Below are 142,198 nucleotides of genomic sequence, written 5' to 3'. Positions count from 1 at the left end.
TTTGCCTGGACAATTGCAACAGCCTTCTAATTAGGCTTCCTGACTGGAGGGTTTCTACATTCCAATGTATCTCCTACTCAATTGCCAAAGTGAGTTTTCTAAAGTGAGTCTGACCACATCACTCCCCAATTCAACGCCTGCCAGTGGCTCCCTGGCCTCCTGTCTGTAGGGGCCGAATTTTAATTGGGGAGTGTTAGCTAGTCGGCTCACCGCAATATTGGGGCAAGGAAGGAGACTGACTGCCTTCCTCAAAAACAGAACAGGATTTATTAACAAGAATGAACTTAAAAACACAAACAAGATTAGTAGAATTAAAGGAAAGGGGAAAAAAATGGGGAAAGGGAAACAATAGGACCTGAATAACACCACCACCCAGGGATCAGCTGAGAACACAGGCCTGTATCCTGTCACTTTCCAGCTCCAAGCTAGAATGGCAAAACTCCTCCCTTCTCCTTCCCAGCAGACCCCAGCCTAACCACACACACAGCCCCAAGCCAATTGGCTGGCAACCCTGACTGACACATGACTGCCCTCACTGGGCTTCCAGTCATTATAATTTTGCCAGGCCCATGTAGGCATCAGCGAGAGGTGCCAGCGCCATGGTGATGGCTACAACCAGTGGGTGGAGCACCTTGCCATTGTGGAGGCACTGTGCCTGAGCCCCAGGCCAGTGTGTGCACCGGGGTTTTGTTTTTTTTTAATTCTCGCCAAGGGGCAGCTAGGTGGCACAGTGGATGGAGCACTGGCCCTGGAGTCAGGAGGACCTGAGTTCAAATCTGGCCTTAGACACTTAACACTTAACTAGCTGTGTGACCCTGGGCAAGTCACTTAGCCCCAATTACCTAAAAAAAATTTTTTTTTTAATTAAAAAAAAATAAAGTGAGGGCAGGTAGGTGGCACAGTGGATAAAGCACCAGCCCTGAATTCAGGAGTACCTGAGTTCAAATCCGGCCTCAGACACTTGACACTTACTAGCTGTGTGACCCTGGGCAAGTCACTTAACCCTCATTGCCCAGCAAAAAAAAAAATAAAAAAAAATAAAGTGAGTCTGACCACATCACTTCCCAATTCAATGCCTGCCAGTGGCTCCCTGGTCACTTGGCCTTTGTTCTCAAAGAAGACCAATGACAACAGAAAGCCTGGAGCATGGGGAGCCCCAACCATGTTCACCTTGCATAGACTCTAGACTTTCTCTTCCTCATGGCAGCAGCCTTTCCCTCCCTTTCCAGCTCTCCTTTCTGTGTTCACTTTCCCCATTAGAATGGAAGCCTTTGAGAGTAAGGACTGTCTCCTTTAGTTCTTGTATCCCCAGTAGCTGGCATAGTGCCTGGCACATAGGAGGTGTTCAATGAACTGGCACATAGTAGGTGCTCACTAAATGATTTCTCTTTCCAGCATCATAATGTCATGAAGAAGGTAAGGCAGATAGCATTGTTCCCATTTTTCAGTTTTAGTTTCCAGTTAGGCTGGAATCTTCACACATTTTCTTGAGCTCTTCCTGCAGTGGTCAAATAGTCAGACTACAAATCTCAAACAACCTGTAGAATCAATTGTCCTAGCTTGAGAGATGGGATTTGGCCATCCTAATTATTAAAGCAATAGAGAAGGGTCATAAAATCATAATATCAAATATTATCAACTTAGATAATACATGTAGAGTATTTGGGGTTTTTATTTTTTGAGGGTGAGGCAATTGGGGTTAAGTGACTTGCCCAGGGTCACACAGCTGGTAAGTGTCAAGTGTCTGAGGCCAGATTTGAACTCAGGTACTCCTGACTCCTGGGCTGGTGCTTTATCTACTTTGCCACCTAACTGCCCCTATATAAACCTTAAAGTGCCTGTAAATGTTTCAGTGGAAATTGATAGAGGTTTGGGATAGGGGTTCTTGGGAATTCCTCTTTAAAGAATTACACCCTCTTGCACACAAATCCAATTAGAATAAAACAATATTTTATTTAGGTCCTAGGGAAAGGAAACCAAGAGAAGTCTGGACTTCTGATGGAGAGAAGAGGCATGGCCCAGAGGCATGGCTCTCTGACATATCTTACTCCTGGAGCGGAGACAGGCAGATACTCCCCCACCCCCACCCCGCAGGGCAATGAGGGTTAAGCGACTTGCCCAGGGTCACACAGCTAGTAAGTGTCAAGTGTCTGAGGGAGGATTTGAATTCTTGTCTTCCTGAATCCAGGGCCAGTGCTTTATCCACTAAGCCACCTAGCTGCCCCCAAGGCAAATACTTCTAGAGAGGACAGATGGAGGTCCAATGGGGTGATCATCTGACTGTGGAATGTTCCCTTATCGGCTGGTGGGTTGGAAGCAGTCTGGTGAGGGGCTGTTGTTCTATCCCCTGGAGCCACTTTGGCAGCAGCCAGGCCAAATGGGGTTATCTCCTCAAGGGGTGGGGGAGACTGAAATGAAGGGTGTTGGTCCTGGTGTTCTCAGTCCTGATTGGGTGCTGCTTATCTCTTTAGGTGAGTCTGTCCTTTGCTTTAGTTTCTCAAGGAGGAGGTTCCTTGATTTCCCCCAGAAAACTTCTGAAGTACCCATAACAATGTTATGTGTTATAATTTTTATTAACAACATAGCCAACATAGCTAATGATAATTCAACACTAATACCAGTAATAATGTAACTAATTCTATTAATTGTGGTATTATAATTTCTGAATTACATATCAATAACATGTTAATAAATTACATATTAATAATAATTCTAATTAATCATGATAACAGCCCATCTTTTAATACCAGTTTTCCCTTGGAGTTATGCAACTGTGAGACAGAATACTATGGGTTCCTATTGAATTAAAGATGAGTATCACCCAGAGGGGCCAGCTAGGTGGCACAGTGGGAAAGAGTCAGTGGGCCTGGAGTCAGGAACTCATCCTCATGAGTTTAGATCTGGTTTTAGAGGCTTCCTAGCTGTGTGACCCTGGGCAAGTCATTTCACCCCATTTGCCTCAGTTTCCTAATCTGTAAAATGAGCTGGAGAAGGAATTGGCAAACCACTCCAGTATCTTTACCAAGAAAACCCCAAATGGGGTCATGAAGAGTCAGACAAGAAATGAATAAAGAACCAAGAACAATATTGTCCAGGAGGCAATTCAGAGATGTATGGTGGATGTGAGTAAACTATGAGCCAGGACAAAAAAGGAGTGGCAATGGGGATGTAATAGACAGGGCACCAGACCTCCCGGAGAAGAATCTGAGTGCCAATCTCATCCCACACACCTACTACTTGTATGGCTTGCTGAGGATTCAGCTCTGTGCTCTGTGAAATGAGGATGCTGGGGGCAGCTAGGTGGGGCAGTGGATAGAGCACTGGCCCTGGATTTCAGGAGGACCTGAGTTCAAATCCGACCTCAGACACTTGACACTTGCTAGCTGTGTGACCCTGGGCAAGTCACTTAACCCCAATTGCCTCACCAAAAAAAAAAAGAAGAAGAAGAAAGAAATGAGGATGCTGGACTCAATGGCCTCTGAGTCCCCTTTGGCTGTTTGCCTCAGTTTCTCCATCTGTAAAACGAGGATATCATGCTAGCACCTACCTGCAAGGGTTGTGGTGAGGATCCTAGGACATAACAACTAAAGTGCTTAGCAAAGCATCTGGCACACAGTAAACACTAAATAAATGCTGTCTACACCTTTCCTAGAAGTACAAAACTTCTAGGCAAAGCAAATGTAAACTGGGTTTGAAGCCTAGAAGAGAGACTTTTCCTTGACATGTGTGTCTCCAGGATTTAGCACAGCTTTGCCTTCTCTCTCCTCCCTGCTCTGGCTCCCAAGCACCCACAGCTGGGACTCTCCAACCAAGTCTCCTTAAGAGAACCTTCGGAAGCCCCTTTCCAGATGCTACCATATTCATCACTTCCGGTCTACATAGCTCTACCCAGGAAGTCCTACTTCTCACACCCACCAGCTCCACCCTAGTCCTGAGAAACTGAGGCAAGTTTGAGAACAGATCCTGAATCCTCAGAAGAGGAAGAAGAGTCTCTGGAGAGCAGAGAGGAAGGCCAAAATAAAACAGGTCAGTGTACATTGGGATTTTTTTTTTAATTTTGAATTGTTTAAAATTTAAATTTGAAGATTTTTAAAAACTTTTTAAAAAAGGAGCCTTTTTTAGGCACCACTCCCTTCCAAACCTTCTGGGGTCAAGCCCAAAGGAGCCTTCTTGTCCCTCACAGGTAACTCTGCATCTCCAGCCTGGGAGCCTCTGCACATGTGGTCCCTGTCTCTGGATTGCCCTCTCATGTCACCCCCCCCCCCCCTTAAAGTCCCTAATGTCCAGCAAGGGGCCAGTACTAACTTCCAATGTGAAGCTTTTGCTGATCTTTCCAGTTTCCTATTCCAAAAACAAACTACTTTGTATTTTTTTCATGGGTCCCCCATAAAAAAGAAACTTCTCCAGAATACGGACTATTTCCTTTTCCTTTTTTGTATTGTGAGAAAATAATTATCAATAATGAATTTCTTGGTCCCCCCACCCCCTATGCAGTTTAGCTCCTTTCTCCGCCCCCACCCCCACCCCCTCTGTTTCAGAAAGTTCAGTTCTTAGGAACCTTAGCCAACTTCTTTGAGACCAGCCCAGAAATACAATAGAGCTTTTATTTGGCTAATTAGACTGATGGGATTATAACACACCTATCTGAACTTCCCCTTAGCCCCTCAGGGGGTCTCTCTCATTGGCTCAGTACATCTTTTTTCTTTTTAAATTTTTTTTTCTTTTCTTTTCTTATTATTTTTTAAAGATACATTTTATGCTAGGTGGCACAGTGGATAGAGAACCGGCCCTGGAGTCAGTAGTACCTTAGTTCAAACCCGGCCTTAACACTTACTAGCTGTGTGACCCTGGGCAAGTCACTTAACCCCAATTGCCTCACTAAAAAAAATATATATATATATATACATTTTTTTGGACGGGGAAATGAGGGCTGTGACTGGCCCAGGGCCACACAGCTAATAAAGTGCCAAGTGTCTGAGGCTCGATTTGAACTTAGTTCCTCCTGAATCCAGGGCCAGTGCTTTATCTACTGAGCCACCTAGGGGCTCCTGGGTCATTACATCTTTATTTATTTATTTAGAATTTTCTCCAAGTTACAAGTACAAAGAACTTTTGGCATAATTTTTTTAAACTGTTCCAAATTCTCTTCCTCCCTCCCCGCTCTACCTTAAGAACTCAAGCAATTCAATATAAGTTATACATGTGCAGTCATGCAAAAATATTTCCACATTAGTCAAGTTGTGTAAGAAAACAAAAACTTCAGAAGGAAGAACTAACAGGAAAATTACACGTCAATCTGTATTCAGCTACCATCAATTCTTTCTATGTAGTTGGATTGCATTTTTCATAAGTTCTTCTTAGGTCATTACATCTTTTTTTTTTTTTTTTGGCAGGGCAATGAGGGTTAAGTGACTTGCCCGGGGTCACACAGCTAGTAAGTGTCAAGTGTCTGAGGCTGGATTTGAACTCAGGTACTCCTGGACCAAGAGGTTGAGGCCATCTTAGGTTGCCACTCTTGGCTCCAAAGGCTGTAGGTTGGTGAGCTCTCTCCTCTTGGGACAGTAGGTAATGCAGGGCTTCTGAATCCTGTTTTAGGTCATGTGCTCTCTCTTTTAGAGACCTGACACGGAGGTTTTTCTACTTGTGTTCAATGCCATGCAGTCAATACCTTAAAAGGCCAGTGTTTGAAATGAAAATACAGTGTCACTTATTTCAGAAACAGTAAAGCAACTTCTGTCCTAAAGTGAGAAAAACACCAGTTTTTGCTTTGTTTTGGTTTTTTTTACCAGTTTTTGTTAGTAGGGTGAGGCTAAGTGAACTATAGTTCCCCGGACTACCTTCTGAACATCTTGAATCCGTTTATGAATATTATCTGCTAATGCCCCAAAGGTGGAGACAACCACCATTTTTGACATGGGACTTATGAAGATGTCTGTAACAGGAGGGGGGGATCATGTTACAGAGAATTCGAGGGGGCTTCTCTGGAAACACTGTACCTTTCATAAGAACCAGTCAATGGGAGACTGGGAAAAGGATTTCTGGACTTGGGCATAGGGTATAAAAGGCTGGCTGGCTGCAGCTATGGTGTATGCCTTGCCCATAGAGACACCCTTCTTGAAAGATTGGTGAATAAACTGCCTTCCTGCTTAATGTCCTGATTCAGGTTCAGTCTGTTGGTGAGGACCCTTGTTTCTCACACCCAACAAGTTATTAATAAAAGGAAGGTCCATGGCTATCTCTCTCAGACCAAAGACCCTTCACGAAGGTGGGGTCACAGATTCTGTGCTCTTTGAAGAGGAGGTGTTCCTGACGGATCCCTAACCTTGGACTAACTTCAAAGAATGCATATCCCTTTCCAAACAGGTGAATAGCCCCTCTTCAGAGGAGGGGCCTTACCAGCACACAGTGGTAATCTTCACCCCAGACCAAATTTTGATGACCCTAATAAGAATTTAGAAGGGTCAGTGTTATGAAGGTTCCTAGAGGTTTATAGCCCTCACCAGGACCAAAGAGAGTTGATAAATCTTTATCAAGAAGGGCTTTGCAATGGGAGAAGTCAGGACTGGGGGAAACTCAGAGATGTTGGTTGCAAACGATCATTTTTCACATGTGCTCACCAAGAGAGATGGCATTGAAAGGGAGGAGAAGGGCCCCAAGACATAGCCCATGTGCAGTGTGGAGGCATTTCCTCAGCCCCTCCCCAGAAGGACCAGGGCCAGTATGGATAGAACCTCACTACCATGTGTCTCTCCCTTCCTGCCAGCACCATGGCCAGCATCAATGAGCTGCCTGAGGAAGTGCTCCTGGAGTTGTTCTCCCTGGTGCCAGCCCGGGAGCTGCTGAGGCGCTGCCGGCCAGTCTGCAGCCTCTGGAGGGACCTCATCGACCAGGTGTCCCTGTGGAAACGCAAGTGCCTGCGAGAGGGCTTCATCTCCGAGTACCAGGACAAGCCAGTAGCTGGCTGGAAGGTCTTCTACTTCCTCTGCAGCCTCCACAGGAACCTGATCCACAACCCCTGTGGCAAAGGTGGGGCCCCTCAACTTTCACATCCATCAAAGCTGTCTCATGCTATGGGCAGGTGGACCCTATGGAGGCTGGGTAGCCCAGTGCATCTAGAGGCAGCAGACCCACTTTAAATCCAGTTCTGTCACTTTCCACACATGTGATCTTGAGCATGTCACTTCCCTTGGAGGTAGGATGGCCCAGTGGTGATGACACTGGGTTTGGAATCAGAGCACCTGAGTGCTTTCTCTTACTTCATGAGGAGCCTGGGGCCGGTTATACAGGAAATAGTAAGTGGTCCCTGATCTCCTACTGGGGGCTGAGGGTGGTGGGCTGTATAGTAGGGACCTGTGCTGAGTGCTGTCCTACCCCAACTCAGGAAGAACCTGTCCTTGCTCCCCTGGGTGGGGCTATGGAGTCCCAGGTGGCTCTTTTCCTTCCACTAAAGACCCAAATGTTCAGTCTCCCCTCCTGACACACATTGATTTCCTTTGGAGGCAACAGGGGGAATGAATGGGCCTCAAAGCCAGAAAGAACTGGGTTCCAGTCCCATCTGTGAGGCAGGCTGGCCACATCACAAGCTCTGGGTGTCTCAGGCAACTAAAGCCACAGATTGCAGAGGAAGTGTCCCCCTTGGGAAGCAGAGGGAATTACTCATTTGAGAGTTACCTATATTAAAGAAATCTCACAGCATGCAGAGGGTGGCAAGGATAGGGTTTGGGAAATAAACAGAACTTGCCAACTACCCATACATGGGATCCTCAAGGCATGAGAGATCTTGGTCTCAACAAAAACATCCACTCCTATCAACATTCATTTGTTGCTATACCTCATGGCAAGGAGTGGTGTGTTGTTGTTTGGTTGTGTCCTGTTCTACATGACTCCATAGACCTATGGGGTTTTCTTGGCAAAGATAATGGACTGGTTTGCCATTTCCTTCTCCAGTGGATTAAGGAAAACAGAGGTGAAGTGACTTGCCCAGGGCCACACTGTTAGTAAGTGTCTGAAGCCAGATTTGAACTCAGGTCTTCCTGACTCCAGGCCCAGCCCTCTCTCCTCCTCTGAGCCACCTAGCTGCCTCCTAGACAGAGGTGAAGTGACTTGCCCAAGGTCACACAGCTGGTGAGTGTGAGTGCTGAGCCACCTTCAAGTTGTCTTTGAAGACAACTCTCACAATCCCACCCAAGGTTTCTCTTCTCCTAATATTCCATTTCCTCCAACTGACTCATATTCTGCCCCTCTCTCCACTTCCTCCATGGAACTCAAGATGCTGTTTATTCTTTTTCTAGATGGGTTCAATTTTTGGGAAAATGAGCAGAGAGCAGAAAATCATTGGAGCATACAAGACATATCTGGATTCCATGGAAAGGAGTTTCCAGACCCCCGAGTCAGGAAATGCTTCCTAGCTGACTATGGGTAAGGGGAATCCTGGCTCAAGTGGGTTCTGGGGTGAAGGGAAGGCACAGGCCAAATAGGGCCAGGAGGGCGCTGGGTAACTGACAAAGAATAAGAATTATAATGGCTAACATGTCAATAGCACCTACTATGTGCTGGGCACTGACCTAAGTCCTTTACAAACATTAGATCTGTTTTACAGGCAAAGATCCTGGAGTGGTTTGCCATTTCCTTCTCCAGATCATCTTACAGTTGAGGAAAGTGAGGCAGCCAGGCTGAAGTGGCCTCCTATGAAGGGTTTGAGGCTGGTTTGAACACAGCTCTTCCTACCCCTGGGCCCAGCACTCTATCCAGTGGGCCACCCAGCTAGCTCTCCTCTCCTGCCTCCATGGGTTTGCATTGGCTACCCCTGCAGTGGTCTCCATCTTCACTGCAGCCTATTATCATTCCTCATTTCCTTTCCCAGTCCCCTCTGCAGCTAGTACTTTCCCATCTGAATTAACCTTCCATTTAGTTTCTATAGGGATCTTGGCCATATCTGGTTATTCTCATGTCCCCCCCATTAGAATGTGAGGGCATGCCCAGGTCTTAGCATTGTGCCAAGCATCCAGCAAATGCCTAATAAAGGTTGAACTGACTGGCTAGAGACCAAAGTCCATCAACACACTTTTATTAAGGACCTACTATGAGCCAGGTGAGCAGCAGGGTGGCCCACTGTACTGAGTGCCAGGCCTACAGTCAGGAAGACTTCAGTTCAAATGCAGCCTCAGAAATTTACTAGCTGTGTGACCCTGGGCAAATCACTTCACCCTGTTTGCCTCAGTTTCCTCATCTGTCAAATGAGCTGGAGAAGGAAATAGCAAATCGCTCTACTGTCTTTGCCAAGAAAACCCAAATGGGATCATGAACATTCTGACATGACTGAAATGACTGACCAACACATGAGCCAGGCACTTTGCTAAGTGCTGGGGATGCAGTGAAAGGTACAAAGCCAGTTCCTACCCTCAAAGAGTTGACAGGATCCCAGGATCAGGAGTCAGAGGGAACTAGGGAGACCATCCAGTACTGAGGGCTCAAAAATCAGATGCTGATGTTACTGGCTGCCAAATCACTGATCATTGTTCAGTTGTTTTCAGTCATGTCAGATCTTCATGACCCTATTTGGGTGGCTTTTTTTTTTTAAAGAAATCCTTGGGTGGTTTGCCATTTCCTTCTCCAGATCATTTGACAGATGAGGAAACTGAGGCAAACAGGGTGAAGTGACTTGCCCAGGGTCATCCAGCTACTAAGTGTCTGAGGCTGGATTTGAACCCAGGAAGATGAGTCTTCCTGACTCAAGGTCCAGTACTCTGGTGCCACTTAGCTGCCCGAACTTACTGATGACTAATGTTCAAAGGGAGTTCTGAACTTCCAGAGATGACTTAAAGGGAGGTACTTTTAACTCCCCTACATCATCCATCTATGCTCCTGTTAGAGACAGAACCACAAGATGGCCCCGGGAGGTCACATCTGATGGGCTGCCCCGGCTGGCATGGTGGGGTGGGTGGAGGAGGAGCACCCATCTCAAGCTGGGGTGACAAGGAAGAAGCCCATCTCTATACTGAGCCCACCTGTGTCCAACCACCTTCTCATGTCTCCCCAGTGATTGTCTCAAGTCTCAGCTGGTGGACCTGAAAGCCGAGGGCTATAGTGAAGAACTGATGGACACAGTGAGGCCAGACATTGTGATCAAGGACTGGTGAGTGGGGCTGGAGCCTAGTGGGGTGGGGTGGGAAATTCACACACCCAGGGGCTCCTTCATCCTCACCATGTCCCCATGAATAGGGCAAGAAAGGGTGGTATCACCTGAGACCCAGGCAGGCAACTTAGGCCAGGTCACACATCAGTGATCATTTCTCATTTCTTCCTCATTTTGTTTTTTTTTTCCCCCTGAAGCAATCAGGGTCACACAGCTAGTAAGTGTCAAATGTCTGAGGCAGGATTTGAACTCAGGTCCTCCTGACTCCAGGGCCCCTGCTCCATCCAATGAGCCACTTAGCTGCCCCTCTTCCTGTATTTCTATGAAGGATACCACCATCCTCATCCTCATAGTCATCCAGCCTCACTGTCATCCTGACTCCTCACTCTCTCCTCTCCCCCATATCCAAATGGTTGCCAAGTCTGGTAGATCCTTTCTCTGCAACATCTTTTGAACCTGTCTCTTTCTTTCCATTTAAATCACAACCACCCAAGTCCCCCTTGCCCTGGACTGTTGCAGTAGCCTCCTTTTTGGTCTTCTTGCTGCCAGTCCCTTCTTCCTCTCCAATTTACCCTCCATGAGGCTCCATGATCTTTGTCAAGCACAGGGTGGCTCAGGCTAGTCCTGCTCCTCCAGGAGCAGATACAGTCCCCTGTGGGTGAAGCCCTTCACAACCCAGTTCCAACCCACCTCTCCAGATGTATGTACACTTTATTCCCCTTTCACGCTCTATGGTTCCAGCTGGGTTTTTGGCCGTCTCCCACCCCTCTGCCTTTGCAAGGTTATCTCCTGGATGGGACCTTCCCCTGCCTCACTTCTGGCTCTAGGGATACCTGGCTTCTTCCCTTGAAGCTCAGCTCAAGAACCACCTTCTCCATGAGGCCACTGACCCTCCTAGCTGCCATTGCCTCCCCCTTGAAATTATATTTATTTGTGAGTAGATGTATGTATATATGTCTATGTGTAAACACATTGTTTGCTTTATGAAAATATAAGTTCTCACAAGGGCAGTGATTGTCTTTGTACCTTCATCATCTATACCTAGCACATAGTAGGTGCTTAAGAAATCCTTATTGATTAATTTGTAATCCCAGGAGAGAGTACGTGATTTGCATGTAATGCCATCCAACTGTACTTAGAGTCAGGAAGATCACTGACTGCCTGACCTTGGATTTACCTTCCAAAAGCCTCAGTTTCCACATTTGTTCAATGAGGGTGTTAGACTGTATGAGCTACATGGTCCTTCCCACTCTCAATCAGTGATACTAATAAGTGCTTGTTGAGCTGAAGGCCAAGGGGGACTTCTCCCTAGGCTCTGCTAGCAAGGTTTAACATAAAGAAACACTTCCTAACAGAGCTATCCATAAGTAACATGAGGGGACATCAGGTCATGGAATCATAGGCTTAGAACTCCAAAGGACCTCAGAGGTCATATGGTCACCACCCCAATCTTACAGTTGAGGAAACTGAGGCCTGTAGAGAAGTAAGATGCCTGATCCCCAGAGGCACACAGGCTGTAAATGTCAGAGCCAGAATTTGAACCTAGGGCCTCTGGTACCAAGGCCAGCACTCCTTCCTCTGTGCCCCTTTAGTCACTGCCATCTCAGTAAATCTTCTGCATTGAAAGCCAGGTAACCAGCTGCTAGGAATGTTATATAAGAGGGGCCTTGTCCTGACTCGATTGACTTCTGACATATCTTCCAACTCCAAGGCTCTGGGATTCCTTGATCTGAGGGGCCCTTCTTCCTTTCCTCAGGTTTGCTGTCACATCAAACTGTTGCTACAACTATTACATCTGTGTGCACTTGCTATGTGATGACTTTGAGACCCTGGATATGTTCGAGCTCACACAGGTCGTGGTTGATGGAAGGCACAACTCTGAGTGGAAAGAGGTCAGTGAGGTTCTGGGGCCAGGACCACAGGGCAACCCTAGGCAGTTTTCCCATTTCAACTCTGTCCCCAGTCTGCCTGTAAGCGCTAGAATTAGCCTTGGCAGCACAAGTTTCACTCGAGAGAGGAGGTTAATAAAAAGAGATGCAGGGAGACGTAAAAGGGGGGGTCGACAAAGTGAAAGGGGGCTTTGAGTGAGTAGAGGGGGACGCTAGAAGAAGGCCGATTGGTACAGAGATGCTAGAGATGCTGGGGGTGGGCAAGGGTATGGAGAAAGGGCTTTTCAATTAGAAGGTAGAGAGAAGGCAACTGAGAGATGGGAAGGAGAGCAGAGGACACTAAGAAAGTTGCAGGTGTGGCAGACAGTGAAAAGGGCCAGACCAGGGAAGGATACTCAGGTTCTAAGTGCAGAGGGCAGACAGGTGGCCACACCCACAGACGAGAAAGCGTAAGGGGCAGGAGAGAAAGTTAAAAGAGAATGGGGAGAGTTGGTTGGTCAAGGTTTCAGGTTGTATATCTTATTTTCCTGTATTCTTATTTCTGAATTGTTTCATATAAATAAACCCTGGTTTGATTATTTAATTAAAAGATGTGTTTGCGGGGCAGCTAGGTGGCGCAGTGGATAGAGCACCAGCCCTGGATTCAGGAGGACCTGAGTTCAAATCTGGCCTCAGACACTTAACAATTACTAGCTGTGTGACCCTGGGCAAGTCACTTAACCCCAATTGCCACACACACACACACACACACACACACACACACACACACACACACACACACAAAAGAGGTGTTTGCTTATCAATTTTGAAGGAGCAGTGTGGGATTTTATAAACGGCCCATACTAAGCTAAAAGCAGTCAGATAGCCAGCCAAAAGTCCACAGATTAGGCCCAATTAATATAATTTTTACATTTGAATGGCAACCCAGATGGAACTTATGAACCAATGATAATTTTTCAACTATAGATATAATTTTTCTAAAATTATAACTTTTATATGTCAGTTACAAAATTTTTTAGATTAGTTATAGTTAATAATTTTTTTTACATCATGCCTCTTCTCTGAGGGGCCTTGGTCAGATAATACCTTATAGCAGAGGTTCTTGTTCTGGGATCCATTAACTTTACATACACACATATATACACATAACATATATACATAGTCATTTGCACTTATAAAATACATCTTGTAAATACAGATGTTTATATTTATAAACTATATCGTAAATATTAGTGTCTATATAATTATGAATATAACAATACTACAAAATGTATAAATATTTCAATATTTACATTTCAAAGTAATTGGTTTATTTCATAATCCCATGGATTTTATTTTATGAATTTGAAAACATGACTGAGAAGAGTTCCATTGGTTTCCCAAAGGGGGCCATACTACCTTGCTAGCCCAAACTATTCCTCCCACCCCCCATTTTCCCTCTTCCTCCAATCTTGCCAGCCCAAGGTTAAGAACCATAGGACTACCTCCACCAAATGACTACTAACTCTGTCCTCCCCCAGGTCTCCCACACATTCTCCAACTACCCCCCAGGAGTCCGTCACATCTACTTCCAGCATGGCCAGAGGGACACTCAGGGCTGGCCTGTGTGGTTTGGCTACCTATTCACCAACAGCAGCATCACCATTGGTCCTGAGATCACCAGGATGCCCAGTTGTGCAGAAGAACCAGCCAGATGCAACAACTAGATTCAGATCCAGATCAACTAATAGTTTCAGTGTCTTCCTACTTATAGCAGCTTTGGGTTTCAATAAACATTGCTTTAGATTATTCCCGACCTCTTACCACCACTTGAATTCATGGGCTGCTCAGTGGAACTAAAGGAAATCACAAAACAAGACTGACTGAGCCACTACACATGGATGTTTTTTTTTTTATCTGAACCCTGACCACAGCAAATAATTATAAGAAAAATAAGTGCAATAACAGCTAGCATTCATATAGAGCTTTTTTAAATCACAAGGTGCTTAATAAATATCTCATTTGATCTCCATGACAACCCAGGGAGGTAGGAGCTATTCTTATTCCCATTTGACAGATGAGGAAACTGAGGCAGACAGGCTGAGTGACTTTCCTGGGGTCAGAGAGCTGGTAAGTGTCTGGGGCTGGCTTTGACTTCAGGTTCTCCTAACTCCAGGTCCAACAATCTTTCCCCTACATCACCTAGTTGCTTCTTTTCATTCCATTATCCCACCTCCCACAGCAGCTAGGTGTCAGCATAGTGCATAGAGCACTGGGCCTGGAGCCAGAAAGATTCATCCTTGCTGAGTTCAAATCCAGCCTCAGACACTTACTAGCTGTGTGATCCTGGGCAAGTCACTTCACCCTGTTTGCCTCAGTTTCCTCACCTGTCAAATGAGCTGGAGAAAGGAATGGCAAACTACTCCAGTGTCTCTGCCAAGAAAACCTCAAATGGGGTTCAGAAGACTTGGACATACATGACTGAAACATCTGAACAACAGCAATAATCCCATCTTCCAATGTAGATGTTTCCACCCTTCTCATCTCTCCTCTAGCTTCTGACAGTGCCCCCTCCCCCACACTCATAACTGAGGACTTCACCTCCTACTTCATCAAAAAGAGCAAAAAATCCAGAGGAGTGGCTAAGAGTTCCTGCTTCATCCCACATTAGTCAGACCTCCATCTTCCCCCACTCCCTTCTCCACTGTGGTCTCAGAGGAAGAGGTGGCCCTTCTCTTTGCAAGGCCAAGCCCTCCTTAAGAAGCACTCACATCCTGGGGGCAGCTAGGTGTGGCAGTGGATAAAGCACTGGCCCTGGATTCAGGAGGACCTGAGTTCAAATCTGACCTCAGACACTTGACACTAGCTGTGTGACTCTGGGCAAGTCACTTAACCCTCATTGCCCCACAAAAAAATAAGAAGCACTCACATCCTTTACATCTCCTCTTCATGGATAAACTTAAGAAAGCCATCCACACTTAGAGCCTCTCCTCCTTCTCTCACTGTCTTCTAAATTGTTAGCAGTCTGGCCTGACCTCCTCATTCAGCTGAAACTGCCCTCTCCACTTACCAGAGCTCTCTTGAATTCCACATCTAATGGACTCTTCTCAGTCCTCACCTTTCTTGATGTCTCTGCATTATTTGGTGCTGCTAGTCACTTCTGGACACTCTCTAGGCTTTCTTTTTCAGCCTGTTGCCCTCTCCTAATTCTCCTCCTGTCTGACCTCTCCCCAACCTTCTCTGCTGGGTTTCCATCCAAGTCACACACCTTGGGTGCCCCCAATGGCTATGTCCTGAGTCTTCTTCCCTTTCCCTCTCTGATCCCATCAGTTTCCATGGCCTAAATCATCTTCTCTATGTAAGTGATTCCCAGAGCTATTCATGGTAGCTGTCTTTGAGTTCCAAGCCCAGATCATCAACTGGCCCTCTCAAACAGAATGTCCATTGGGTATGTCAAGCTCAACACATCCAAAACCAAACTCACTGTCTTTCCCCCAAAACCTCCCCTCTTCAGAATTCCTCATTACTGTGAAGGGCACCAACATCTTCCCTGTTACACAGGCTCCCAAGCTCGGTGTCCTTCTCAATTCTTTACTTCCTATATCTAGAATTGATTGACTTCCAAAGTTGGCATTTCTCTTTCCACTGATTCTTGCATGCCCCCCTCTCACCACTTAAACAGCCATTAAGTACCCTAGTTTATTTCTGAATCATATCTCATGTAGAGGATTGCAATAGTCTTATACTTAGGCTTGCTGACTCACCGGTCTCCACATTCCAATCCATCTACTCAGTTGCAAAAGTGAGTTTTCTAAAGTATGTCTAACCACATCGTTCCCTGATTCAATGCATGCCAATGGCTCCCTAGTTTGTCCTTTGTTCTCAAAGAGGACCAAGGACACCAGAAAGGTGATGTCCTGACTAGCAGTAAACTGGATTTAAGTGAGGCAGGGCTGTATAAAGTCACCAGCCTCACTATCTCCTCCACAACAATCTGGGTCCAGTGGCAAGACATAGATCAGAATGACTGGAGATGGCCCTTGATACTGTGGGAGACCTTGGATTTTTTAAGCTAAGGTCTTTCCCAGGTCTCAGTTTATATGAGGTACCACCCATTCAATGATTAAGGATAGGTAAGAAATGAAGTAAAAAAAAAATGGACTCTTTTACCTACTTTATTTTATTTTATTTTTTTCAGTAACAACCATTTATTTTATTTTCCAGTTACATGTAAGGGTAGTTTTCAACATTCATTTTCTTAAGATTTAGATTTCCAAATTTTTCTCCATCCTTCCCTTTCCTCCCCCCTCCACAAGATCGCAACCAGGTTATATATGTACCATCCACAAGTGTTCTTTTTATCAGTTCTTTCTATAGGGGTGCATAGTAAACTTCCTCAATAGTTCCTTGGGATTGTCTTGGATCATTGCACTGCTGAGAGTAATTAAGTCATTCACAATTGCTCACTGAACTGTCACTATGCACACTGTCCTTCCAGCTCTGCTCACTTCACTATACATCGATGTTCATTAGTCTGGGATCATCCTGTTTGTCATATCCTGTAGCACAAGACCATTCCACTACAATCATATAGCACAGCTTTTTCCATCCTTGATTCTCAATTCTTAGCCTCCACCAAGAGTTGCTATAATTGTTTTTTGTACAATTCCCCCCCCTTTCTCTTTTTCATGATTGCTATTTTTTTTTTGGTTTTTTTGTTTTGTTTTTTTATTAGTGAGGCAATTGTGACTTGCCCAGGGTCACACAGCTAGTAAGTGTTAAGTGTCTGAGGCCAGATTTGAACTCAGGTACTCCTGACTCCAAGGCTAGTGCTCTATCCACTGCACCATCTAGCTGCCCCCTCATGATTACTATTAACTGTTTCCCTTCCATCCTATTCCCTTCCCCATGATATTTATTCTATTATCCATCTTCTTTCATCCTATCACTCTTCAAAAGGGATTTGTTTCTGTTTGTCCCCTCCCAGACTCTGCCCTTCCTTCTTTTGCCCCTCTCTCTTTATCCCCTTCCCCTCCTATTTTCCTGCAGGGTTAGAGAGATTACTTCACCCAATTGAGTGTGTACAGTACTCCCTCTTTGAGCCAATTCTAATGAGATTGAGGTCTTTGAGCCAATTCTGATGAGTGTTAGGCTCATTTACTGCCCAGATTAAATAGATTACTCCACCCAGTTGGGTGTGTCTGTTAGTCCCTCCTTGAGGCAGCTCTGATGAGTTTAAGATCTTTGAGCCTTTTCTGATGAGTGTAAAATTCATTTACTGCCCTGCTCTTCTCCCTTCTCTTCCCCCACTCCATAAGCCTTTTTCTGTTACTTTCATGTAGGATTTCACTTCTGTCCTTCCCCCTCCCCCAGTGAATTCCCTTCACCCCTCAATTTAACCCTAAAGATGTCATCACCTAGCTAAGTGACACAGTGGACAAAGCATCACCCCTGGACCTAGGGGGATCCCAGCCAAAACCCGGCCTCAAATACAAGACCCCAGGTATGTCCCCCCAGCTCCAATTTTTTATGGTTCTCTAGGGTCTTGTATTTGAAAGTCAAATTTGCCATTCAGTTCAGGTCTTTTAATCACAAATATCTGAAAGTCTTTTTTTTCATTAAAGTCCCATTTTTTTGCACTGAAAGATAATGATGAGTTTTGCTGGGTAGGTGATTCTTGGTTGTAATCCCATTTCCTTTGCCCTCTGGAATATCATATTCCATGCCCTCTGGTCCTTTAATGTAGAAGCTGCTAGATCTTGTGCTATCCTGACTGGGGCTCCACAGTACTTGAATTCTTTCTTTTTGGCAGCTTGCAATATTTTCTCCTTGATCTGAGAGCTCTGGAATTTGGCTATAATATTCCTAGGAGTTTTCTTTTTGGGATCTCTTTCCGGCGGTGATCGTTGGATTCTTTCCATTTCTATTTTACCTTCTTCTTCTAGAATTTCAGGGCAATTTTCCCTGAGAATATCTTGGAAGATGGTGTCTAAGCTCTTTCCTTGATCATGGTTTTCAGGTAGACCAATAATTTTCAAATTCTCTCTCCTGGACCTATTTTCCAGGTCAGCAGTTTTTCCCAGAAGATATTTCACATTGCCCTCTATTTTTTTATTCATTTGGATTTGCTTTATTGTATCTTGGTTTCTCATAAAGTCACTGGCTTCCATTTGTTCAATCCTCATTCTTAGGCAATTATTTTCATCAGAGAGCTTTTGTACCTCCTTTTCCATTTGACTTTTCAAGCTGTTGACTTTTTTCTCATGTCTTTCCTGCATCACCCTCATTTCTCTTTCCATTTTTCCTCTACTTCTCTAACTTTATCTTCAAAGTCCTTTTTGAGCACCTCTATGGCCTGAGACCAATTCATATTTTTCTTGGAAGCTTTAGATATAGGGGCCCTGATGTTGACATCTTCCTCTGAGGGTACCCCTTGGTCTTCCTTATCACTGAAGAAACTTTCTATGGTCCTCACCTTTCTCTGTCGGCTCATCTTGCCTTTCTTTTACTAGACTTTTAGCTCCTTAAAGTGGGGCACTGTTTCCAGGCTTCAGTATCCCAAGCTTAAGAAGTCCCAGGTGGTATGATTTAAGGAGAATCAGGTTCTTCCCTTGCCTGGCCTGTTCCCTGGTCCTAGATGACCCCAGACCAACTTGCTAATCAACTAGCTTTGTGTGTTGTGGTTGTTAGCTCTGATGAGCCTGTGCCCCTCCCCTACCTGGGCCACTGCTGCTCAAGCCTACGTCTTGGTTCTCAGCAGGGGTGTAAAATCCAAGTTCTGCCTTAGCACCAGCATAGACCCATGTAGTCTCCCCCCTGCCCAGGGCTCAGCCCACTCACCAGACTGTGAGCTTAGTTCCAGACAGCACTGGTGTTTCAGCTGATTCAGAGGCTCTGGGGATCTCCTTCTCTGGTGAGGCTTTCCTGGGACTGGATCTATGTCAGGGTGACTGTGGGGTTGGCCTGACTCCTGTATCAGCATAGCAGCTCCCTCCTTCTGACTTTCCAAGCCGTTCTTGGTTAGAAGATGATTTCAGCACATTCTTCTGTGAGTTTTGCTGCTCCGGGCATTTTCCTATGGTGTTATTTGGATGTTTTTTGGAGCTATCATGTCATGAGTTTGGGAGCTCACTTCCTTTCCTCCGCCATCTTGGCCAAGTTTAGGTTTTTAAAGGGTTTATTGAAAGATAGTAAAAGAACGAGAAAGACTGAGAACAGATTTCCTATAACCTGGCAATCTTAACCTTCCTAAAGCTCCCACTTTTGAAGTCCTCTGCCACCATGCCGATCTCTTGCACCAAAAGAAAGAGAACTCCTTTTACCTACTTAAAAAAAAATTAATTTGTGAGGGGAAGATCCTCTGGGTTTCTGGTCAGAACAGAATCAATTGCTATTTATACTCACTCTGAGCCAAAAGAACTCAAACAATGACTAACTGAAGCTTGGGATGGGGCTCATTATTGGCCAATCAGTGATAGCCAAGTGATTGGGGTTTAAGGTACAGTCAAGTCCTTTCATATGAATGCAAATAGTTTTATCAATGCCTGGATTCTAGAGCTCCATTCCAATATATTTCCTTTCCTTTCTTTTCTTTTTTTTTTTTTGTGGAACAATGAGGGCTAAGTGACTTGCCCAGGGTCACACAGCTAGAAAGTGTCAGTTGTCTGAGGCCAGATTTGAACTCAGGTCCTCCTGAATCCACTTCACCACCTAGCTACCCCCTCCCCCCCCCCAGCTCCATTTCAAGACATTTACATTCTTTGTAAGGTCTTTCCCAGGTCTTGGTTTGTCTGGGGCAACACTCATTCGGTGATTTATGGTTGGGGAAGAAATAAAACAAAAATAAGAAATGATAAGCAGGCAGATTTCAGAAAAATCTAGAATGATTTACATGAACTGATTCTGAGTGAAGTGAGAAGAACCAGGAGAACATTGTACACAGTAACAGCAACATTGTGTGATGATCAACTGTGATAGACTTTGCTCTTCTCAGCAATACAATGATCCAAGGCAACTACAAAATACATGATGGAAAATGCTCTCCACATCCACAAAAAAGAACTATGGAGTCTGAATGAAGGTCAAAGTATGCTATTTTTACTTTATTTGTTCTTTCTGGTGATTTTTCCCTTTTGGTCTGATTCTTCTTTTATAACATGATTAAACATGACTAACAAAGAAAAATGTATAACATGATTATATATATATATATATATATATATATATATATATATACACACACACACACACACATATATATATGAAACCTTTATCTGATTGCTGTCTTTGGGAGGGTGGAGGGAGAAAAATTTGGAACTCAAAATCTTTCTCTCTTTTTTTGCGGGTGGGGGGGGAGGTCAGGGCAATGAGGGTTAAGTGTCTTGTCCAGGGTCACACAGCTAGTAAGTGTCAAGTGTCTGAGGCCAGATTTGAACTTGGGTCCTCCTGAATCCAAGGCTGGTGCTTTATCCACTGCGCCACCTAGCTGCCCTGGAACTCAAAATTTTACAAAAATGAATGTTGAAAACAATCTTTACATGTAATTGGAAAATAAAATAGTACCAAGAAAAATTTGTTGTTTTTTTTTTTGTTGTTGTTTGTTTGTTTTTTGTTTTTTGGTGAGGCAGTTGGCGTTAAGTGACTTGCCCAGGGTCACACAGCTAGTAAGTTGGCAAGTGTCTGAGGCCGGACTTGAACTCAGGTCCTCCTGACTCCAGGGCCAGTGCTCTATCCACTGTACCACCTAGCTGCCCCTAAATTTTTTTTTTACTTAAAAAAAATATTTTTAAAGAAATGAAGCAAAAGATGGCCCCACTGCACAAACAAAACCAATGTAGCAAAAATTATAAGGAAAGCAGAAAACCAGGAAAGAGTTTTTTGCAACAAGCATCTCTGATAAAGACCTCATTTCTCAAATATATAGAGAACTGAGTCAAATTTATAAAAATACAGGTAATTCCCCAATTGATAAATTGTCAAAGGATATGAAGAGGTAGTTTTCAGATAAATTAAAGCTATCTATAGTCATATGAAAAAATGCTCTAAATCACTATTGATTAGAGAAATGCAAATTAAAACAACTCTTAGGTACCACCTCACACCTATCAGAGTGATAAATATAACAAAAAAGGAAAATGTTGAATGTTAGAGGAGATATGGGAAAACTGGGATGCTAATCCATTGTTGGTGGAGTTGTGAAAAGATCCAACCATTCTTGAGGGTAATTTGGAACTATGCCCAAAGGGCTATCAAACTGTGCATAAAATTTTAACCCAGCAATAGCACTGTTAGGTTTGTATCCCAAAGACATCCCCCAAAAGGAGAAAAAGACCTATTTGTACAAAAATATTTATAGCAGCTCTTTTTGGGGGGAGGGGGGGCAGGGCAATGAGGGTTAAGTGACTTACCCAGGGTCACACAGCTATTGTCAAATGTCTGGGGCTGGATTTGAACTCAGGTCCTCCTGAATCCAGGGTCAGTGCTTTATCCACTGAGCCACCTATCTTCCCCCTATAGCAGCTCTTTTGTACTGGCTAAGAATTGGAAATCAAAGGAATGCCCATCAATTGGGGAATGGCTGAACAAGCTGTGGTATATGATTCTGATGGAAAATCATTGTGCTATAAGAAATGACAAGCAGGATGATTTCAGAAAGGCCTTGGAAAGACTTGTATGAACTGTTGTATAGTGAAGTGAGTAGAACCAGGAGAATGTGTACAGTGACAGCAATATTGTTCGATGAAGAACTATGAATGACAACTATTCTCAGCCAATACAATGATCCAAGACGATCCCAAAGGACTGATTATGAAGCATGGTATTCACCTCCAAAGAACAGATATTGACTGAACACAGACTGAAGAACTCTATTTTTTACTTTCATTTTTCTCTTTTAGTCAAGTTTTCTTTTACAAAATGACTAATATGATGATGTTTTACATAATTGCACATGTATAACCTATATTTGATGGCTTACCACCTCAGGGGAGGAAGAGGAGAGGGAGGGAAGAATGGCAAAAATTTGGAACTCAAAACTTTAAATAAAAATGTTTATTATTATTATTATTATTTTAAATCATAGAAAAAAAACGACCCAGATCTCTAAAGCCATTCATATAAAAGAATTACCTCAGAACTATAGAGAGATTCTGAGGGTCTGCAAAGGAAGCTGGAGCAAGCCTGAAATTCTAGCAAACCTCTTTGCTGTCGCAAAAGAAGGAGTGATGTAGGATCATCTGCCTTTTCAGTTGTCTGTCTCTACAGACTTCTCTGGAGCAGAAGGAGTGTGAGGTAAGTCTCTAGAAAAGGTCAGGGGGCTCTTTCCCTAATTCCCCGTCCCGTCTATCCACAGACACTACTGCATAATCTACTCAAACATTTCCAGTAAGCTGAATTTTATCTCAGTTACAAAGATACTATAAACAAAATTATTTAGTTAAACAGAGAACCCAAATTCTGGGACTTTTCCTAACTGGGAGCTCAAGAGAAATTATGCCCGGCCTCCTAAACAGTGGTTCTAAAATGCCCTAAAGCAGAGTCAGAGAGAAACACCTGGAACTCAGGGGACATTATACCTTCCCCAGCCTTACTACTGCTGGTTATTGTAACAGTGTCACACGTAAAATACAGGGGATCAGACTAATTGGCTTCCGAAGTCCCATCCACCTCTGGGTCTGGGAACCTCAGCAATGAAGCGATTTCTTCATAATCACCGAAGCCAGTGAACGTCGGAGGTAGGATTCCAACCCAGCTCTCTCAGCGGGGAGAGGATCGAAAACTGCATTTCCCAGATCGCCAGGGAAGGCTCCATTAATGAGCAGCTGGCCGCGAGGAGCTCGCCTCTCAGTGTTTACGGAAGTGGCCGAGGCCTGATTCTGCGATCGATTCTGCGGAGCTCTCTCCCAGCGCTCTGCGGCCGGCCCGGCCCGGCCCGGCCCGGCCTGGCTCGGCTCCGAGCCCCCAGGTTTCTGCCTAGGCCTAGCATGGCAGGGGAAAAGGCTGGGATCAGGTCTGCCGGGGAAGACTGGGCGGAGGAGGAGCCGGGGCAGGGGAGGGTGGGGGTGGGGCGGGGGACCGGGACGTCTGGGTCCCCTCCCCAGCCGGGTGCCGAGGGGGGCCCTCCCCTCCGGGTCTGAGGCGCAGCGTTTGGGCGAAGCCTGGGGTCTCTTTGGCACGCGTCCAGTAAGTTGCTTTGCAGCCGCCCCCGAGGGAGGGGAAATGTAACCGGCAGCCGGGACCCGAGAGGCAGCCATGGGCCTATCCGCCCGACCACATTTAGCTCTGCCAGTCCTGGCCACACCTAGTGCCTACGCACTATCGCTGCCAAGGCCTGGGGTGAGGGGCATTGCAGCTCGGGCACCAGTCGTCATGCAGAAGGAGCCGGACCCTGGCATCCCCAGCGTCCAGTCCAGATGACAGCATATGCCCTCCCCCACCCCGGCCGGTATTCCTCGGCCCTTTGCCTCGGGCTCTGGTCAGCCCTGCTCCAGCCACAGTCTCTAGGGAGTGGTCAGAGAGCCGGAACTGCCGGTTTAGAAAGGGAAAGTGAAATCGCCTCCCCAGAGCGACCCCCGCCCAGAGGAACGGTGGGTGACCGGCCCTGCTCTCATGGACCTTTCTTCGCCCTAGTTCGGTGCGACGCCGTGGGATGACAGCCCTCCGATTTATTCGTGGGCACTGGAAGAGGAGACTTATTTTAGTCCAAGTCCCAACTCAGGAGGTGGACGAAGGAGAGGGGGATCTCCGCTGAAAGGCATCTTACCGGCGTCCCCTGGCAAGTGACAACTGACCTGCATTGCTTTGAATGGTCTGAAAGTGCCGAGTAAAACGTTAGAACAGGAACGGACTTTAGAACTGAGGAAGTCGGGGCCCCCAAGGGACTTTAGAACGCAGAATATCAGAGCGGGTGGGGCTGGGTAGCCTAGAACACCCACGCTGGGGAGCCAGGCCAGGCCTCAGAGAGAATCTGTCGGGCCTCCTTTAACAGATGAGTGAAGTGAGGACCAACCCCAGAGGGGAAGGGATCTGCTCACTTACTGGTTTAGCCTTTGATTCGTCCAATCATTCCACAAGCATTTGAGAGGAATAATAAGGTTTTATAGAGCACTTGGAGGTTTGCAAAGCCCTTTGTAATCGATCTCATTTTAATCTCCACAACGACCCTGCTGTGAAGTAACTACTAGTATGATCCCTGTGGTGGTGAAATGGTTAGAAAGGTTGTGCCTGGATTCAGGAAGCTGTTGTTCAGTTGTGCCTGACACTTCCTGAACTCATTTGGGGTTTTCTTGCTAAAGATCCTGGGGTGGTTTGCCATTTCCTTCTCCAGCTCATCTCACAGATGAGAAAGCTGAAGCAAATAGGGTTAAATGACTTGCCCAGGGTCACACAGCTAGTAAGCTAGGCCCCCTTTGAACTCAGCACTCTCCAGGCCCAGCACCCTATGGGCTATGGCACCACCCAGCTGCCCTTAGAGTCATGAAGAAATGAGTGCAAATTCAGCCTCAGATACTTACTAGCCGGGTGAGCCTGAGCAAGTCACGTAACCTCAGTTTCCTCAGCAAAGAGAAAGGAATAAGCCTTTATGTCTACCATGTGCCAGACACTGTGCTAAGCACTCTTTACAAATATTATCTCATTTGACCCTCAGGACAATTCTGGGAGTTGTTGGGAGGATCAAATGAAAAATTATTTGTAAAAAGTACTCAGCACAGTGCCTGGCACCATAATAAATGGCAATTCTCTTCCATTTTACAATTGAGGAAACTGAGGCAAAAGGAGGTTAAGTAACTTGCCTGGGGTTACACAGCTAGCACATATCTGAGGATGGATTTGAACTCAGGTCCTCCTGACTCCAGGGCCGGTGCTCTATCTACTGCGCTAACTAGCTTCCCCACAAGGACCTTCTTATAGACAGTACAACTCAAGCTGAATCTTCAAAGAGACCAGGGAGGTCAGAAATGGAGACTGGGAGGGAGGGCGTTCTGGGCATGAGGGACAGCCAGTACAAAGGTACTGAGTCTGGAGATGGAGCATTGTTTGTGAGGATCAATAAATAGACCAGTATTTGAGGATCATGGAGAAGAGTAAAGTATAAAAAGACTGAAAAGGGAGGAAGGAGCCCGGTTATGAAAGGCTTTGTTGTGTTTTCCCCCCTTTTATATACATGTAAAGACGGATGAAAGGCGTTGAATGTCAAACAGAGAACTTTCTATTTGATCCTGAGGCACCAGGGAGCCATTTGAGATTACTGAGGAGGGGAGTGACATGACTGGGGAGTGATGTGATTGGACCTTGCAGAAGTAGGTGACCTGCTTGGTAAGGCCGTCCCAGGGCAGCCCTCTTTCTATTGTACCAATGGCCTCTCGTAGCTTCTGTGAGAAGCTGTTGAGAAAAATCAAATGTATAAACTTTATACAGCCCAGCTTTTAGGTCCCAAACTCTCCCTGTTGTCCTGCATCCTCCTAATTGCCCTCTTCTTTTGCCTGTTTAGACACTACCTCCCCTCTGGTTTGTACCAGCTGTGGATGATTCCCCACCCCTAGCTGGGGCACCAGGGCCATGGCTTCTATCAATGACCTGCCTGAGAATGTCCTCCTGGAGTTGTTCTCCCTGGTGCCAGCCTGGAAGTTGCTGAGGCACTGCCGGCCAGTCTGCAGCCTCTGGAGGGATGTCATCGACCAGGTGTCCCTGTGGAAACGCAAGTGCCTGCGAGAGGGCTTCATCTCCGAGGACCGGGACCAGCCAGTAGCTGGCTGGAAGGTCTTCTACTTCCTCTGCAGCCTCCACAGGAACCTGATCCGCAACCCCTGTGGTGAAGGTGGGGTCCCTCAATCTTCACATCAATCAAAGCTGTCTCATGCTACGGACAGGTGGACCTAGGGGGGTTGGGTAGCCCAGTGCATCTGGAGGCAGCAGACCCACTTTAAATCCAGATCTGTGCCCAAGGTCACAGAACTAGTGAGTGTCTGAGTGCTGAGCCACCTTCAAGTTGTCTTTGAAGACAACTCCCACAATCCCACCTAAGGTTTCTCTTCTCTGAATATCCCATTTCTTCCAGCTGACTCATTTCCTGCCTCTCCTCTCACTTCCCCCATGGAACTCAAGATCCTGCTTATTCTTTTTCCAGAGGGGTTGAAATTTTGGAAAATTGACCAGAATGGAGGAGATTATTGGAAAGTAGAAGAGACACCTGGAGCCCACGGGAAAGAGTTCCCAGACCCCCGAGTCAAGAAATACTTTGTTACATCCTATGAGTAAGAGAATCCTGACTAGGATGGGCTCTGGGGAGAAGGGAGGGGACGGAGACAGTAGGACCAGGAGATCCCTGGGCAGCTGAGAAAGAATAACAATTATAATGGCTAGCATTTAGATAACACCTACTATGTGCTGGGCACTGACCTAAGTCCTTTACAAACATTAGATCTGTTTTACAGGCAAAGATCCTGGAGTGGTTTGCCATTTCCTTCTCCAGATCATCTTACAGTTGAGGAAACTGAGGCAATCAGGGTGAATTAACATCCTAGGAAGTGTTTGAGGCTGGATTTGAACACAGATCTTCCTGCCTCCTGGCCAAGAACTCTATCCACTGAGCCACCTAAGCAGAGGTTAAGTGACTTGCCCAAGGTCACATGGCTAGTAAGTGTCTGAGGCCTATTTTGAACTCAGGAAAATGAGTCTTCCTGACTCCAGGCTGGGCACTCTTTGCACTATGGCACCACCTAGTGGTCCTATATTACTGATTACTACCTGTCAAGGGGAGTCCTTAATTTCCAGAAATGACTTAATGGGAGGTACCTTTAAATCTCCTACATCATTCTTCCATGTGACAGCTATGTGGCAAAGTGGATAGAGCACTGACCCTGAAGTTGGGAGGACCTGAGTTCAAATCTCACCTCAGACACTTACTATCTGTGACTCTGGACATTGCCTTAAACATCTGGGGCCACCTCCAGTGGTCCTGATCCATATCTTGTCACTGGACCCAGATGGCTCTGGAGGAGAGAGGGAGGTTGGTGGCCTTGCACAGCCCTCCCTCACTTAAATCTTATTCACTGCAAGTCATGGTATCATTTCCCAATGTTTTGGTCCTCTTTGACAAACAAAAATCATCCTTCCCTGGTCCTGTTAGATACAAAACCCCAGGGGCTAAGGGAGGGGTGCTTTGGTGCCCCTGGCTGGCATGGTGGGGTGGGTGGAGGAGGAGCATCTCATGCTGGGGTGAAAAGGAAGAAGCCCAGCTCTGTACTGATCTCACCTGTGCCCAACCACCTTCTCATGTCTCCCCAGTGATTGTCTCAAGTCTCAGATTGTGGACCTGAAAGCTGAGGGCTATTGGAAAGAACTGATGGACACAGTGAGGCCAGACATTGTGATCAAGGACTGGTGAGTTGGGCTGGGGCCTAGTGGGGTGGGATGGGACATTGTCACACCCAGGGGCTCCTTCATCCTCACCATGACCCTATGGTCTCATGACCATAGGGTGGTATCACCTGAGACCCAGGCAGGCAATTTAGGCCAGGTCACACATCAGTGATCATCTTTCTCATCTTTTCCTCTCTTTGTCCCTGCCCCCCACTACCCCCAGCAATTAGGGTTAAGTGACTTACCCAGGGTCACACAGGTAGATTTGTATTCAGGTCCTTCTGACTCCAGGGCTCTATCCAATGAGCCACCATGCTGCCCCTCTTCCTGGGTTTCCATGGAGGACTCCACCATCCTCAGCCTCACTGTCATCCTGACTCCTCACTCTCTCCTCTCCCCCATATCCAAATGGTTGCCAAGTCTGGTAGATCCTTTCTCTGCAACATCTTTTGAACCTGTCTCTTTCTTTCCATTTAAATCACAACCACCCAAGTCCCCTTTGCCCTGGACTGTTGCAGTAGCCTCCTCTTTGGTCTTCTTGATGCCAGTCCCTTCTTCCTCTCCAATTTACCCTCCATGAGGCTCCATGATCTTTGTCAAGCACAGGGTGGCTCAGGCTAGTCTTGTTAACTCCAGGAGCAGATACAGTCCCCTGTGGGTGAAGCCCTTCACAACCCAGTTCCAACCCACCTCTCCAGATGTATGTACACTTTATTCCCCTTTCACGCTCTATGGTTCCAGCTGGGTTTTTGGCCGTCTCCCACCCCTCTGCCTTTGCAAGGTTATCTCCTGGATGGGACCTTCCCCTGCCTCACTTCTGGCTCTAGGGATACCTGGCTTCTTCCCTTGAAGCTCAGCTCAAGAACCACCTTCTCCATGAGGCCACTGACACTCCCAGCTGCCATTGCCATGCCCCCCCCATTACCTCATTTATTTGCATATACATAGGCAAATACATTGTTTCCTTTGTTAGAATATAAGTTCTCAGAAGGCAGGGATTGTCTTTGTACCTTCATCATCTATACCTGGCACATAGTAGGTGCTTAAGAAATCCTTGTTGATTAATTTGTAATCCCAGGAGAAAGCACGTGATATGCATGTAATGCCATCCAACTGTACTTAGAGTCAGGAAGATCATTGGCTGCCTGACCTTGGATTTACCTTCCAAAAGCCTCAGTTTCCACATTTGTTCAATGAGGGTGTTAGACTGTATGAGCTACATGGTCCTTCCCACTCTCAATCAGTGATCCTAATAAGTGCTTGTTGAGCTGAAGGCCAAGGGGGACTTCTCCCTAAGCTCTGCTAGCAAGGTTTAACATAAAGAAACACTTCCTAACAGAGCTATCCATAAGTAACATGAGAGGACATCAGGTCATGGAATCATAGGCTTAGAGCTAGAAAGGACCTCAGAGGTCATCTGGTGCCTTTATCTTACAGATGAGGAAACTGAGGCCTGTAGAGAAGTGAAATGACTGATCCCCAGTCACACAGGCTGTAAATGTCAGAGCCAGAATTTGAACCCAGGGCCAGTGCTGGGTACCAAGGCCAGTGCTCCTTCCTCTGTGCCCCTTTAGTCAGTAAATGTCCTAGATTGAAAGCCACATGACCGATGGTTGGGGATGTTATAAAGAGGGGTCTTGTCCTGACTCCAATGACTTCTGACATCCCTTCCAACTCTGAGACTTTGGGATTCCCTGCCCTCGTCTGAGGGGCTCTTCTTTCTTCCCTCAGGTTTGCTGCCAGATATGACTGCGGCTGCCGCTACCAGATCTGTGTGCAGTTGCTATCAGCCGACTTCATTGTTCTGGATAAGTTTGAGCCCCCACCAGTGGAGATTGAACAATGGAGTGACTGTGAGTGGAGAGAGGTCAGTGAGGTCTACAGGGCAGCCCTAGGCAGCTTTCCCATTTCAACTCTTTGTCCCCACTCTGCCTCTTCTCTGAGGGGCCTTGGTCAGATAATACCTTACAACAGGGGTTCTTGATCTGGGGTCCATGAACTTTAAATATATATTTATAAATATAAATGCTTATTTATAAAATATATCTTGTAAGCATAAATGCTTATATTTCTAAACTATATCTTATAAATGTTCATTTATATTTATAAAAGCTATCTTGTAAATATTAGTATTTATATTTCTATATTTTATGAATATAACATAAGAGAAAATTTCTAAATATAGAAATATATTTCAAAGTAATTGGTATAGTTCATAATCCCATTTATTTTATTTTAGGAATTTAAAAACATAACTGAGAAGGGTCCATAGGCTTCCCAAGAGGGGGCCAGGAGACAAAAAAGGTTTAGAACCCTTGCCTTTCTACCCCCATACTATCTCCACCCCCTACTTTCCCTCTCCCTCCAATCTTGCCAACCCAAGGTTAAGAACCATAGGACTACCTCCACCAAGTGACTAACTCTGGCCTTCCCCAGGTCTCCCACACATTCTCCAACTACTCCCGAGGGGTCCGTCACATCCGCTTCCAGCATGGCGGCAGGGACACTCAGTTCTGGGCTGGGTGGTATGGCTGCCGAGTCACCAACAGCAGCATCACCATTGGTCCCGAGGTCACCAGGAAAGCCACTCATGCAGAAGCAACAGCCAGATGTAGTAACTAGATCCGGACCCAGATGGAACCAGTGGTTTCAGCATCTTCCTATTTTTTGCAGCTTTTGGGTTTCAATAAACACTTTCCATACAGACAGCCTGGAGTTGATTTGAGGAAGGAGGAAAGCATCGGGTCAGGGGGTGAGCAATCCAGGCCCAGGTCAACCCTCTCTTTTAGCAAGTCCACAGGATGCTGCCCTTGGGTTTTTTTATTGAAACAAAAACCACGGTCTGTTTGTGTCTACAGGGATCCAAGGACAGCAGAGATTAGAGTCCTCTCTCCCTGGGATTCCTTCCTAGTGATGGAAGGTTGGTCACCTCATGACCAGAGCTGGCAAAGGGAGCCAGTCTCGAGGGCAATGCCAGACTTATCTGTTGGACAATGGGGTAAGAGCACTTGAAGCCAGGGATGCCGTTCTAGACCCATGATGGCTGCCAAAGTCCATTCCTCTGTTAGCTGGGGAGGCCTGCTTCAACTGCTCTTGTGAGCCCTCTCCTCCACATACAGCTGCATCTGTTAGAAGGAAACCAGAAAAAAAAAAAGAAAAAAAAAAAAAGAAGGAAATCAGGCTGGCAGTAATGATGGTTAAAGGCTGTGTTTCTGTGGCACTTTAAGGTTAACAGGGAGACATTCCCGTTTCAGAGATGGGAACACTGAGGCTCTCAAAAGAGAAGCGACTTGCCTTGAGTTACACAATTACTAAGTGGAAGACAGATCAGACCTATTCTATTTGGTGCCAGAGAAGAGTGGTTAGAAGTAGCAGAGAAAAAAAATAAATAAAAAAACAAACAAACAAAAAAAGAAGACGAAGTAGCAGAGAAACAAATTTGGCCTTGACGTAGGTAAAAACATCCTAATCCTTATCCCCCAATGGGAAGCCATCCAAAAGTGGCATAGGCTGCCTTAGGAGGTAGTGAGCCTCCCTTAGTGCTCTTCAAGCAACACTCTTTGCCCAAGATGTCATAGAAGGGATGCTTTTGGGAGGGAGTAGGAATTGATCTAGCTGGTCTCTATGGTTCTGCAAAGGGTCAATAGCCATGGGCTGCTTGTAGCACTCTAAGCCTCATGAAATGCATTTCCTAGCAGTCACTGGGATATCGAGGTCCCATGCCATCCTTCCCACTCAGCCTCACCTTTAAAATGTCCGAGGTCATGGTCTTCAGTGGGATTAGCCGGGGATCATGCATGTGCACATCCTGCTCATCTGCCAAGATCCAAGGGAAATCCTGAGGGCAGAGAGTACAGAATTCCATGAGATACAAGATGAAGAGGGAAACCCCCAGTTAAGAATCCCTGGGCAATGTTCTAAGAAGAATAAGTAGTAACTATCTCAAACCAAGAGCAAGCATTATTTGCAATGGGAGCTAGAAGCTTTCCCAATAAATCAGGGGTAAAGCAAGGATGCCCATCATCACCACTATTATTCAATATTGCACTAGAAATGCTAGCTATAGTATATAGTAATAAGACAAGAAAAAGAAATTGAAGGACCAAAACTATGCACTGAGGAAATAAAACTATCAGTCTTTGCAGATTATATGATGGGACACTTGGATAACCCCAGAGAATCGACTAAAAAAACCCAGCTGAAACAATTCATAACTTCAGCAAAGTTGCAGGATATAAAATAAAACCACATAAAATCAACAGAATTTCTATATACTACCAACAAAACTCTGCAGCAAGAGATGGAAAAAGAAATTCCATTTAAAATAACTGTAGACAATATACAATACTTGGTAAGTCTACCTGCCAAGACAAAACCAAGGATTATATGAACACAATTACAAAATGCTTTTCACACAAATAAAGACATTTAAACAATTAGAGAAATATTCATTGTTCATGGGCAGGCCGAACCAATACCTTGTTCTCACTTTATGTAAATTCACATTACACAAATTTGACATTATGTAAAGAATTCTCAAAGAAATCCTCATTCCAGAAAAATACCTATGTTAACTTGACTGTACATAACTGTGTCTCTCTCTGCTCCTGTGGCCTCCCAACCCCATACCCCATACCCCACCAACCAGGAAAAAAAAATCCTCCAAGTGAAGCAAAAGAACAGATGGGCATTATCAGCAGTCACATGAAAAAAATGCTCTAATCTCTGCTGATTAGAGAAATGGAAATTAAAGCAATTCTGAGATTCCACCCCACATCTTTCAGATTAGATAACATGACAGAAAAGGAAAATGGTTACTGCTATAGAGGAAATATGGAAAAATTAGGACACTAATCCACTGAGGAGTGGCTTTTATTTTGGCATTTAATCTCTCATCTTTTTTTTTTTCATTTTAATAGTATTTTGGTTTTTTTCCAATTACATGTAAAGGCAAATGTTAACATTTATTAAAAAAAAAACTTAGTTCCAAATTTTCTCCCTCTCTCACCTCCCCCCACCAAGACGGTAAGCAATTTCATATAGGTTATCTATGTGTAATTCATGTATAATATATTTCCTTATTAGTCATGCTGTGAAAGAAGACAGACCAAAGAAATAAAAACAGAAAAAAATAAAGTAATGAGTTTTTTGGACTTGTCCTGGATCGTTGTATTGCTGAGAAGATCTAATTCATTCACAGTTGATCATCGTATAGTATTGCTGTTATTGTGTCCAATGTTCTCCTGGTTCTGCTCACTTCACTCAGCAGCAGTTCATGTAAGTCTTTCCATGTTTTTCTGAAATCTGCCTGCTCAGAATTTCTTATAGCACAGTAATATTCTATCACAATCATATACCAGAACTTGTTCAGACATTCCCCATGTGATGGATATCCCTTCAATTTCCAATTCTTTGCCACCACAAAAAGGGCTGCTATAAATATTTTTGTACAACCAGATCCTTTTCCCTTTTTTTGATCTTTTTGGGATACAGACCTAATAGTGGTATTGCTGAATCAGAAAGTATGCAGAGTTTGATTGTCCTTTGGGGATAGTTCCAGATTGTTCTCTAGAGTGGTTGAATCAGTTCACAACTCCACCAACAATCACTAATGCATTGTTGATGGAGTTATGAACTAATCTAACCATTCTGGAGAACAATCTGGAACTACATCTAAAATAAGCAGAGCCAGGATAACATCATACATAGAAAAAACAATATTGTTAAGGATGATCAACTACAAAAGACTTGGCTACTCTGATCAAGACTGAGCCAAGACCGTTCCAAAAGACTCATGATGAAAAATGCTCTCTACCTCCAGAGAGAGAAAATTGATGAACTCTAAATGTAGATTGAAGCTTATTTTAAAAAAAAAACTTTATTTTTCTTGGTTTTTTGTCTGTTTCTTTTGCAATATGGCTAATATGGAGATGCATTTTTGCATGACTTTGAATTATAATTGATATTAAATTGTTTACCTTCTCAAAGAGGGAGAAGGGGAGAGAAGGAGAGAATTTGAAACAATTTTTTTAATGATTATTAATTTTACATGTAATTGACAAGTATTTAATAAAATGAAATTTTATTAAAGAAAAAAAAGAATCCCTGGCCAAAGGGAGCCCCTTCCTGCTGTGAGCCACAGCCCCTGAAGAGAGATCCCTCTGGAAGCTAAGGGCAGCCCCACAATCTGGCCTTTTCACTTCATGTCATGTCCCTGCCTAATCAGTCCAACTCAACCAGATTCCACTGGGAGTCTCCTTCCTAGCTCCCAGCCTTGGCTAATACTGTTGTACATGTTTGGAATGTTTCCCTTCCCCACCTTTACCTGTTAAATTCTCACCCACCCTTTCTCCTACCTTTTGCCTTCCTTTTGTATCCCCAGCCTGGCACACAGCCGGCACTTAATGAATGCTTACTGACTAACAGACACACATAAAACCCCTTTTGTTTATGCTTTTGGATTACAGATTTAGAGTTGGAAGATATCTAGTCCAACCCCCTGATTTTACACCAGGAAAAACAGAGGCCCAAACTTCACAGCGTACTTTGTGTGGCATCTCCCTAATGCACTTCCCATAGATGTTCTGTAACACAGTTATTCCCCAATGGGATATCAGTGCCTTGACTGGTTTCCCTTTTGTCTAGCAGACTGCCTATACAGATTAGGTGCTTAACAAAAGCTAGTTGATTACTTGTATGTCTGGTTATCTCTCTCTCTTAAGTCATGGGCCTTGCCTCATGGAGCTTACAGTCTCTCTAAGTAGGGCCTCAGTTTTCCCCAGGGTCAATAAGCTCTTCAGCCTCCCAGGTGTCCTCCTCGAGTCATACCGCTACCCACTTCCTGCATACAGTAGATGGTTAATCATTTAAAAAATTTTAATGAAATAAACACTTATTAAGTACCTACTGTGTACTTTGTGACAGGCATTGTTCTGGGAGGTGGAAAGGCTTGGACATCAAACAATGGCCAGGCTTGGATACCCCCACCAGATCTCACAGGCTTCCTTCCAAAGCACACTCATGTCTCAAAGTACTGAGGGGTCATGATGGGTGAGCAAAGGTAAACTCACCACCTAACCTGCCATTATCTAGCAGCTCCCAGCCTGGAACCCTCTCTGGGCAGCATGCCACCTGACCTACATTGTCCATGCCCTTACTATCTGGGAGTTCATCCACTCACCTTTGGACCTTCTGTTCTGAGGCTGGATTGGCCAGAGTGCATGAAGAAGGGGACAAACTCAGCTAACCCACTGTATGTCCAGCCAGCTCCAAACCCTATTTCTCATGATGTTCAGCCACCCCAAGTATCTTGGCATCTTTCTTGCCTAACCTATCTCATGGGCTCAGGATACATCGCTTGTTTGGCCTTTATTTTCTAAGAGGAACATAACATTGGGGTGATGTCATGACTTGCACTAAATTGGATTTAAGTTGAGAGAGGGCTGTGCAAGGTCACCGACCTCCTTCTCTCCTCCAGAGCCATCTGGGTCCAGTGACAAGGGGAAAAGACTGCTCCAAGGTCACAAAGCAAGTCCCTGTCAGAAATCCTCAAGACATCACTCTTTGATACACAGAGGCAGACACCAGAACTCACCTTGATCACCTGAATCTTTTCCATGTTTCGTGTGGCAGCTTCCCGAGTGTGGACCAAGACAGTGAAGGTACAGCCTGCATCGGGGAGAAAAGGACATCAGGATGGGGGGCACACAGAGAGGCAACCTGATCGCTCTCCCCTGGGCTCCTACTCAATTTCCCCTCCTCCTGGCCAGCTCTAGCACCGTGCTCCAGCCCCGGAATACTCATGGTAAAATGACATGGGGGCAGCTAGGTGTCGCAGTGGATAGAGCACCGGCCCTGGATTCAGGAGGACCTGAGTTCAAATCCAGCCTCAGACACTTAACACTTACTAGCTGTGTGACCCTGGGCAAGTCACTTAACCCCAATTGCCTCACCAAAAAAAAAAAAAAATGACATGGGGCCTACGCAGCCGGACCCCTCATCCAAGACCAGAAACCTTCAAGGCAAGAGGAAGGCCCTTGTGTTTCTGGTACTTCCTGGTCTAATGAAGACTAGATCAAGATGTGGAAGGACTCAAGGACACCCTCTTTTTTAAGAGCCTGCATGGGGGCAGTTAGGTGGCACAGTGGATAGAGCACCGGCCCTGGAGTCAGGAGTACCTGAGTTCAAATCCGGCCTCAGACACTTGACACCTACTGGCTGTGTGACCCTGGGCAAGTCACTTAACCCCTATTGCCTCACTAAAAAAAATTAAAAAAAAAAAAAAGAGCCTGCATGTGTGCACACAAGTAGAAATGGTCACAGTAGAAGAGACTACAGCAAATGAATGGTGTGATTGGAGCCAGGAAGAATGGGTCCATCATGGAAGACTTCCTAGAGGAGGCCACGGTAAAGTTGCACAATAGCAGTGGCTTCACAAAAGAGGCAGAGCAATAGGCTGAGTTGGAACACCCCCCCGTGGAGCGTGTGTGGTGCTGGGTCAAGGCACGCGCACCACCAGAAGTGCCCAGGGGAGTCAGCTCAGCCCTGGGAATGCCCTATGGGATGCTCCCCTGCAGGCCCATCCCTGGGGATGGATGCCCGATGGGACGGGCTCCAATTCAGAAAAAGCCAGCCAACACCCAGAGCCCAGGAGGAGAGAACAGCAGGGCCTACCTGGGGGGTTATGGTCCAGGACGGCATCACAGACGCTGATCTTCAGGATGAAGGCACGAAGAAGTTGTTCCACGTGGGACAGCAGAGAGTCCGAGCTGGGAACGAGAGAAGCCGGTGACTCGCCCTGCGTGCACCAACAGGCCAAGCCCACCCAATAAGAGCCAGGCTCTCGGAGGGGGCTACAGCCTTGGAAGAGCATCTCACTCTGTTCTCTCCATTTGACAGATGAAAAAACTAAGGCTCAGACAAGCTGAGAAGGGAACCCAAGGTCCCTGACTCCCAGCTGACAAGGGGTTCTGCATCCCCTCCATCACCTGCCCCTTCTTTGGGTCTCCTAAACATACCAGCAAGGGGCTTTGGCATGATATTATTGAATAGGGGAAAGAATAAAAGAGGGAAATGAAACACATGGATTCAACCTGTGTGGTCTTGGAGAAATCACTCTACCTTTGGGCCTTTTTTTCCCTCTGTAAAATTAGGGGGAGAGGGGAACCACTAGATACCCCTGAGATCCTTTCTAGCTGTAGACCTATGCTCCTCGGAGAAATGCCAAGCTACACAGAGATAGGCCCCCTTTTGATCTTCCTTGGCCTCACTACCTCACTCTTAAAATCTGGACATTAGATTAGACCCTCCGGCAGTCTGGGGAAGCCCATGAATGGCGCCCTTTCTAGAATCATGTTTTTAGATACCTACAAATAAAAGGTACAGGGCTACAAGGGAAAAACCACTTCTATTGGGATACAGTGAAGAAAGTGTTAAGAAAACAAGCCCATGGGGCCCAGTCAAAAACCCCCATGTTCTCTGTGACAAGGGTCTTTCTGGTTTCATCAGACATCTCCTGTTTTGCCGTCCTCTATTCTAAGGTTCCTCCCAGCTCTGACATTTTCTGAGCGAGGGTCCCGTCCCTCTGAGTTCTATCATTCTGGGGCCAGAGGACCTGGTCCATTCAGCTCTGACATCCTCCCTCCTAAGGCCTTCTTCTTCTTCTTCTTCCTCCCAGGGATCACACCCATTCTGTGCCTCTTTTCAAAGAGGCGAGGACAGAGCTCTGGGGCTTACCTGATAGAAAGCAGGGGAGGCTGAGTGATTTCAAAGACGAATCTCTCCACTGGGTGGTGCTCTTTGTCCAGAATCACCACCACCACCTTCTCCACATCGTTCTGCAAACAGAGGTCAACCCCGGCCCGTCTCACAACATCAAATGCAGCAACCACAAATGTTTAGAAACCAGCGTCCCAGGCACCCGTGTCTCTCTCAGTCATCCCACAGCAAGGAAGCTCCCTTTACCTGTGCCGATACCAATTGTTCTTGACCTTGCCAAAGAGAGTTGCCAAGAGGTACCAACCCTCGGCTGTCCAAGGGTCATCCAGCCAGCCTATCACAGACCGGCTCTCTACCCGCTGTACAATCCTGCCTCTCTGCATGTTATGTAGCCAATATAACAGAGCAAGGCGGTGCAGGAAAGAAAGCTGGGCCATACCGGGATTTAGAGGCAGGCGGGGTGTTAGAGGCTATTACTGACGCTCTCATTTTGGAGAAGAGTTAATAAGAGGTCCCAGGTCCAAAGCCCCACTCAGCCACTTGCTCGTTTTGTGGATTAGGGCAAGTCATTTCAAACCATCTGGGCCTCAGTTTCTCTGTCTGTAACATGAAGAGGTTCCTCTGGATGAGCTCTAAGCACCATCCCTACCCTAGATCTAATCTGATGACCTACCTCAAAGCTCAACCAGGGGCCGCTAGGTGGCGCAGTGGAGAGAGCACCGGCCCTGGAGTCGGGAGGACACTTGACACTTACTAGCTGTGTGACCCTGGGCAAGTCACTTAACCCCAATTGCCTCACCAAAAAAAAAAAAAAATTTTTAATTAAAAAAAAACAAAAAAACCCAAAGCTCAACCAGAATCCATGACATCCAGAGAAATAGAAGTGAAGTGGTAGAAAAAGGACCAGAGGGATTAGGGGAGATTTGGGGGGCAGGGGCAGCAGGATTACTACTCACCTTCTCCAGCAACGGCTTAACACAGTGAAGGGTATCTTGAATGTACTGATTCAGCTCTGGATGACAAGACATCTGTTCACAGAAGAACCAAGAATGAGGGCCTTGGGATAATCAATCAGCATTTATTATTATGTGCTGAGGATACAGAGACCCACAAAAAGTAAAACTATCCCTGCTCTAAAGCTACAGATAATCCAATCACAACAAACCTTTATTAAAGGAGGAAGAAGGAGGGAATAGGGGTGGAATGAAGAGGCACCAAGAATTTCTATCCCCACTCTCATTTAACCCTGGGTCATTGGTTATTAATGGGAGTGGCACGTTGCTGGGTGTGCCAAAATTTTACATGAAATTATAGATAAAAGGTCATTTGTAAATAAATGTTTTATATAAATTTGACTTCCCCAGCATATGCACTGTGGTGAGTTGAGTCTTCACAAAATTAAAAAAAAAACAAACAAACTTGCCTATTACTGATAGGTTCAAGATACCTCGGAACACAAAACCTTGAACAAGGAACAAAAATGGAAGATCTTATTGAGGGGAAAACTTTGTGTATGTATCATATGTCTCCCAACTGCCAATTTAAATCTTCAGCATGAAAAGCAATTTAGAACTACATCCAAAGAGTTATAAAATGTGTGTACCCTTTGTCCCAGCTATACCACTACTAGGCCTATACACCAAAGAGATCAAAGCAAAAGGAAAAGGACCTATTTGTACAAAAATATGTATAGAAGTTTTTTTTGTGGTGGCAAAGAATGGGAAATTGAGGAGATGCCCATCAATTGGGGAAAAGCTGATTAAGTTGTGGTATATGAGTGAATACTATTGTGCTATAAGAAACGATGAGCATGGGGGCAGCTTGGTGACCCAGGGGATAAAACACCGGCCCTGGATTCAGGAGTACCTGAGTTCAAATCCGGCCTCAGACACTTGACACTTACAAGCTGTGTGACCCTGGGCAAGTCACTTAATCCCCATAGCCCCGCCAAAAAAAAGACAAACATGTAGTTGGGAAATATTTCATGAAATAAATAAAAATGCATTTTTTTAAAAAACTCAGAAAAAATTTTCAGCGTGCCCTGAATGCAAAGAATGCTCCTGCATGAGACAAAAAGGAAAAGATTTGAAGACCACCATTCTCATGTCCCAGACTCCATTACCCACCCACGGCTCTGTCTTTGATGAGGGAGCAAGGGTGATTGTTTGGAACAAGGCCTAGCATCCTTCACCATTCACAGTGACACCACCACTTCCCAAGGACATCCTCCCAATAAAACCAATCTGTCCTTAATGGTAAACCTTCCAAGGCAGTTAGGTGACACAGTGCATAGAGCACCAGGCCTGGAGACAAGAAGACCTGAGTTCAAATCCTACCTAAAACCTCTACTAGCTGAGTGACCTTGGGCAAGTCACTTAACCCTAATTTGACTCAGTTCCTCATCTGTAAAATGAGCTGAAGAATATGGCCAACCACTCTTTACCAAGAAAATCCAAATGGGAGTCAGACACGACTGAAATGACTGAACAACAACAATACCCTTCCAAGTGTTGTCTCCCCCTTTAGAATCTAAGCTTCTTTGATTTAGTATTTACACCCCCATCCCTTAACGTAGTCAGTGCTTAATAAATGCTTTTCATACATTCATATCACCTGAGCTCCAACTTAATTCAATCGAACAAAAAAAAAATACAACTACAAAAAGTCAGTCTCCACCATATTTTTCTATTTTACAGTTGAGGAAACTGAGGCAAACAGAGGCAAGTGGCTTGCCTAGTGTCGCCCAGCTGGTGAGTATCTGAGGCTGGTTTCGAACTAAAGTCTTCCTGACTCCAGGCTAAATACTCTATTCGCTATTCTCTACCCGCTGTACAATCCTGCCTCTCTGCATGTTATGTAGCCAATATAAATCATTAGAGATGCCTCTAATATTATTGCTATATTGTGATAAATGTATTACCCTCAGCTATAGAACACCCTACCTACCCATATTGCCCTGCAATATTATCCTGTATTTATTTTGTCTATACATACAGACTTGTTTCTCCCAAAAGAATGTAAACCCTTTGAGGGCAAGACTATTTTACTTGCTTCTGTATCCCCAGCACCTGATATAATAATAGGTATAATAATAATATGTTCATCGTCATCATCATCTCCCACCATCCCCTTTTCTAGATTACCTTTTTTTCCAAATTGGAGGGGTTGGAGGGGTAGAGGAGAGGGGAGGGTGAATAAAGAAATACAGCCGTTGGGCAGCTAGGTGGCGCAGTGGATAAAGCACCAGCCCTGGATTCAGGAGGACCTGAGTTCAAATTTGAACTCAGGCACTTGACACTTACTAGCTGTGTGACCCTGGGCAAGTCACTTAACCCTCATTGCCCCGAAAAAATAAATAGATAGATAGATAGATAGATAGATAGATAGATAGATAGATAGATAGATAGATAGACAGATAAATGCAGCTGTTGTGTTTGCTTCTATTAAATAAGGGGAAGAGAACACATATAAGGGAATGGTGGCCAGGGAGGGCCATTTTGGTTAGAAAAGTTATGGTGGCACCAACAAGAGCAGCAGATTGACACATTCTTTCCATTGTTAACAACAGCAGTTGATTTGATTATGACTCCAGCATTGGATGGGGTGGGGCCTTCCCATCTCTTTCCCATTTCAAATCAGGTTAGGAGGCATTAAGAGAGGTTTAGGATTGGTTAAAGACCAACCAGGCACGCATGGATAAGGAGAGTTAATGAATGAAAGAATGATTTTCTTTTTGTTCTTGTCGTTGTTGTTGTTTTTGAAGAATGATTTTCTTTGTAGCTTCCTTAGCTGGCTGTCCTGAGAGGACAGCCCTTATATCACCTAGAAAAGTTTTCTTTCCCTGTCAACAATTTCAGAGGAGATTAGGGGAAGGATGATTTCATTTGTAAGTAGGCCAGGAAAAATGGAGGGATCTGGCAGTCTCACAGGCCAAGCAAGTACTAAGAAAAATTCCTGATGCCTCCCTCAAGTCCCAGACTCCATTACCCACCCTGAAAATCTAGGGTTAAGGTAACTATGTGTCCCACTATGCCTGGAGTCAGGAAGGCCTGAATTCAAATCCTCAGATACTTACTAGTTGTGTGATCCTGGGTAATTCTCATAACCTCTATTTGTCTCATTTCCTCAACTGTAAAATAAAGATAATCAAACTCCTACCTCCCAGGGTTGTTTTGAGAAAAAAATGGGATAATAGTTAGAAAGCACCTAGCACATGCCTGTAACACAGTGATGGAGGAAGCTAAAAGGGGATTGGCAGTGTGGTAAAAAGTTTTAACAGTCGGTTAGCAATAATGGAGAGATGCCAGTTTTTTTAAGGACCACCCTTTCGGGGAGGAGACCAACGGCATGAGCTACGCACGCCAGTCCGCCTGCTACGCACTCGACTTCCGGGGTGCGAGCTTAAAAGGTAAGGAGAGAACGGAAGTGGGATCTTTTTTCCTGCTCTGCTGGTCCCCTGGCTGCACTGCACAGACAGATGCTGACTGGAGTTCAACTCGGCCCGGCTCGTGGTTAGCAGCACGCGCTTGACTCGGTCTCTCTCTCTCTCTCTCTCCCCAAAGGTGGCCTTGGGCTTTTGGTGAGTTTTATATGGAATATAGACTAAGCTTAGACTTAAGACTATTTGTTTTGTATTTCTACTTTCCTATCCCTCTAATCAACATCACACAATAAAGCTCTAACTAGAAAACCAGAAGCTTCTTCCATTTACTAGTCTGGGAGATAAATTAAGGGAAAGGTTAAAGAGGGGAGATTTATGATCTAATATCCAATTTTAAATCTCACAGCAGACTACCCAAGACTTGGGTTCTTAATCTTTTTTTTTTTTAACTTTTTAGTGAGGCAATTGGGGTTAAGTGACTTGCCCAGGGTCACACAGCTAGTAAGTGTTAAGTGTTTGAGGCCGGATTTGAACTCAGGTCCTCCTGATTCCAGGGCCGGTGCTCTACCCACTGCGCCACCTAGCTGCCCCTTGGGTTCTTATTCTTAATAATACCTAAAAGGGTTAACAGAGAAAGTAAGGTTTGTGTTCTTACAGTAACCAAGAGGGTTCGAGTCCCTATCAACCTATACCATCAACAGAAATGGTAACCAGGGACCATTAACCATTAATAGCCATTAATATTCCTAGATGACAGAACACCTAGAAACCAGATCTTAAGTAAAGAGATATCACAAACACAGAGACCCTCTGGGTCTGACAAGTTTAGGAACATGTGCAGAAAAGGCCAAATGTCTCCTTAGGTTCACCTTATGTTTAAATCCCAAAAACACAGGGAAAAAGGTACCGGCCTCGGGGGAGGTCTTAGGACCCCAAAAATCCCAAATTGGGATAAGCCCTCCCATGTACCTCCTTATGGAGGAGATTAAGATAATGAGGAGATAACCTACTTTTTCTCACTATAAATATAACCATCTTTCTTCCCCCTATTTGAGACACCTTTTCTTTTCTCCTATGGTTTTCTCTCTGCAGCCTCAAAGTATTCTAATAAAACCTGGGAACCTGAATCACTGAGTCTTATAATTCCTTGGGACGCCTCACAATGAATTTGATCAATTAAACCCATCCCCCACATCAACAGTAGGCGCTGTATAAATGCTGGCTGTAATTATTTGAGACTGCTTCTAGGGATCACACCACTGTGACATAATTGAGCAGATCCTCTTGAAGCTTCCTTTCAGAACCACTGACAAGATCTAATCCCACCAAAGCACCGGCCCTGGAGTCAGGAGGACCTGAGTTCAAATCCGGCCTCAGACACTTAACACTTACTAGCTGTGTGACCCTGGGCAAGTCACTTAACCCCAATTGCCCAGCAAAAAAAACAACAACAACAACAAAAACAACAAAAAAAACCCCCAAAGATCTAATCCCACCAATACCTTCAAAAGCTCAGCTCCAATGTCAGGGCTTGACACAAGGCCTTTCCTGAACCCCTCAGCTGCCAAGTGTCTTCCCCTGAAATATTATCTGTATTTATTTTGTATTTCCTACCCTCGTGTCATCTCCCCCAAGGGATATCAAAGAGGGACCAGGGAGCAGTAGAAATCATATTAGAAACGAGGCCAGTGAGCCGGCTGTTCTCCAGCAGATACTTTCCTGGAACATCAGGCCTTTCCCCAGGATAAGCTGAAATCTCTTCATACTGGAAACTGACCTTGCTTGATACTCATCACCTCAAGTGCCCTTTCCCCGGATCTGGAGGGAAGGGCAATAAACTCCTCCCAAAGCCTTCCTTTATAGAGGGCTCAGGACTTTTCCAGATAAACTCTTCATTTTCTATCATCTGCTCCAAATGGGATTTCCATTAGCTCTTCTGTTTGTGTGCTATCTTCCCTCATTAGTATATAAACTCCTTGAAGGCAAGGGACTGGCATTCTTTTTTTTGGAGGGTGGGGTGAGACAATGAGGGTTAAGTGACTTGCCCAGGATCACACAGCTAGTAAGTGTCAAGTGTCTGAGGCTGGATTTGAACTCAGGTCCTCCTGAATCCAGGGCCGGTGCTTTATCTACTGCAGCGCCACCTAGCTGCCCCAGTCATGCTTTTTCTTATTTGCATTCCCAGCCCTTAGCACATTACTTAATAAATGTTAGTTGACCACCTTCATGACCTTGGACAATTCCCTAAACATTAAGCACCTACTCTGTTCCAGGCACTGTGCTAAGTGGTGGGGATACCAAAGAAACAAGCCACATCCCCTTTGTGGGTCTCAGTTTCTTCACTTCTACAACCAAAGTGTTGAACCAGAATAACCTCTGGGGTCCCTTCCAGCTCTAGAGTTATGATTCCCAACAAGTGGGCATCCGACTTCCACCTGAAGATTCCCTAGTCACAAAGCATCCACATGAGAACTCTTTGATCTATGAAAATAGCTATCAAGTCTTTTTCTTGTTCTAGGGCAAATAACCCTAGATTTTTCAAATGATCCCAAAGATGGCACGCTCTTTTTGTCCTTTCCTCCCTTGGACCCAAGTGAGTTTATCAATAATGTCCATCACAAAATGGGCTGACCAAGGACTAAATACAATACTCCACAATATCCTCACAGCGCCATTCCCTACCTGGACGGGCACATTGTATTTCTTTCTCTTCTGGAAGATTCCAATAGGGTAAACCTCTCGGACATAGAGGATGAGATGCACAGCCACTTCCAAGAATTCACAGAGAACATCAGCCACCACTGGGGACAGAGAAATACACTCTGAGGTGCCACTGGGTGAGCAACAGCAATTATCCCACTCCATGACCCCAATACCAGAGTCAATCTGATACCAGCTCTCCAGCAGGAGACCCCTAAAATCCGAGAGCGCTTACCTTGTCCAAAGTTAAGGTCCTGGCGAGTGAGCGTTGTCATTCTTCTGAACACCTGGGAGAGGAGAAAGACAACCTAGTTACTTTCCAAAGCAACCCCTCTAATTATACCCACTGTCCCACCAAACCCATGGGGTGAATTGGGGGGGGGGGGCAAAGGGGCACTCACAGATCCACAGAGGTAAAGAAAAAGAACCTTAAATTCTCAAACTAATAAAACTTATAATTAAAGTCGAATTAAGAACTCAAGGAGCCCTTACTTCCAAGGGAGACTTCATCTGCCACTCAGATGGGTGGGTTCAGGCTGCTGTTGGTCCCTCCTAATGGGAAAGCATTGTCCTCCCCTTGCCCACCTTTCTGGTCCCCTCCTCCCTCCCCTCCCTCTCACATCTCAGCATCTAAAACCCTGCTCTCAAGGACTGCTGAGCACAATCCCTATTTACTCCCTCAAACCCTAACAGCTGGAATCTCCATTAGGACAGCCTAGGTTGGTAATGATATTGCTCTATAATAACAATGATAATAGCTAACATTTATATAGCAAGTATGCAAAACGTGTTACATATATTATCTCATTTGATTCTCACGACAACCAGATGAAAATATGAGTTCTTAAGGGAAGGGATTGTTTCTTTTTTTCCTTCATTTTGCCTCTGTCTCTGTATCCCCAGAATCTAGTACACATGGTTGGCATTTAATAAATGTTTATGGTGGTGCAGTGGATAAAGCACCGGCCCTGGATTCAGGAGGACCTGAGTTCAAATCCGGCCTCAGACACTTCACACTTACTAGCTGTGTGACCCTGGGCAAGTCACTTAACCCCCACTGACCCGCAAAAAAAAAAAAAAAGTTTATCGAATAAATGAATGAACAACCTAGACTTCACCTTCCAGGTTCCCACACTCACAGGCCTCAGCAACCAATTTTGTGTAAGAGATGGGGATGAGAAGACACACACACACACACACACACACACACACACACACGAAATTAAACCTCTCTAGCCTGCAGGAGTTTAAGAGAAATAGACCAGGGTCGCTGGCCCAAAGAAACCCCAGGGTAGTAAGGCTGGCTGATGCGGATTTTGTGGAGGGAGCAGATCCACAGATAGTCCCCTTCTTCCAGGGGCCGGGAGTGTGGCCAAGGGCTGTTTCCCAAGCCTAACCTGGTCATCTGGATCTAAGGCCCTCCCACGCCTACCTCTGAACGCAGGCGAGGGTTCAGCAAAGTTGAATCTCCATGTCCCCCCCTTCCTGGGATTTCCAGGATTGGGGGGGGATCGGAGGAAGTGGCAGGTAGGAAGGGGCACCCCTACAATGGTCGCCTGAAAAGGGGGTGGGGGCGGAATATGCAGCTGCCTTGGGGATAATGTAATGGAGAAAGAGATGGGGAAAGGCTTCCCACCCGCGGTCCGGACAGTGCACATCTGGCTCCGGTGGCGGATCCAGGGCACAGTTGGCAGCTGTAGCAGCAGCTGGGCAGCGCCCTGCGCCCCTTCCCACTACACAGTGCTCACCCGCCCGCCCCTGCTCCTCCCCTCAAACCTAGGGGACCGGTACCGGCTGCCGGCGCTCAGCGCGGGGCGGCCGAACCCAGACGCTCTGTCTCCGACTCCGGCTCCGGCTCCGACTCGGGCTCCGGCTTTTTCTCTCCCCGCGGCCCCAACGCGGAACCCCCCCCCCCCCCCCCCCCCCCGCTCCCCGGCGCGCGGCGGGGTGACGTCCCACCGCCTCCCACCAGGTCCTAGCGCCCGCCAAGTCCCTGGCTCCGCCCCTATCTCGGGCCCACGCCAGCGCCACTCTCCGCCCCTCCCCTTCCAGCTCGGCTGAGTTCCCAGCGGCGGAGATGCTGGCCACATCTGGACTGGTGGGAACGAGCCGAGCAGCAGAGATGCTTTAGAAACCCAGTTCCCTAGGAACTTAAAACCATAATTTTTCAAAGCCCAAAGAAACCTTAGAGATCAAGTGAGATATTTTGCGTAAAGCGCTCAACAAAATGCCTACAGCACATTAATATTTATTACAATTGTTGCTGTTATATTCTGCATGAAGTATTCCTTTCTTCATTTCCCCCGCCCCAAAATTCTTCCTTCCCAAAAGACTTTACTAGTTAACTACTTTGTATATATTTAGCTATGTGTTAAAGATGGCCACTGGGCAAGTCACTTAACCTCAGCCTTAGTTTCCTCATCGGTAAATGGGCATATCGATAGCCTCTAGCTCACAGGGCCGTTTTGAAGATCAAATAAAATATCATATGTAAATAACTTGGCAAACCTTAAGTGCTAGCTATCATTATTGTTAGGTTTGTATTTATTCACTTTATATTTGTGGTTTGTATATTTTTGTATCTATTCATTGTCTCCCTTATTAAAATGCAAACACAATTCTTTGTTATTAGGGATAGCTCTCTGGAAAGGAGAATCTTAAAGTGCTACATGAATGGGAGCTCTCAATTATATTTTTATTTATCAACTTCATACTTATGTTGTACATATTTTTATATGTACTTGTCTCCCTCATTATAACGTAGACCCAATCCTTTGTTATAAAGAATAGCTCTTTGGGAGGGGGAGCCAGAGAGATATGGGAGAAAAACTAGCCGATGTAAAAACAAAAGATATAAATAAAATTTTATTTTTCAAAAATAACAACTGATATTCATATAGCGCCTTACAAGGTTTGCAAAATGCTTTACATATATTAACTCAATATAAACTCATTGTAAATAGATTGTTTCATTCTTTGTACTTGTGTTCCCAGCTCCTCACACAGGCCTGGCACATAGATGCTTAAAAAATACCTCTTGGTTGATTGATCTTTGACCAACCAGTTCATTTTACAAAGATTAAAAGATTTTCCTCAGGTCACACAGATGGTTATCAGTCAAACTGCTAATTCAGGGAATCCAACCTATGATATTTGCTGATCCTTACAGAAGCCTATCTCTAGTCTGTAGCCAATGGGTATTCACATTTATGGAAGGCTCAGAGGTCATTAACACTTTAACTTGTGAGGGTGAATTTAAACTCCATAAGAGTATGGAATTTTCCATTCCCTGGTTTATATCTCCAGTGCCTGGCACTTGTATGTGCCTAATAGTAGGTGCTGACTGATTGATTGTGAACCCTCCCAGGGGTATTTGCATTTCACACTGACCCACTGGAAGGTTAAGGAGAGAAGGCAACTTATCCCCCAGGGAGTCAGATTAGTACAGTGAAATGAGTGCAGTCAAAAGAGCTGGGTTCAAATCCTAGCTACTACCTCTGTGGCCCCCAAGTTGTTTAAGTTCCCTAGGCCTTGGTTTCCTTATCTTGTTAAAAAAAATGGGGGGGGGGGACTACATAGGGTCAAGAACCAGAAGAGATCACCTAGTCAGCTACTTTATTTTCCAGAGAAGGAAACCAAGGCCCATAGAGGTAGTGGAGCTCAAACCTGTCTTCTGACTCCATATCTAAGACTCCTTCCTTCCACTTCCTTATGTAGTTTGGAATTAGGTGGACCTTTCCTGGGATCCCCCCAAATTATGCCTTGTTTTATTATACCTACTCAAAAGATCAATCTTTTGGCCAAGCCAACTGAATAGGAAGGCATGCACCCGTTTGCTCCATTTGAAGGTTAGCATGACGTTTGTGACTGTAGTCTTTTTTTTTTAATTTAATTTTTTTCAGTAGTATTTCAAAGGGAAAACTTTCCTTTGTCTCCATTCACCCCACTCAGTCCCTGCATTAGTGTGTGTGTGGTTGGGGGGGGCTTATGTGGGCTCAGGGTTTTTCGTTCTAGGACCCTTATGAGACAACTACCCTAATTCTCAGGGAGCCAGTTCCAGGGAACTCCTAATTTCTCTTTCCTTTCTCTCTCCCTCATTCTGGCAATCTACATACAGCTAGAACTGCCTCCCTCCCAACCCCCAATCCCAACCATCTGTCATATGAACCTTTGTCTTCTGGGTATTTCTGTGAATCAATCTCCTACCTTTTTGGAAAAGACAACAGTCACACACTGTTTACTAGTCCAATCCTCTCATTTTACAAAGGAAGAACCCACATCCAAGTGGGGATAGTGTTTCAGCTTGGGCTGTTGGACTGTTGACCTGTTTTTATTCTGCCACATTAGATTGGACTTGAGGACATGGGGCAGTGTGGTACAATGGAAAGACCAGTATACTTAGAATCAGAGGACCTGGGTTTAAACCCCAGCTCTGTCACTTACTGCTTGTGTGACCCTCAGCAAATCAGTTGACTTCTCTAGGCTTCAGTTTCTTCATCTGTAAAAAATGGAGGTGGGGGTACTACATGACCTCCAATCCCCCTTCTATTTTTAGAACTCTTATTTGGTACAGATAGATATATCCTTTTTTGATTCTCCTCACTCAGCCCATCTCTAAAATTTGGGTGTTAGACTAGATCCAAGATTCTTTTTTGGGGGTGGGGCAATAAGGGCTAAGTGACTTGCCCAGGGTCACACAGCTAGTAGGTATCAAGTGTCTGAGGCTGGATTTGAACTCAGGTCTTCCTGAATCCAGGGCCGGTGCTCTATCCACTGCGCCACCTAGCTGTCCCTAGATCCAAGATTCTTAACCTTTATTAGTGTCTTGGAGCCCTTGGGCAGTGTCTGATGAAGTACATGGACTCCTTCTCAGAAGTATATTATTTAGACAAATTCATAACTGAAGGAAATGCTAAGTGTCAATTAAAGGTTGATGAAAATAAAAATATAATTTTTTTCCCATCCAAATTCACAGACTCCTTGGTTAAAACCTCCTGGAATAGAGGGGTCCCTTCCAGATCTAAATCTATCATCCCATGAGACCCTCAGAAGAGAAGGGACTTATCCAGGGTCATACAGATAGTCAAGGGGAGAGTTGGGGGTGGGGCTCTTTTGTTTTCCAAGCATTGACCCTGGGCTTTGAAGCCCATAGAAGACAAAGGTGATGTTGCTAGGTGGCAGAATTAGGACAGATGAGGCCCAGACCCTAACCCTAACCTCACAGGGATTTGGGGGAAAGAGATGGGGGTGGGAAAGGACAGAGTGTAAACAAACAATGGAGAAGAGAGATTTCCAGAGGGCAGATGCGATGAGGAAAGGACATTAGTTATTCCTATTTGGGTCACTATAATCTGATTCCTTATGAGACTGATTATATCATGCTGATGGATGGTCATGGTGCCTGGATTGAATTTGGAGTTAATTTATGACAGTCTGGAACATCCATTGCATGGTGGAATGTTATTTGAGATAATTTGCACATTTCTCATGATAACTAGGTAGGAGGGAGTCTAGGATAAAAGGCTAAATGTTTGGGAGGAAAGAGAGTATTTGCCAACTGCAATCAGCTCCCTGGGGAAATGTGGCAGGGCCCTGAGGGGGAAACACTCGAGAAGATTTTAAAATGGAAACGGAATGAAAAAGCAGAGGGGGTGGAAATAATGGAACCACAAACCTCACAAAGAGCTTGTGGCTTGTCTGCTTGTTGAATAGTTGGATGGATGGATGGATGGATGGATGGATGGATGGATGGATGGATGGATGAATGAATGGATGGATGGATGGAAGGATGGGTGGGTGGATGCTTGGATGATATCAATGATCCTCATCACTTGGTTGGCTACTGGGTGATGTAATTTTGACCACCACAACTTTCAAACACCATCCAATTCAACCGGAAAAGCATTTATTAAGCACCTGCTATAATCAAGAAATAGTCTATTATCTGATAGAGTACTAGAATCAGAGTCAGGAAGACCTGAGTTCAAATTCAGCCTCAGACACTAACTAGTTATATGACCCTAAGGAAGTCACCTAACATCTCAGCCTCAGTTTCCTCACCTGAAAAAAATAGGGATAACATATAGAACCTATCCAACATATATACATATCTATATATAATGTGTGTGTATGCAAACTTTAAATTACTACAGAAATATAGCTGTTATTATTATAACAAAGCACTGTGCTAAGCACTAAGGACAGAAAGTTTTTTGGATTTAAAAAAAAATAGAATAGTCCCTGCTTTCAAGGAGCTAACGTTCTACTGACCAGCTAAGGGTGGCTATCTGAACCATGAAGTGAATGTTCGCACTGACAGAGTGGGGATGTTCACACAGATAAAATGGGAGTGTTCACATGGATGGAATTATTTATCCTATCACAGAAGCTACAAATTGAAAGTGACCTCAGTGGCCATCTAGTTGATCCAACATTTTTTTCAGGGGGCAGGGGTGGGAATGTTGTTGATATAGTGAATTCTCAGAATGGAAACTCTCTCTACAAGTGTAAATCCATGTACAATTTTCGGCCTTAGAAATTTTCCCAGAAAGAAGGAGGACTTTGAGGTCAAGAGACTTGTCCAAGGTCACATAGGCAGTATATGTCAGAAGAGGAATTTAAACCCAGATCTCTCTGAAAAACTACCTCCCTAGCTCCTCACTCAGCAACCCTGCCTGAACCCAGCCCTGAATAAAAACTGTTCCTTATGACACTGCTGCTGAATAGGAAGGTCCTCCAGCCTCTGCTTAAAGACCTCCAGGGGGACACCACTGTCTCCCCACTTTGGGGAGGCCCATCCCACTTCAGAACCCTTCTCAATGTTGGGAGATGTTTTCTTACACTAAGATCAAATTGTCTCCTCTGCATCTTCAACCCCTGGCTGCTGCTTCTTCTTCTTTTTGGTGAGGCAATTGGGATTAAGTGACTTGCCCAGGGTCACACAGCTAGTAAGTGTCAAGTGGCTGAGGCTGGATTTGAACTCAGGTCCTCCTGACTCCAGGGCCAGTCCTCTATCCACTGCACCACCTAGCTGCCCTGCAACACCTGGCTTCTTGTACTGCCATCTGGGGCCCAGAGAAACACAGACTTTCAAGGATGGGAAATCAGTCTCTCTGCCTCTACCTCGCTCAAGTCTTCTTTTTGTTTGTTTGTTTTTTGTGGGGCAATGAGGGTTAAGTGACTTGTCCAGGGTCACACAGCTAGTAAGTGTCAAGTGACTGAGGCCAGATTTGAGTTCAGGTACTCCTGAATCCAGGGCTGGTACTTTATCCACTGTGCCATCTAGCTGCCCCAAGTCTTCTTTTAAGTCCTTCAGCTGAGCTCAGAAACATCCTAAAACTACACTAGAAAGAGCCCTGAAGAAAGTTCTGAAAGACTTAGGGGGCCTGGGTTTGATTACAGCTTCTACCTGTGTGACCCTGGGCAAGTCATTCACCTCCCTAGGCCTGTAAAAGAGGGGGTTCAACTGGATGATCCTTGCATGGCTTGTCCCCCAGTCCTCAGCATCCTGACCATCCTATTTTGAAGGCAGCTAGGTGGCACAGTAGATGGAGAGCTATGTCTGGAGTCAGGAAGACCTGAGTTCAAATGTGGCCTCATGGGGCAGCTAGGTGGCGCAGTGGATAGAGCACCGGCCCTGGAGTCAGGAATACCTGAGTTCAAATCTGGCCTCAGACACTTAACACTTACTGGCTGTGTGACCCTAGGCAAGTCACTTAACCCCAATTGCCTCACCAAAAAAAAAAAAAAATGTGGCCTCAGACACTTAGTAGGTGTGACCCTGGGCAAATCGCTTAACCTCTATGTGCCTCAATTTCCTCAACTGTAAAATGGGGGTCATGATAGCACCCACCACCCAGGATCAATGTGAAGATCAAACAAGATAATATTTGTAAAGTGCTTAGCACGGGGCCTGCCACATAGCAGGCGCTTTAAAACCTGTTTATTCCCTTTCTTCTTCCTCCTACCACCACCTTCATCTTCTGGATGCTCTCCAGCTCATCTTCCTAAAATGTGGTGCCTAGAATGCAATGCAATGAGCCTAGATATACATCTGATGCAGAAGAAGAGGGTCGCCCAGCAACAGTTTCAAGGTTATTTCACAGAAGGGTAGAACCCTGGTCTGACTCCGCTATGTCATATTTGTCTCTCATTCCTACCGCTCTGCTGTTTCTCCTACAGGTTCTTTTTTTTTTTTACATACATACACACACCGCCACCACCACCACCAACAACAACAACCACAACAGAAACAACAACCCAGAATCATTCTTTTCCCTTTCCTAACACTTGTGGCCACACATAATTTCCAGACCCCTCCTCCCCCATACCCCAGACAGATCTTTAGGTGTTTCCAAGGCATGCCAACCTGCCAAGCTAACCTGGGTAAAGGGGTTCAGGAAGGAGGACCTTAAAGTGTCCCTCATTCATAAATCATTCACATTCTATTGGGGGCGTGGGGCAATGAGGGTTAAGTGACTTGCCCAGGGTCATATAGCTAGTAAGTGTAAAGTGTCTGAGGCCAGATGTGTGTGTGTGTGTGTGTGTGTGTGCATGGGACCTGGTCAGCGTAGGAATTTGTTTGGTTTTTTTGTGGAGCATTGAGGGTTAAGTGACTTGCCCAGGGTCACACAGCTAGTAAGTGTCAAGCGTCTGAAGTCAGATTTGAACTCAGGTCTTCCTGAATCCCAAATTGAGGAGACCCTGGGACCCAATGGAACACCATAATTATTTTCCCTTGGCAACTGAGGCATAGCTGCCCCTAAGTATTCAGGAATCTATCTGATAACCAGTTCCTTATGTCCTCAATCCCTATCACCTGAGCCACCCAAATTATTTAAGCTGGTAACAATTGGACTCTCCCAAGAAACTTCGGTCAATGTAAAAAAACCACCCTCACCTACACCCTCAGCAAGATCCTACCTATGATATCGGACTTATTTAGTAGAATCAAAGACCAATGGCCCAAATGAGATATTTGTAAAGTATTCAACACAGTGCCTGGCACATAGTAGGCACTTACATGGTTATTTCTTTCCTTCCTTCAATAGAAAGAGACCCCGGAATTCAGGTCCAGTTGCCCCATTTCACAGACGAGTCTCCCATGGATCGAGGGACTTGTCCAGGGTCACAAAGTAGCAGAGACAGGCCTCCTTTGGCCTTCTCACCAGATGCTTTTCCTACTACAACACCAAGACATTTGTAGAAAGAGGAAACAAGCCTTGGATCACACCAGTCACTGTCACCGAAAGCACCAGGTCCAGGCTTCTGTCCTTGTGACTCCTTTGGTCTGCACTTGGCTGGGCTGTGAACCTTCCTGTAAGCGTCCTCCTTCTCCCCCCTCCCTCCCTCCTGCTTCCTGGTTTACCATCAATAACGTGACTTTTCCCCAGTCTCTCCTCTGAAGGTACTGAGCAATGAAGTTCAATTCAGGGGATTAAATATGTCTGAGCTGGGCCCTCTTTCCCACTCCCAAAGAGAAACAATTCTCATTTTTCTTGTCTTTATTCCACTGATTTGGAATCCAGTGATTTCCATTTCTCCAATTCCCATACCTCCTAGTAAGGAGAAAGAGCATGGGCACCTAGCCTGCCCCCTTTCTCCCCCCAAAGGGCCCATACTCTCCAGTCAAAAGTATCCTTTGATCATACCAGCAAACATGGCCCAAGTGACCCTGGCAATGAATTATGGGGGCTGGGGGACCCATAAATCCAGTCTTCTTCCCCCAGTGAGGGTCTGCTACATTCTTTTGGCTGGAAAGGGGGGGGGAGAGACTCATGGGCTTCAGTCCTTCCAGGAGCCTAAGATGGATTTTCCAGTCAGTGGCAGCCCCTTCCCACCTCCCCTGCAGTTTGATGGATGAGCTTGGGGCAGGGTCTTTGTCCTGGGCTCAGGGCCTGAGTGATTTCAATAGTTGGGCCGGGAAGTGTGAGGCATTAATTTGGCCCCCATGGGTTTAGTGGCCGACTGAAAGGAGAGGGGAGGGGAGTAGAGGCAAGGGAAGCAGGGAGGAGGGGGGTAAAGGGAGGAGAAAGCAGAGATGCTCTTCCCTCTTCACCCCTCCTTTTCTCTTCCAACCTGGAGGAGGAGTGAGAATGAGAAAGTACCCATCCAGCTGAGATCTGCCCAGGTGTGCGGGGTGCGGCGAGTGGGGGCACACACTTCTCTTCCTCACCTTTCAGATTAACGTGTCAGCAACAGCCCCCACACACCCCAAAGCGAGCCCTAAAGCCCTGGGATGGTCTCTCCCCCGCCCCTTCTTCCACCGCTCTGACTTTCTGATGTCCCGCCAGGGCCCCACTGGTCTTCCTCCATCCGTCCTCCCCCCATTGATTTGTTCCGTTCCATTTGACAGGAAAAGGGGATAATCTCTTTGGGGACCGCCAGTCCCCGACCCGGCCAGACGCTCCCGCCAGCTGAGCGGGCTGCCTTGATCTCATTGTTGGGGTCCCGCTTCACGTCCCCCGCGGCTCTGGGCATCCGTTCACTTTGGGGAGGGGAGGAGAAGGGAGGGGAAGGGAAGGGGCTGGGGGCCGGCTCTGGGCCCAGATGCTGCACGTTCCCAGCATCTGGGTCCCCAGTCTGGGATCCTGAGCCTGCCCGGGGACCCCAGCGCGGGAGGTGGGGGAGGGAGTGGGGATGGGGAGGGGGGCCAAGTTGGAGCCGTACGTACTGGGAGGTTCGGGCCCCCGCCGGTCCCCCGCACGCCTCTGGCCGCGCCGTTCTTTGTCTGCTCCCTTTGTCTCCAAGTCTCTCTCTCGCGCGGTGCCTCTGCCTCTGGGGAACCGCCAGGCGGAGAGCAGCTGGCGGGGGCGCGCGGGGGCTCGGGAGCGCGCAGGGAGAGCTGGCCGGGCCCCCTGCCGCCCCCTGCATGGTAGGGCAGGTGGGCGAGCCGGCAGATCTCCCCTGGCCCCGCGGCTGGTGGCCGCCTAGCCCGCCCCCACCCCCGCCCCCCGGGTAACTCGGCTTCGAGTCCCCTCTCCCTGCGCGCCCCTCCCCCGCCCCGTGTCCCCTCCCCTTGCCCACCTCTCTGGTCCCCTCCTCCCTCCCCTCCCTCTCACATCTGCACATTCTCCCACTGCTAGTCCGCCCGCGGTGTCCTCCTCTGCGCTCTCGGAGGCGCACCAGCCCCCTCAGCCTCCCGCGCCTCTGCTGGCACACCGCTCGCCACTGCCTCGGGCTGCTGGGCGCTGGACAGGTAAGCTCCTGGGCCGGCCTCACAGCTGGGAGCCCGGGAGAATTTGCCCTCCTTCCGCGCTATCTGTCCCTGGAAAAAAGGGTGGTCACCTGCAAAAGAGCTCGCACCCCGGGCGGAGGGCTGGGTGACAGGGGGAAGAGGGGACCGAGGGGCGGCCAAGGAGTTCTGAGCATAACCGAGGAAGAGCAGCCGCTTCCTTCTCTTTCTCCTCTTCTCCTTTCCCTTTTGACTCACTCCCGGGGTCTCTCCCTTCCTCACCTTCCCTCTTTTTTTCTGCTTTCTCACTTTCACCCCTCTCTTAATCAGTCTAGCTTGGGCTCGCTCACTCTCCCTTTCTTACTTTTCCTTCTCCTACACTCGCCCCCACCACACTCCGACACTCATTTTTCCCCCTTTCTTGCCCTCTTTCTCTCTTCCGTTCAGTCTTTCCATACCTTTGCATTCTCACTTTCTCTTTTCTTTTCTATTCCCTTTCTTTTCGGTCTTCCCATTTTTTTAATTTATTTTTTTTTATCATTGACTTCACTTGCGTCTCGGGTCTCCTAGTAGATTTCCCCTCGCCTCATCTGCAGGGCTGGAACCTCAGACACAAGAGCGAAAGCAGATCGGAGACACCTGTGCTAGGGACGTTCTAGGCTTGAGTCTATTATTTCACACCTCCCTTAATCCTGACATGGGAAGACCAGACCATTCTCTCTCCACGTTGAGAGACTTATTTTCACTCTTCCTGGGGACTAGGTCAGCATTCTGACTGACCTGAGGCAGGCTGACTTGACACTTTCCCATACCTGGATTCATGCCCAGCCCTACTGGACTTCCTCGGTCCCTCCCATCTGGCCTCAGGACAAAGCCCTGTGGCTCCTGAGGTTGAGTGTGTCCTCTCAATGTGCACAAACTGACCTGCAGCTCCCAAATTTCCAACGAGCTCTAATCCCTCAGCCCCTCTCCATTCTTCTTGACACATAGATCAGATTTAGAACTGGAGAGGATCTTGGAGACCATTATACCCAGCCCTGTCATGTTACAGATGAGGAAACTGAGACGGAGGATTTGAACCCTAGTCTTCCTCACTCCAGTATCCTCTCCATTCTGCCCTTCTCAAGCTCTGTATCACCTGCTGTCCACTTCCCTTCCTCTGGTGCCTTTCTCTGGGTCTCTGCCTATCTCACTTGGTAAGAATAGAGTCAGCCTATCTTTCTCTCCTAATCAGAGAGCACTCTTAGCCCAGATCCCCAGAGCTTCAGTGACACAGATGCTGTGGTCTGGGGATTTCAGTCAGTAACTCCCTTCCTCTCTCTCTCTGATCAGTCAGTCTCTCTCCTCCCTCAAAGAGCTTGGTTGAGGCTGCTTAGCCACTTGACAAGGTTGGAGAATTGAGTCCTACTGCCACACCCCATTTGAAAATGGCATCCCCTCTGGTTGCTGTCCATCGAAGTCTTTGCTTTGACATAAAAAATCAGCACCTCCCTTGCGTGTGAAAATCGTGCTTCTAGGATTAAAAATCTGCCTACATTTATCAAAATTGTCCCTCATTGTATTGCTTGCCCCCCCACACCCCCTGCAGTTGTATCCTAAGCAAAATTGCCAGGGGTGGGGGGGGGTGGATAGTGAAAATGTGAGAATGAATGGCATCACTAGATTTAGAAGTGAGGAACCTTAGAACATAAAATGTCAGAGTGTGGAGGGATCTTAGCATACAGAATGTCAAATTGCACAGGGATCTGAGAACACAGAATATCAAGAGGTGGAAGGACTTTAGAGTGTAAGGAAGTGAGAAGGGGGGGCTTTACTTAGAGAATATCAGAGCTGAGAGGGACTTTAGAACACAGAATGTCAGAACTTTAGAACACAGAACGTGAGACATTCAAGACTGTCTGGTACAAGACCCTCATTTTTTAGAACTCTATACTGAGTCCTGACTCTATAGACCTGCCCTGGGCCCCTGAACCCCTAGATCTCTGGGCCCCTGGATTCCTGGGTCCCTGGGTCCCTGAGCCCCTGGATCCTTAGGTCCCTGGGTCCCTGAGCCCCTGGGTCCATGGACTTTGGTGTAACAATAGGAGTAGCCTTGTTCTTCTCGAGACAGTCTTGATCATCTTCCCTCAGCCTCCTCTTCCCTCAGCCTTCTCTCCCTCCACCTCTCCTGCCCTAGCCTACCCTTCCTCTCAGAAGGGTTTTATTCCTGTCCTCTAGCAGAACTCCCTTGTTCTGCCTCCCTGGGCTGAGCTACTGCTCCCTTAGCTCCTACAGCCTCTTAGCTCCTCTCAACACAGCAACCAGGGAACCTGGGGAAAGGTAGCTTTCCCAGTCCTTGTCTTCTTCCTCATTTTGCTTGCTCCCCCCCCTTACCCCCCCCACCAAACCCCCAGAAAATGAGGAGGTTGGGTTTAAATGCTCTGTCAGGTCCCTACCAGCCAGAACTCACTCAGACTCCTTCAGCCCATCCCAGCCCCACCCCACCCCTGGACCAGGACACAGGTCTATGACAGACATCACCAATAATTCTCATAGACACATTTACCTCCACAGTTTGAGCTTTACCAGACCACCAGAACAGAAAGCAACCTTTCTGGGCAGATTTCGAGGCTTGGAATGCTTCCCCCCCAAGAAAAAACCTTCCCTCTTCCAAATAATGGCTAGTAAAGGAGGGCAGAGGCTTTCATTCCTCAGAGAAAATCCTTCAGATCCAGCTTTACAGTTACTAACTGTGTGACCCTGGGCAAGTCATTGAAACTGTCATCCTGTTTCCTCAACTATAAAATGGGGATAATAATAGCATCTACCCCATTGGGTTGTTGTGAGAATCAAATGGGATCATATTTGTAAAGCACCTAGCACAGTGCCTGGCACACAGTAGGTACATCATAAATTCTTGTCCCAACCCCATCCCCATGAGGTTTAATGCAGACACCCCATTGGAGAGGTCATATAGGGACTGGAATTCACACTATGGTGAAAATGACTGATAGCAAGTATTTTTCAGAGAATAGATTTAGAAAGGAAAGAGAGAAAGGCAACTACAGGTTGAGTGACTCTTATTTTTGAATTTTCACTCTTGTGCAAGTATCTTCTTATACACGCCCTGTACACTCTTACCCTTATGCACACCCTCATACAAAAGCTCTCATATACCCTTGCACTCATATTTATACACACACACCCTCACTTTCATCCTTGCACACTCATATACCTTCATCCTCTCACCTCCTCACACATATACGCACTCATCCTCCTACACTCTCACCTTCATACACACACACACACACATTCACATGCATGCCTTATACTCTACACCTCCACCATCTCTTCCTTAAACATTCTCACCCTTATACACATCCCTTATACTCTTGCACACCCTTTATCATTACACCTTCACTCACACTCATCCAATTGACCTTTGCACAATTATCTTATACTGTTATATTTTCATACTCACCCATACACTCTCACCTTTACACACATACTTATACCTTCACATTGACACTCACACCCATACACTCTCACATCACACACTCACCCCCTCACCCACACACACATCTACATACACAGAGCCCCTCCCTGCTCATGCTATAATCCATGAAAGATAAGAAAAGGGTCTGCTTTCAAAACGAAATCAATTTGGCTTCTGTTAATGGATTCTAACAGCTGGCAATTCATCACAAGGAGGCCATGTGACACTTACCCAATTCAGCACCTCTGTCTCACACCAGCTTTTTCTTTCATTCATTGGGAATGGCTCCTTCATCAGCTGTGTTTCGATTGAGTTGGGGAGTGGGGGGGAGGGGTTCTCCACCATGCTGTGCTACTTCCTCCATGCCCCCAGGAATCATGACTGTCAATATAATTGGAGAGGCTTCTTAGTACAATGGAAGAAGTGTTGGATCAGGAATTCAAAGTGGAGATCACATTTGAACCGGGGTTTGAACGCTAACTCTGCTACTTACTATTGATGTGACCGTGGGCAAAGTGTTAAACCTTTCCTGGCCCATTTCGTCTTCTGTAAAATGAGGGGCTTGGACCAGGTGGCCCCACGCAGGCTTCCATCTCTAAATTTGCAACCTATGCTTTAATAGCAAGTAACAAACGACTGCGTGTACTGAGCTAAGGGACATAAGGGAAACACGTGAGCAGCCGATACGAGCTTGTGAGCCCTTTTCTCTGGAGTTACTCATGGGGTTGCCCACTCAGGATCAGACATACATCACCTCTGTGCCTTGCCCTTTGGATGCAATCTCATCCAATCAGATTGAGCCGGAGGGCATCACAGGGACTCCAGTCCAGAGGTTCTCAAGCTTTTTGATCTCAAGATAAAAAATCAGTCTTAGAAATCATTGAGAAAAAAAAAGAAAAAGAAAAAAAGAATTGAGGACTTCCCAACCACCCCACCTGCAAGAAAAAAAAACCAACTTTTTTGTGTGTTATTTATATCGACTGACCTTTACTATATTAGAAATAAAGCTGTGGCAGACACTTCCTAGCCAGGTGACACTGGGCAAGGCACTTAACCTCTTGTTCTCAGTTTCCTCATCTGTAAAATGGGGATAATAATAGCACCTACCTCTCAGAATTATTGTGAGGACCAAACGAGACAATATTTGTAAAGTGCTTAGCACAGGACTTGGCACATAGTAGGCATTATATACATGTTATCTACTACTATGATTAATATCTACTACTAGAAATTAATATCTACCATTATTAATATCTTTCTACTACTATTATTAATTTATATTATAACACACACTTATACAATACTGTTATATAATTATATACTTATTTTAAGAAATTATATTACATAGAATAACACACCACACATTTATGTATGCTGCATATTATATAATTATTATAATAAAATATTACATTTTCTATAAGAATACATCCTATATTTATATAGGTTACATAATATATAATTCTGTGATATATTTATATAATATATGCAACATTACACATATAATATAGAATTATGTGATGTTTTTCTATAATATAATATACATTACACAATATAGAATTATGTGATGTTTTTCTATAATATAACATACATTACACAACATAGAATTATACTATACATTTATATAATATACATTATACAATATAATTATGTGATATAGTTATATAATACAATATACACCATTACATAATATAGAATTATACTATATATTTATATAATACTATATACAACATTACATGATGTATAATATATCAATGTTATATGTAATATGTTATTGTTTTGTAATAATCATATTTAATAATGTATTCATTAATTAAAATAGTGATAAATCCATGATGTGCTAACATAAATAACTATATTTTCCAAAATGAAAAAAATTTAGTGACGCTGTTTTTGCACATTTTTGTCAATTTCTTTAATGTCTGGCTTAAGACTAGGCCTTTAGCTTTTCATTGCTGCTTGCACATCCAATCTGCTGCAATATGTTGTTTTGCTTGAAGAGTGGGAAGAAAATTTGGTCTTACCCAGATATGTATAAATGAGGAAACTGAGGTTCAAAGAGAAGACAGCATGGGAGAGGGGAAAGAACCCTGAACTGGGCTAATCATCAATCGAGCAACATTCATTTATCGCTGTCCTGGGCACCGGGAATGCAGAGACAAAAGTGAGCTGGTCCCTGTCCTCAGAGAGCTTCCATTCTACTTCAGTAGGCTGGATTGTCAGCTCTCGGGTGACCTACTTCGTGTGGGATTCTGGGCAGTCAGTCAATGATCATGTATTAAATACCTACTACGTACCAGGCCTGGGGATGCAAGGAAAGGCAAAAGACAGTCTCTGCCCTCAGGGAGCTCACAGTCAGTCTAATGGGGGCTGGGGTCACCGTAAAATAAGCGGGACCACGTGACCTCGGAGGCCCCTTCCAGCTCGAATCTAGGTTCCTATGATTTGCTTGCAGTTACACAGCTAGGAAGAAAGTAACTCAAGACGGGAGATTTTAAGTTCTCTGACTTTAGAACCAAGGCTTTTCCCTGTGTAATAATGTTGCTGCTTCCGGAGGATCCCTCTGCCCTCAGTGGCAGAAGGAGCCTGGATAATGCTCAAAGGACAGGATCAGCCTCTGAGTAATGGGGAGGGGCATTGAGGAGGGGAGGGGAGAGGGGAAAGAGGGGAAGGGAGAGAGGGAAGGGAAGAGGAGAGAGGTGTAGGGATATAGGGGAGGGGAGAGAAGGGAGGGGAGGGGAGGGGACAGAGGGGAAGGGACAAAGGGGACGGGAGAGGAGAGAGGGAAGGGTAAGGGAGAGAGGGGAGAGGCTAGCTCAGTAGAGCCACTTGTGGCCTGTGGGAGTGGGGGGTAGGGAGATCTAGAAGAGCTTTCAACAAAGCTTGCCGGCCTCTTGGGGCCCATAAGAGGAGGTCTCCCCTATCAGTGTCTGGAACCACAGAAAAAAGCAGACGGGAAAATAGCTAGCAGAGAAGGTGAAACTTCATTTATTCAGACAATACCACGCTCCTGACAGCAGCCCCTCACAGTCAGGAGCTGTGAGTCCTACGCTCGACACGGCATTCTGCCCCCAGCTCTCTAAGACCAATCCATCGATCATTCCCATTGAGTCTGGTTGGTAATAACAGCTCACACCTGCGTCTGGTTTCTATCCTGGGGCATCCATGCACATTTAAGGCATACATGGACACTTACTTGTAGTCACTCACATGCACAAACCCACTCACATGCATAGACCCACCCACACATGCATACACGCACAATGCTTTCTCTCCGAGACACAAATCTCTCTGCTTCACCCCCCCACCCCTTGCAGCCATCTTTTCTAGTTACCTTGATCTCATTAGCAGACCTGCCCTTGCTCCCTAATCCTTTAGCCGTTGGTGAATCTGAGTTAGCTTGAATTTATCTTTATTTTTCATCATTTTTCTTTATCAGTATTTATATATTTATTTATTTATGGTTATGCACTGTCTCCCATGTTAGACTTTACATCCCCCATCATACTGGAGGCTCTTGGAAGGTAGGGACTGTCTACCCACATCAGGCTATGAGCCTGGGCAGGGACTATTTCCTTATTCAGACTGAGAGATCCTTGGTTATCAAGTGTCCCCTTTCTTTGATCAAATGAGAAAATGTAGGTAAAGTACTTTGCAAACTTTAAAGCACTAGATATAGGCCAATTTATTATTGTAGTTGTTGCTACTGAACAGCTAAGTGGAACAGAAAAACAGCCCTGGGTCAGGAGTCAAATTCAGCTTCACATATTTATTCAGTGTGTGTGACTCTGGGAAAGTCACTTAACCTGTGTGCTTCAGTTTCCCCATATGTAAAATAGGGGTGATAACAGCTGGGTTGCTGTGAGGATTAATTGAGATAATATTTTTAAAGTACTTAAGGCAATGCCTGGTAGGTGCTTAATAAGTGTCTATCTCCTTGTTGTTGTTTTTGCCCTGAAGGGCACCAAGCCTTAGTGGCTGGAGAGCTGGCCCAGAATCAGGAAGATCTGGGTCCAAGTCCCACTCTGACATATATTGGCTGGCTATATGACCTTGGATAAATCACTTTCCCTCTCAAAGAGAATATAAGTTGCATAGAAAGTGTCAACCTGTGTTGGTGGAGAAAGTTTTCTCACTGGGAGTTTTCTTTACCAGTAGGTCTGTTGTTGTTTGTCCTTTGTTCTCAAAGAAGACCATGACATCGGGGTGATGTCATAACTTGCACTGAATTGGATTTAAGTGAGGGAGGGATGTGCAAGGTTACCAATCCCCCTCTCTCCTCTAGAGCCATCTGGGTCCAGTGGCCAAATATACATCAGGACAGCTGGACATGGCCCTGGATGTTGAAGACAATTGGAGTTAAGTGACTTGCCCAGGATCACACAGCTAGTAAAGTGTCTGAGGTGAGATTTGAACTCAGGTCCTCTTGACTTCAGAGACAGTGCTCTATCCAGTGGGCCAATTAGCTGCCCACCAGTACATCTATAGGACCAGTCCATACCCCTGTTGCACTGTTCTTCATCTCATTTGTGTCATCCTTTTCTATGGGGTTCAGACAGAAAGCATCCTGGGACAAGTTGCTTTCCTGCTATTATTCTTTTGTATTTAATGTCCTTTGGACTATCGCACAGGTGCAAAGAATGACTGTTTTGTGTAGTTATAGAAAAGAATTGGATGGATGTGAACTCTTATTCTGTAAGCTCACTGGAAGGAGGGAGAGAGGAAGGGAAATAAACATTTATTAAGTGCCTACTATGTGCCAGGCAATTTACAAATATCTCATTTGATCTTTTTTTTTTTTTTTGCAGGGCAATGGGGGTTAAGTGACTTGCCCAAGGTCACACAGCTAGTAAGTGTCAAGTGTCTGAGGCCGAATTTGAACTCAGGAACTCCTGAATCCAGGGCCAGTGCTTTATCCACTGCGCCACCTAGCTGCCCCCCTCATTTGATCTTTAAAAAGACTCTGTAGTAGGTGCTATTATGATTTTCATTATACAGATGAAGAAATCGAGGCAGTTTGAGGTTAAGTGGTTTGCTCAGGGTCACACAGCTAATAAGTGTCTGAGGTCAAATTTGAACTAGGATCTTTTTTACTCCAGGCTCAGCATAGTATCCACTGCATCACCCAGCTGCTACTGAGAGCATTTACAGGACAACGCCAGTAGAAGAAAAGATAACAAGAAACTATATTGGCCTGAATCCTTTTCTCATATGATTTTGGTTTCTTGTACTCAGTTTCTACATTTTGAAAGCCTTTTGATCTACATAACTCAGAGATTATAGGTTTTTGTTCTGGCTAAATCTATTTTTTTGTTTGTTTGTTTTGTTTTGGTGAGGCAATTGGGGTTAAGTGACTTGCTTAGGGTCACACAGCTAGTAAGTGTTAAGTGTCTGAGGCTGGATTTGAACTCAGGTCCTCCTGGCTCCAGGGTCAGTACTCTATCCACTGCACCACCTAGCCGCCCCTAAATCTATTTTTTAAAGTACATTGTTGTTAATAAGTTTTAATGAATCAACTTTATGTTGAGGTAACACTTTGGTCTGTAATAATGGCCCAGTTGCAGTGTGACTTATTTATTTCAAATATATATATATATATATATATTTTTTTTTAAGTGAGGCAATTGGGGTTAAGTGACTTGCCCAGGGTCACACAGCTAGTAAGTGTTAAGTGTCTGAGGCCGAATTTGAACTCCTGACTCCTGACTCCAGGGCCGGTGCTCTATCCACTGTGCCACCTAGCTGCCCCTCAAATATATTCTGAGGTCTATATTTATAGTATTTAGATTTGTTATCTGTCAGGCTGTGACAAATAGTGAATATTTTTATATGAAATTCTAATTCTAATTCATGTCCTGTTATATATTTGGTAGGTGCCAAATTTTTGCAGCCTGAAGTGATGTCAGTCAACAAGTATTTATTATGCACCTTCTATGAGCCAGGCACTGTACTGAGTGTTGAGAATACAAAGAAAGGCAAAAAATGATGTGTTGCAAAGTTTCTGCTGTTTCCTTGTATCATCTGCATTGATCAATATGTCTGATTTCCTTAAGGACAAACTGTCTAAAATCTCTGGTGGTGAAAACTAAGTCTTGAATTATCATTATAATTGTCATCATTATTGCTGTTGTATTACTTAGGAATTTCCCAAAGGGCTTAATTCAGGGCTATGAATACTGTGAGTGGAGTGAATGTGGCTGACTGGGTTACTTTTCACATTTTTATTTTCAAAGATGGTTATTACCTAAAAAAAAGAAATTAGTGATCAGTGGTTGTCAATTGTCAGAAATTATTTCTCCAGTTTTCTTTACAAAGGATCTGCTTGGTTTCAGATGTGCTCCTTGGAGTCAGCCACTGCCTACTACACCTGGTCAGCCTAGGTGGAGGAAGAAAAGAGCCAGGACATTTTCATGGAATGTTTGAAAGGCTGTGCCATGAGCCTGAGCCAAGAGAGTTACCAAAAAAAAAAAAAAAAGACAAAGGGCTGTGGAATTTACAAGTAAGGAGGGAGGGCAAGGGGAAGGCATTTGCTGTGTCCCCCCCCAGAGAGCATGTTGCATTGGTGTTTCTATCAGAGTATAAGGTGACCCACCCCAGAGAGGAGAAAATGAAAGGATTAAAGGAAAGCATGTCCACTCTCTGGGTCCCCGGGAAGAATAAAGTGTTTTGTGGAAATAAAGGCAGAAAAAAAGGAGGGGAAAAAAGGAGGAATGCAAAGGGCCAGAGGGGAGTTCTTACCTATGTTGGGAGGAGGGAAAATGGGAAAAATGTGACACGAGTCAAGAAAGAGCAAGGTTGAATGGAAGGAACCTGAAATCGGAGTTCTTTTGGGCCTGGATTTGAATCTTGGAGCCCTGTGAGCCACATAACATCTATAGGCCTCAGTTTCCTCATTTGTAAAATAAGGAAGTTGTATTCAATGAGCTTTAAGATTCCTTTCTGTTAAAAAAAAATCTGTGATCCATGAAAGAACAAGCAGGAAATTTGGGGAGGAGAAACATTTTTAGGTGGCAAGTAGTGTAATGGGTGAGGTCTACAGTAGGGCTGTAACTAGGATGGGGTAACTTGGGCTTTGTCCCAAGGTGCTGAATTTAAGGGAGCTAAAAGCATTTGAAGTCAATCCTCCTGCCAAAGAATCAACTGAGTTTAGCACCTGGTCAGCAAGAAGAATCAAAGTGGCCGAATTCTTTCCACCCTAGGAGCTCTTCCCTGACCTATCCCCACCCTTCTCTATTATCCCTCTTCAGCAGTAGCCTCCCCAAAAGTGGCCTCACAGTGCCCCAATGTCTCAATCCACAAGTGTCCTTCTAGCATCCCTCCATTTTGATCTTCTGCCATTTGCCCTGGGAGTGGTTTGTTTGATTTGGTCCAGGAATCATAAATAGCTAGTTATGGCTCTGGTCTGCAGAAACCCATCTTTCTGGAATGGGAAGATATGGCCTGCTAAGGGAGGTTTAGAAAATAATGGCCCACCCCATATTGTACTGGAATATCATTGCAAATGTTTGGTGAGCTCCCATTCCTACTATGTGCCAGGCACTGCGCCAAGTGCTTTACAAATGCTATTTCATTAGATCCTCACAAGAACCCTTAGAGGTATTATTATCCCCATTTTACAGTTGGGGAAACTGAGACAAACAGGAGTTAAATGACCTGCTTTCATTCTAATGGTGAATACTTTAGGCAGCTCCATAAGTTTCCTTTCAAACCTGCTTTTATTTTTAGTGACTCCATTTCAATGGGCTTTAGACCTGGAAGAGACCTAGTTTTACAGATGAGTAGTAAGCATCATAGTCAGCATTTGAACTCAGATCCTTTGACTCCAGAGCCAGTGTTCTTTTCACTACGCCATTCTTCCAAGGTCTCCATGTCTCAATCTAGCTTTAAAATTCCAAAGACAACCAATGAGTAATGAGCAACATAGCTTGACTCTGATTTGAGAAAATCTATTCCTAAAGATCAAGGGTTCTTAACCTAAGATCCAAGGACTTCCCCTACTGGGTCTGTGAACTTGAATGAGAAAAAAATAATAATTTTAAGTATAGTGTTTGGAGTGCTGACCCTCAGAGCCTAGGTCTGACAAATACTAGTCACTTAATCTCTCAGTTCTCTAAGCAGCTATATAATCATAAAAATTAATAATAATAATAACAATGATGATTATAACATTTACATAGCACCTACTATGTACCAGGCACTGTGTTAAGTGCTTTATAAATGTTATTTCACTTGATCCTCACAAGAACCCTTGGGGGTATTATTGCCATTTTACAGATGAGGAAACTGAGGCAGACGGCAGTGAAATTACTTGCTCAGGGTCACAAAGCTAGTAAGTATCTGAGGCTGAATTTGAATTCATGACTTCCTGACTCCAGCTTGAACATGATATGCATTGTACCATTGCTCCAGCAGTCATAGCAACATTCTCCACACAAGGTTCCTCATCTCTCTATTAAGTAATCGATGGTGGTGTTGGTGGTAACAAATCCCTGAGGCTACAAATTGCAGAGAAGGTGCCAACCTGCAATTGGTAAAGGCAATTTCCTTATATCAGTCCACAAGTCCAGTCCATATCTTTACATCAACAAGTCATGATATCAGAAAATGAGAGAGGGATGCAGAATCCCAGGAGCAGAACTTCCAGCTTGGAAACCACCCATTCTAACCCATTCCTGGCCAAGAATCCCATCTATAATTAATTACCCTTCAGTGTCTGCCTGGAGACCCGAAACAATAGGAAATCGACTACCTCCCCTGGTAGCACATTTCACTTTTTGGACAGCTCCATTGTTGGAGGGGATGGTGTTCCTTCCATATTAAGTTCTCATCTACTTCTCTCAAGCTTCTGCCCATTGCTCCTAGTTCTGACCTGTGTGACCTGACAGAGTAAATAAGCCTATTCTCTCTCCCACCTGGCATCCCTTCAAATTTTTGGTGCCAGTTAAAATGCCATCTCTAAATCTTCTCTTCTCCATATCTTTTAATGTAAAGTCACCCTGTGGTTTGCCTTTGGTATACAATTGTCTTAAAGCAAACATGTTAGGAGGCAATGTCTTCTAAAGTTAGATGGGCATGGAGTTCTGGTCTGGAGACAGAAGAACTGAGTTCAAATTTTGACTCTGCCATTTGCTAGCTGTGTGACCTTGGGCAAGTCATTTAAGTTATCTAGACCTTTGTTTCTTCATCTGTAAAATGAGGGGATTCAACTAGATAACTTCTAAGGCCCCTTTCAGCTCCAAATATATGAAAATAAAACATCCCTTAAGGCAGGAGTGTTAGACTAGGAGTTATGAAGAACTAAGTTCCAATTCCTATTTCTGACACTTAGTAGCTGTGTGATCCTGGGCAAGTCACTTAACTTTTCAAGAGCTTAGTTTCTAAAGTAGGGTCAAAAATGCCTTTGATATCTACCTACTGATGAAGGCTGTTGTGAATCTCAAATGAAATCATGTATGTCCAGTGTTCTAGAAATTTAGGTATTCTCCAATAAAATGATCATGTAAATTCCTGGAAAAAATAGGATTTGAGTTTTTAAAACTGAATCGATGACATCTTTCCAAGGATATTTATATTTTGGAAATAAAGAAATGCTTAGAATTTAGGCCTGCTCTCTTGTCTTGAGCTAAGAGTTGAGAAGGCAAGAAAGCTCTTTGTTTGCTGGGGGGTGGGAGTTGGGGATAGAGAAAAGAAGGCAGAAATCATTTGAACCCCAGACTCCACTAATTTCCATGAATTCTCTGCTCATGGGTCTTTGAATAGGAGTAACTCTATATTGCTCCCTCTTTTATTGAGACAGAAAGAGAGACGGAGAGAAAGACAGAGAGAGAGAGAGACAGAGAGAGAGAGAGAGAGACAGAGAGAGACAGAGAGAGACAGAGAGACAGAGAGACAGAGAGACAGAGAGAGAGAGAGACAGAGAGAGAGAGAGAGAGACAGAGAGAGAGAGAGACAGAGAGAGACAGAGAGAGAGAGAGAGAGAAGAGAGAAAGTATTGCTTCCCTAGGTCAGTTCTTGGCAGGAGGGGAGTCAGAATCTGACCCAGGAGGAAGGGAAATGAGCCCAGTTTGAAAAGCATTGGGAGCTACTTGGAGAAAATCTCTGCGTGGTTACAGCAGTCTGCTCTCTATCACCATGGTGACCATTAGATATGATGACAGAAAAAGACCAGGGAGTAAAATTGATTTCTGAAACTTCCAGTGGGCAAGTTCTTTTACTTCTCTGAGGCTCCCGACCCCCATCTGTAAAACAGGGATATTACCACCTGTAGGATAAGCTCTGCCTCTCTGGGGGGGGGGTATGCTGGTAAATATTTAACAACCAGCTCTCCAGGAAAACGTATATATGATATACTTTTATGTTTAATCTGTACTATTCACATTTCCTTCATCACTTTCTTAAGTCTGGACAATTAACAAAACAAGAAATCAATTGCTGATTTTTTGAGAAATAAATGTTCTTACTGAAAATTTAACATAATTCTATGAATGGGTTTGAGCTGGCTCCAGAGGACCTCTCTGAGGGGGTGGCTATGGGTCACAAATGGGAAAAGACAGGGAAAACCTCTCGATGCCTGCTCACTTATGAATAGTAGAGTCTGTGAGCAAGAGAAAGGGATAGGCCATCAGGGCAGGGCAGTGCCCAAAGCATTGTGGAATCTCTTTAGAGTTCAAGGCTTTTAAAATGGTGAGAAAGATTACTTTGTGACCAGCACACTGTGCCTGGCACTTAATAAATGTTGGCCCCTGGAGGGCTATAATATACAAAGAAAGATTGAGGGGGCAGAAGCCCAGGCTTCTGCTTATTGGCTGTGTGGCCTTGGGCAAATCTCTTAACATCTCTGAGCACCAGTTTCCTCATCTGTAAAATGGGGGTGTTAAGTAAGACTTGCCCTCTCTTCCTCATATGATTATTAGGAGGAAAGTAGCCAAGGATTATGAATTTAGAGGTTATATAATCCAACCAATTGGCTTAGTTCACAAAAAAGGAACTCACCCCAGGTCCTCCAAGTCATAAGTAGCACAGGTGGGATTTGAACCCAGATCCTCAAAAGCACTTTTCTTTCCCTGTACTCCATCTTAGTGAATTATTATCATGGTTCGGGAAATGCCATTCAATACTGTAAGAATTTCTAAAGTGTCTCCTATGTTAGGCATTAGGATACCAAGACTTGAGAACCTCACATTCTACTAGGAATGGAAATTGATTCCACTCAAACTGCAAGGAACTTTAGGAAAAACTTCACCCAACCCCTTCCTTTTATAGATGGGGAAACTAAGGTGCATTAAAGTATAGTGACTTGAAACTAGGTGGACATACTGGCCTGAAGTCAGGAAGACCTGAATTCAAATCCAGCCTCAGATACTTCCTAGCTGTGTGACTCTAGGTAAGCTGCTTCACCTCTGTCTGCCTCAGTTTCCTCAAATGTAAAATAATGATGTGTGGTGTGGATTAAATAAGATCATAATGGCAAAGTGCTTAGCACTGTACCTGGTACATAGTAGGTGCTATATAAATGTTTATTCCTTCCCTCCTTCCCTTGCCCAACTTCACACCGCTTAGCGTGAGTCCAGCTGACAGATCCAAATCCTCAGCTACTCCGGAACATCCCAGAGCCAGTCTGTCCCAGGTTGAGCACCCTGGTCCACCCTAACCCCACCATCCCTTGCCACCCGTGGAGTGAGGACCAGCCATCGGTTCCTCATTCAGCGTCTTGGTGGTCCCTCGGGCAGGCCGGCCTGGCTGACTTCTCAGGATGACAGCTGCCCCAGGGAGCCCGGCTAACGCCTTCCGCCGAGGCGCCACGACTTGTCTCTCAGCAAGGCAGGCGCCCCTCTTGTCCCTGGCCCTTCACCATGGGCGGGCCCGAGCTGGGAAGATTGGGGACTCCAAGCTGATCGCCAGGGTTGATTAATTATCCTCCTTTGCATATGACACAGTCTCATGCAGGTCTGGGACTATAGCCTCGACTGGCACAGGGGAGGTAGAGGGAGGAATGAGAATGAAATCATTCATTTTTCTGACACCTCCTCCTCTTGACATTCTGGCCCGGGGTTGCTAGGCTCCCTAGTTTATAAGGTAATGGAAGCAGGGCTGGAAGGGGCCTTAAATGCCAACCAGCCTAAACCCCAGAGGAAATGGGGTACAACGGAGAGAATATTGGCTCTGGGATCAGAGGACCCGAGTTCAAATCCTGCTGACAAGTTGTGTCGGTAGTGAGATTTGAACTCAGCTCTTGGTTTGAATCCTGTCTCTGACCCATTCCACCAGTGCAACCTTGAGCCTCAGTTCCCCGACTCGTAAAGGTATGGGTCTGCATCTCGAGGACCTTCAAGGCCCTCTCAGCCCTAACTCTCTGATGAAGCTAAGGCTGCTTGCCAGACTTCTCCATCACTCACTAGTGCGTTGCCATCTCTCTTTGGAAATTGTGCTCCCATGGATTTACAGCTGCCCTGGGTGTGAAGAGCTTTGCAAACACCACCCCCTCCACAGCTCATCAGTCCATAAATCCTTTCCCAGACAGAATAACTCTGCCAGGCTACTCACAAAGCCAGGGAAGCTAACTGAAGCAGCACGGCATAACTCAGCTTTCGGGGACCTGGGTTCCAACCTCCCGGTCTATTCCCCTCTTATAGAAGGTACCTATCCTATAAATGAGGGGATTGGCTTAAACAATTTCTAGTCTTTGTGGCTAAGATTCTTTTGCTCCCCTCTAGCATAAAAAGGAGGTTATTTTGTTAAGAGTAGTCTAGCCCAGTTGCCTCAGCGGTTTATTTGCCATCCCCAAGAATTAATTCTACCTGTTCCAGTTAACTTGGTGGCCAGAGTTCTGTGCTAATGAGGCCATGGTTGAAGGCTTGGGTCATGCATGAAATGATAGGCTCTGCAGAGACGAAGCCTGTGTTCCCTGAGGCCCAGAGAACACCCCTAACTCTGGTCCTGGACAACCATTCTTTTTTTTATCATTTAGAATTTTATTTTTTCCCAAATTACATGTAAAAACAAATTTTAACATTAATTTTTAAAACTTTGTGTTCCAATTTTTCTTCCTCCCTCGCTCCCCACTCCCTTAAGAACTCAAGCAATTGAGGGGGTAGCTAGGTGACACAATGGATAAAGCACCAGCCTTGGATTCAAGAAGACCTGAGTTCAAATCTGACCTCAGACACTTGACACTAGCTGTGTGACCCTGGGCAAGTCACTTAACCCCCATTGCCCTGCAAAATGATGATGATGATGGTAATGAATTCAAGCAATTCAGTATGTTATACATGTGTAGCTGGACAACCATTCTTCACTGATGAGCACTCAGCCCATCTCCCTCTACAAGCTAAAATCATCACCAGCTGGATTATGTTGAGGGTGTGGCCAGTGCCCCTATGGTTATTCATTCAATCATTCAACAACCAATCATTCACTAAACACCTCCTAAGTTACCAGCTCTAACTGTGGAACCGTGGTCTTCACTATATAAGAATATATATTAATGTCTTAGAATATATATTCTATAATATATAATATATAATATAATACATTATATAGCATGTAATATAGCACGTGTATATGGCATATAAAATATACAACATGTGATATATCATATATACACTGGGATATTAGATATTGAGCATTTAACATGTGCACATGTTATATACACATAATATATGTGTTATATATGTAATATATGATATTGTGTGTGATGTATGCAACATTTGATATTGTGTGATATATGTGATATAATATATGCATCTATGTATATGTGATTATATGTGTGCTGTGTAATATATGTGCATGTGATATTATATTTGTAAAATATAATATTATAATAGCCATTTAATTAATGATTTGTTGTTGAGTGAACAAATAGCTATGATATCACTGACCCCACACTCAACATAACCCAGTTGCTAATGATTTTGCCTTGTGGGGATTCAACTTACCCTGCAAGATTCTAGTTTGTATAGAGAGGCCAGCCTTGGTCTGATAGGCATTACTCAGAGAAACCAGGTACTGGAGAGTTGCAAAGGTCAGAGAAGACAAGACCCCCACCTTTGTGGAGTTTGCAAACCTGTGGTGCTAAATAGAATCATGGGATTAGAAGTAGGGATGGATTATTGGGATGATCTAGTCTAACATCCTCATTTTTCTTTTTTCTTTTTTTTTTTTTTTTGCTGGGCAATGAGGGTTAAGTGACTTGCCCAGGGTCACACAGCTAGTAAGTGTCAAATGTCTGAGGCCAGATTTGAACTCAGGTACTCCTGACTCCAGGGCCAGTACTTTATTCACTGTCCCACCTAGCTGCCCCCTAACATCCTCATTTTTCAAAGGCTAAGTGACTCACCCAAGGCCACACAGGGAATAATAATGGAGCTGAGCTTCCAAGATAAATCTAATCCCCAATTCACAACTCTTTCCTTTCTGCCTCTCATAACTAGGGCTGGTATTTACTCTGGGGCTGAGGGTTTCTGACATGTATGATGATCCTCCTGAACTTTCCATCACTCAATTGAAAGCCCTTTCAAAGGTCCCTTTGGAGGGGCTGCTAGCGCAGCTTCACCTCCCAGTTCAGCATTCCCCCTTCCCCCATCTTTTGCAAGAGAAAAACCGGGGAGTTTCCTTAGGGCAGACTGGAAGGAGATGAAGGAAAAGAAAGGAGAGACTCAGCTGATGCTAATGCTGTAGCATCCCCTTCGTGGGCTAAGAGCAGCTGAGGTTAACACCGAAAGGAGAAAGGGGCTAAGTGGATATATTAGGGGTGAAGAGGGGAAGCTGTCCCGAGTCCCTCCCCAGTGACACACAGTCCTCCAGCAGCATCCAAAGGCTTGGGGCTGGATAATGAGGGAGGCTGCATAATAGGGGACATTGAAAAGGCCCTGGAGAGAGAGAGTGAGAGTGAGACACACACACACACACACACACACACACAGAGACAGAAGGCAGCAAACCGGGTGAGATCACTATTCACACGGAGATGACTGTAGGAGGGATGGAAGTGGGAGTCAAGGATGGTAAAAAGGTGTTTCTTCAGACCCACAGAATGCCTTTGGGCTGGAAGGTCGATGCATCCATCCTTCCTGCTCCAGGGTTTGGAGAATTTGGCCACCCCCAGTTTCCAGACTTAGACTCCAAAGGACAATACAGTGTAGTAGAAAACATGTCTAATGTGAAATCAGATTTTCACTTTGGGAAAGAGACTTCCCTTGGGTGAGTGGTGGCAGTTGGAAAGAGCTCAAGGCATGAATATAGGTTAAAATCCTATCTCTGGTACACCCCAACTGTGTGACCCTGGGCAAGTCCCTTTTCCTCTCTCATATTCCTTTTTTTTTTCCTTCCCCACAAAGCTGTCAAAATAATCTTCCTAAAGTCCAGGTTTCATGATGTCACTCTCCCACTCAAGGATCTTCAGGGGCTCCCAGGTATCCCTAGAATAAAATACAAATCCCTCAAGTTCTCCCTTAAAGCCTCCACAATCTGATTCCAGCCTAAACTTCCAGGTTTAGCTCATATTTCTACAGCCATACTGGCCTGATTGCCATTCCCCAAGCTCAGCAATCCATCCCTCATTGCCCTTTCACAAGCTGGGCTCCAAACCTGAAGTAGGATCTCTCGTTTTCTATACCTCCTAGTACCCCCGCTTCTTCCAAGGCTCCACCCAGGTGCCACCTCCTAGGGGAATCCTTCCCTGATTCACCTCCTTGTTGCTGCCCTCTCACATCCACAAATTCTATTGCACCCAGAAATCTGTTTACATGTTGTCTTCTCCACCTCCCAACCCTGCCCCTCTGCCACCGGGAGCGCATAAGTGACTTGAAAACAGAGGTTCACTGGCTCTTTGTATCCCCAAGATTTAGGAGAGTGTCTTGTGAAGAACATGAAGATAATAAATACATGTCTAGTTTATTTGAACATATACTCACACTGCAGAGTAATTCTAATAGCTAGCATTTATTTAGCTCTTTAAGGTTTGCAAAGATCTTTATATGTGTTGTCTGGTTCGGTCCTCACAACAATTCTGGGAGGGAGGTGATATTACTCTCCCCATTTTAAAGATGAGAAAACTGAGGCAGAGGTGAAGAATCTTGCCTATCCAGGGTCACACAGCTAGTTAAATATGAGAGGCAAGATTTAAACTCAGGTCTTCCTGACTCCAAGTGTCTCTACACCAGAATTTTGGAGGGGGATCTAAAAAATCATTGACTCTAATCCAGAACTGGGGGCTTGGGATGGGGGAATCCCTTTTACAACAAACCAGACAAATGACCCCCACCACCCCACTATTAAGGGGGAGCCCTACCTCAGACGACAGCCCATCCTGCTTTGGGATAATTCCAGTTATTATGAAGCAGCTAAGTTATCTTAGGAATCAAAATTGATGATACAAGGTGTCCCAGAATTCTTGGTAAAGTGTTAAACATTGGTAGATTAAGGCTGCACTAAGACTTTTAAGACATCTCGTATGCATAAGACATTTTTATATAAAGCTATATAAACCTTTCCTATTATTAGTAGAACATACATGATATGATAACCATTAGTAGCAAAGATATCATTAGTAATGGTAATAATAATTAAGCATCTAAAGATCCTATTCCTTTCATCCCCTGGTCCAAAGGTACCGCCCATAGAAGTAGGGACCCAATATGCATGTTGGGTGGGAATGCTTGACTGTTAGGGTAAAGAGGGGAGGGATTAGGCATAGGAGAACTGGTGGAGAAAAAAATAGAGTTGGAATTTCAGGTCAGTTGATCTAGACTGGATGCTGAGCAATTAGATTGCAACAAATCAGGGGTGGGGGGAAAGGATTGAGTAAGCACCTTTTCGAGAGTAATGCAATATGTGATGGGCCCCAGGGAGGTCATAAAAATTCAATCATGTCCAACTAACCCTATGCTGTATCTGTTTGGCTATAATAAGAATGGAGGGGGCGGTGAGGGGGGATTGAGGTGGGGGAGGAGAATGCACTGAATGTCGTCTGTAGCCTGGTCACTCCAGATGAGGCTTGCTGAGCCCTGGCGCTGGCTTCCCCTCTTCCTGAGTCTCTGGCAATGTATGGGAAGCTCAAGCCATCCGGGAAAAATCAAAGATTTACAGCTGAAAGGGACCCTAGAAGCTGTGGAGTCCAATCTCCATTCCTACCCTTCTACTTCACAGGCAAGAAAAATGAGCCACTGGAGGTTACTTGACTTGTGCAAGGTTACACATAGGATCATAGACAGAGCTCAGAAAGGACCTCAGAAACCATTGAGTCCACCACCCCTTCCGTTTTTATCATAATTTTTAGCATGAATAGAGTTTTTGCAATTCACTTTACAGATACCCAGGGTGGGGAGGGTGACATCATTATCCCCATTTTTACAGATGGGGAAATTAAGGCAGACGGGGTAAGCAACTTGCTCAGGGTCACATGGATACTAAGCATCCGAGTGAGGATTTGAGCTCAGGTCTTTCTGACTTCGGGCCCAGTGTTCTAGCCACTGGGCCAACTAGCTGGTGCAATTTGCAGATGAGAAAACTGAGGTCCAGAAATGTTCAAGGACTTGTTCAAGGTTATACATGGATTACATGTTACATGTAAATTTAGCAGTTGTACACTGCCTGACAACTTTCTTTCTTTCTATTTTTTTCTCTTTTTCTTTCTTTTTCTTTCTTCCTTCTCTCCCTTCTTCCCTCCCTCCCTTCTTTTCTTCCTTCCTTCCTTCCTTTCTCTGTCTCTGTCTCTCTGTGTCTCTTTCTTTTTCTTTCTTTTTTTTGGGGGTAGGGGGAGGAGCCAAACTAATTTCATTGTTTTTTGTTTGTTTGTTTGTTTGTTTTAGTGAGGCAATTGGGGTTAAGTGACTTGCCCAGGGTCACACAGCTAGTGTCAAGTGTCTGAGGTCGGATTTGAACTCAGGTACTCCTGACTCCAGGACTGGTGCTCTATCCACTCTGTCACCTAGCTGCCCCAATTTCATTGGTTTTTGAACATCTTTGTGAGGAAACTCCCTCCACTAACCCACATCAGTCAGTCAGTCAGTCAATAAGCCTTTATTAAGCACCTACTATATGCTGGGTCCTATACTAAGTGCTGGGGTAAAAGAAAGGCAGAAGGGGGCAGCTAGGTGGTAGTGGATAAAGCACCGGCCCTGGAGTCAGGAGTACCTGAGTTCAAATCCAGCCTCAGACACTTGACACTTACTAGCTGTGTGACCCTGGGCAAGTCACTTAACCCCCCTAACCCTGCAAAAAAAAAAGGCAGAAGATAGTCCCTGCCCTCGAGGATCTTACAGTCTAATGAGTGAACCAACTTGCACACAACCAGGCACAAACAAGCTATGCACAGAATCAGTTGGACACAATCAACAGATGGGAGGCATTAGAATTAAGAAGCGATCAGAAAAGATTTTCTGTAGAAGGTCGGATTTTAGCAGGGCCTTGAAGTGAAACCGGAGAAAGCGGGGATGAGGAGGGAGAGAATTCCAGACACAAGGGACAGCCAAGACAAATGTCTGGAGCAGAGAGATGGAGGCTCTCTGCAGCTTAGACCCTTAGAGAGTTGCCTGGCACACAGTAGGTGCACCACAAATATTTGCCGATTGGTTGCCTCCCACTCAGGGTGTGTTCTGCCCATCTCCTTGCAGGGGCCGAGGGCCATGGCAGCATCTGCACGCTGCTTCTCCCCAGCGCTTCTCCTCTGGATCCTGGTCCTCTCGGAGCCAAGCTTCACCCATGCTCTGGAGTCCGCCCCTAAGGAAAGCAACGTCCCAGAGAATAACATCAACCGGCAGAGTCCGGAGCTGTGGCAGCCCCGGGCCCGGCACACGCGCAAGCATGGACTGAACAAGAAGGGCAGGGGCCACGTGCCAGATCGGGCCGGCGCCGGCCTGCCGGGGATGCTCCCGGGTGGAGCCGAGATGCGGGTGGTCCGGGGTCCCGCTGGCCTGATGCAGGATAAAGATGTGTTTCTGGGCTTTGAGTTCCCGTACCCCGAGAGGGACAATCAGTTTGAAAGAGGGAGGAAGCATCCCAGAGAGCACAAGAGACGGAGGGACAGAGGGAAGCAACATCGAGGTATCTGAGTGTGTGTGTGTGTGTGTGTGTGTGTGTGTGTGTGTGTGTGTGTGTGTGCACGCGCGCAGTTTAATTTATGCATTTAAAAGTGCTCCTGAGAGGGGGAAGCTAGATGGCACAGTGGATAAAGCACTGGCCCTGGATTCAGGAGGACCTGAGTTCAAATCCAGCCTCAGATACTTGACACTTACTAGCTGTGTGACCAGCAAGTCACTTAACCCCCATAGCCCTACAAAAAAAAAATGCTTGTGATAAGGCGTCCAAGCGCTTCCCCAGACTACTAACAGGGCCGAGGATGCACAAAAATGGTTAACCCCCTCTGATCTCATTTAATCCATTCATAGAAGCACAGAATGTGAAAGGCAGAAGGAAACTTAGAGGCTGTGCCTGAACAAGAGATGCTCAGTTTGGATTCAGGGACGGGACTCAAATTCCAGCTCTGCCCCATTACCATTCTCCAGCTCTACCTGTCACCTTCATTGTCATGTCCCCTGTGGGTAGTTAGTTAGCTAGCTAACTAGTTGGGGAGTTAGTTGGCTATAGTTGGGTAGTTAACTAGCTACCTGGATAGTTAGCTAGCTGGGTAGTTAGCTGGTTGGGTAGTTAACTATCTAGTTTGGTAGTTAACTAGCCAGCTGGATAGTTAGCTAGCTGTAGAGTTAGCTAGTTAGTTGGGTAGTTAGCTAGTTGATTGGATAGTTAACTAGCTGGTTGGATAGTTAGTTAGCCAGCTGGGTGGTTTGCTAGTTGGATAGTTAACTTGCTAGCTGGGTAGTTAGCTGGCTGAGTAGTTAGCTGCTAGCTAGTCTAGCTAGTTTCCTCATCCATAAAATGAGGGGGTTGGATAAGAGGACTGTTCCAAGTCTAAGTCTACCTTGCTGCACACCTTTTAAGCCTTTACTTGGTGAGGTCCAATGTAGAGGAACTCATACCTCCTGGGGCTCCTCATTTCACTTTTGGATAGTCATAGTTTTTTTGTTGTTGTTTTTGTTTTGTTTTGGGTTTTTTGCGGGGCAATGAGGGTTAAGTGACTTGCCCAGGGTCACACAGCTAGTTAAGTGTCAAGTGTCTGAGGCCGGATTTGAACTCAGGAAGTCCTGAATCCAGGGCTGGTGCTTTATCCACTGCACCACCTAGCTGCCCCATAGTCATAGTTTTTGAGGAGGAGCAGCTAAGTGGCACAGTGGTTAGAGTAGCTGGTCCAGAGTCAAGAAGACCTGTGTGATGTTTCAAATCTAACTGTGATGTCTAAAAATCTAATGTGTGGTTGCCTTAAATTAGAAGCTTATAGTCTTTGGCCATTAAGAATTTATTAAAGTATATGAAGGGCAGCAAGGTGGTGCAGTGAATAGAGCACCAGCACTGGAGTCAGGAAGACCTGAGTTCAAATCCTGCCTCAGACCCATGACACTTACTGGCTGTGTGACCCTGGGCAAGTCACTTAACCCCAATTGCCTCGACAAAAACAAACAAATAAATAAATGAAGTATATGAGAAGTTAGCAAAAGAGAGAGGAAGAACACATGGAGTTCAGAAAGAGGAAGCCTAACTACCCTGGCCCCTGCAGCTGCCACTGCGACCTCCAACCAAAAAAAAGGACCCTGTTCTCCTGGAGCAGAAGCTCCCTGTAGGACCACCCAGGCGAGATTTCCCACACACAGCTCCAAGCTAATTGGCTGGCAGCGTTGATTGACATGACTTACAGGTGGTTCTATGAATAGATGTAACTTCTGGCTTCCGGACACTAGTCACATGCTTCCTCCTCAGGGTGGTGCTGCCCTGGTTCTCACAATGTCTTTCTCAGCAGGGGTGTGGCACCCTGATTCTCACACTTGAGTTCAAATCCAACCTCAGACATATATTAGCTGTGTGACCCTGGGTAAGTCATTTAACCCTGCTTGCCTCGGTTTCCTCATTTGTAAAATGAGCTGGAGAAGGAGATGACAGCCCACTTCAGTGTCCCTGCCAAGAAAAACCCAAATGGGGTCATGAAGAATCAGAAGGGGTCTCAGCAGAACAAATCTTAATCCCTTTTCCATAGGATAGATATACTTGAAGAAGGGGCTTCCCTCATCTCCAATCCCCCTGGCTCCCATGTTTTTTCTTCTTCAAGGCTGAACGTTCTCAGTTCCTTCACATGATCTTAGGGCCTGGTCTCCCCATCCTTCATTCACTTTATAGATAATTCAACAGAGGCTCCAAGGGGTTAAGTCACTTGGCCAAGATCATACAGGTCGGGTCATTGCTGATAGAGACCAGCACCCAGAATGCTGCCCAGTCCATGGTGGGCACTTAATAAATGCTTAGTGATTTACCAATAGTAACTATTAGAGTCCAAATTTGAACTGGAGGCCTCTGATGCCAAATCCATGATTCTTTCTGTTATCCCTGATGGTGGAATACAAATAGAGGGGGGAGAGAGGGAAGGGAATGAGTATTTATTAAGCACCTACTATGTGCCAGTCTCTGTGCTAAGTGCTAAGGATACACAGAAAGACAAAAGACAGTCCCTGCCCTCAGCAAGCTCTCAGTCAAATGGGAAAACAATGTACAAACAACTATGTACTAACCAGAAATGTACAGGATAAATTGGAGATAACCAATAGAGGGGAAGCACTAAGATTAAGGGGGAAAATATTTCACCCCCATTTTACAGATGAGAATACTGATAATCAGAAAATGTCTTCTCCAGGATCACATAGCTAGAGGCAGAGTTTAAACCCAGGGAACACCTAACTTCAGGTGGGCAACTAGGTGGTTCAGTGGGTAGAGCACTTGGCCTGGAGTCAGGAAGACCTGAGTTGGACTCCTGCCCCAGATACTTACTAGCTATATGACCCTAGGGAAGTCACTTAACCTCTGTCTGTGTCAGTGTCTTAAGCTAGAAAGTGGGGATAATAACTGGCACCTAATTCCCAAGGTTGTTTGAGTTAACACATGTAAAGTGCTTTATAAACCTTAAAGCATTATTTAAATGCTAGCTGTTGCCAATCTTGCTTTTATTTGTGGATCCTTATCTTGCCTACTGGAACTATAAACCATTAGGGGATGGAGTAGTCCAAATGCCTTCAGTTTATAGATGGGGAAACCTGAGGCCTGGAAAAGGGACTTATCTAAGGCTACTTAGGCATCAAAGACAAGATTTGAACCCAGATCCTCCCCAACCTAAATCCAATGCTCATTTCACTCTCCCACATGAATATATAAAATACTAGCTACATGCTAGGCCTTGTTCTATGTGTGCGTACAGATGCATCTGGCCAGAGAGGGAGATGTCACTCAGGTCTTTTCCAAGAAAGGGGCTTTCCTGCTCCAAGGCAGCTGAATTCACCCAACGGAAGCCGGCACGACTTCTCACTGGGCTCTTGCCAGGCAGCCCTTGATGTTTTTGCAACAAAAGCCGGGTTTTTTTCCCCCCTGGATGTCTTCAAGTGTGACAACAAACAGATGTCTTTGGCATCACCCTCCATGCACAGCCAGACAAGATCTACTGATGAAATGAGAAAATGCAAATCACACAGGGGGAGGATGTAGGCGCTGCTGCCCACCCTCCCCAAAATCAATTCTCTCTGCCTGGCATCCTGAAACAATTCGGGCTTGCCAAGCCTGGGATTTTCCTCAGCTTGGAATCTCAGTTTGGGGCTGTTTCTGTATGGAGCTGCTCATAGAAACAGTTGATTTTGATACTGAGCATTTGAGGAGGACTGGGGGTCCTGATCTCAGTTTCTTCATCTGTAGAATGAGAAGGCTTAAAAAGGAAGGGAAGGGGGCAGCTAGGTGGCGCAGTGGACAGAGCACCGGCCCTGGAGTCAGGAGTACCTGAGTTCAAATCTGGCCTCAGACACTTAACACTTACTAGGTGTGTGACCCTGGGCAAGTCACTTAACCCCAATTGCCTCACTAAAAAAAAAAAAAAAAATATAAAAGGAAGGGAGGGAAGAAGGAAGGAAGGAAGGAAGAGAGAAAGAGAAAGGAAGAGAGAAAAGGAGAAAGGAGGAAAGAAAAAAAAAGAAAGGAAGGAAGGAAGAGGGAAAGAAAAAAAGAAAAATGAGATGAGATGAGTTCAAGTTCTAGGGTATCTCCCAGATCCGATACTGGGCTGCTGATAACAAGCCGAGTGCTCTCAGAATGCACAGCACCATCTCTACTGGGCTGGTCAAGAAGGCTAAGCTCTGGGGAGAAGAGAATTTTACTTCTGCAACCTTCTTCCAACAGATATTTTAATTTAATTTACTCCATCCATCAACTCCAACAGTTCTATCACAGAAGTAGAGGACACCAAGATGGGATAAAACTAAAGCAGGAGTGGTGTGGTGTCAGTGACAAGGCAGCTTCACTCCTGCCTCAAGTAGGGGAGGGAACCTTAGACAAATTATACCATCTCTCTAAGCTTCAGTTTTCTCTTTGTAAAATGAGGGGGTACGTTATGTCTAACATCTCTCCAATGTTTTTTGATATTCTGTGTTCCAAACTCCCCCCATCTCTGACATTCTCTATTCTAAGGACCCTCCCAGCTCAGACATTCCATGTTCTAAGGGCCCTTCCAACTCTGACATTCTGTGTTCTAAGACCCCTCCCAGCTCTAACATTCCATGTTCTAAGGGCCCTTCCAACTCTGGCATTCTGTGTTCTAAGACCCCTCCCAGCTCTAACATTCCATGTTCTAAGGGCCCTTCCAACTCTGACATTCTGTGTTCTAAGGGCTCTCCAAGATTGGAATATTTCACAATTTTAGGGGGTTTTTAAGGCTAGATTCTCCAAACCAATCCTATTGTCTGGGTGTTGAAGCCAAAGGCCTTTTTTTTTTTTCACCTGAGAAAAAGACCTGGAGATATATAGTTTACCTGCTCTTCATATTTTTTCAAATGAGACCCCATCCTACAACATTAACTCTCAGTGCCCATGGATCACACACACACACACATACACATACATACACATGTGCACACATACATACTCTCACTCTCTCACAAACACACACACCCCTAGTATTTCTTAAGTACCCACTCACCTGGTGCAGTAGCCTTCCCCAGTCTTTACTTTCCCTCACCTCCAAGACTCCACATGCCCTCCTGGCTCAGAGCAGGCTGGATGAGCACTCCCTGGCTAGGTCATGGAGAGAGCCCTTTCTCTGGGATGGGTTGGACCAGCTCCCTCCAAGGTTCCTTCCAATCCTACGTTTCCATGATCTCTAGGAATGTTGCCTAATTGACCCTGCCCAGTCACTGTGTCATGGAAAGGGAGTCCTTAAATGACTTGAGCATCCCTGTCCCCTTTGACAGGCAGAAGTCTGGATCCAAAGCCCAGCTCTTTGATCAAGAAGGTGGAACTCTCTGAAGACCTGCCCCCCCACACCCCAATGGAGGAATCATCCACCAGCCTGGCCCCCACCATCCTGTTCTTGACCACCTTTGAGACAGCAGCATCCACGGAAGAATCACCAGTCCTGCCTGTTACATCCCCTCTGCCCCTGGTAAGGAATCAGAGTCCCACAAAGTGCTAGTGCCCCTACAGAGTATTCAGTTCCACCCCTTCATTTTCATAGTAATATTAACATTTTATTATGTTTGATGTTCGAAAAGCACTTTATAAATATTATCTCGTTTTTTATCCCCACAAGAATCTCTGGGCTATTATTATCCACATCTTGCACATGAGGAAATTGAGGCAGACAGAGGTTAAGAGTGCACTGGGTCAGGGGGCAGCTAGGTGGCACAGTGGATAATGCACCGGCCCTGGATTCAGAAGTACCTGAGTTCAAATCCAGCCTCAGACACTTGACACTTACTAGCTGTGTGACCCTGGGCAAGTCACTTAACCCCTATTGCCCCGCAAAAAAAAAAAAAAAAAAAAAGAAGAGTGCACTGGGTCACACAGCCAAGTGAATGCCTGAGGCTAGATTTGAACTCAGGACTTCCTGGCTCCAGGTCTAGCTCTCTGTCCACCACATCAGCTTTATGCCTAGGAAGAAGAGGAAACCAAGGTATGGAGGAGAGAAGGGACTTGTCCAAGGTCACACCACTAGTCAGTAACAGAGCCAGAATTAGAAACCAGGTCTCAGCAACATAGAACATACATACATACATACATACATACCCCGGAACAAGGGTTCTTTCTTTCTTTTTTTTTTTTTTAGTGAGGCAATTGGGGTTAAGTGACTTGCCCACGGTCACACAGCTAGTAAGTGTCAAGTGTCTGAGGCTGGATTTGAACTCAGGTACTCCTGAATCCAGGGCCGGTGCTTTAACCACTGTGCCATCTAGCTGCCCCAGGGGTTCTTTTTTTAAAAAATTAATTAATTAAATTTTTTGTGGGACAATGAGGATTAAGTGACTTGCCCAAGGCCACACAGCTAATGCCAAGTGTCTGAGGCCAGATTTGAACTCAGGTCTTCTTGAATCCAGGGTCAGTGCTTTATCCACTGTACCACCTAGCTGCCCCCCTGAAACAGGGGTTCCTAACTTGAAGTGTATGAACCTTAAAAAAAAAAATATATATATATATATTGATAATTGTGCTTCAAAATAACTGATTTCCTTTACAATACTCTATATTTTATTTTACACATTTAAAAGCATGATTCTAACATGGGATCCATAGGCTTCCCCAGACTTTCAAGGGGCTCCTGTTCTGGAAGGAGGAAAGGAAGCCTGTCTGGAGAGGGAAACTGATCATGGGGGAAAGGATGCTTGCCAGAGCCAGAAAGAAAAGATTCTCTGTTTCTCAGGGAACCTAAAGAAAGACTGATGGTTTGGTGTACTATTCTCTGCATAAAAGATTACATTACTGACCCACTGTCAGAGAAAAGTTTGTATTGGTTTGTTTTTTTCTACAGACCTAGTGAAAAGAATACTGAACTTAGGGTCATGGGACCTGAGTTTGAATCCTGGTTCTGTTGCTTATTACTTGTGTGACCTCAAGAGAGTCATTTAGCCTCTCCTCTGTAAAAGGAGGCAGCTGGGTGGTGAAGTGGTTAATGCACCAAGGTCTGAGCCAGGAAGACCTGAGGTCAAATCCGGACTTAGACACTTCCCAGCTGTGTGACCCTGGGCAAGTCACTTCACCTTGTTGGTTTGTTTCCTCATCTGTCAAATGAGCTAGAGAGGAAATGGCAAACCACGCCAGTATCTCTGCCAAGAAAATCCCAATTGGGTTCATGAAGAGTCAGACATGACTGAACAACACCCACTCACAACTGTAAAAGGAAGGAGTTGAGCTGAGTGCTGTGGTCTATGTCTGTAGTCTCTGACCCTGTGGGAGGCTAAGGCTGGTGAATCATTTGAATTCTTAGCTAGAGGAGGGCTAACGTCCATAGGACAAGCAAATAAAGTCTGGCTCATATGATGAACCCCTGGGGGCTCTAGATCCAGGAGTATGCTGGTAAATGTTTAACAACCAGCTCTCCAAAAAGAAAAAAGTATACAGCATGCATCTTCAAATTTAATCTGCATTATTAACATTTCCCCAACACTTTCTTAAGTCTAGAAATCAACAAAACAATCAGTTAAGCCTCAATTAGTAGCTTTTACTGATTTCTGAAGTGTAAATGTTCATACTGAAAATTAAACAATCAACTCAAGCAGGTTGGAACTGGCTCCAGCACACTCCTTTAATATGATCTAGAATGACCTGTGTGACCTTTAGTGAGGCCTCTTTGGGCCCTTTCTTTGATCAAGAAGGAGGAATGTTCTGATGGTCTGAAGAGAACTGGGTTCTAGTTTTGACTCTGTCACTGACCAGTGGTGTGACCTTGGGCAAGTCAATTCTCATTTCTGCACCTTGGTTTCCTCTTCTTTAAAATGAGGTCATGGAACTGGATACCTCTTTCTCATCTGTAAAAGAGGAAGTTGAACAAGATGATCTCTTAGGTCTCAAGGAACTCACATTCTAATAGGGAGAAAAAACACATTGATTTCAGCTGTAAGACAAATGGTCCTTGGGGAAGGGTGGGGAAGGAAGCAGCAAAGCAATCAATCAATCAATCAGTCAAAAAACATTTATTAAGCACTTACTATGTGTCAGGCCCTGTACTAAGTGCTGGGCTACAAAATGAGGTCAAACACAGTCCCTTCCTTCAAGGAGCTTACAATCTATTAGAGAAGAGAACAGACAAACATGTGTGTGTGTGTGTGTGTGTGTGTGTGTATGTGTATATATATATATATATATATATATATGATGCAAGCTATAGATAGGATAAAGCAAATAGTAATGTCTCTTCTTTAACATCATTCTCGGGGCAGCTAGGTGGCACAGTGGATAGAGCACCGGCCCTGGAGTCAGGAGTACCTGAGTTCAAATCCGACCTCAGACACTTAACACTTACTAGCTGTGTGACCCTGGGCAAGTCACTTAACCCCAATTGCCTCACTAAAAAAAAAAAAATTAAAAAAAAATTAAAAAAAAAAACATCATTCTCAATGATAAAAGCATATCTATTTTTAATATTGAGCCATTTAGCATTGCTAAGGACTTTGGTGACAAAAGTGTTGTTTTCTGAGGTTTCAGAAGCTAAGGAAGCAAAAGGTAAGACACTGAAAAAAGCAGTTACCCCATTGGTTGATTCCTTGGCTGTAGGGGCTGAGTGGGAATTAAGGCTAGTGGTCTAAGAGTGCTGCTATTCCTCAGTACTCTTGGACTCAGGATCCTGGGCTGTCTCCATCATGGTCAAAGGCAAGATTTCATAATTTGGGGTCTGAGGACTTAGGATCTTAAAAATATTTTATTAGGGGGCAGCTAGATGGCGCAGTGGTTAAAGCTCTGGCCCTGGATTCAGGAGTACCTGAATTCAAATCCAGCCTCAGACACTTAACACTTACTAGCTGTGTGACCCTGGGCAAGTCACTTAACCCCCATTGCCCCACAAAATATATATATTATTAAAATATTAACAGAAGCAGGAATTGACTGGCCCAAGGTCACACCCCTAGTTGGTTACAGAGCAAATGAAGCAAAAGACTCTAGACCAGAACCTGGGTCTCCTCAGTCCATCAGAATGTCCCTCCTTCTTGATCAAAGAAGAGGCCCAAAGAGGACTTACTAAAGGTCACACAGGTCATTCTAGATCATATTAAAGGAGTGTGCTGGAGCCAGCTCCAACCTGCTTGAGTTGATTGTTAAATTTTCAGAGTATTTCAATGTAGATGTTTTCCTTTGTAATCCTATGTGTTTTATCTTATGGATTTAAAAATGTTCATCTGTGAAGGGGTGCAGAGGCTTCACCAGACACTGTCCAAGGAATCTATGACTCAAAAAAAATTTCAAGAACCCCTAGTCTAAAGGAAGAGACTGAGATTTGGCTACTCCTCATACATGCTAATGAATAATTCACTTTGCAATCAATATAATCCGCTGTTGTTATAACATTTAGATCTCAGGCACCTTGGCTAATAAATAAGTCTTTATGCTTGCAGGAACCCTAGAACCCAAAGTGACTTTTGGGGTGCAGAGTGATCCAGATCAGCCAAAAAGGATGTCTCTTAGTCAGAGATGCTCTATTAATAGAGTGAATGATTCTCTGGTCCCTCCTTTGTAGTCCTTGGTTTCTTTCATTCAGATTCTTTGAACTGATATAGTTTATTCATCTTTCTATCTTGTCTTCTCCAGGCTCGGATCAGGCCTGATGGAGATGTGATGCCGACCCTGGACATGGCTTTGTTTGATTGGACTGATTATGAAGACCTAAAACCTGACATGTGGCCCTCTGCTAAGAAGAAAGGTACATCTTCCCTGTCCTTCCTCTTCACAACTTTTCAACTTCACCTGTGCTTTTTGTCCCCAGCTAGGTCTTAGGGGTAGGAGGAGGGAGTCTGATTCACAGAATTACAGAATTTTCAAGCTGAAGGGGACCAAAAAGGCCATAAAACTAGCCTCTAATTGAAAAAGAATCCTCTCTGTAGCATCCCTGACAAACAACCATCCAAACTGGAAGTCATCTAACTTCTACTAGCGGGGCTGCTTCAAGGAGTAGTTTCAATCATAAGGAAGTTTTTTCCTAATATAGAAATTTTTACTTTTTTTTTTTTTTTGCAGGGCAATGAGGGTTAAGTGACTTGCCCAGGGTCACACAGCTAGTAAGTGTCAAGTGTCTGAGGCCAGATCTGAACTCAGGTCCTCCTGAATCCAGGGCTGGTGCCTTATCCACTGGGCCACCTAGCTGCACCCCTAATATAGAACTGAAAACCTTTCTGTAACCTCAGCCTGCTGCTTCTAGTTCTGCAATATGGGGCCAACCAGAACAAGTCTGATCTTTCTTCTACATGCTAACCTTTTAAACTCATTCATAAGATTTGGAACTGGAACGGACCTAAGAGGTCAACTAGTCTGACACCCTTATTTTAAAGATCCAAAAACTGAGACCCTGAGAGATTGAAAAAACCAAGGAAAAGAGAGGGAAGTGACTTCCCCAAGGTCACCTGTAAGTGGCAGAACCAGGATTTGAAGCCAGATATTCTGGCTTCAACTCTACTGTTCTTTCCATTCTACCACCAGTCACTGTCCTGCTGAATGACTCAGACCTTGAAATCAGCAACAAATAGTGACTCTTTCTTCAATACTTTCCGACTTGTTTCTGTGGCTCATTTTAAAGCTTTTATACAGTGACATTCTAAGGTCCATCCAGAAATCTTTAAGACCTCAAAGACCAATCTATAAGAGGCCAGTCTATAACTCGAGACATAGCATGTTGGGGCAGCTAGATGGCACAGTGGATAGAGCAGCAGCCCTGGATTCAGGAGGACCTGAGTTCAAATCCGGCCTCAGACACTTGACACTTACTAGCTGTGTGACCCTGGGCAAGTCACTTAACCCCAATTGCCTCTCACACACACACACATAAAAGAATGTCTAATTTCCTTCAAAGTTCTGCATCTTTATCCCCTCTAGTGCCTCTCTGTCCCCAAAATTATTTTATATTTATTTTGTGTACATACATACATATATGTGTGTATTTATACCTGTTATTTCCCTGATAAAATGTAAGATCCTTGAGGGCAGACACAGTTTCCCTTTCATCTCCACATACCCAGTGCCTGCCCCTCCTGAGGCACTCAATGCTTGATTGATATAAGGCAAATGATCCAAGTTGCCCACAGTTCTGAATTGAGAGAGTCTACCTTTTCACTGCATAGAAACATTCATTTCAGAAGCAGAGCATCTTACTGTCATATCACAACAATCCTCTCAGAGTCTCCTAGAGATTAATAAACTACCTTCCTGATTCCCCTCTACTATAGGCAGGGAAACTGCCTGTGTATCTGTCTAGGCCTCAGTTTCCTTCTTGATCAAACAAGATGGTTGGACACACTGGTCTCTAATAATCCACCCAGCCTTTCTGTAACGGGCTTTCTCTAAGGTCCAGGCATGTGCTGCAAGGATTCCATTCATATATAGATGACCACTAAGGTTCCTTCCAAATCTCCCAGTCTGCAATTCTGTGATTCTTCCAGCCATCCCTAACAATCCCCAGAGTTCCAGTGGCAAGCCTGAAGATGAGCCGGGGACAGTCCTGGGGAGTGCTGTTCCCCCACACTCTGGACAGCAGCAGCCTTCCAGGGAGGGAGGGGGAAATGGAGGGGGAAGAAAGGAGAGAAGGGAAAGAAGAAGATAGGGGGAAAGGGAGGGGGGAAGGGAGGGAAAAATAGAAGAGGGAAGGAAGGAGAAGAGAGGGGGAAAGAGAGGGGGAAGGAAGGAGGAAGGGAGGTGGAAAGGGAAGGGGAAGGGAAGAGGAAGGGAGGGGAAAAGGAGGGGGAAAGGGAGGACAGATAGGAGGGGAAAATAGAGGGGGGAAGGGAGGAGGAAGGGAGGGGAGAAGGGAGGGGGGGAAGGAGAGAGGAGAGGACAGCGGGGAAGGGCTCTGTCTATCAACTTTCTCCTCTTCAGAGAAACCTCAGAGTAAGATCCCAGGCTACGGCAACGAAACCTCCTCGACCAGAGAGGAACCTTGTGATCACCACCTTGATTGTCTCCCAGGTAGTCCTTTCCATCGCACTGCAGAACCTTCTCTAGGGAATAGGGCGGAGAGGGGAAGAGGGTGGTGGTTCTGGAGTCCCACCAGGAGGGCCCATGCTCCCCCAAGGGTGGCCAGACTGGCAGCAGCCTCCTTCTAGAGTCTGAATTCCCCCACCCCCCTCACCTGTTTCCTGTTTGAAATGAGTGGGGCCAGATTCTGCCCTCATCCCGTCACCGAGTCAACTGCTCTTCAGGGAGTGATGAACAAAGTCAGTGTTTACACTGCCACCTGTTAAGCCTGTCTCAGAGCACACTGAACAGCTGTTTTCCATGACAAACGTTGTCCGGGGTGGGGGCGAGGCGGGATTCAGGAAGGGTTGGGTGCCCTGGAAACCAAACAACCGGTTGATGGATTTCTTTCCCTACTTTTTGCCGTCTGATCAATTTAACAAGCACTTATTTTGAGGGCCTAACACGGGCTGGACATGGCCCTGCCTATTTGTCACCTAATAGGGACAAGGAGCAGGAGAAGAAGGGCCCCAGATCAGCTAGGATACCAGGGAGAATGAGATGACATAAGCAGAGTCTTAGAGTCAGCAGGGACCTCAGGGACCATGGAGTCCAACCTCTACCCGACCAAGAATCCCTTTATGATAGCCAGACAAAGGGCTGTTCAGTCTCTACTTGAAGACCCCCAGCAAGGGGAAGCTCACTACATCTCTGTCCCCCTCTCCAAAGCAGCCCGTTAGTAAAAAGGGGAGGGCTAGATCAAAAAAAAATGTGCAAAACTGAGGGGAGAAGCTTACTGTTACTTGGGGGGGCTTCATGAAAACGGGGAGATCTTGGATGAACCTTGTAAGAAGGGAGGGGCTTCAAGAGATAATGGTAGGGGGCAGCTACGGGGTGCAGTGAATAAAGCACTGGCCCTGGATTCAGGAGTACCTGAGTTCAAATCCAGGTTCAGACACTTGACACTTACTAGCTGTGTGACCCTGGGCAAGTCACTTAACCCCCATTGCCCTGCAAAAAAAAAAAAAGAAAAAGAAAAAGAAAAAAAGAGATAACAGTAGTTGAAGGGGAAGAGAGAGCCATCCTTGTTATGGTAGGAGGGCAAACAAAGGCACAGAGATGGTGGGCCATTCATTCCACTTTGATTAATCCTAGCTAGCATTTACACAGTTTTTTGCAATGTGCTTCCCATAAGTTATCTCATTGGATCCTCACAACAGCCTTGGAGGTAGGTGCTATTATCATTCCCATTTTACAGAGGAGAAAACTGAGCCTAAGAGAGGAAAACATTATGAAAACTGGAATTTGGATGCTGAAAAACTCTGAGGATGCCTAAAAAAAACCATTTTAGCTATCATACTAGTACAGGTGGTTATGCAGGTAGACACATACTATAGCCATCTGTCTTGGCCCTCGGATTCTTGCAGAGTACCAGACCTGGAATCAGGAAGACCTGAGTTCAAATCCAGCCTCAGTAACCTTGGGCAAGTCACTTCACCTCTGTCTGCTTCAGTTTTCTCATCTGTAAAATTGGAATAATATAGCACCTAACTCCCAGGGTTGTAAGGATAAAGTGATATAATATTTGTAAAGTGTTTTGCAAACCTTTGAGCACTATGTCAATGCTATTATTATTATTATTAGTCAAATGAGGACTTTCTGGATTTTCTGATTCTGCCGAGTCAGCCAATTCTCTCCTGGAGATGGGCTCTTACAGTTTGTTCGTCCTCAGTGATCAATAAGTAGCTTCTGCAATAAGCAGCTGGGCATCTTGGCCCTCCTGGGAGGGAGCCTCTGATGATAACATCCATCTGGGAGCCCAGCCTGAGGCCTCTCCAGATCAGCTGTTCCCTGCATTCCTCTCTTCTGGGGTTGCATCCCTGACATGGAGATGATGGATTCCCCTTAGAGGGGAACAGTCCCCCGGGGTAGAGCAGGGCTCTGCCTGCCACATCTGACTGTGCTTGATATCTTGGCAGGGTCTTGCTGTGACTTACGGGAACATATCTGCAAACCCCACAACCGAGGCCTTAATAACAAATGTTTTGATGACTGCATGTGCATGGAAGGTAAGTTCGTTCTAACTGCCTTTCTCATACTGCTTTCCCATGATCAGGATTCTGGGAGGCATCATGGTGGAGTGGATAGATTTAGTATTTATTTCTACTTGTACATGTTGTTTCTCCTGATAGAACGTAAGATGCATAAGGGCAGAGATGGCTTTATTTTTGTCTTTGTATTCCCAATGACTAGCTCATAGTAGACACCTAATGAATGCTTATTGATTGATTGATTGATTGGTTGGTTGGTATACTTGAAAGTCAGGAAGAGTTGGGTTCAAATCCCACCTTTGCCTCTTCTTAGCTGTATGATCCTGAGCAAGTCACTTCGTTTCTGTCTGCCTCAGTTTCCTCATCTTTAAATTGAGGATAATAATAGCACCTACCTCAGAAGGTTGTTGTAAAGATCAAATGAGATAACCTCTGTAAAGTCTATTATTGTTGTTATTATTCTATCTGTCTCTCAGATTCCTCATTAGTAAAATTAGTTCTTAACTCATTCAGTTACAAGAATCTAGTGAGATAATGTTGACAGGTAGGTCGCTCAGTGGATACAACACTAAACCTGGGGTCAGGAAGATCTAAGTTCAGAGCCCACTTTTGGCACTTACTAGCTGTGTGTCCCTGGACAAGTCACTTAACCTCTATCTCCCAAAGCGGTTTAGAAGATAAAATTAGAAAATAATACTAAAGCTCTTAATAAACATTAGAGTGCTATATAAATTATCATCATCATTAAGCCCCTCTGGTTCCCCTATTCTTCATTTGTAAAATGGGTCTCTAATTCACTCAATTGTGGGGATCCCAACGAGATAGTGGATGTAAAGCGTTTTTTGTTTGCTTGGTTGGATTTTGTTTTGTTTTGTAAAGTGTTTTTAGAACTTTAATGTACTGTAGAAACATAGCGTGACAAAATAAACAGCCATGTGAGCTCCAAGAGACTATGATTCACTGGGATAATGAGAGAAGGCTTCCTGGAGAAAATGAGTTGGGCTTTAAAGAATGGGGAGGAATTCAGCAGAGATTGTTCCCCATTTTTACCTAGTCCCAGAGTGAGAGAGCCGAAGGAGGATGCCGTAGGAGGGACAAGGGCAGAGTCCAAGCTAAAGACTTCCTAAAGTTGTATTTGGGAGCTGAGAAATGTAAAAATATATGTACTCTTAAAAAAGAAGTCAGAGGTATTTGGTCTATCAGAAAAGTTGGCTGCCATTCCTCCTTGGGGCTCCCTTCCTTGTGTGGGCAGAGGCAGTATTTCCTAGCTCCTTCCTTTAGCTGTCCCATGGTTGAGAAGTTTTCCTTGGGTAATACCCTCTCTCCTTCCTTTGAGGGCTTGGGAGTAGAGAATGGGGTCTTGAACCTGCTTCAGGGAAGAAGTTAGTGGAGAAATTTTTGCTTTGTTTTGGTTTTTGCAGGGCAATGAGAGTTAAGTGATTTGCCCAGGGTCACAGAGCTAGTAAGTGTCAAGTGTCTGAGGCTGGACTTGAACTCAGGTCCTCCTGGATCCAGAACCAGTGCTCTAACCACTGCACCATGTAGCTGCCCCAAGAAATTTTACCTAAGAGCCTGAGGCTCCAAGAGCTTCCTCTAGTTTCTCCAATCTCTTCCCAGGTTCTTAGAATAAATTCCAAGTTCAGGCTCTGCCTGGTCATTGGTCCAAATTCATTTGACATTTTCCCCGATTGTGGGAAGTAATGCTTATCAGTAAGATCCCTGTGGTTTGCATTGAGAACTGAGTTGGATACCCCAGTGGGGTAGAAGGAATGTCAAATGGGGAGAGGGAGGTTGGGTATGGGTGTGCATGTGCATGTGCCCACACTTGGATAGTTAAATGTTCCAAGAGCCACAGACCTACCCAGCTCCATTTACATTCTTCCCAAGGATGTACAGGGACCAGTGAGCAATATCTTAGATCAGTGATTCTCAATCTTGCTGGGCTAAGGATCCACTTACGATCTCTAGGATCCCCCCAAAGAGTTTTTCTTTACGTGGGTCATATCTGCCAATATTTGCTGTATTTGAAATTTAAAATGTCTTATTTTATTATGAAAATAATTTCATCATAATTTCATATTGTTTCAATATTCATTATTATAATTCAAAATTATATTATTGTGAAAATAGTTCTAATCTCACAGATTTCCCCTGAGAAGGTATCAGAGACCCACAGGGGTTCCATGCTTCCTATCAATTTCCATGCACACTTACTTAAGTGTCTTCTTATACACATCCATCAGTTTTGTTCACACTTATCTACTGTTATCAAGGCAAGTGGGGAAGTGGATAGAGCACTAGACTTGGAGTCAGAGAGACCTGAGTTCAAATCCTGACTCTGTCACTTGCTCTTTATGTGACCCTGGGCAAGTTGCTTAAATTCTCTGGGTCCTTTTCTTCACCTGAAAAATGGCGATCGTAATCGCAACTGCCTCTCAGGGTTGTTAGGATAAGATACAGAAGAAATTTGAGAGTTCCCCATGTAAATTATATCCCAAATCGAATTTTGTAAAAAGTGCGCTAATACTAAGAAGTGAATCAAGTCTATCTAATGTCCTTTGTAGTTGGGGGCACAGTGGATAGAGCGCTGAGACTGGAGTCAGGAAGTTGTTATTGTTCAGTCATCTCAGTCATGTCTGACTCTTCATGACCCATGTGGGGTTTTCTTAGCAGAGATCCTGGAGTGGTTTGCCATGTCCTTCTCCAGCTCATTTGACAGATGAGGAAACTGAGGCTAACAGGGTTAAGTGACTTGCCCAGGGTCACACTGCTAGGAAGTATCTGAGGCTGGATTTGAACTCAGGCTGTCCCAGGAAGACCTGAGTTCAAATTTGTCCTGCTATACTTACTACTTTTTCTTCTTGTCTTTGTGATACACTCTCAGGAAAACTACTCCAGATTTAGCTATCTCAAGGATTAGTAACCTCTACCAATATGTTTTCTTGTAATAAAACCCTACTTCCCACAGGGAGGAGACAGGGGCTTAGTGTAACCCTGGGCAAGTCACTTAACTTCTGTTTACCTCTATTTCCTCTTCTGTAAAATGGGGACACTAATAGTCCCTACCTCTCAGGGTTGTCGTGAGAATCGAATGAAATAATATTTGTAAAGTACTTGGCACGTCGTAGGCACTATATAAATCATAGCTAATTAGTATTATTGTTATTATTACTTCCATCTGTTGTACTTGTTACTCCTATTATGAAGGGTAATCCACACCGTTTTACCGGGGAAGAAACTGAAAAATAGAATGGAAGAGGGATGGGGAAATGAACATTCAGATCTCCCAAAATAAGCCAAGGACAAGCCCAGGGCTGGACCCTCAGAATCTAGTTTTCCAGCTGCCTGTTACATGTACCCAGAGTCTGGGATCCCAGCCCCACCCCGCTGTTGTCCATTTGGAAGCAGCGGTAACAGGCAAGATCAAGGAAAAATTGGCAGGTTGCTGCTGGCTCCACCTCCTCCTCCTGGGAAAGTCTCAGCTTTATTGACTTGAGGAGATAGAGGTGCCAGGATAGGCTGTTTTGCAGCCCTCAAAGCCACCTGCCAGCTTTCAAGGCTCCATCTGCTCAGTTAATCCCTCTGAAGTCAGTCCCATGTGACCTAAGCCCCTGCCTCCTCCCTAGGGGAAGTGGGGTTATGCTTCTCTTTTGTTGTTGTTTCTTTCCACCTAATATTTGATTCCCCGCCCCCCAATTACATGTAAAAACAGTTTTTTAAGATTATTTTTAAGTTCCAAATTCTCTGTCACCCTCTTTCTTCTACCTCCTTATTGAGAAGGCAAGCGATTTGATATAAGTTATTACTATTAGTCACGCAAAACATTTTTCCACATTAGTCCTATTGTGAAAGCCAACACAGACCAAAACAACAAGAAGAAAAACGAAGAAGTCAAAAAAAGGATGCTTCAGTCTGCATTCAGACTCTATCAGTTCTCTCTCGAGATGGAGAGCATTTTCATTCACAAGTCCTTTGGAATTATCTTGAATCATTGTATTGCTGAGAATAGCTAAATTGTTCACAGTTGATCATCCTTACAATGTTGCTGCTACTGTGTGCAATGTTCTCCTGGTTCTTCTCACTTCACTTAGTATCAGTTCATGTAAGTCTTTCCAGGTTTTTCTGAGAACAACCGGCTCATCATTTCTTATAACACAACAATATTCCATCACAATCATTTACCACAACTTGTTCAACACCCCTCTCAAGTTTCTTTCTTTCTTTCTTTCTTTCTTTCTTTCTTTCTTTCTTTCTTTCTTTCTTTCTTTCTTTCTTTCTTTCTTTCTTTCTTTCTTTCTTTCTTTCTTTCTTTCTTTCTTTCTTTCTTTCTTTCTTTCTTTCTTTCTTTCTTTCTTTCTTCCTTCCTCCCTCCCTCCCTCCCTCCTTCCCTCCCTCTCTCTCTCTCTCTCTCTCTCTCTCTCTTTTCTTTGGTGAGGCAATTGGGGTTAAGCGATTTGCCCAGGGTCACACAGCTAATAACTTGTCAAGTGTCCGAAGCCAGATTTGAACTCAGGTCCTCCTGACTCCAGGGTTGGTGCTCTATCCACTGTGCCACCTAGCTGCCCCTCCCCCTCAAGTTTCAATTCTTTGCCAGAGGGGTTATAGTTCAAGAAAAAAAAATAGCAGAGGGTACTAATCTTTGAGACAGCCAAGTCACGTGCTAAACCTGGAGTAGTTTCCCTGAGGGGGTCTGTCGCTAAAATAAGGAGGAAAAGGCAGGTAGGCTGTGGGAAATCCATCTACATCACCCCTAAATAGTAAACTATGAATAAGCAGTTGAGTTCCTAGCTATTCATGAACAACCTCTTATTCCCGGAGTATGGGAACCCAGTCTTGAAGCCAGAAAGTCAGGTAGAAAAGACACATAGTGGCCAGGGAAGGAAAAAAACAAAACAAAACAAAACAGAGGCATTTATATTCATTGACAACATGAGTTAATGGATTCTACATATCAGTCAGTCACCAAGCATTTAGTAAGCATCCACTATGTGCCAGGCACTATGCTAAGAGGGATGATGGTACAAAGAAAGACGATGGACAATCCCAGCTCTCAAGGAACTCATGGTTCAAGGGGAGAGACGACATGCAAACAACTATATACAAAGAAACTAAAAGGATACCTTGGAAGTGATCGACAGAGGAAGGCATTAGAATATAAAGGGAATCAGAAAAGGCTTCCTCTGGATGGTGGGATTTTAGCTAAGATTTGAAGGAAGCCAAAGGGACAGGCCTTGGCAACAGGTTGGATATAAGAGGGTCAGAGAGAGTGAGGAGTCAAAATGCCTAGGTTGTAAGTGTGGGTGACTAGAGGATGGTGGCACCTTCAACAACAGTAGGGAAGTTAGGAAGAGGGAGAGGTTTTGGAAGAAAGACAGTGAGTTCAATTTTGGATTTGTTGTGTTTAAGATGTCTGCAGAACATCCAGTTCAAGATGTCCAATAGTCGGTTGGAGATGCAAGAGTGGAGGTCAGCAGAGAGTTTAGGGCTGGATAAGTAGATTTGAGAATCATCTGCTTAGAGATGGTAATTCAATCCGTGAGAGATGATGAGATCAGCACATGAAGTAGTATAGAAGAAAAAGAGAAGGGGACCTGGGATAGAGCCCTGTGGGACACTCATGGTTATCAAGTGGGACCTTGATGAAGATCCAGCAAAGGAGACTGAGAATAAGTAGGAGAATCAGGAGAAAATAGTGTCATGGAAACCTAGAGAGGAGAGGGTAATCGACAATGTCAAAGGCGGCAGAGAAGTCAAGAAGGATGAAGACTGAGAAAAGGTCATGATTTGACAATTAAGAAATCATTAGTGGGGCAGCTAGGTGGCACAGTGGATAGAGCAGTGGCCCTGGAGTCAGGAGGACCTGAGTTCAAATCTGGCCTCAGACACTTAACACTTCCTAGCTGTGTGACCCTGGGCAAGTCACTTAACGCCCATTGCCCTGCAAAAAAAAAAAAAATCATTAGTGGGGCAGCTAGGTGGCACAGTGGATAGAGCATCGGCCCTGGAGTCAGGAGGACCTGAATTCAAATCTGGGCTCGGACACTTAACACTTACTAGCTGTGTGACCCTGGGCAAGTCACTTAACCTCAATTGCCTCACCAAAAAAAAAAAAAAAAAGAAATCATTAGTAACTTTGAAGACAGCCGACATATATTCCAGTGCAAAGTATTCATCTGTAGAAGAACTCGGGATCCTAGATTTTGAGGCAGAAGAGACCTTAAACACCACTGACTCCAGACCTCTCACTTTACATATGAGGCAACTGAGGCACAGAGAGGTGAGGCGACTTGCCCAAGACATGATTTGAACCCAGGTCTTCCCAACTTCAAGACCAGCAACCTATCTACTACTCCTTATGCCTCCTACATGCCCGCCACTGTGTTGGTATTGGAGATGGAAGGGCAAAAACAAGTCCCTGTACTCTTATAGGTTACATGAGATGGAAGGGCGAGAATTTAAATTTATGCTTCCCCTGCCACTCCAAATCTATCACACTTTCCACTGTACCATACCACCTTAGGTCATTTTGGCAAGATGATAATTCTTCATAAATGCACCTGTGCAAGTCACTTCAGTTAAGAACAGAATGCAAAGAGTGTTGGGTTTGGAGGTCGATGTTCCCCTCCTGGCTCTGCCTCTTGTATATGACCTTGGGCACTGATCCTCTCAATTCCTCAGTTTCCGAATCTGTAAAATGAAGGGGTTATAGACTCTGTGGCCTCTAAGGTCCCTTCCAGCTCTACCTAAATGACCCTATTCCTTTTCTTTCTTTCTTTCCTAGTCCTTGTGTGTGTGTGTGTGTGCATGCATGTGCACGTGTGCACGCGTGCATACTTCTAGACCACCTGTGCACACACGGAGCCCCTCTCTTCCCCCAGGACAGATGGCCATCCCCCTCACTCTGTTGTTTACTTTGCACAGGGCTCCGTTGCTATGCCAAATTTCACCGGAACCGAAGAGTCACCAGAAGGAAAGGAAGATGTGTGGAACCAGAGTCCATTAATGGGGACCAAGGATCATTCATTAATGTTTAGAGTACCTGGGTGATGGCCCAGTTTCCCCATCCCTGTGGACCATGCCCTGGAAGGTTGGGGAAAGGGGCAAATTATTCATAACCAGCAATGGGGAAAACAAAAGAGTGGACCAGATGGTTGTGGAGGTTCTGAACCTGGATATCCAGTCCCAACTATGAAAAGAGGATGAGAAAGTGGGATTTGAGACCCACTGGGCTTAATGAAGCATTGAACTGCTGGATGGCACCAACACAGCCAACCCACTCTCCCTTCATTCTCTCTCAGCCTTTTACAATGGATGCTAATGCTAAGAGTGACCTCTACTGTCACCAAGAGACACTGCACCACCATGATAAAAGTCAACATGAACCATTGGCAATGATATCTGCAGGAGAGGAAGAGACGACCCATCAGTTAGCTTCCCTCTTCTAAGCAAGATCATCATTTAGCACCAACTTGGGGTGGGGGTGGAGAGGAAATGTTGAACATGTATTTACTCTTTGTGTTTTTCTGCTTCTTTGGTGGGAGAGAGGTAGACATATGCCTCAGTAAAGTCTATGGCTGGGTTAGGTAATAGGGTCTTCTGACCACCCTCCTTCTCTAATCACAGTGTTCCCTCATCAAAAGCACTCAGTATGGGCAGCTAGATGGTGCAGTGGATAGAACACCAGCCCTGGAGTCAGGAGTACCTGAGTTCAAATCTGGCCTCAGACACTTAACACTTACTAGCTGTGTGACCCTGGACAAGTCACTTAACCCCAACTGCCTCACTTTAAAAAAAAAAAAAGCACTCAGTAAGTGCCTGTTTGTCTGTACAGAGTCATTAGGGAAGACCTGGTCCCTGCCCTCCAGGAACTTTCTGCTTAAATGCCAATAGCTTTTAGTGGATATTCAGTGAACCCATGAGGTCTTTCAGGTACAAATATGATGCTACTGACTCAGCATCACTGGTGAGTATGTCTTTTTGAGTTCATTTTTCTTCTAATTTTTCGTTAAATATGCCCTATTCTGTCCACAGTCACTTGTCCAATCATTATAACTAAAGGCACATATTTGTGAGACAGTTAGTTGACGGGGAGTCACCACCATAGAACAGAGCAAAGCTAAATGGGTAGCCAGGGACATCAAGTCCATGTTAGTCCATAGTTCTTGGTCCCCTGTATGGACAACATCAGTAGAATCCAACAAAATCTACCTACGTGATTCTCAGTCTTGCCTAGAAATCTGAATTAGGAAGCATCAGATCCATAAGGATCCTCTAGACTTTTCCTTCTTCTAGACCTAAGGGAAGTCCACATCTAATCACCCTTAATATGAGGAAGCTTTTTCTAAAACTAAACTAAGTCTGTCTCGATGTAATGGAAGCCTATTTCCTCTGGCCCAACCCTCTCTTGAGATAGAGGCTACCCCAATGCTCCTCTAAGACTCATCCTTCACTTACTTGAGGACAATCACTAACTCCTGAATAAGGCGGGTGATAATCCTGTTGTCTTCTGCTCTGATTAGACGTCTGAAGCATCGTGTTCCTTTCCAAGCAACATGTTTTAAGAAGGGCATCGGGGCAGCTAGATGGTGTAGTGGATAGAGCACCAGCCCTGGAGTCAGGAGTACCTGAGTTCAAATCCAGCCTCAGACACTTGACACTTACTAGTTGTGTGACCCTGGGCAAGTCACTTAACCCCAATTGCCTCACTAAAAAAAAAAAAAAAGAAGGGCATCGACAAAATGAAGAATGTCCAATAGATGATCAAGTCTTACATGGATTGGTTCAAGAAACTGAGGGTGTTTAGTTTAGAGAAGGGAAGACTTGGAACAGGGGTTCTTAACGTTTTTCTATGTCCTATGCCATCCTATACCTATACTTAGGCCATCTGCTGAGGCCTGTGGACCCCTTCTCAGAGTCATCGTTTTAGATGCATAAAAGAAAACACAGAGAATTACAAAGTCAATTATATTGAAATGCAAGTACATATGTGTATGTACATGTATGTGTGTACACACACACATACATACATATGTATACACACATATATGTGTATATATACAGACACACACACAGACATTTTTTAAAGCAAGTTCTCCAACCCAGGAAGCCCAGACTTAGAGGGAACATGAAAGTATTATATGGGAGAGGGATTGGATTTTTCCTCTTTGGCCCCAGAGGGGAGACCTAACGGGTGGAAGTTACATAGCGGTAGCTTTAGACTCAGGGAAAAGCCAAACTTCCTAACAATTGTATCTGTCCTAGAGTGACATAGGCTGTCCTTGGGGGACTACTTCAAAGGGAGGAGGTTAGCCCGTGATGCCATAGGAGGGATTTCTGATCAGGTGAAAGTTCTCTTCTGGCTCTGGGATCCCATAACTTCTTCAACTTCTCTTCTTCTTCTTCTTCTTCTTCTTCTTCTTCTTCTTCTTCTTCTTCTTCTTCTTCTTCTTCTTCTTCTTCTTCTTCTTCTTCTTCTTCTTCTTCTTCTTTTTCTTCTTCTTCTTCTTCTTCGCGGGGCAATGAGGGTTAAGTGACTTGCCCAGGGTCACACAGCTAGTAAGTGTCCAAGTGTCCGGATTTGAACTCGGGTCCTCCTGAATCCAGAGCTGGTGCTTTATCCACTGTGCCACCTAGCTGTCCCCTCCCATAACTTCTTTAGTCTAGATTACTATAATCCTTAATTTACAGAAGCTAGAAATCTCAGGTGCTAAGGCAGTGCCTGGAGGGACCTGTGTAACAGCAGGTTAAGGAGCCTCAGAATAGCAGTGCTGACCCAAATGCTCCTGGCTACCCAGAAAAAAAACCAAGAGTTGCCACAGTGATTGGCCCATTTTGGAGTCTTAGGGTCATGCAGTGAATAAAAGAAAAACCAGGTTCAAATCTCACCTCTGACACATACCATGTGTTGTAGTGGCCCAGGGCCTTGGGACCCTGGCCTCATCCTATCAGCGATATGAGAAGGTGCTTAGGTAAAGGAGTTTCCTCATCTAGAAGTTCCCCATAACCATTCATAGGTCTGGTCCCTGTTCCATCGCCAGTAATAGGCTCACTTGTCATAGGGCTTTCTTTAGCCAGTCTGTCCACACATGTTGAGTGCCCACTGTATGCAGAGCCATGTCCTGGTTGCCATGAGGAGGAACACAGAGGCAGTAGAAGACACATCCCCTGGCCCAGAAGGGCTTACAGCTCTACAGCTCAAACAAATATTGTACCATTGTATTTTATTTTATTTTTGCGGGGAAATTGGATTTAAGTGACTTGCCCAGGGTCACACAGCTAGTAAATGTCAAGTGTCTGAGGCCGGATTTGAACTCAGGTCCTCCTGAATCCAGGACTGGTGCTTTATCCACTGCAGCACCACCTAGCTGCCCCTTGAGCTGGCAACTCTTAAGCAACGAGAGCAGATTTCCAAGCTTTCCCAGACCACCTACTTACTATTTCAAGAAATAGGCAGCATACCTAATTAGGGATTTCCAGGAAAGCTAAATTACTGAGCCACTGCCTGGAGCTCATGAAAATGGGGTCTGACCTCTAGCTGGAGAGACAAGGCATATATATGTGAAACCGAGAACACATTTATAAAGCAACATCGTGATGTGTGCACAGAGAATAAAGCGAAAACCAAGCACTCTAGTGATAAAGAGGTCATTTGGATGAGCTAGAACTGTAAACTCATTTTGGTTTCTGGTGGGAGAGATTATTAATAAGGCCAAAGCTGGTTTAATTGATCCAGTGTTTTCTCCTCTATGGCTTGTCCTAATTACTAGGATGAATGGGGAGGTAGCAGGGAGTTAATTCACTCTCTGCATAAAGTCTTTGGTTTGTAATGGAACCCAGCTCATTTCTACAATAATTATCAGCTATGAATCTCTAATTTCCAGGACTCAGCCCTTGGTCCATGGTGTCTTCTGGCCTCCTTTTTCTGCCTCCTAGGTTGGAATTAGTTTTTATTGACGAGAAACTCAGTGGAATGGCCTGCTCCGGGGCCTTTGGTCATTCAGTCTTCTGAATTCTTGGGAACTTTTCTAGGGGGATGAGTTTTCCTCTTTAAAGGGGGGAGGGTATTTGTGGTGGGAGGGGGGCGAGTTGTCACCTCGTAGTCCTGTGGTGTGGTGCACGTGTGTTTTATTAAATTGTAAATAAAGAGTTGATAGTTCATGACGGGGGTAGTCTTGACATTCTCTTTCTCTGTCTTTACTTCTCTGGGCAGAGCTGTCTGTCTACACATGGCAGCTTTGGAAGAAAAAGCCCTATGATTCAACAACAATAATAAGAGGCATTTATTAAGCTACCGGGTGGGTCACTTCACCCTGTTTGCCTCAGTTTCCTCATCTGTAAAACGATCTGGAGAAGGAAGTGGCAAAGCACTCCAGGATATTTGCAAAGAAAACCCTAAATAGGGTCAGGAAGAGTCAGACACATACAACTGAAAGTGACAAACAACAAAAGACACCAGCACTGTGCTAGCTACAGGGGATACACCAAAAGTGAAAAGCAGTCCCTGACCTCAAGGAACTGACATTCTACTTGGAGAGACAATGTAAGTAAACACAGAGGTGGCGGGGTGTTTGGAAAGAATGTGAGATTTGGAGTTAGAAGACCTGATTCAAAACCTTGTTCTGCTATGGAATAGCTGGGAGATGTTGGGCAGATCCTTCACCTCTGTGGTCCTCATCTGTAAAATGAGAGAATTAAACTTCTAGGAGGGTCTTCTAAGGTGCCTTAAATCTATGATTCTCAAATAATCTGGAAAGAGAGAGACAGAAGGAAAAGATCTCCATGGAAGGCAGGACCCCAGCTGAGCCTTGGCACAAGGTAGAGATTCTGAGGAGTGGAAATGAAGAGGGGGCACTTCCCAGACATGGGAGAAGGTAGAGGTGGGAGACAAACGTGTACAAGTAATGGCAAGGGGGTCTATCATATCATTGACAGAGGCAGGCCATTTTAATTGCTCACATAAACAGGAAATAACAAGTACGATGTTTGATTAAGGTATAGAGTACATTGCTCAGTCACATCCTACTCTTCATGATCCCATTTGGGGTTTTCTTGGCAGAGATACCGGAGTGGTTTGCCATTTCCTTCTCCAGCTCATTTGACAGATGAGGAAACTGAGGCAAAGAGGGTAAAGTGACTCACCCAGGGTCACACTGCTAATAAGTGACTGAAGTTGTATTTGAGCTCAGGTCTTCCTGACTCCAGACCCGGTGCTCTGTGCACTGTGGAGCCACCCAGTTGCCCCATACAGCAGGCCACAATATGTGGCATCTACTCCAACACTGAGATAAACCAGAGCAAACCTTTTCTCAACACCCCTGGGATTTGAGAGAGTTAAGAGAAAAGGAGGAAAATAGGAAGGCTCAGACCCTGTTCTCTGGAGCATCAGCAGTTTTCTGGAAGGTAACAATCAGTGATATGCTGATAAATATTTAGCAACTGTCCCTCTGGGAGGAAATATACACATGACATACTTGTAAGTTTAATCTGCATCATCAAAATTTCTTCCTATCACTTTCTCAAGTCAAGATAGTGAACAAAACAATAAATCAAGACCTGATTTATCGTGTTTGCCAATTTCTGAGGTACAAAAGCTCATGTGAAAACGTTAACAATCAGCTCTCTCAAGGCAGTTTGAGAGAACTGCAGCAAAAGCCTGCACTAACAGCCTGGCTGAGACACCAGAAGACCAGATGGAAAGGATGCTCTCCCTTTAGAATTCTAGCAGGGTCCAAGATGTAGCTGATGAATCCAGAACACTATTATTGTTTTGTTTTGTTTGTTTGTTTTTGCAGGCAATGGGGGTTAAGTCACTTGCCCAGGGTCACACAGCTAGTAAGTGTCAAGTGTCTGAGGCTGGATTTGAACTCAGGTACTCCTGAATCCAGGGGCAGTTCTTTAACCACTGCACCATCTAGCTGCCCCCAGAACACTATTATTGGCTGATGACTACAAGTCAAGCACATGGAGTTCAGCCTCCCAGAGCAAGGAGTCATTGCTTTCATGCTCCTGGAAAACTGTGAATTTCTCAGGCCTGATGGCCTAACTGTCTGGAGCAGGGGGCAGGGCCATCACACTCAGCTGCTCTCTACCCTGGGGTCTCTGGGCACTGGAGAAGGACCCCCTTCTGTCTGTTGCACAAGGGGAAACAACCCACTAAGCCATTCTGTGCTATAAAAAAATAGCATTTATTAAGTGCTTATTATGTTTCACGCACTGTGCTAAGCACTGAAAATATAGAAGGAAAGGAAGAGACAGAGACAGAGAGAGAGAGAGAGAGAGAGAGAGAGAGAGAGAGAGAGAGAGAGAGGAAGAAAAGGAGAGAGAAAGAAAGGGAGGGAGGAAGAAAGGGAAGGAGGAAGAAAGTCCCTGCCCTTAAGGAACTTACATTCTAATGGGAGAAGACAATATATCAAAGGAAGCTGAAAAGGAGAAGGTACCCTGAAGGCATGGTAGAGAAAGTCAGAGACTCAGGAATAGAACCCAAAGAATCTTGATTCCTCTAGCCTGGGGAATGTTTGCTTTCTGGGACCAGCTTAAGTGATCCCAGTGCTTGGTACATAGTAGGTGCTTAATAAATGTTTACTGATTGATCAGACCCAGAAGTAAGACCATCCATACCCTTCTATTTCCTGGCATGGCATAGGTGGGGGCTGGGGTATTGGGGTGTTGCATGGACTTTGTCTTGAAATCCTGGGGTACACCTACTAGAATCTTTGAAACTGACATAATAGAAAGTGATCTGGGTGAGGGTGATACCTGAGGAAGAATCGATTATTCATCTCTAGGGATGACCATTATGCCCTCATTCCATAGATGACTTTGTTTGCCTTTAGTCAGAGTGAAATGTAAATGGTGCTAGGCTTGGAGTGAGAAGACTTGAGTGTGGGCCCCAGTTCTATCTCTTAAAAGCATTTTTACCACTGAATGGCTACGGGCCACTCTTTCCTCCTCTTTGCTTTTGCATAGCAATTAACTGGAGTGGACTCTTTTCTCACTTCTCACCTCTCACCTCTTACCTCCTAGAATCTCTTCTTTCAGAGCCCAACTCAGGTGCTACCTCCTATTTGAATCACCCTCCTAAACCCCCAAGGGTTCTCTGTCTTTTGTATTTAGGGCTGGAATGGACTTCAAAGGTCAGAACGCCCTGGTTTTATAGATGAGGAGGAAGATGTGTGATCTAGAGCGATAGGGGAAGCTAGGTGGCGCAGTGGATAGAGCACCGGCCCTGAATTCAGGAGCACCTGAGTTCAAATCCAGCCTCAGACACTTGACACCAGCTGTGTGACCCTGGGCAAGTCACTTAACCTCAATTGCCTCACCAAAGGAGGAAAAAAAAAGAGTGACTGATAGACCCAGGAATATAGCCCTTGACCCCAAAGAAATTCTACAGACTTCTGTGTTTATATTTATCTAACCTACCCAAGATAGCCACATATAGATATTGATGTAGGAGGTGAAAAAAGGGTTAATAGAAAAACCGAAGACCCAAGCTCTAATTCAGATATGAGGTCTAAGAGGGATTCAAATCCCAGTTAATGGATAACTTACAAGTCAGGATGCTAAGTTCTCTTACCCACAGTAATCAGTACCCATAACGAGGACATAAAGGGACAGGTCATATAAGAATGATTAAATTGACAGGCTATAGAAACTCAAACTAGGAATAAATGAAAAATGAAAATGTTTTGAAACTAAGCATGGGAATCAGAAAGAGACATGTGCAGAGAGGGCCAAATTTGTCCCCAGATTCACCTTATGGCGTGTAAACCCCCAAAACACACCTCCACAGAAAAAGGTTCCTAGCCTTGGGAGTTGGCTCAAGCCCCCAGGAACTCCAAATTAGGATAAGTCCTCCCTTGTACCTCCCAAAGGTGGAGATTATTATAATGAGACTGATAATCAATTTATCCATACTATAAATATAATTGTCTTTCCTTTTCTTATTCGAGAGATACCTTTTCACTATTCTGTTTCTCTCCCTGTAGTCACCCACAGTATGGTAATAAAACTTGGGAAACTGAGTCACTGAGTCTTAGAATTCTTTTGGGACGACTCACGATCAATTTGACCCTAATTCCATCCCACATCAGATATGACTGGGGTCACCTTATCCTGGATGAATGAATTTGAAAAAGGCTCCTGCTCCCTTTGTCCACTTTACTATCACACACACAAACACACATAGTCCTACCCACTTCAGACCACTCCAGATTGGTTGAGAGTGCTGAACAAAGCTGATCTCTTGGATGGATTCACATGCCAAAAGCAGAGTAAATTGGGACTGCATGTCTCCTTGGTGTGTGTGTGTGTGTGTGTGTGTGTGTGTGTGTGCCCTGGTGATTTTGTGCATTATTTATAAGCTACCCATAGTTAGGAGCAGGTATAACTGTTTCTGCTCCTTGAGATCCAGGATCCAACTAGTATAGGGGTAAGAGGAGTACTTACTGTTCCCTAAAGCACTTTTTCGATTGATACTCATTGGTGAGTCACAATATCCTGGATTTCTTCACTCCTTTTAACCAATTATGGACCTGGGGTGGTGAAAAAGATAGCGAATGAAAAATGGGGAGTGTCTTCATGTGTATGCCTTTGTTGATTCATAAAGGACCCTTGGTGTGGGAACTCCTTCCACTGGCCCATCTATTTCTCATTCCTTTAGAAAAGTGCTAATGGTAGCATGGCTACTAATGTCAGAAGTTTGAAGTGAACCAAAGCCTTCCTAATTCCCAGTCCAGCTTTCTGTGACTGCGTCATTCTGCCATGTACGTGTGTGCTCATACAGAATATGGTTGGGTGTAGGGACCCTAGACTCTCAGCTGCCCTTGGAATGCCCCCATCCTGCTCTGCAGCCCATCGCTTTTACAATGGCACTCACATAGTAGGACTTCAACAGATATTTGGTGTAAGGTAGCTTAGTTAGGTGTTGCAGTGGATAGAAAACTGGTCTGGAGTCAGAAAGACCTGAATTCAAATGTTACTTCAGACACTCAGCTAGTTGTGTGACCCTGGGCAAGTCACTTAACTTCTGTCTACCTCAATTTCATCATAATGGAGAAGATAATAGGACCTACTTTCAGGGTTGTTGGGATAAAATAAGTAAATGCTTATTGTTACAGGGAAATGGGGGGGGGAGTCTTTAGGTATTACTCTTTTTTGTTTGTTTTTTGGTGAGGCAATTGGGGTTAAGTGACTTGCCTAGGGTCACACAGCTAGTAAGTGTCAAGTGTCTGAGGCTGGATTTGAACTCAGGTCCTCCTGAATCCAGGGCTGGTGCTCTATCCACTGCACCACCTACCTGCCCGTTAGGTATTACTCTCTAAAGAATTACACCCTCTCACACAACAATTCAATTAGAATAAAATAGTCTTTTATTTAGGTGCTAGAGAAAGTGACCACACGGTGGAAGTTAAAGACTTTGCCTCAGGGGAAGATGGTTCAGAGAGAGGATTCTCAGAGATACCTATTTCCTCAAACAAAAGAAAGACAAAAGCTTTAATAGATGGTAGAGGGGCAGCTAGGTGTGACCCTGGGCAAGTCACTTAACCCCAATTGCCCATCAAAAATAAATAAATAAGATAAAAATTAATAGATGGTAGATGGAGTGTATGGATAGGGTAACCACCTGACAATGGGAAGTTCCCTTTGGGGGTGGGGAAAGCTTGAATGAGAGGTGGTGGGCCTGACTTCTGGAGTTATCTCTGTCCCCTGGCACCGATCAGGCAGAAGCCAAGTCTAATGGGCTAATGTCCTTATCTCCTTAGGTATCTCCTTATCTTCTTAGGTATATCCCTCCTGATAGTTAGTTGGCCCAACCCCCATGTCGCTTATAAAACTCTCTGAAAACTTTAAAACACTTTATAAATGCTATTTTTGTCGTTATTGTGAACCAGTGTGGTTTGGGGAACAGCATTGGATTCTGAAAGAGAAATTAAAGGGCTTCAATCCTTGCTCAACAGAACAGGGATTGGTCATGTAGTCTTGAGCAAATGAGTCCCCTTCTCTGAGTCTGTTTCCTCTTCTGTAACGGACATGACAATACTTACTCACAAGGACATTATATTGAAAGAACTTTGTAAACTTTAAACTGTAATAGAAATGTGAGTTATTAGTAGTGAATGAATGAGGGAGGATTTCCTGTTAGAGGGAGGGAGGAGACTGGTAGGTGAAGTCCATTCAGCCCCTCTGTACCTTCTGATAAGTTTAATCATTAATCAACTACAGAGATTCAGCCGGGGGTGGAAGATGAAGAGCCATCTTGGGAATCAAGGAGATCTGCCTCTGACTCAAAGAGGTTGTGTGGGCAACCCAGGGTCTCTTAACCTCTCGGTCAATGGGCCCCCGGCAACTCTGCATTGGCAGAAGGAGTTTGCTTCCTGAGTGTTCCCCACACCAATAGAATCAGATACACACATATGTACATTGAACAATGCTAAGGACTGGGGGTATAAAGACAAACCCTGTCCTCAGGGAGCTTACATTCTATGCTCTGTGTGTGTGTGTGTGTGTGTGTGTGTGTGTGTCTACAACATGCACTTAAATAACTATAGTAGGAAAATTGAGGTAGGAGACAGAACTATGGGAAATTAGAATTAACTGTCCATTCAGCCTGAGGATCCAAGGTGAAGAGCAGCGTCCAAGTTTGCTTGCCTTTCAGAAGAACCTCCACAATTTCCTAACACCCTACAGATGTCTGCTCAGGTACTGTGTGTGACACAGTAGACAGCATGTTGAATTGGCATTTAAAGGACCTAGATTCAAATCCCACCTAGGATACTTAATAGCTATGTGATCTTCAGCAAGTCATTTAAAAGGCAGCTAAGTGATTCTGTGGACAGAGTTTGCACCCGGAGTCAGGAAGACCCTGGTTCAAATCTAGCCTCAGACACTTACTAGTGGTAGAATCCTGGGCAAGTCACTTAACCTCCACTTCCTCCGTTGTAAAATGAGTATAAATAACAGCACCTACCTCCTAGGGTTTTTGTGACGCTCAAATAAGATCATGGTTGTAAAGTGCTTAGCCCAGGGTCTGACACAGAGAAGGAACTTATTAGGTCTTTATTTCCTTCCTTTATTTATCCTCTCTATTGTCCTCAGTTTCCTCATCTCTAAAATGGACCAGATTGACATCCCTATCTGTCCAGGTCCCCAGGTCACCGCCAGCCAGGCACTTCCATCCACCCATAATTGGAGCTCTGGAGGGAAGGCTGTGGAATTCCATGCACTCGAGTTTCAATAACCAAAGCTACCCTCCTCCTCTCTCCCACATGTGTAATGTCATTTTCTCCTTATTTTTCCTGTTGCATTGGTTAGTTGCTGCCTTTCTGGAAGGTAGCAAGAGGCAGCAGCATTATGACGACTGGCAATGAGTGGGCACCTGGAATTCGAAGGAACAACCCAATCGCCAATGAGCACAATGGACGCTAAGCTTGGCAGCCAGAGGGGGCCTGATTGTTTCTGTATCTTTCACATCCATGGGGTCACAAGATGCTGCCAGAGCCTTTGGGTCCACTCTGCATAATCCCCATCCTATAAACAAGGAGAAATGAATGAAATGGCTTCCAAGCACAACAAAAGAGGACGAGAGAACCAGGCTGAACTCAGGCAAAAATAGGGTGCGGTTGGAACCCAACTGAGCCCACAGGAGGTGGGTTGGAAATGAGCCAGCCCAGGAATTCACTATTTAGTGATACCCTCCTAAATTTGGTCTCCAAGTGAACTTAAACTCCCTGACATGTGGCATGGTGGGTAGAAGGCAAGAGTGAGGAAGCAAGAGTGTAACTAGGGCAGGGTCAATGATATTTTCCTCCCAGGGTGTTGAATTTTGAGGGCACCCGGCAGGTTTTTCAGTTGTTCAGTAGATTAGAAACAAAAGAACTTAGCATCTAGTTATCAAAAATCTTGACAATTGCAAGCAACTTAATGTCAGGCTTTCCCCCTCCCCCACCTCCTATCCACTCACCTGAAGGTTTGCCTCATACTGTTTGCCCAGGGCATGTTTGTGGTTCTTGTCCCAGACACCAAAATGCCTAGTTATAGCTCTGTCATATGTTTCTGGGCTGAAATCTTGCCTCTAACACATTCTAGTCATCCTGGAAAAGTCATGTAACCTCTCAATGACCCAGGAAACTCTCTAAGACTATAGGTGATAGGTTGCCAATCTGCATGGGTGGATGAATTGACTCAGTGAAAGCACCGGTTGAGATGAAAGCAATTTCCTGCGCAACATAGTAACATAGGGCAGCCAGGGGTCGCGTCAGAGTGTCAGGTCTGTAGTTCAAATCTGACCTGGGATACTTAACAGCTGTGTGATCTTGGGCAAGTCACTTCACCTGGTTTGCCTCAATTTCCTCCTCTGTAAAATAAGCTGGGAAGGAAACAGCAAATCACTTCAGTATCCTTGCCAAGAAAACCCCAAATTGGATCATGGAAAGTCACACATGACTGAAAAACAACAGAACAGAGCAATATAAGAATTTTCCCCATTCTGTATTTTTCTAACAGTGCCAAGCATTCATTCAATTATTTTAAGAGCCTCTCTGGCATACTTTTGTTGAGAAAGATGAGAACTCTGGAGAGTAAGAGCAATATAACTGGAGTTCATTGATGGTCATCTTTAAGGCATTCTGATGAAATAGGGAAGGAGGAAGAATCATAATTTTCACTTGAAAGACTGAGGATGCCTGAAGTGAACGGTACTTAATAAGCCTCTTTGGATCAAATAAAAATTGTAGATGGAGAGGAAGGTAAGTTGAAACTTACAAAATTTGCATAAGGGGTCTACTACTCCTCAAGAGGCAATGTGATGGGGCAGCTAGGTGGCACAGTGGATAGAGCACCGGCCCTGGAATCAGGAGTACCTGAGTTCAAATCTGGCCTCAGACACTTAACACTTACTAGCTGTGTAACCCTGGGCAAGTCACTTAACCCCAATTGCCTCACTAAAAAAAAAAAAAAAAAAAAAAAAGAGGCAATGTAGCAGAATGGATGGAGTGCTAGCCTCAGTGTCAAGAAGACCTGGGTTCAAGTCTTACCCCAATACTCAATATGTGACCTTGAGCAAGTAATTTAGTCTCTTCATGTCTCAATTTTTAAAAAAATCTTTACCTGTTAAGTAGAAATAATACCTGTGCTACTCACCTCAAAGAGGCTCCAATGAAATAATGTATCTAAAAGCACAATATTTTGTTGTTGTTCAGTTGTGTTTAATTCTTTGCCATTCCATTTGGGGTTTTCTTGACAAACACAGTGGAGTGGTTTGCCATTTCCTTCTCCAGTTTATTTCACAGATGAAGAAACTGAGGCAAACAGGATTAAGTGACTCACCCAGCATCTCACAGCTAGGAAGTGTCTGAGGCTGGATTTGAACTCAGGTCTTCCTGATTCCAGGCCTGGCAATCATTCATTGCTCCACCTAGTGGCTAGCTCTATCCACTTCACCACCCAGCTGTCTTAAAGCACAATGTAAATGTAAGTTTTTATTGTTGTTGTTGTTTGTCCTTCATTCTTGAAGAGGACCATGACATCAGGAGGTGATGTCATGACTTGCACTGAATTGGATTTGTGAGGGAAGGCTGTGCAAGGTCACCAACCTCACTCTCTCTTCCAGAGAAGTCATCTGGGTTCAGTGGCAAGATATGTATCAGGACAACTGGAGATGACCCTGGATGTTTAAGGCAATTGGTGTTAAGTGACTTGCCCAAGGTCACATAGCTAGTATCTGGTGAGATTTGATCTCAGGTCCTCTTGGTTCTAGGGCTAGTGCTCTATCTACTGCAACACCTAGCTGCCGCAATTATTATTATAATTATAATTCTCACAACAAATATCAATATTGAAGGAAAACAAGATAGTGGACCAGCTCTACTACCTATGTGACCTTGGGTACGAGTCCCTTCTCATTTCTGGGTCTTAGTTTCCTCATCTGTGAAATGAGGGGATTAGACTCCATGATCTTGAAGATCCCTTCTGGCACTAAAGCCTGCCACCCTTTGATCTCGGTTGGAGAGGGAACAACTGGATTTCCTTCTATATTTTGGATGATCGGCAGCCTGTTTTATTGCTAAATTTTAAAACTGTTCAGTGCTTTGGGGAAGGAGGGATTAGTCACAGACAAAAGGAACAGGGCTTGCTAGCTACAAAAGCAGTCGCTTGGACCCGAATAACAATCCCATCACAAGCAGTCTGTCACATGCAGTATTTTCTTGATTTTTCTCTCCTCTGCTGGCTTTATAACGCCCTGATTGCCTGTTTCTTCCCGCTATCACTCCCTGGGTGAGATGAAAGATAATCACATCTCCAAGCAGAGACAAAAAGCAACACTGGAGAAGAAAGCCCCAGATTTACCCAGACACACACACAAAGAGCCAAGTGTATCCCTGTATTCATGACCTGCAGAACTGAAACAAGTGAGAGACAGAGCAGTGATTGACTCGTTGCCCCAGTATAATCTAAAGGCCAGGAGCTTAATCTCTCGGGCCATGCTGTTCTGTTCTCTTGGGTGTGATTGGCAGTGAGTTCCCAGAGTGGGAATTTGTTCTTTAGTTCGTGAGATGTTTGGATGGCTTTTATGCACTGGAGTTTTCTGGGCCTTCCCAGGCATAAGAACCTGGCTATTCCCCCACCCCTCCTTTTTTTTTTTTTTTGATGTGTTATTTCTGCTTTGATACTAATAGCTACAATAATAAGAGCTGGCATCTGATGTTTGCAAAGCTCTTTATAAATAGTATCTCATTTAATTCTCACGACCACTATAGGAGGTAAATGCTATTAATATTCCCACTTTACAAAAGAAGAAACTGAGGCACTGACAGCTAATAAGTGTCTGAGGCTGGATTGGAACTAAATGTTACTGACGCCAGGTCCAGTGCTCTAGCCATAGGACTACGCCATATTTTAAGAACCAAAAAAATTGGGGGCAGCTAGGTAGCACAGTGGATAAAGTACCAGCTCTGGATTCAGGAGGACCTGAGTTCAAATCCAGCCTCAGACACTTGATACTTACTAGGCGTGTGACCCTGGGCAAGTCACTTAACCCTAATTGCCTGCAAAAAAAAAAAAAGAACCAACAAAATCAAGTCTTCCCATGTGGTCCAAACCTACTTTTCCAGCTCTAATTTCTACTCCTCCCACTCATGTAGTTTACACTTTACAAAGAGAATTCATTTACCGGATAAGCATGTTTTCCTAGAACTGAACAAATCCAGTTTAATCCAACCTAACATATATTATTAAACTAAGGTAGATATCAAGGTAGTGAAGGGCTAGAATGTTGTAATTGAAGTCAGGAAGGCCTGAGTTCAAATCCTGCCCAACTGTATGACCTTGGGCAAGTCTGTCTCAGTTTCCTTATCTGTAAAGTAAAATGATGGGATAGTAATAACACCTCAAAGAATGAACATGCAGATCAAATGAGATTATATAATATATATGCATGTATATATGTATCTATATACCCATGTATACATATGTATACATATATGTATGCATGTATAAAAAGCATTTTGCACAATATAAATGCAAAATTGTTAAGCCCCTTATTGTGAAAGGAAAGAGAAAAATGATGGTTTGAGGGAATGATTGAATTGTAAGCGTTTTTCAAGGATTGAGGAGATCTGGACATATTTGTAGGCAGCAGGGAAGGAACCAGTGGATAAAAAATATTGACAGAAGGGCAGCTAGGTGGTACAGTGGATAATGCACCAGCCCTGATTTCAGGACGACCTGAGTTCAAATCCGGCCTCAGACACTTGACCCAGGACAAGTCCCTTAACCCTCCTTGTCCTGCAAAAAAAACAAATATATATTGACACTGGGGCGGGGCGGGGCGGGCAGGAGGGGGAGGGGGCGGGGGTGGGGGGGTGCAAAATCTACTAGAAGAGACAGGAGGGGATGGGATCAAAAGTTTATACTGAAAGGTTGACTTTGACAAGAACGATCACGGCATTTTCTTTTTTTCTTTTTTTTTGCAGGGCAATGGGGGTTAAGTGACTTGCCCAGGGTCACACAGCTAGTAAGTGTCAAGTGTCTGAGGCTGGATTTGAACCCAGGTACTCCTGAATCCAAGGCCGGTGCTTTATCCACTGCGCCACCTAGCTGCCCCTTAAATTTTTTTTTTTTTTTTTTGCTGGGCAATGGGGGTTAAGCAACTTGCCCAGGGTCACACAGCTAGTAAGTGTTAAGTGTCTGAGGTCGGATTTGAACTCAGGTACTCCTGAATCCAGGGCCAACGTTTTAACCACTGCGCCACCTAGCTGCCCCCGATCACGGCATTTTCATTAGAGACTGGCATAATGGAGGAGAAATTGGCGGTGATGCCAAAGGGTTTTGAGATGTAGAGAAAGGGAAAAGAGAGTGCTCACAGAACGGCCTCTATTTTCTCAGTAAAGCCTATCAGATCAGCTAACAAGGTAATAAGATGGTTGGTAGGGGGGGTTGAGGAGAGAAGAAATGGCCTGGAGACTTTGGCAGAGAATCAGTTAGGGTTTTAATAATTTATCTAGGGCCTTAATAGCAAAGAAACAAATTCCTCTCTACATCTTTGTGCATTTTTCTCTTCGTTTTTTCCTAACCACAGGAAGGAAACTCAAAAGAATGAATCTAGCTCAGAGCCTTCATTTTACCCATGAGACAATGAGACTGGGCAGTTCTTCTGGCTGAAGGCTTGTGGACTGCAAGTTCGGCAGGTCAGCAAGGTAATGTGGTTGCTCCCAAACCAAGCTGGGTCATGGAGTTAGGACCGGAAGGGACTTCCTCCAGTCTAAACCCCTTATTTTAGAAATGAGGACAGAGGGTCTCAGAGAAGTGAAGTTGACTTGCCGAGGTCACACCAGGAGTAAGTGGTAAAGTCAGGATTTGAACCCCAGACTTCTGACTTTGGATGCAAGATTCTTCCCCTCCATACTGCCCTGATCAAACCTTTGATACCTTCTCTAATGGTGCCTAGAACAAAGGAGACATAACCCCAATGCACTGTGCATCACCAGACCATGATGGACTCTACTGTTCAGGTCTGTGTGTTCTCCAACCTTGGACAACCTCCCGGTTCTCTCTGTGTGTGGAGCTGATTTGCGACCCCCTCCGTATCAAGCCCTTAACTCTTCTCAGCTGACTCTCCCCGAAGTAAATCTCTCCCGAGGCAGTATATCCTCTCCCCCTACCCTCCAGGAACATCATTTTACTCTCCTTGAATCCTGCCCGGCTGGTTCCAACTTGCTGCCACTCCCACATTCCCAGCACCAGCCGGTTGGGAATGAATAGAGAGTCCAGTCCTTTGAACTGAGCAGCCCATCTCTCATCCTCCCCCTTGCTCTGGGTCTGGCCTCCTCCTTCCTCATCTAACACAACAAAGCCCCGGGCCTTTTTCTTACCCTGGGCTCCTGAAGCCCTGCAGGGTACTTTTGTTATTCCACCTTTTTAACCAGTGGTCCCGGAATTTTTTCTCCCCCAGGGTCCTTGTGAACCTTTCACTTTTTATGCTGGGGGGGGGGGTCGGTGAGCCCTTGCTTGAACATTTATAAAGAGGTTGAAGATTCACAATGTGCCTTCTAAGCATTCTCTTATTTAATCCTTGTTAACAGTCCCGCTGCAGCAGGTGCTACAGGTATCATTATTTTCATTTTACAGAAGAGGAAACTGAGGCTCAGAGAGATGACTATGCCCATGGTCTGTCTCACAGCTGGAAGTGTCCGAGGTGGAATCAGAGCCCAGGTTTTCCTGACTCCAAGATCAATACTCTTTTCACCACATCTATTAAATAGTGAAAAATCAATCGACAGGCATTTATTAAGGACCTACTATGCGCTAGAAGCTGTGCTAGGCACTAGAAATACACCGGCAAACATCACATGATCCCGACTCTCAAGGAACCAACATTCCATTCAGAGAAATCTGTGCAAAGAAAATTGAGGAGAGAGCGCTCCTTACGGGAAGGGTTGAAAAGGCCTTATGTTTGAGACTGACCTTGAAATCTCAATTAAAGCAATCAATTATTAGCTCCACTGAATCCTGACATGTGGAATTTTGCCTAAATCCTACGCCGACAAGCTTGTAGATTATGATAGGCCTTTGAACACCGCTTTCCTCTTAAACCTGTTGTGCCTTTGATTGTATCCCATGGGTAGAGATGTCTGGGAAAGATGGAGAAGCAATGGAATGAGGGAGAGGGACTGGGGAGTATAAACTATTCAGCTGTCTGCATGATGTGTGGGTGCCACATGCCTGAAGCCTCCCAGAAAAGGGTTATCTTGCTTTAATGAATCTGAGTATTGGACTTGGAGACAGAAGACTCCGGTCCAAACCTCTCCTCCGACAATGACTAGCTGCATGACCAAAGGCAGGTCACTTTTAACCTCTCTGAGCCTCAGTTTACTCATCTGTAATAAAATGAAAGTAATAATACCTGCAGTACTTTCTTTACTGGGTTATTTGGAGGAAAGTGCTTACAAAGCTCACTTCCCTAGAAACGTCTTGTTGATATCTTGGAGGATTTAGCCTTTTCTATATTTTAAGCTCCACTGGATAATCCACTTGAAGGAGATTGAATACATTCCCATAATTCTAAAATTGTTTCCAAGGACTCAGGCCATCCTCACCTCCTGGAAGCATACACAAAGATCAGGAGTCCTCCTTGAATTATTGGGAAAATACTCAGGTGTCCCTTGGGTGAAGCTGATGGCATTCATGGAACAGTGAAAAATCATCCTGATTTTCCCTCAAGTCTGAGTGGGGGAGGGAACCATGTCTTCCCACAAGGCTCCCATGGTGCAATTTTGGGGGGAGGGGGGCAGCATCGGTGGCAGAGAGCCCAGAGTGACAATCATCCTATTCTTGTGTCTTTTTCCATCTGGGGAAAGTTGTGTACTCTTGTCTTTCCTTTGGAAAAGCTGTTGCAGTTCTTCTTTCATACGGTGTAGGTTTGACATTGGTTTATTAGAAATTCTTCCTAAAGCATTCATAGCACAGGAAGGAGGGCAGGACCTTAGTTATCCAATATGGTTACAATTCTCCTAGGGCTAGGTTTCTTAACATTTTGTGCCATGGAGTCATTGCAACCTATGAACTCCTTCTTAGAAAAAAAAAGTTTTAAAATAATTGAAATGCCAAATTTCAATTCAAGAATGAAAATAAAGATGTAATTTTTGTTTTCCCAGCCAGCTTCATGGACCCCTTGAAATCTATCCACAGACCCCTTGGGGGTTCATGCACCACCAGTTAAGAATCCCTGTCCTATGGGATGAGAAACCCCCTAGGATCGTATGATTCAGAACACTCTCCCCTCCTGCAGCCTGAGATAGTAACAAAGAAGAGCAAGACAGTCCTTGTTTTTAAGGAGCTGACGTTCTAATGGGGGTGGGGCTGGAGGCATTACATAGAAGTTTCAGCAGCATGTTGGAGATTAAGCAGCTGTGCATCTTCTTGAATGGCAATTTCATTAATAACAACCACATATCAAAACAAAACAAAACAGGGACAGCTAGGTGGCACGGTGGATAGAGCACCAGGTCCGGATTCAGGAGACCTGAGTTCAAATCCGGCCTCAGACACTTGACACTTACTAGCTGTGTGACCCTGGGCAAGTCACTTAACCCCAATTGCCTCACCAAAACAACCACCACCACCACCACCAAAAAACAAACAAACAAAAAAAACAACCACATATATTTCTGATGGTGAACGATTTGAGAGTGCTAAAGACTTTGGTGGTGAGAACCCCCTTTGTGAGTCTTCGGTGGTTTTTTTGAACAATTGAAACCTTCCTTATCTACAGAAGCACCTGGGGGGGGAGGGGGGAGGTCTCATTTTCACCAGGGTCATTTCCCTGGATCAGGGCTGGAACTCTTGGGCTCATCTATCTCTTGACACTTCTGGAGTAGGACAGGCGGTGTTGGGAGGCTTCTCCACAACGGCTGCTCCCCTAGATGATGGCTGTAGCATACCAGAGAATGGTGATGAGCTTTCGGACCACCAAGACCCCAAATTCTTTTTTTCATCAACCTACCATGCCATAATGAACAGCTGAACCGGTCCAGGGAGGTGGGATAGGGGTGGGGGTGGGTGCACAATGTCCTTTCTCTTTTACCTAAGGTGACTGAAGGGTCGGCCTAGAAATTCTGGGCCTGGTGATCCCAGGCCGATTCAGGGGGAGAGAGCTGGGGTAGAAGGCACCCTGCCCCAGTTGGGTGGAGCAGGAGAGAGGCTGACAGACACGTAAAGACAGAAAGAGAGCAGGCGTTTATTAAGTGTTTACCAAGGACCAGGAAAGGGCCTAAGCCGTGGGAGGACAAGTGAAAATGACAGACCCTGGCCCCAAGGAGCCCCCACTCTAGTTGGGGGCCCCTTAAAAGAGAAGGAAGGCGGGGCAGCTAGGTGGTGCAGTGGATAAAGCACCCGCCCTGGATTCAGGAGGACCTGAGTTCAAATGCGGCCTCAGACACTTGGCACTTACTAGTTGTGTGACCCTGGGCAAGTCACTTAAGGCAAGTCACTTAACCCCCATCGCCTGCAAAACAAACAAAAGAGAAGGAAGGGGGTGCGGCTCCCCTAGACCCTCCCAATACCAGCGGCGCTCCAGCCCGCAGACCTGCCCCCTCTCTTTTCCGAGCCTCGCAGCCCCCCAGGAATGTGTGTGGGGGGGGCTATCCTTAGGGCCTCAGGAGGGGGCTGGGGTCGGTGAAATCCGAGGTTCGTCCCTCTTTACGGAAGTCTCTTCCCAGGGGTGGGGGTGGAGCTCGGCTCCAGCGGCCCGGTCTGAGGAGGAGGGGGGGAGGGCAGCACCCGCGAGCTGACGCCGTCTCCTAGCAACCAGCCTCTGCGTGCCGTCACGTGCGCAACCCTTGGGTCACGTGGCTGGGCGCTGGAGCCGGTGGGAGGGGGCCCCGGGGCGGAGCCGGGAAAGTTTGTTTCTCAACTCTCCGGGAAGCTTTAGAGCCGCTGCAGCCGCCCTCGCTGCCCTCGCCGCCTCCTGCTTCCCCTTCGTCTGAATCCGGCCCCGGCCCCGGCTTGGCCCGGGATGGAGCTGCCCGCCGTGAACCTCAAGGTAGGGCCGGAGAGGGCTCGGTTAGAAAAGCGCTCCGGGAGGGGCGGAAGGAGAGGGCTAGGCCAGGGGACGGGGGCCGGAGAGGGACAAAAAGGGTGCCCCCGGGCAGAGCGGGGACTGAGAGGGAAGGGGCGTCTAGGAGAGGAGGGGATGGAGGAGCGAGGCAGAGAGGAGGCGTGGGGAGCAGAGTGGAGGATGGGGAGAAGACGGGGGTGAGAAATCAGGGGATCCTAGTTTTAGAACTGGAAGGGGAGACGGAGGCCTTCAGCTACGACCTCTCATTTTCCAGACGAGGAAACTGAGGCACAGAAAAGGTTAAGTGACTTGCCCAGGATCACACAGGCTGGTACATGCCTGAAGCTGGATCCAAAGCAACTCCAAGTCTAGTGCTTTCCGATCTACGGTAGGCTGGAGAGGAAAGAGGAGGTGGAGGGGTTTAGGGAATAATGGCGTGGTGAGGAGGGACGGAAGCATCGTGGAGCAGGATTAAGGGGTCTGGGGACCCGGAGACGAGAAGGGTGAGTGAGACGAGGCGTAGCATGCGTTCTTATGTATCGATCCAAAATGGAGCCAGTGCTCTGTGAAGCAGCCTCCAGCCTTCTGGAGTTTGGGAGGCTGAACTCCTCCATCCAGCCTTGGAGCTTGGGAACCTGGACTCTATTATACAATCATATTTCCTTGAGTTAGCAGAATGTTTTGCCTGGTTTACTGAAGACTAGACAGCAGATTAGCAGGAGACAGCAGAAAGAAGTTCAGGGTATTGCTTTAAAACTTGGCAACTCTGGAATTCATTAGTTCTCTGATTTAAAAACTGTATATAAGCAAGGTAAAATTTGGGGGAATTTGTAGCCTCTTGCAGACTGTGTGCACATTCTTGCTGTAGCTCGCTGTTGCAAAAATCTTGAGTCAGACTTTCATCTCTTCTAAAATATTCATGGTGTCAGAAGTGGGAATTAAACCCACAGCTCCCTAAGAAGACCAGGCTCATGACCCACCACATCTTTCTGTATATATATATATATATATATATATATATATATATATATATATATATATTTAGTAAGATAGTTAAAGAGTGCTGGACTTGGGGGCAGCTGGGTGGCGCAGTGGATAAAACACTGGCCCTGGATTCAGGAGGACCTGATTTCAAATCTGGCCCCAGACACTTACTAGCTGTGTGACCCTGGGCAAGTCACTTAACCCTCATTGTCTCAGAGTGCTGGACTTAGGATCAGAAAGACCTGGGTTCCAGTCCTGCCTCAAATATTAGCTGTGTGATCATGAGCAAGTCACTTAGCTTCCCTGGACCTCAATTATATCATCTGCAAAATGGATCTTATTATAATACCTGTAGCACCTTCCTCCCTCCCAGGGTTTGTTGTGAGTCTCAAAGGTAATCTAGCCAAAGCCCCATATCATGGATAGAGATTTGTCACAACTGGGGAAACAGGGATTAGAGGGGGGAGGTTGATAGAGTGAGGGATCTTGGAGATGAGGGCAGGTGGACCTTATGTTATCAGCAGATAAAGGATGGGAAGGAGAGAGGATCAAGGACAGGAGAGTTTAGAAGAAGGAGGGAGACTGAAAATCAAGGGATGGAAAAGGGGGAGGGAGGGTGCAGGGATGAGGAAGATGGAATGCAAGAGTGAGGGAGACAGGAGACTGATGGGAGCGGGGAGAGGAGGGCTAAGGGGCTGAAGAAGGAATGGGGAGTGGAGGCAGGCTGGATGGGCAAGAGCTCTTGGGGTGAGGAGGAAGGAAGGCAAGGGCACGCATGGGGGAGGGGTTGAGGGCTGGAGAAGCTTAGAGTGAAGCACAGGGAGTGGGGAGCAGCTCAGGGGACATGGGATGTGGCCAGAGGTGAGGGGCTGTCCCAAGGCTCCCCAAGCCCCTCCGGGTGCCCAGCATTTTCCCCGGCTGGCCCCCGTTCCTGGGGTGCCCTAACTCCTCATCTCTGCCTCGTTCCTGGCTGCCCCCAAGACCTAGCTCATGTTCCAGATTCTGGAGGAAGCCTCTGCCCATCCCGTCTCATTGGAGCCCCTTCCCTCTGCTGTTCATCCCCGTGTATTTGGTCCTCAGCTCCTCAGTCTAGAGGTCGCCTTCACTGCCAGGCTGTGGGTTCCTTGGGGCAGGGACGGTTTTTTGCCTTTCTTTGAATCCCCTGCCCTTAGCCCAGTGCCTGGTGCTCATGAAATGCTTGCTGACTGACTTCAGGGAAATCATGAGGAGATGAGGAATGGAGGTATCAGGCCAGGGATGGGGGGGAATAAGAGGAGTGAAGGGGTTGGGTGGAAGAGAAGAGGTAGAAGGAGGTAAAGTCAACAGAACCGAGAAATGAGGCTGTTCCATAGAGAGTGAGGGAAAATGGTGGCCTGAGCCGATGGGGCAGCTGAGAGGCTACAGGACCAAAGGAAAGCCAGGGAACGGGAGGGGAGACCAGGAGAGGAGCAGCGGGTAAGGGACAGAGGGATGGTGGGAGCGCGGAGACACAGAGGTGCGGAGGGAGGACAATGCTAGGACTTAGCCTGGCACATAGTAGGCCCTTATTCAATGTTTATTGACTTCTTGACATGACTTGGCTACAAGAGGGAAAGGAAACCGGTGGAAGGAGGGAGGAGGAACTAGAGGAGGCTAGTTGGACTTGTTTAGAAAGAGAAGGGCTGAGAGCTTTGTCATCAGAGGCTTGTCCTGGTCTCCTTCAACCTCCAGCCTTCTGCTGAGGGGCTTTCTGAAGAAGGGGAGGAGGGGCCAGCCCAGGAGAGAGACCCTCTGGCCACCACTCCTGGCTCCCACGGCCAGAGAGAAAGATCACTCTCCATTTCACTGCCCTGGTTACTTATTTGTCCTCATTGTTTACTTAAACTCCTTTTCCCGAGTTAAAGAATCTAGCTGTGACTGTGCCAAAAAATGCTGGGGGGAGGGGGTGTCCTCACTTCTGTTTGTTTTGTTTTTGTTTTGCTGGTTAAGTGACTTGCCCAGGGTCACACAGCTAGTAAGTGTCAAGTATCTGAGGCCGGATTTGAACTCACATCCTCCTGAATCCAGGGCTGGTGCTTTATTCACTGTGCCACCTTGCTGCCCTATATCCTCATTTCTGGCATCCTCCTCTGGGCCATGCCTACCCCCATGACTACCGAGGCAGAGATGTGGGCTGACCCTTGGCCCAGGGTCAAGGGCCCACTTGTTTCTGGTATTAGAGACAACATTGGGCCAGCCTAGATGAAGGTATTCCCCTGCTCCATGATAGCCAAGAATGACAAGATATAATGTTTTGGCGGTTTTTTTTCGGGGCAGTGAGGGTTAAGTGACTTGCTCAGGGTCACACAGCTAGTAAGCATCAAGTGTCTGAGGCTGGGTTTGAATCCAGGGCCAGTGCTTTATCCACTGAGCCACCTAGCTGCCCCCTAAAGATATAATGTTAATAATAAAAGCTAGCATCTATATAGGACTTATTAATGTGCCAGGCACTGTGTTGATAATAATAAGAGCTTTACAAATATTATCTCAGCTTCCTCTATACAACCCTGGGAGGTAGGGGCTATTATTTCTCCCATTTTACAGATGAGGAAACTGAGGCCATTGGAGGTGAAGTGACTTGCCCTTGGTCACACGGCTGGGAAATGTCTGAAGTCACATTTGAACTCAGGTCTTCCAGATTCGAAACCTAAAGCTCCATCCTCTTTGCTGCCTAGACCACAATCTCCTGTGAACATGGTGGTGTTGATCATTCTCATCAAACGCTGTTGTCCGTGTTACTGTAGTTTGAAGGGTTGAGCCCTGTTGTGTCATTTGGGTGGAGGGGGAGATGGGTCTGTGGCAGGGGCAGCTTATTCTCAGTCATCCTCACGTTCACTTGTCCTTCCTGGGGTGGGCAGCACCTTGGGCCGGGAGCTACTTCCAAAATCTGTTGCAAGGAAGGGGGAGGATAGTTGAGCCTTGAAGTTTGGCCTGAGTTGGTGGACAGATGCCCAGAGATCAGCTCTTCTGAGGTTTAGGCCCAGAATCAGCAAGTCCTCAGGAGGCCTGCTCTTTCCATAGCCCTGTCCTAGCCACTTGTGGGGGCGAGCAGTGTGCAGGACAGTACAGGCCCAGCCCCTGCACTCAGCCAGCACCCGGAGAATCCATCTAACCCTAGCCTTAGATTAACCCTCAGCTACGTTTCTTTTTCAGATAGTTTCTAGAAGGGCAGGCTGGGGGACTTGTGGTTTGTAACCAACTGACTTGACTCAGGAAAAAAAATGAACGTTATCTTCAGGATGGTCTGTGAAGCTTGCATGTCTCAGATGGCAGGCCCGGGCTAGGACCTACGGGGTTTATTCCTTCCTGCGATTTCCATTTCAGGTGGGATTCTTGATTTAGAGATGCAATTCAAGTGAAGCCCTGCATGTTTCAGCCGTGGAAACACTCACCGCAGCATTGAGGCATAGTTAGTGTTCTTTGGGAAGCCCTTCTTACAACTGAAATGGCCTCAGACCAACCAGGATGTCGAGTGTGGGGCCCAGCTTTTCGGTTCTTTCCGCTGTTTGATTCTCTACAAGGGTGAAATAACATATGAACCAACTGCTCCTTCTCTAGCGCAGTATAGTGTCTGATAAAAAGATGCCTCTGTTTTCCCTGGAAAAAACACAGAGAAAGTTTCAGGACAGGGGAGGACTCAGGGCTAAGGGCTGTGCTGTTTGGTGACTGTGTCAGTGAACAGAGATCCTTCAAGTCAAAAGAGCTGGGAGGGAAGGAAGGAAACGAGCATTTATTAAGCACCTACTATGTGCCAGGCCATATGCTAAGTGCTTTACAGATATTTGATCCTCACAACTCTGAAAAGTAAATGCTGTTATTATCCCCATTTTGCAGATGAGGGAACTGAGGCAAACAGCAGTCACATGCTTGTCCACCATCACAGAGATAGGAAGGGCCTGAGGTTGGATTTGAACCCGGGTCTCACTGACTCTAGGCCCAGCATTCTATACACTTTGGTGCCCCCTAACTGCCTCCAAGGGGCAACGAGGCATCGCCTCAAATAGAACCCTGGCCTTGAAATCAGGAAGACTCCTCTTTATGACTTCAAATCCTGCCTCAGACTCTTCCTAGCTGTGTGACCCTGGGCAAGTCACTTCACCCTGTTTGCCTCAGGTTCCTCATCTGTCAAATGAGCTGGAGAATGGAGAATGGAGAAGGAAATGGCAAGCCACTCCAGGATCTCTGCCAAGTAAACCCCACATGGGCCAAAAAGAGTCAGACATGACTGAAGCACCTGAATGACTGACTGAAACACGTCCCCAAGACTTTGAGTTGGCCTTTGGCCAAGGAAAGCTTGATCCCTTGGGCCACTTCTCTTTTGTAGGCCTTAAGACTACAGGTGCTTTCCAGGTACCACCTCCTCTGGCCCTTGAGGGCGGGCCCCTGTGCTGATAGAGGAAGCTCCCACCCCCAAAGCAAGGGCCCCTGAGGCCGTGTGAGGCTCCTAAAGAGAGGTTGGGAAAATCTTTGTGTTCTGCTGGGCTCCCCATTCACTGGGCCAGCCGTGCTGAGTATTGTATTCATGCTGGTGTTTCCTAGCATTTCTGTAGGGTGACCAGGGCCAGTGCCCCAGGTGGGAACCCCCACACTTGGGAAGAGAGCCCCCGAGTAAGGAGAGCCGAGGTTGGTCCCCTGAGGAAGTCAGTCCCTGCGCCCGACGGTCTCTCTCATGGCTGTCCTTGTTGACTGGAGGAAGGCCCGATGGGGTGGAGGAGCCCAGTCATCAGGGTAACCTTGAGATTGTGCTTGAAGGTTGCCAACCGCTCTCCTCATAACTCTGCAAAGTAGGGAGTCTGTTGTCATCCTCGTCTTACAATGGGGAGACTGAGGCTCAGAGTGGTTAAGTGATTCGTCCAAGATCGCACAGCTAGCCGGTGGCCAAAAGCAAGAATGATACCAAGGCCTCCTGATCTTCTTCCATTCTGTTCATTCTTCTGTATGGTCTTCCAAATCATACTCTGCCTTCCTCTTCCCTCTGCTCCCTGGGACCCCAGTTCTGTGTTTTTATATTCGAAACCCTGTTTTTTACCCTCCTTCCATCCTCTTGCACTTGGAGCACTGGGCTTTCCCCTGGAAGACACAGCATCCCCCTGCCTCCAGCCACCCCCTCCCCGCCTGGCTGCCCTCTCTTATCCTCCCCACACACTGGTAGATGCTCCTGCTTTCTCACCACGACTTCTAGGCCTCCCCATTGCCATCCTTCAGCAGCCTCCTCCCTCTTGCGGTTCACTTCACTCCGATATATTACCCTCTCCAGGGCAGACTCATTACACCCATCTTCTGCTCCAGAATGGATTCATTCTCTTGTTCTCGAGGAAAGTGTTTTTTGGCTCACCCCGTCTCCCTCCGCCCTTCATATATACATATGTGTATATGTGTGTAGACACATACCTATACATATACATCCTTTGGGGCATATATTGATGGTCCCTCAAATACTGTGACTTCCCAGTTCATAAAGCTCCATCCACCCACACCCATGCGCATGCACGCCCACACACAGACACTCAGATACAGACACTCAGGCACACACCCTCCCTCTCTTCCTTTGGCCCATCCTCCACATTCCCTCCTAAGGAGGTGGCTTCCCCTTTGCTGGTGCCCTCAATCTCATGACCCTCCAGCTCCTCTGGGAACTGGCTCCTGTCGTCCTCCCTTCTCTCTGCCTGATCTTTGGGCTCTTTTTACCCACAAGCTCCTTCCCTTCTCTACCCTCTCTCTGGACCTGTCCAGCTCCCAGGCTGTGTCTCCCTGCCCTCTCACAGCCACGCTCCCAGATAAAGTTGTCTCTGCTGGTGCTGCCACTTTACTGCCTCCTACTCATTTCTTAGCCCCTGGCAGGCTTGCTGGGAACCTCACCACCCACTCCAATGTTCTCTCCAAGGTTACCAGTGGGGAGAGGCCGACCAGTGGGAGGGCTGCTGAAATGGGGAGTCACAGGACCTTGGTTCAAATCTCAGCTCTGCCTGTACTGACCTTCAGGGAAGGGAAGGGACCGAGCCTTTATACTGCACCGGGCACTGTGCTAAGTGCTTCACAAAATAGGATCTCAGTTGATCCTCACAACAGCTCTGTGAGGTAGGAGCTGTTATTTCCCTCCATTTGACACATGAGGAAACTGAGGCAGACAAGTTAAGTGACTTGCCCGGGGTCATCTAGCTAGTAGGTATCTGAGGTTGGATTTGAACTCAGGTTTTCCTGACTTCAGGCCCAGTGCTCTGTGCACTGTGGTGCCCTCAGGGGCCTTACAGCTTACATTGGGTAAGTCACTTCCTCTCTCAGTGCCTCAGTTTCTCCATCTGTAAAACAAGGGGATTAGACCTCTAAGGTCCATCCCAGCTTTACATCTATGCCCTTGTGATCTCCTGATCACTGAAGCTTTTCTTGTTCATCGTCCTTTTCAACACCTGCTGCTGAATACTTCCCTACCTGGGTTTGGAGGACACCCTTCTTTCCTGGCTCTTCCCCCCTCCATTTCTGGCCTGGGTCCCACAGCAGTAGGCCCCAGGGCTGTTCCTTGAGTGAGATCACTACGGTGTCCTCTCCCAGGCAGAAGGGTAAACCCAAAGGCCAGCAAAAAGCCACCAGGCCAGTGCAGAGGGGATTGTTACATATGGGAAGGCACGGCACTGGAGGAGACGTGCAAGGCCTAGGTTTGCATCCTCTCCTGCCTTTCTTGCTTCACCTCACCGTGGCCGTTCTCTTCTCTGTGAAATAGGTATAATTGCACCCTGCCAGCCTACCACCTACCTCCTTTGTGAGGACCAAGTAAGGAGGCCCCTGAGCAAGGCTTTGAAAACCGTCAAGGGGTCTCTCAGTGTCAGTTATTGCAGACTCCCTCTTCATCCAGCACTCCCCTCCCCCTTCATTCCCCTGGGCTCCTTCCCATTCCTGTCTGATGTATAGAGGTTTAGAGATATCTGTGTATATGCATACATTATATATGTATCCATACGTATACGTACATGTGAGTAAACACACATGTATACACATCTCCAACCTAGAGAACCACTCTGCTGCTGTGTAGAAAAGCCCAGTGTCTCCTTGGTTACCAAATTTGTGTTGCTAATGATAATCCTCTGGCTCCCCTCTCTCTGAAGGCTGGCCCCGGAATAGCAGGGAGGAGGTTCTCCTCTCTCTGTTGTGCTTTTGGCCGGACACAGCGGGCCATGGGCATGGAGCGTGGGTAGTGGGGTTTCTATGCTAGCCTGTTCCTTCCCGTGTCGTGGAACAAGCAGATTTGGCGATGTCAGTCAAGTGCTAGCTCCGCATCACAGGCGCAGATTCTTAGGACCAGACATGACCTCAGAACGTGTTATGTTCGGGGCTGGAAGGGGCGACCTCAGAAGCTATTCGGGACAGCCTCTGGAACCCGAGCCCCAGAGTGACTGGCCCAAGGTCACAGAGTAAGTGGCAGTGCCAGGATGCTCAGCTTTAAGAAAAATTCAGCTTTTCCTGTAGTACCAGTAGTTGTTGTTGAGTCGTTTCATTTGTGTCCCCCATTGGGGGTTTTCTTGGCAAAAATACTGGAGTGGTTTTCCATTTCTCTCTCCAGCTCATTTGACAGATGAGGAAACTGAGGCAAACAGGGTGAAGTGACTTGCCCAGGATTACATAGCTAGTGCCTGAGGCTAGATTTGTACTCGAGTCTTCCTGACTCTAGGCCTTGGCTCTAACCCCTGCACCACCTGGCTGCCCTATTCTTGTACTTAGGGTGAAATGAAAGGAACCCTGCAGGTGAATTATTTTGTAAATATCAGTCTCATTTAAATATGTGTTTACAGATCTACTGGCAGGCCTCGAGTAGGGGAAGCTACTCAAATACTCAAATCCATTAGAGAAATTTAAGTCAGCCCTTGGGCATCCTCTTTCCACAGCCTGAATTTAAGAGTCAGTGCCAGTTGAGAAACACTGAGAAGCCAGAATAAAGCCTCGATGTTACTTAGTGGGGAAATGGGTTTGGGCAGGAGGCCAGAATACCTCAACCCTTCAATTCCTTCCAAGCTCAGCAGGGAGCCAGGAGATGTGGCTGCTAGCCCTCCCTGTCCCTCCTCTCACAGTGTGCCTTGGCCCCGGTCCTCAGCCTCATGCTGCCTCAGCTTCCTCCTTACTAAAAGGGAAAGTTAGACTCTCGGGGCTGGAAGGCATGTAGACATCATCCCGGTCCCTTCTTCAGTTGGCAGTCCCTGGTTTTGCTGATTGGAGCTGGGACTGATGCTCCGCAGTTCTGCCCCTGGCCAGGCCCCCCTCATCCAGGGGCCTTGTGGATCCAAACCTCTGCCACCAGAGAGGAAGTCCAGACATTCGGCCTGCCTCCCACTCCTGGCATTCTGGGTGTTGTAAGAGGCCTGGAGGGGACTTTGATTTTGGTGGGAGGACCAGACCCCAGTCTGTAACTTCTCTCCTAAGCTGCATCTTCACAAAAGAAAAAAAAAACCAGCAGACTTCCTGGTTAAAGTTGCATTGACCCAGATTGTTGCTCAGACAGCCTTCTGATTCTGAAATCGATCATCTACCTCAGAGGCCCCACGTGGGGGCCAGATGGTCTGCCATAAGTGTTAGAGTGAGGCACTCGGTATCATGGGAATGACTGCTGTAAGGGCAGGGAAACAAGGGAGGGGATTGAGATGAGCCCAGCCTGAGTCGTCCCGAGGCCTCTTCCATCTCCCAGGCTTCCCTGGCAGGGGAGTGTGTCCCGTCATCCTGTCGTTCCCCCCCCCCCCCCCAGGATCTCATAACTCCGGTTTTCTTTTGTCCATATTTTCAGACTCACTGACCTGTGTATCTCTCACTCTTCCTCCTCCTTCTGCCCCTTTCCTCTTATAGGCCATTGTTTTGGTGCACTGGCTGCTGACAACATGGTGAGTCATCTGGCAATAAGTTTTCTTTTTTTGGGGGGGGGGTCCTCTGTGGGAGCAGGCATCTTAAGTAGGAACGTTACAGAACTTTGGGAAGGAGACTGTAGTTCTCTGAAAACTTACACGACTACATTGGGAAAAGAGAGCACCAGGCAGCACAAAAACAAAATAACCTGAAAAAATACAAAAGTATCAAAAACTAGAGAAATTTGAAAATAGACTATGTGAATAATAAAACTAAGGACTGTTGTCTAAAACTACCAGTTGATAGATAAAGCATTAGCTGACTTGAACCAAGAAGCAGAGAGGGAGAATTCAAATAGCCTGAGTAAAAAGCAAACAAGGTGAATTCACAACAGAGAAGGAAAAGAAAAAAATGATTAGAAACAAGGGACAGGGGGCGGCTAGGTGGCGTAGTGGATAAAGCACCGGCCTTGGATTCAGGAGTACCTGAGTTCAAATCTGGCCTCAGACACTTGACTTACTAGCTGTGTGACCCTGGGCAAGTCACTTAACCCCCATTGCCCAGCAAAAAAAAAAAAAAAAAGAAACAAGGGACAGCTGTGTGGTACCATGGAGAGAGAACTCAGGAGGACCTGAGTTCAAATCTTGCCTCAGATACTCTACTAGCTGTGTGACCCTGGGCAGGTCACTTCACCCTGATTGCCAAACCTGCATACACAATGACATCAACAAAACTGAGAATTCAAAGGAAGTGGAGGAGGATCTACAAAAATCCAAAACATCCAAATGAACAAAGTAAAGATCTGAAGTGACCCTATTTTATTTTTTTTTTTAAAGATAAGCTAGAGGGTGGCTAGGTGGTGCAGTGGATAAAGCACCAGCCCTGGATTCAGGAGGACCTGAGTTCAAATCCGGCCTCAGACACTTGACACTTAACTGGCTGTGTGACCCTGGGCAAGTCACTTAACCCCATTGCCCCATTAAAAAAAAAAATAAGCTAGCTGTAAATGAACTGCCCAAGAGAAACAAAACTGGATCAGATGGATAATAACAACTAAATGCCTCATAGGTATTATCTCAATTGATCCTCACAACAACCCTGGGAGGTAGGTTTTATTATTATCCCCATTTTATAATTGAGGAAACTGAGGCAAACAGTGGTGAAGTGACTTGTCCGGGATCACAGAGCTGGGAGGTATCTTAGGGCCAGGTCTTCCTGACTCCAGAGTGGGCACTCCATCCACTATGCCACCTAGCTTGGCAAACCAGAAAGAAGTAAAGCAGAAACAGAGCGCTATAAACCAATCTTCCAAATGATATGAATGCAAACATTTTAAGTAAGATCCTTGCAAGAAGGTTACAGCAACATAGCCAGTAAACAATTCAGTAGGAAGTCATTAAATTCATACCATGCATATGATATTAAGAAAATGATTGGGTACGATATTAAGAAATGGTACAATATTAAGAAAATGATTTGCATTGTTGATCACCTAAATGACAAAAATCACATAATATTTCAGTGGATGCAGAAGAAATTTTTTTAACTAAATACATTGATGTTTAAAAAAAAATGTGAAGGCTCTTGATTGTGATCTAAAAGCAAGAATTAGGCAGTACTCTCAATGCCAAACACAGATGTAGACAATAGTAATGCAGCAGCCCACTCTTCCTACTATTATTTGACACAATTCTAGAATACTAGGGATCTTAGTAAAATAAGAGAACAAAATTGAAGGCATAAACTTTGGTGTGAGAATCAGAGTGCTACCCAGCTGCTGAGAAAGACGTTGTGAAAACCAGGGCAACACCACCCTGAGGAGAAAGCATGTGACTAGTGTCCGGAAGTTACATCTAGTAATAGAAATGTTCCATCTGTTCATAAAAATGCCTGTAAGTCATGTCAATCCGTGCTAGCAGCCCATTAGCTTGGAGCCGTGTGTAGGGACTGTGCCTGGGCGGCCCACAGGGAGCTTCCACTCGAGGGGTACAGGGATCCTTCTTTCCGTTGTGGATCCAGGGAGGAGCAGCTGCAGGTGCAAGGAGTCTTTCCTTCTGAACTCCACCTGTTCTCTTTACTAACCCCTGTTAGACTTTAATAAATGCTTACTGCCCCAAAAACCGGTGCTATGAGTTTCTAATTTAAGGTGACCACATATTAGATTTTAATCATAGCAATTAGACTGTATACATCACATTGGCGAGGAGCAGAGAAAAGACTCCTTATTTTCAGTTTGCCTGATGGCATACTGTATGTGGAAACTGTAGGAGAGTAGCAAAAAACCTGTGATAAATACTTCTGTAAAGTAATGATAATAGTAATAGTGCCTAGCATTGATATAGAGCTTACTATTTATATAGAACTTTATCTATCAACTGGTAGTTTTAGAAAATAGCACTGTGCTAAGCCCCTTACAATTATTTTTTTAACAGGATTCTCATACAACCCTGGGAAGTGGGTGCTATTGTTACATTTTAAAGGTGGGGAAACAGAGGCAAACGGGGTGAAGTGACTTGCCCAGGGTCACACAGCTAGGCAGTGTCAGAGGCCAAGTATGAAATCAGGACTTTGTGACTCCAGCAGAAAACAAAATACATCTACAGAAATTATCATCATTTCTATGCTAACAAAACCCAAGAAGAAGCAATAATGGAAAATTCTATTCAAATAAAATACAAAATACCCAAGAGTTGGCCTACTGAGACATGTGCAATATTTACGTAAATATAACTTCAAAACATTTTTTTAGGGTGGGGCAGTGAGGGTTAAGTGACTTGCCCAAGGTCACACAGCTAGTGTCAAGTGTCTGAGCTCGGATTTGAAGTCAGGTCCTCCTGAATCCAGGGCTAGTGCTTTATCCACTGCTCCACCTGGCTGCCCCCTACAAAACACTTTGTACAGAAATGAGGGAGGAAGTTTTAAGTAAGTGTAAAGCTGCTCGGTGTTCATGATTAGGCCATATTGCTATAATAAAAATGACCGTTCTGCCTTAATTATAGATTTAGTGCCATGCCGTCCAAATTATCAGATAACAGTGGTAAAAATAAAACAAAACAGTGGAATAAAATTGATAAGGCAGAAACAATCCAAGGCAGCAAACTGGTGTTGGATAAACTGAAGAACATAATCACCTAGAGAATAGATTCCATTGTTTACGTGAACTGCTAGGAAACCTGGAAACCAGTTTGGCAGAAAATGAGCTTTGATCGTACTATGCCACCAAAAGATCCTATCACAGAAAAATCAGAGGAGACAAGATGGAGGTACTTTTCACAACTCTGGCTAGAAAGAGAATCCATAGCTAAACAAGGAGTAGAGGAAATCCCAAAAGATAAGTTGGACAATCTTAATTACACAACATTTGAAAGCTTTTGAGTGGGAATACTATTGGGATCAAATACCACCAATAAAAGTCCAATGTCCGCTCCCTGCACAGGGAATTGACAGAGATTATATAATACCAAGATCCATTCCCAGACAGGGAGTCAAAGGATAGAAACAATTTTTAAAAGAATTGCTCGTGGGGCAGCTAGGTGGCGCAGTGGATAAAGCACCGGCCCTGGATTCAGGAGTACCTGAGTTCAAATCCGGCCTCAGAAGCTTGACACTTACTGTGTGACCCTGGGCAAGTCACTTAACCCCCATTGCCCCACAAAAAACAAACAAAAAGAATTGCTCGTTATAGGGGTCTGTTTGAAAACATGCTCCAGACTATCTAGGAATAAAAAAAAAATTTCAATTAATATAATGCTGAGGTTTTATCTCTCATCTTAAAATTGACAAAAATAACCAAACAGCGGTAAACAGTCAGTATTGGTGCGGTCGGTCCACTGAAGTATTGTTGGTAAAACTGAACTGTTTATCCAGTTTGCATATTTGGAATTTTGTAAGGAGAGTGACCAGACCGTCCCTATAAACCATTGAACTTAGGGATCATTTTTGGGCACAAACTCCAACGATACCAAGGACAAAGCCATATGGCCAGCAGATTTCAAAACATTTGTAGCACCTCTCTTTGTGCCAGCCAAGAGCAAGAGACAAAGCAGACAGCTGTCAGCTACAGAAGGGCTAAGTTAGCCTATAGCAGCTGAATGTGGGAGAAGATTATTGGGGCAGGAAGAAATGACAAATGTGAGGAATTCAGAGAAATATGAGATTTAGCCTCAACAGACTCAGCCTGAAATAAGCAGAACCCAAAGGACTATACACACAACGCCTGCAACACCTCAAGGAAAAGGTCACTCAAAGGAAGGAAGGAAGGAACAAGCATTTATTAAGCGCCTGCTGTGTACCAGGCACCCTGCTGAGTGCTTTGCCATTATTCTTCCAAATTCTGAGTAGCAGGACAAGCCAGAAATGAGCTTGCAGAAGTGATGATTAAGTAGACCTTCCTCCTTGGGGGAGAAGGTGGGGACTACTAGGGTAGAGTATTTTATATAGCGTCACACATATGGGGTGATTTGGGGTTACAAGGGAAGATTTGGTCTGGGCAGGTAGCAGGAAGGGTTTTGTTGTGTCATGTTTAAAGAAATAACTGGGGGTGGCTAGGTGGCGCAGTGGATAAAACACTGGCCCTGGATTCAGGAGTACCTGAGTTCAAATCCGGCCTCAGACAATTGACACGTACCAGCTGTGTGACCCTGGGTAAGTCACTTAACCCCCATTGCCCCGTAATAAATAAATAAATAACTGGTAGAAAGAGAAAAGGCCTCAAATGTACCTTTCAAAAATAATAGAAGAAAAAGATGAGGACTAATGAGGTATGACTAGACACTGAGAAGTGAGAAGGAACCTCTCCCAGGCAGGAATCTGGTGGGATTGACTGTGCTTCTTTTGCCAGGGGCTGTTATACATTCTCAAACTCCTATGCCTGGGCTAATTTCACCGTCCTCGCCCTGGGGGTGTGGTCCATTGCTCAACGAGATTCCCTGGATGCCATAATTATGGTGAGTTTTGGAATTGGGGGAAGGACTCCAGGGAGACCTATAAAAGGTGCCTGGGGGCTGACAGCCCTGGTCATCCTTTATTAATTTCCTGATCCCAGCCATGCTCCCAGGCCCTGCTCAGCTTCTTTCCTCTCCATCTATTCAGTTATATCTGTTGACTTCAGTTTCCCCATCCTGCTTTTCCTTCCTTCGTGTGTCCCTAATGGCCAAACTTTCATCTTCAAAGCCTTTTCCAGAGCACTGCAGTCGGTAGCTCTTGGGCGCTCTTCCCCAGCCTCCTAGCTTCTCCACTGGGACACAGTGCTGGCCGCCATACTCTTTGTTTCAGTTTATCTGGCCTCGGCAAGGGCCCTTCCCAAGGCTGGCTGTACCAACCCAACCCAACTCCATTTCCACCGCCAGTACTTGTATAGAGAAATTTCTCTGCTTTCCCCAAATCAAATGACCTTCTCTTGATGAAGGAAAGGCCAGGGACGCCCACACCCTCCTTCCCAGCACAGGATGCTCAGGAAATGCACCCATTTGACAAGTATTTTGGAGTGTCAATCCTGTGTGGGCAGACATTGGTGGAGGGGAGTAAGCCGCTAAGGAGCTCACGATTTAGTTGGTGTGACAAGATGAGAATAAGACCCTCTAAGTGTCATGATCATTGCTGAGTGTGATGGGATGTGAGGAAGGTGGCAGTCAGTCAGTGGGGGCTCGTTTGGTGGGAAGGAGATGGGTTCCAAGCCAGGCCTTAGGAGATCTGTAGCACAGGATAGGAAGAGAAGAGGAGGCTCCAGCCTTGATACAGTACAAAGAACCGAAACAAAAAATGAATGTTTATTGAATTGGAAAAGGGGGGAGGATGTGGAGTTTTGTAGCAGGGACGGGGAGAGGCGCGGGGATCCAGTGTGGGCCTGGGGGCGGCAGGAGAGAAAGCAGAAGCCTATGAGCGGAGCTAACGATAGGGACCAAACATGGGGTTCCAGGGTGCATTCTCCCCCTACCCTGTAGGCTGGCACCTGCCCCACCTCTCAGTCTCTGAGAGTTGCCCCAAAACTGAAAGTAACCTGCCCAGAATCCCAGTATTTGTCAGTGGCAGGGCTACTGTGGGAGGAAGACAAGGAGGTAAAAGTTGGGGGGTCAGGGGAAGATCTTTAACGCTGGCAGACCGAGAACCCTCCTGGGTCTATGAGTGCAGGCTGGGGAGCAGGGGAGAAGCAGCCTCCTTAGCAAGAAGGCTCTCCCTGGTGACTGCCGGCCAGCCGAGTGTCCGTGACCCTGAGTCCTCGCCTCTCTCCAGCTTCCGTTCTTTAACTGTGAAATGGAAATAATACCTGGCAGAGTATGGCCTTGGGGATGCTCCAGACAGAGGCCAAAGGTTTTCTCTGTTGAACCAGGGAGGGCTCAAGGACTCAGCAGCTCGTGGGCACAGCCTGGCCCTGTGAGTTCCTTGGAAAGAAGCATGTGAGCTATCTTGGAAGCCCAGGGGAGTGGAGAGGAGAGGACCAAAGCAAAGACCGTTCTCTGCCCAGCTCCCCAACACCCCACCAGCCCCCTGGGAGGAAAGGCAGCAGTTCCCCACAGGCTCAGGGTAACTCACACTTCCTGTTCTTCCCCACCCCCAGGCTTTTGAAATAACCACTGATCCACTGTGATTTAGGCCAAGCAAATGACAGAGTGCCACCTTCTCTTCTAAGCCTGGGGGAGGTCATGGGGTGACCCCTTATGACTCATCAGGGGATGAGGCCTCCCCAGAAGGCAGGGGCGGGGCACTCACCCAGTATTTCAGGCCTGCCTGGCCTGCTTTGCTGCCGTGGAATAGGCCGGAAGCCTGCGGCCTTGTATCCCAAAGGTCCCCCCAGCCCCGGCAGGGCCTGCACTTACACTCCGGGCACTGCCCGCGTTTTGTATTTGGCAGTTTTTGGTTGGCCTGGCCATCACCATCCTTCTGGACATCATCTACATCGCCATCTTCTACCCGCAGAGGGCAGCCCTGTCCGACACGGAGCGCTTCAGCACGGGCATGGCCATCTTCAGCCTCCTGCTGAAGCCCCTGTCCTGCATCTTTGTCTACCACATGTACCAGGAGCGAGGGGGCGAGTTCGTCCTCAACATAGGTGAGGCTGCGGCGTCTGCGGACCAGCTGTGCCTGGGCTGTTACTCTGGGCTGGGGCCTTCCCTCCCACCCAAACCCAGCCTCTCAGGCCCTGCTTCTCAGTCACCACCTCCCTTTTCCACCAGGCCATCCCGCAGTCCTCCTCCTCGGACTTCCTGCTCCTCCCTGTGGTGGCCCCCTAGTTTTTAGGCCACCTCTTCTCCCTAGCCCAGCAGGAAGAGCAGACAGACAAACCGCAGCCCTCCCTTTGGCTCTGATGGATAGATACAGTCCTAGCCTGGAGTCAGGCAAGACCCCGGCGTCCAGAGAGGAATGTTCAGGTGTCGGCCGAGCCTGGCCTCTCAGGGCTTCGCTTTGAGGGCTCGGTGCTGATACAGGCCAAGCTCTGTCATCTACTCCTCCAGTCGTGATTCAGGCTCCAGACCTTTGCCAGGTCCCCTCCCAGGGTGGGAGGAGGCAGGGCCTGTGGAAGTACCTTCCTCTTGAGGTACAGTGGTCCCCCCTGCACTGTCTCATTTATTCTCAGACAGGCCTTTCAGTCAGACAGGGCAGGAAGGATCTCCATCTTCCACACTGCTTTCCATGCCATTCTTCCTGTGTCCCTTCCAGATGGCCAGCAGGGCCATTGGCTCACCCCTGGGCAGGTAGCAGTATTGTAAAGCCCTTAGCTTTGCGCTAATAAATGTGTCTTCCTGTCCCAGTCCCCGTCCGGCCTTGCTGCATTTCCTGTTGGAGCGGACATTCCAGCAGGTGCTAGTCCAGCCAGCAGCCCTCCATGCAGGGCGGGGCCCACGATTAACTGGAAGGAGCTGGAAGGGCTGGATGAGGCTGCGCCTCGGGGTACAAAGATCAAGCACTGGGACATCCCTCCCAGGGGGAGGGAAGGACACTCTGGGCAGAAGGCTCAGGCGAGAACCCCTTACTGAGCCCGCCCTGCTTCTCCTTCCTCCACCCACCTCTGCAGGGTCCCTTGGCCCATCACAGGAGCGCAGCGCCTATCAGACCATTGACTCCCAGGAGGACCCCGCCTTGGCGCACCCCTATGCAGACCTGGAGAGCAAGCCGGCCGCTCGACCGTACTGAGATCCCCGAGATCTTACCCTCCTCTTCCTCCTCTGATGCTGGGCATTCATCCCCCTACACTGAAGACTCTCCCTCCATTCCCCCTCACCCTGCCCTCTGAGTTCCGGCACTGGGTAATGTCTTGCTGTCTCTGCTTCCCTTGGGTGAGGCAGGCACGTGCCTGAGTGATATTCTCTCTCTCAACTCTGACAGAGCCGCACCCCAGCCTCTCAGCACCCTGCTCCCCAAGGTCTGTCTTACCCTCGAGAGGCACCCCACTGCCTTAATGCACTTTGGACAGCTTGAGTCTGTCCCCACTCTGGGGCCATGCTGCTGAGTGCCTAGGCTGTGCCAGGGTCTCTGTAGCCCCAAGTGTGGCTGGCGAGGGTAACTGTTCTCTCATGCCTCAGCCGGGTGGGCAACGTTTCCCTAGAGGCCAGGTGTGGAAACCCCACTGCTGCTTCCTCAGACACATCGATGGCTCCCCAGGGGCAGCAGCTCCACCACAAACCCTCAGCCTCTGAAACACTGCCATTGACATTAAAGTTTGAGGAGTACCACCATCACTGGGCTCTCCGTGTTGTGCCCCAGCATGCCCATTGTGGCCTCAGCATGGCAGGGGGGGAGGGGGATGGGCACCAGGGCTGTGGTAGTGCTGGGAGGATGGCGCCATTCACAGAGGGGAGGCTGCCTCTGTCCTGCTTGGGATCCCCCGCCGGCCTGGCCTTCAGCCCTGCCTGAGCCGAGGAGCCCCACGGCCTCGTGGGGAGGGCCCCGTCATTCACAGGGTCCTGTGCCTGGCTTACACGTGCTGACACGCCAGCTAAGGCTCAGACCATTGGCCCACCCTTCCTGTTTGAGAGCAGCTCACTAGTGGTTCACACGGAGTCCCCAGCATCCGTCATGGTCAGCATCATAAGGGCTGGAAGTATAATGGGGCCTGGCTCCCTGACTTTCCTCAAGCCTTCCCAGACCACATCTGAGTTTATGGCCTCTGGCCTCAGGCTCGCCCTTGCCTGCAGGTCATTAGGGCTCCAGCCAGAGAAATTCCTGTCATTCCTTGAGGGAGGTGGTTAAAGAGCAGGAGAACAAGGGAGCCCCTGTGTCCATGGGAGCTTCCTGATGGCCGGAGAACAGTTGCTGCTACCTGTTCAGCCGAAGGAAAGCAGAGCTCCTTACTCAAATGAATTTAAGTGCCACGATGAGCAAGAGTGTGTGTCAGCTGCCAGGGACGTCTGCACCCAAGGATCCTAGAGCCTAGGGGTGCAGGGGAAAGACTGATTTCACACGGGTGATCTGGGAGGGAAAGGAGAGTGAAGGAGAGGTCGAGACACTGGGAGAGGGGCGGCATCACCAGCCCAGCAGGAAGGTGTGAGGTACCCAGGCTGGGCTTTGTGGGCACGAGCAGAGGGACCACCGGATCTGAAGGGCCAGGGCAGGACACAATGGAGAGGACTCTGGTTTGGCTGAGATGGAAAGTATTTGAAGTGGGGAAGATGAAAGAGACGATGGAAGCCAGATGGTGGGGAGCCTTGGAAGTGGTTTGTATTCAGTAAATCCTGGGGAGCCGGCCACTGGAGGTTGGGGTTTGGGATTCTTTTTAAATCTTCAGTGGAAGTGGTCACTTTCAAGGTTGACTAAGGAGAACCTGCAGAAGGGGGGCTGAGCATCATCATGAAGAAGGAAACTGGCCTTTTGAAGCCGGGATCCCCAATCTGGGTAAGACTGATTCCAGCAGAGAGCCTTGGGAGCCAGGTGTTTACTCAACCACAGCTTGCTACTATGGGAAGGATATGGGAATTGGATTCAAATCCTGATTTAGTTCCCTACTGTATGTGTGACCTTAGGTAAGTTACTTACCCTCTGAGTCTCAGTTTCCTTAACTGTAAAATGAGGAAGAAGATCACCAAGGTTGCTTACCTCTAAATCTATGATTCTATTAATTTATTTGTAACATGAGGCATATCTGAACTAAGGGCTCACAAGCCCCTATGTTAACTTGGATGGACAGTCTCACTAACCTCTGAAATTTCACACTTCCTTTCTTTAGAAACATTCTTAGAAGGGGTCTGTGGATTTTACCAAACTGCTATAACATACAAAAACTGAAATAAAACCCGTCGATATATCATGTTAATAAGGTTTACTCATCAGAGAGGAGGATGCACCAGGAAAGGAACAAAGCAGGCAGGAAGATCAGTTGGGAAACAATCCCAGGGGTCTGGACTAGACGACTGATTGAGGGACTGAATAGGAGTGGCCCTTTTGGGGACCAAGGCAAGGGGCTGGGTCAAGAGCAGGATGGAGCCAAAGCAACGGGAGCCGACGTAAGGCGTGACCGTGGGGCAGGCAGAGGTGACGGCTCAGGGTCCTTGGCTGGTTCCAAGGGGCTGGAAGTCAGTGTGCCAGGAAGCTGGGCACGAGCAGTAGTGCCGAGCAGGGTCAGATACTTTATATTCCGATGGAGAATGAGATGTCTTCGTGGCGTGGGCACGGCCCACACGTTACCTCCAAAGATACCTTGTGGTTACCGCCCGACAGACCTGGCAGCAGGTCGCGTGTGGCACTCTGGTGTGCCCGGAACAGGCATGCACCCAAGGAGGAGGTTTGCAGGGGGCACTGGCCCAGGGAAGAGCCATTCATTTAGTCCCACCTTGAACAGGAATAGTTCTGAGCGGGACACATTTTACAAAGATGCATCCAACCAGAGCCTGGGCAACGCCCCAAATCTGTGCACGTTCTCGAGCCCCGCCCCCGCCCGCCCCGAGGCCTCGGGGCGCGAACTTGAACCAGCCTGGCCGAGCGCTGCCAGTCGTTACTCGCTCTGCCCGGACACCACCTGCCTACCTCGGCAGCTGACCCTGGGGAGGGGGAAAGAAGCCGTGCCTCCGGGGGTCGGAGTGAGTTGGGGCATCTGGGAGGAGTGGAGGGGGCGGACCGACAGATGGGGGTGAGCCCTGGGGGGCAGCGAGGATAGCCCTAGAGTAGTGGGGAAAGACAGGTGAGGATGAGGGGTGGGGCGGGGTGGGACAGGCTTGGGGTGAAGCAGAAAGATGAGGGTCCTAAGGACAGATGGAGGGCCCAGATAAGAGCCCAGGGTATGGGGGGGGGGGGCAATGAATAGATGCAAGTCTTGGGAATGGGGGGTGGGGGCGGGAAGACAGATGAAGGAAGGTCCTGGAGACAAATGGGACTGAGATGAGGATCCCAGGGAGGCTGTGAGTAGGCAGGGAAGGAGAAAGAGATGAGAATCCTGGGACCTCAGTAAGTAGAGACTCGGATGTGAGAAGGGAGGGGAGGAATCGGACACGCAAATGAACTGGGTCCTTGGGAAACAGGGTGAGTGAAGATCCGGCATAGATAAACATAGTGAAGAAGAGGAACGTGTGCCGGGAAATGAGAGTCACAGAAAAAGATCAATGATGAGAGGAATATGGTGTAGACAGGGACAAGGAGTCAGACAGACCAGGATTCTGGTCATAAAGATGTTCCCTCTGGGTGGGGAGGGACGGGACACCACAGACATACAAACTATTTTCTTTTCTTTTGCGGGGCAGTGGGGGTTAAGTGACTTGTCCAGGGTCATACAGCTAGTAAGTGTCAAGTGTCTGAGGCCGCATTTGTACTCAGGAACTCCTGAATTCAAGGCTAGTGCTTTATCCACTGCGCCACCCAGCCGCCCCCATACAAACTCATAAAACCGGGGCAGACACGTGGACCAGTTCGAGGCTCAACTTTTCCTCTTCTTTTCATCTTCTCCCCTTCTTTACATCATCCCCTTGACACCCTCCTCCCTCCTGCCTCTGATAATAAGGTGGCCAAAGTCAACCTCTCTACAAGTGTCATTAATCGCAACCAGATCACCTCTACAATCATCTGAATTTTTCCTTAATAAAGTTCAATTTCTCCTTATCCCCTGCTTCCCTCCATACAAATACACCTGACTCTCTCACATCATTTTTTTGTTTCATTTTTTATTATGTAAATAGTATTTTTTCCAGTTACATGTGAAAATAGTTTTCAACATTCATTTTTTTTGGTATTTTATTATTTTTATTTTCTACTTACATGTAGAGATAGTTTTCAACATTTGGTTTGGTTTGTTTGTTTCGGGGAGGCAATTGGGGTTAAGTGACTTGCCCAGGGTCACATAGCTAGTAAGTGTTAAATGTCTGAGGCTGGATTTGAACTCAGGTACTCCTGACTCCAGGGCCGGTGCTCTATCCACTGCACCACCTAGCTGCCCCTCAACATTTGTTTTTATAAGATTTCTAGTTCCAAATTTTTCTCCCTCCCCCTCCCCAAGACAGCAAGCAATCTGATAGAGGTTATATATCAACATTTTGTTGTTGTTGTTGAG

The 142,198-nt window shown here is 45.9% G+C and overlaps 5 protein-coding genes across 14 annotated transcripts; 4 read left to right on the top strand and 1 right to left on the bottom strand.

Moving 5' to 3' along the window:
* Positions 1–6,761: 6,761 nt before the first annotated feature.
* Positions 6,762–13,730, top strand: LOC122748162 (F-box only protein 44-like). Its single transcript, XM_043993852.1, has 5 exons — positions 6,762–7,026; positions 8,292–8,418; positions 10,040–10,135; positions 11,892–12,027; positions 13,545–13,730. Exons 1-5 carry the CDS (start codon positions 6,768–6,770, stop codon positions 13,728–13,730), a joined length of 804 nt encoding a protein of 267 aa, XP_043849787.1. The 5' UTR covers positions 6,762–6,767.
* Positions 13,731–22,626: 8,896 nt separating this feature from the next.
* On the top strand, positions 22,627–30,355 carry LOC122746991 (F-box only protein 6-like). Of its 7 annotated transcripts, none has more exons than XM_043993166.1 (7): positions 22,627–22,736; positions 23,632–23,776; positions 25,493–25,819; positions 26,129–26,255; positions 27,289–27,384; positions 29,095–29,230; positions 29,800–30,067. In XM_043993166.1, the coding sequence occupies exons 3-7, from the start codon at positions 25,561–25,563 to the stop codon at positions 29,983–29,985; spliced, it is 804 nt and encodes a 267-aa protein (XP_043849101.1). In that variant the 5' UTR covers positions 22,627–22,736; positions 23,632–23,776; positions 25,493–25,560; the 3' UTR covers positions 29,986–30,067. The 7 variants fall into 7 exon arrangements, with proteins under 7 accessions (XP_043849101.1, XP_043849104.1, XP_043849097.1 ...); XM_043993169.1 differs by lacking the exons at positions 22,627–22,736; positions 29,800–30,067 and adding exons at positions 22,776–22,966; positions 30,222–30,355; XM_043993162.1 differs by lacking the exon at positions 22,627–22,736 and adding an exon at positions 22,777–22,966.
* A 2-nt stretch (positions 30,356–30,357) lies between these two features.
* On the bottom strand, positions 30,358–46,067 carry MAD2L2 (mitotic arrest deficient 2 like 2). 2 transcript variants are annotated; one of them, XM_043993171.1, is made up of 9 exons: positions 45,953–46,067; positions 44,397–44,448; positions 44,144–44,262; positions 38,037–38,108; positions 37,099–37,199; positions 36,037–36,131; positions 34,958–35,031; positions 31,109–31,201; positions 30,358–30,488 (listed from the first exon to the last, which is right to left on the bottom strand). In XM_043993171.1, exons 2-9 carry the CDS (start codon positions 44,434–44,436, stop codon positions 30,447–30,449), a joined length of 636 nt encoding a protein of 211 aa, XP_043849106.1. In that variant the 5' UTR covers positions 44,437–44,448; positions 45,953–46,067; the 3' UTR covers positions 30,358–30,446. The 2 variants fall into 2 exon arrangements, with proteins under 2 accessions (XP_043849106.1, XP_043849105.1); XM_043993170.1 differs by lacking the exon at positions 30,358–30,488 and having other exon boundaries at positions 31,055–31,201.
* A 9,168-nt stretch (positions 46,068–55,235) lies between these two features.
* On the top strand, positions 55,236–101,309 carry DRAXIN (dorsal inhibitory axon guidance protein). Its single transcript, XM_043996431.1, has 7 exons — positions 55,236–55,358; positions 77,418–77,847; positions 83,130–83,320; positions 87,454–87,565; positions 89,728–89,817; positions 91,785–91,874; positions 98,778–101,309. Exons 2-7 carry the CDS (start codon positions 77,430–77,432, stop codon positions 98,888–98,890), a joined length of 1,014 nt encoding a protein of 337 aa, XP_043852366.1. The 5' UTR covers positions 55,236–55,358; positions 77,418–77,429; the 3' UTR covers positions 98,891–101,309.
* Positions 101,310–119,717: 18,408 nt separating this feature from the next.
* LOC122749008 (angiotensin II receptor associated protein) lies at positions 119,718–138,401 on the top strand. Of its 3 annotated transcripts, none has more exons than XM_043995151.1 (5): positions 119,718–119,889; positions 129,733–129,767; positions 134,570–134,675; positions 136,645–136,777; positions 137,741–138,401. In XM_043995151.1, the coding sequence occupies exons 1-5, from the start codon at positions 119,863–119,865 to the stop codon at positions 137,857–137,859; spliced, it is 420 nt and encodes a 139-aa protein (XP_043851086.1). In that variant the 5' UTR covers positions 119,718–119,862; the 3' UTR covers positions 137,860–138,401. The 3 variants fall into 3 exon arrangements, with proteins under 3 accessions (XP_043851086.1, XP_043851084.1, XP_043851085.1); XM_043995149.1 differs by having other exon boundaries at positions 136,579–136,777; XM_043995150.1 differs by lacking the exon at positions 119,718–119,889 and adding an exon at positions 123,508–123,603 and having other exon boundaries at positions 136,579–136,777.
* Positions 138,402–142,198: the final 3,797 nt, after the last annotated feature.

Source organism: Dromiciops gliroides, chromosome 3, assembly GCF_019393635.1.
Source record: "Dromiciops gliroides isolate mDroGli1 chromosome 3, mDroGli1.pri, whole genome shotgun sequence".
Lineage (NCBI taxonomy): Eukaryota > Metazoa > Chordata > Mammalia > Microbiotheria > Microbiotheriidae > Dromiciops > Dromiciops gliroides.
The sequence above is the reverse complement of the archived record's forward strand: the minus strand, read 5'-3'. Positions and strand labels throughout refer to the sequence as shown.

Bases quoted from the DNA above. Each gene is read 5' to 3' on its own strand.
- DRAXIN (XM_043996431.1), top strand. From the start codon at position 77,430: ATGGCAGCATCTGCACGCTGCTTCTCCCCAGCGCTTCTCCTCTGGATC. The intron at 83,321-87,453 runs GTAAGGAATCAG...TGTCTTCTCCAG, and splicing joins TTACATCCCCTCTGCCCCTG to GCTCGGATCAGGCCTGATGG. The intron at 89,818-91,784 runs GTAGTCCTTTCC...ATATCTTGGCAG, and splicing joins CCACCTTGATTGTCTCCCAG to GGTCTTGCTGTGACTTACGG.
- LOC122748162 (XM_043993852.1), top strand. From the start codon at position 6,768: ATGGCCAGCATCAATGAGCTGCCTGAGGAAGTGCTCCTGGAGTTGTTC. The intron at 7,027-8,291 runs GTGGGGCCCCTC...TTCTTTTTCTAG, and splicing joins CCACAACCCCTGTGGCAAAG to ATGGGTTCAATTTTTGGGAA. The intron at 10,136-11,891 runs GTGAGTGGGGCT...TCCTTTCCTCAG, and splicing joins GACATTGTGATCAAGGACTG to GTTTGCTGTCACATCAAACT.
- MAD2L2 (XM_043993170.1), bottom strand. From the start codon at position 44,436: ATGACAACGCTCACTCGCCAGGACCTTAACTTTGGACAAG. The intron at 38,109-44,143 runs GTAGGGAATGGC...TTCTGTGAACAG, and splicing joins AATACAATGTGCCCGTCCAG to ATGTCTTGTCATCCAGAGCT. The intron at 37,200-38,036 runs GTGAGTAGTAAT...CTCTGTTTGCAG, and splicing joins TTAAGCCGTTGCTGGAGAAG to AACGATGTGGAGAAGGTGGT.
- LOC122749008 (XM_043995149.1), top strand. From the start codon at position 119,863: ATGGAGCTGCCCGCCGTGAACCTCAAG. The intron at 129,768-134,569 runs GTGAGTCATCTG...TTCTTTTGCCAG, and splicing joins CACTGGCTGCTGACAACATG to GGGCTGTTATACATTCTCAA. The intron at 136,778-137,740 runs GTGAGGCTGCGG...CCACCTCTGCAG, and splicing joins CGAGTTCGTCCTCAACATAG to GGTCCCTTGGCCCATCACAG.
- LOC122746991 (XM_043993166.1), top strand. From the start codon at position 25,561: ATGGCTTCTATCAATGACCTGCCTGAGAATGTCCTCCTGGAGTTGTTC. The intron at 25,820-26,128 runs GTGGGGTCCCTC...TTCTTTTTCCAG, and splicing joins CCGCAACCCCTGTGGTGAAG to AGGGGTTGAAATTTTGGAAA. The intron at 29,231-29,799 runs GTCAGTGAGGTC...GGCCTTCCCCAG, and splicing joins GTGACTGTGAGTGGAGAGAG to GTCTCCCACACATTCTCCAA.